The sequence below is a fragment of the Marmota monax genome, unplaced genomic scaffold, assembly GCF_021218885.2.
Source record: "Marmota monax isolate L192 unplaced genomic scaffold, Marmota_monax_Labrador192_F-V1.1 WCK01_AAM20220418_F8-fsc00078, whole genome shotgun sequence".
In the NCBI taxonomy this organism is placed as follows: Eukaryota; Metazoa; Chordata; class Mammalia; order Rodentia; family Sciuridae; genus Marmota; species Marmota monax.
In genome coordinates this window covers 6,222,504-6,336,888 of record NW_026694865.1, presented here as the reverse complement: position 1 = coordinate 6,336,888, position 114,385 = coordinate 6,222,504, and the positions used below count along the sequence as shown (strand labels likewise).

Sequence of the window (114,385 nt, the reverse complement as noted above, 5' to 3'; positions counted from 1 at the left end):
ATACCCTTCAAGCAGCTTTCCCAAATATTAATGTCTTACGTAACTACAGTATACTCTTTTAAACCAGGAAATTAACACTGTGCAATGCTATTTGCTAATATCAGACCTGATCCAAATTTTGCTGGTTGAGCATTCATGTCTTTTCTCTGGACCAGGATCCAGTCCAGGATCACTGATGGCATTTAGTTGTCATTCTTCTGTACTTTTTTTTTTTTTTATGGTGCTGGGGGTTGAATCTAGGGTTTTGCATATGCCGAGCACATGCTCTACCACTGAGCTAAATGCCAACCCTCTTTTCATTTTTAATAGCTGCATACAAAGGGTCACTGTTTTGGAGCAGTATAATCCAGTAGAATGTTCTACAAAAATGTTTTCTATCTGCCCTGTCCAAGATGGTATCCACTAGTGACCTGTGGCTATTGAGCACTTTAAATGTGGTTAGTGGGTCTGAGGAAATGGATTTTAAATATTATCCTATTTTAATTGTTTGAAAAAAATACATGTATACACATTTGGTGGTGCTGGGGATTGAGCCCAGTCCTTGGGCATGCTAGGCAAGTGCTCTACCACTGAGCTACACCCCCCACCTCAGTCGTTTGAGATGTAAATAGACAAGTGACAACCACACTGGACCACAGAGCCAATCTGAGCTTCGCTTTCAGGTGCCAGGCAAGCACAGGTTGTGGGGCTCGGTCACCCCAGCAGGAGAGTAGATTTCCAGGAAAATGTGACTCTTTGGAAGCTTTTTGATTTCCTACAATTCAGAAACCATCTGTGCAGAATAACCTAGAAGTTCTGCCAGAAAGCCATTGGTATCTAGTGTGGGCTCTCTTGTGTGGCACAGCTGTGGCCATTCTAGGAGCCCACGTCTCAGAAAAGCTCCCCACAAAGTTCTCCCCTGGGCCGGGACTGACAGGAGACAGAATCAGAACTGTTAAAGCTGAAAGGGGCTTCAGTTGTCACTTGTGGCTGGTGGCATACACAGTGGTCCAGTCCTCTGAGAGGCAATCTGGCTTTGTCTATCCAAACCACAGACATCTCTCCCCCTTGGTCCAGCAATCCCACTTCTAGGGACATGTCCTATGATAAGTCAATATATGTACCTAATAACAGACATATGAGGTTTTTTATCACTACATTGTTTCCAATCTCTTGTTTTTTATTTTATTTTTGTTACTGGGGATTCAACCCAGAGGCACCTAACCGCTGAGTCACATCCCCAACCCTTTTTACTTTTTTATTTTGAGATAGGGTCTCACTAAGTTGCTTAAGGCCTCAGCTAAATTGCTGAGGCTGGCCTTGAACTTATGATCCTCCTGCCTCAGCCTCCTAAGCCACTGAGATTACAGGCATGCAGTACCATGCCTGGTCAATCTTTTGTTTTTTAAAAATAAACTGAATGACCATCTTCAGAGGATGGGTAAAATAAAGTATGGTTCAATAATTAAAACAAAAGAGGGGCTGGGGATGTGGCTCAAGCGGTAGCATGCTTGCCTGGCATGCGTGCAGCCCGGATTCGATCCTCAGCACCACATACAAAGATGTTGTGTCCACTGAAAACTAAAAAAAAAAAAAAAAAAAAAATTAAAATTCTCTCTCTCTCTCTCTCTCTCTCTCTTTCTTAAAAAAAAAATTAAAACAAAAGATCATGGATACTTTCCAAGTATTGTTTCAAAAGAGCTTCAGAATAAATTAAGTAGAAAAAAATCAAGATCTGATCAGTACATATGGTATGCTGATTGTGTAAGAAAGGAAAGAAACCAAAAATATATTTTTATTTGCTTCTACTTGTATAAATAAAAGAAGGATATATTGAAATTCTCTGTACCTTCTGCCCAACTTTTCTCTAGATCTAAAAATAAAATTATAAAAAGGAATAAAAGAAAAAGCTTTTAAAAATCAACCCATCAGGCTGGGCACAGTGCTATGCACTTGTAATCCTCAGGCAGCAGACGCTGGAGAATCACCTGAACCCAGGTACTGTAGCTTGGACCTGGAATGTCCTCCAAAGACCCGTGGGTTGAAGGATTGGCCCCCAGCTGGTGGCACTATTGGGAAGTGGTGGAACCTTTTAGGAAGTACAGCCTATTAGAAGAAAGTTAAGTCACTTGATGCCCTTGATGGGGATATCAGGATGCCAGTCTCTTCCTCTTCCTCCTTGCTTCCTGGCTGCCCGGAGGTGAACAGACATCCTCCTTCATGTGCTTCTGCCATGATGGGCTGTGCTACCACAGCAACAGGTCCAAGTGACTGCGGACTGAAATGTGAGCAAATATAAACCTTTCCTCCTTAAAAGTTGATTATCTGGCTGGGGCTGGGGCTCAGCGGTAGAGCACTTGCCTGGCACGTGGGAGGCCTTGGGTTTGATCCTCAGCACCACATAAAAAAAATAAATAAACAAATAAAATAAAAATATTTCTTTAAAAAGTTGATTATCTCAGATATTTTGTTGCAGAGACAGGAAGCTAATTAATACACTAGGAGTTCAAAACCAGCCTGGGTAACATAGCAGGACCCCATCTCAAACAAAACAAACAAACAAACAAACAAAAACAAAAACAAAAAGAGAAGAAGAAGAAGAAAAAGAAAAGACCAACTGTGATGGCAGATTCCTATAGTCCTAACTACTTGGGAGGCTGAGGCAGGAGGATTGCTTGAATCCAGGAGTTTAAGACCAGCTTGGGCAACATGGCCATCATCTATTCCATTTGGAAAAGTTTTTTTTTTCAAAAAAGTTTTCCAATACTGGGGATTGAACCCAGGAATGCTCTACCTCCATGCTATATCCCTGTCCCTTTTTTATTTTATTTAGAGATAGGGTCTCAATAAATTGGTTTCCAACTCCTTCTGCCTCAGCCTCCTGAGTAGCCGGAATTACAGGTGTCTTTTGTAGTACATGGGACTTTGATAATTTATTTGGATGAATTTTACAAAAAGAATTTTGTATTTTTTTTTGTTGAGGTAAAAAAGCATGTCCTTAAATAAACATTGAACTAATCTCTCAGATTCAATCCTCATTTCTTTTGTTTGGGAAATCCAAACAGTGTCAAAGCAGGCAAGAGTCTATCCTGGGTGGGTTCTGTGTGAGCTCAGCTCTCAGCGTGGCCCCACCAGTACACAGTCCCAGAGCACCCCTGTGCTGGCAGCCTGCCCGGAGCCAGTACGGAGGTAAGTAGCCCATAGTTCTTGCCCCCAGAAGCTTAGAGTGAAGGAGAGGGGCTTGGACCTGAGTAAGTGTAATATTCTGTAAGTGGCCCTATAGTGGGTGAGTGTGAAGAATTATGGGATTTATTCTTCCTTGAAGAAGGGGGTCTGAGAAGTTCACAGAGGAGAAAGTAGTGGGGAAAGGACAGACTCAGTTAAGAGTGCCGTCTATGCAGGGGCCTGGAGGTGTGGCAATAGATGCATCTGAGGATTGGTGTTGCTGGAACAGAGTATGGAAGGACAAGGAGAGATTTAAAGGGGTGCAGAAGGGATGCTGAAAGTTCATTCTTCACCCCATAATTTAAAAATTGATGTCTCCTAAGACAAAAAAACTGAACAGAATAGATTCCTATAACTGAGCAAGAATCTGCTGCATGACATGCATAGAACCCAGTACCATGTGACTGCCTTTTTGCCAAAAGGAAGAACCTTATTGTGGGTCATCTGACAAGGAGACAGGAGAACACTCAAATCTGTCTCCCTCATCAGCAGCGAGGGCATTTATGTGGCTTTGGGTGAGGGGACTGGAGGGCTATTGGTTGCAACTGGGAGACTTGGGTCAGCCAGCACTCCAGATGGTCTGCTGGCCCAGGGCATCTTGCGGATGATTCTGGAGCTTCCTGCACCCCTCCCTTTATTCTAGGTCTGTGAGGCCCAATTTTCATTCCTCAGGTTCCACCAAGTTCTGAAGGTTATTTTTGGTCAGGTCCTAGGTTTCTGGACCTGCTTCCTTCCTGAAAAACAGCCTGATCAGTTTTTAGGGAATTTGCCGTTTTATGGCTTTGTTTCACTCCCTCTTTGGAAACGTGCTTCTTTCAGAGCACAGGTTTACCTTGCTAATTATGATTTTCCTTATATTTAAAAAGTACACTTCAATCTTTTCCAATGTGTATTTACTTTCTCTATTGTTATTCCCTCCTTTTGCAAGACATAAGCTTAAAATCTATTTAAATATACTCTGTAAGCTTATAGATCTATAGTGAAAGCTCTTTCTCCAATGGATTTCAGGATAGTTTCTGGGAGGTGTGGGGCAGACTTTGGGTCACATCACATATCAAAAGGAGCCCATAAAACTCACGGGTTAAGAACTGGGGTGATCTGGAAAAATAAGAGACCCAGAATAGCTAAAGCAATCTTTAGCAAGAAGAGTGAAGCAGGTGGCATCACTATATCAGACCTCAAACTATACTACAGAGCAACAGCATGGGTATTGGCACCAAAGTAGACTGGTAGACCAATGGTACAGAATAGAGGACACAGAAACTAACACGCATAATTACAGTTATCTTATATTAGACAAAAGCACCAAAAACATATTGGAGAAAAGATAGCCTCTTCAACAAATGGTGCTGGGAAAACTGGAAGTCCATATGCAACAAAATGAAATTAAACCCCTCTCTCTCACCATGCACAAAACTCAACTCAAAGTGGATCAAGGACCTAGGAATTAAACCAGAGACACTGCGCCTATTAGAAGAATAGTAGCCCAAATCGCCATCATGTCAGATTAGGCCCCAACTTCCTTAATAAGACTCCTATAGCACAAGAATTAAAATCAAGAATTGATAAATGGGATGGATTCAAGCTAAAAAGCTTCTTCTCAGAAAAAGAAACAATCAGTGAGGTGAATAGAGAGCCAACAGAATGGGAGCAAATTTTTACCACAAGCACATCAGATAGAGCACTAATCTCTAGGCTATAAAAAGAACTCAAAAATCTTAATACTGGGGCTGAGGCTGTAGCTCAGTGGGAGAGTGCTTGCCTAGCATGCTTGAGGCACTGGGTTCGATCCTCAGCACCACATAAAAATAAACAAATAAAATAAAGGCATTCTGTTAATCTACAACTACAAAAAAAAAAAAAATTAAAAAAAATCTTAACACCAAAAAACCAAATAACCCAATCAATAAATGGGCCAAGGAACTGAACACACACTTCTCAGAAGAGGATATAGAATCAATTTACAAATATATGAAAAAATGTTCAATATCTCTAGCAATTAGAGAAATGCAAATCAAAACTACACTAAGATTTCATCTCACTCCAGTCAGAATGGCAGCTATTAAGAATACAAACAACAGGGGCTGGGGTTGTGAGTCAGTGGTAGAATGCTCGCCTAGTGCAGGTGAGACACTGGTTGAATCCTCAGCACCACATAAAAAATAAATAAATAAAGGCGTTTTGTCCACCTACAACTAAAAATTAAAAAAAAAAAAGAATACAAACAATAACAAGTGCTGGCGAGAATGTGGGGAAAAAGACACTCATACATTGCTTGTGGGACTGCAAATTGGTGCAGCCAACATGAAAAGCAGTATGGAGATTTCTTGGAAAACTGGTAATGGAACCACCATTTGACCCAACTATCCCACTCCTCGGTCTATACCCAAAGTACTTAAAAACAGCATACTACAGGGACACAGCCACATCAATGTTTATAGCAGCACAATTCACAATATCTAAACTGTTGAACCAACCTAGATGCCCTTCAGTAAATGAATGGATAAAGAAAATGTGGTATATATACACAATGGAATATTACTCAACATTATAAGAGAGTAAAATCATGGCATTTGCAGGTAAATGGATGGAGCTGGAGAATATAATGCTAAGTGAAATAAGCCAATCCCAAAATATCAAATGCTGAATGTTTTCTCTGATATAAGGATGCTGGATTCATAATGGGGATGGTGGGGGCAGCATGGGAGGAATAGACGAACTCTAGATAGGGCAAAGGGTAGGGAGGGGAAGGGAGCAGGTATGGGGGTAGGAAAGAAAGTGGAATGAAATGGACATCATTACTCTAAGTACATGTATGAAGACACATATGGTGTGACTCTATGTTGTGTACAACTAGAGATATGAAAATTGTGCTATATATGTAATATGAGTTGAAATGCATTCTGTTGTCATATATAACAAATTTGAATAAGTTACTAAAACAAAGATAGGTTATGTATTTGTCAATAAAAAAAAAAAAGAACTGGGTGAAAGCCAAGCATTTTTAATCCCAGTTACTCTGGAGGTTGAAGCAGGAAGATTACAAGTTTGAGGCATCATGGGTGAGTATCTTAGCTGCCCTCAAAAATAAAAAGGGCTGGGTATCATTCAGTGGTAGAGTGCCTGCCTAGCATGTGCAAGGCTCTGGGTTTGGTTCTCAGCGCTAGGGTGAAGAAGACACCACTTATGACTGGAGTTGCTCCCTTCATTACTAAACGTCCTGTTTCAGTTTGGTCAGGCTGTTTCACTGATGAGTGACAAAATGAGACCAGTACATAGAGGCTGGCTGGGATGGGGTGATGGTGGAGCCTGTGAAAAGCCACTGCAATAGTCTGAGCAGGAGATGCCAAGACCTGTCCTGTGGCTAGGAAGGGGCGGCCTTATGCCCAGCTGCAGGGAGTGTGGTGGGCACGTGACCTTTGCTTTCTGCCTCTGCTGCCCAGAGTTGCCTTACCCAAGGCCATGCTGTCTCCATGGCAGCTGCATGGAGGAACTGAACAAGGCAGCAGGCATAAAACCCATCATTCCACTCACTCCTCCACGAGAATATTCCAGTGGGCACTGCTAGCTCCAGAGCTCCCTGCCTGATTGGCAGATGCTTGGTTGGGCCTGAATCATCGCTCTTCCTCTGCCCAGGGTATCATTCCTTCACAGATGTTGATCTTTAAACATCTTACAGCCAAGTTTCATTTTATTTCTGCTTGGGCCTGAGACTTGGGGATAGAGGATATGGGTGAGTGGTCTAAGAGCTGAATTTCTAGCTGAGGCCTCTGAGTCTTAACCCTGCCAGGACCTGAGAAGTGAGTGTAGGAGAGGAGGGGCAGGTCTGAGCAGTGAGGAAATGGGAGTGATTATTTTTGTGGGGGTGTACTGGGGATGTAACTCAGGGGCCCTCAACCACTTAGCCACATTTTTGTATTTTATTTAGAGACAGGGTCTCACTGAGTTGCTTAGCATCTCGCTGTTGCTGAGGCTGGCTTTGAACTCGTGATCCTCCTGCCTCAACCTCCTAAGCTGCTGGGATTATGGGCATGCATCCCTGTACCCAGCTATGGGTGTGATTTTACTAGTTGAAATCTGGGGTTCTTGTAGAGAGTTGGTGCCCTGTGGGAGCTTAGGCTCTAGGAAACAGACTCAGGATCCCGGCAGGTGGAAGAAGATGCAAGATGCAGTTGGGATAAGAGACATTCTTTGTTCAGAGGTGGTAGCAGCCTTCAGCCTCCAGCTCCAGTTCCATTTAGCTCCCTGAATCCTTTCCATAGGCCTTTTTTATATGCAGGCCAGACAAAAAAGGCACATTGCCAACAGGTTCCATAAGTGGGTGCCTGCTCACAAGCAAGTGTTTATAACCCTGAGTATTCATGACCTTGGCTACATACTAAAAACATAGCCCACCAGAAGTCTCAGCAAGGGAGCCTGACTATAGCCATTTTGGCCCTGCCCTACATCTGGCCTAGTAGGTGAGCTTGAATAGGCATCTCAGCCTTGCAATCAAACCAGTCAGGGCTGAAAATTGCAATTTGCAGTCACCTGGGTGTAAAGGCAGGGAGTAGCTCTTAGATGGTGTGGATTTACACAGTGAGAATTTGGAAAGAAAGTACAGAGCAGTCCACAGACCCTTCCTGTACCAGAGAGGCGAGGAATGTCCATAGTATTAGTTGGTCAGTCAAAACACAAACAATGAAACTAAGGGAAAACCCAGGCAGCCTCCTATGCTACCAGTTAACATGTTACTCAGTGCCTTTAAGGCTTCCCAAGTGCTTCCATATCTCACAAAATTTTTCAAGTGACAGGTAATCAGGAAACACTGTGGCCTCTGGGGAAGCGACATTGGCTTGAAGGACAGTCAGACTCAGCTGGCACCTCAGCTCCACCCCTTACTGTGGGGCCTGGAGTTGAGGTGCTGGGCCTCTGCCAGGCCTGACCTGTAAGATCAGGGCGATCAGGGTGGTGGCAGAGATGAAATGGAGAAGGTACGGTTACTCAACATTCTGAAAACTGGCAAATAAAGGGAAAGGAGCACTGGTGTTAATTTTCTTGCCTAAATTGCACCTCAGAGAAACCAAGTAATTGGTGAGGGAAAGTTTTTTTCTCCTAGTTGGCAAATTCCAGCTAATAAACACCAGAGGAATGAAAACAATTCGAGTATCATCAAGGTTTTATAAGCCCTAAGAAACAGAGCTCAGCAGAGGCAGCTGTATCAATCAGCTTCTCAGGACAGGATCAGGCTGACAACATCTGCATCCACTGAGCAACACAGAGACAGCCAAGCCTCTCGAGTAGCTGGAACATGTTTACCACCACGCCCAGCTTATTGGTAAGTTTTAAGTGTGATAATGGTTTTACGGCTATTTTCTTCTAAAATTATAATCAATACATGTTGCACAGATGAATGGACTCACTGATATTTCCATACGTGCATACACTGTGCATTGACTGTGTCCATCCGTTTACCCTCCTGCCCCCATCACCTACTCCCTTGCTGGACCCCAGAAATCCCTTGTCATCTTTTTGTTTTCACACATAAGAGTGTGCAATACTGTCTGTGTCTGACTTATTTTGCTTGACACGACGTCCTCCAGCTCCATCTATGTTCCTGTGAATGACAGGATTTTATTCTTTTTGGCTGAATAATGCTCCAATGTGTATATAACATATTTTCTTTAAAAAAAATATTTTTATTATTATTATTTTTTTTTTTGGTGTAGATGGACACAACACAATGCATTTTGTTTTTTATGTGGTGCTGAGGATCGAACCCAGGTCCTGCCCGTGCTAGGCGAGCGCCCTACCACTGAGCCACAATCCCAGCCCCTATATAACATATTTTCATTATCCATTCATCTGTCCACAGGTACCTAGGTTGATTCCATATGTTAGCTATTGAATAGTGCTGCCCAAAATGTGGGTAGGCAGGCATCTCTTTTGTATGCTGCTTCCATTTCCTTCAGATGTGTCAGTAGGAGTGGTGTCTATCACTGAATCTGCTGATAGGTCTGCTGTTAGTGTTTTGAGGAACCTCCAAGCTGTTTTTCATAGTGGTTATATTGATTTGCATTCCCACTAACAATATTAGAGTTTCTTTTTCTCCACATCCTTGCTGGTATTTTAAAAAGTAATAGCCATTTGAATTATGGTGAGATGGTATCTTGTAGTTTTGATTTGCATCTCCCTGATGGCTAATGACATTGAACATTTTTTTCATATATGTATGGGCCATTTGCATTTCTTTTGAGAAGTGTCTGTTCAGATCATTGGCCCATTTTTAATTGGATTAGTTCTTTTTTAAGTTTTTTTTTGAGTTTTATATATATATATATATATATATATATATATATATATATATGTACTGGATATTAACCCTCTGTCAGATAAATAGCTGGCAAAGATTTTTTCCCATTCTGTATGTAATCTCTTCACTCTGTTGATTGTTTCCTTTGCTGTGCAGAAGCTTTAGTTTGATGTAATCCCATTTTCTCAATTCTTGCTTTTGTTTTCTGTGCTTTTGGAGTCCTTTCCAGAAACTCATTGCCTGTACCAGTATCTTGGTGTTTCCCATGTTTTCCTCTAACAGTTTGAGTTTCAGGGCTCACATTAAGTGTTATTCAGTCCTGGGTAGATATTTGTACAGGGTGAGAGGTATGGGTCAAGCTTCAAACTTCATGTGGATACCCAGGTTTTCCAGCACCATTTATTAAAAAGGGTGTCCTTTCTTCAACTTATATTTTTGGTACCTTTGTTGAATCAGGTGACTATAGATGAATGAGCTTATTTCTGGGTTCTCTGTTCATCAGTCTGTATGTCAATTTTTGCAAATACCGCCGTGCTGTTTTTTGTTACTACTGCTCTGTGGTGTGTCTTAAAATTCATGAGGTATTGTGCTGCCTTGGCTTTGCTCTTTCTTGCTCAAAATTGCTTTGGCTCTTTGGGGTCTTTTGTGCTTCCATATGAATTTTGAGATTGTTTTTCTAGTTCTGTGAAGAATGCTGTTGGTATTTTAGTGGGGATTGCATTGAATCTGTAGATTGCTTGGGGTGGTGTGGACATTTTAACAATATTAATTCTTCCAATCCATGAACATGGGAGTTCTTTCTACTTTTAGTGTCTTCTTCAACTTCTTTCTTCAGTGTCTTATAATTTTCATTGTAGAGGTCTCTCACTTCCTTAGTTTATTCCTAGGTGTGTGTGTGTGTGTGTGTGTGTGTGCATGTGGGTGTATGTGGCTATGGTGAATGGGATTGCTTTCATGATTTTTTTTTTTAGCAAACTCATTGGTATATAGAAAAGCTATTAATTTTTGTACTAACTTACTGAATTCATCAATCAATTCTAATAGTCTTTTGGTGGCATCTTTTTTTAAAATTTGATCTTTTTTTTTTTTAGTTGTTATTAGACCTTTATTTAATTTATTTATTTATATGTGGTGCTGAGAATTAAGCCCAATGCCTCACACTTGCCAGGCAAGTGCGCTACCACTGAGCCCCAGCCCATTGGTATCTTTTTTTTTTTTTTTTTTTTTGAGAGAGAGAGAGAGAATTTTTTAATATTTATTTTTTAGTTTTCGGTGGACACAACATCTTTATTTTATTTGTATGTGGTGCTGAGGATGGAACCCAGCGCCCCGCACATGCCAGGCGAGCGCGCTACCGCTTGAGCCACATCCCCAGCTCCCATTGGTATCTTTTATAGGCTTTTCTATGTGTAGAAATATATAATCTTCAAACAGGGATAATTTGACTTCCTCCTTTCTATTTGTATATCTTTTGCTTACTTAATTGCTCTGGCTAAAATTTATAGTCCTATATTCAGAATGGTAGGAGTAGACATCCTTATCTTGTTCCTGGTTTTAGAAGAAATACTTTCTTTTTTTTTCCATTCAGTATAATGTTGACTGAGTTTGTCATATATAACTAATTTTGGGGCTGGGGTTGTGGCTCAGAGGGAAACCGCTTGCCTAGCTTGTGTGAAGCACTGAGTTCCATCCCCAGCACCACATAAAAATTAAATAAAGGTATTGTGTCCACCTACAACTAAAGAATAAATAAATAAATATTTATTTATTTTTTAAAGGAGCATAATTATATATATATATATATTTTTTTTAAATTTTTTAAAATTTTATGTGGTGCTCAGGATTGAACCCAGTTCCTCAAGCATGCTAGGTGAGCCGGCTGCCACTTGAGCCACATCCCCAGCCCCTAAAGAATAAATATTTTTTTAAAAAAACTTTTACAATATTGAGGTATGACCCTTCTATACCTAATTTGTTCAGGGATTTTAAGATGAAGGATGCTGAATTTTATCAAATGATTTTTCTGTATCTGTTCAGATGATCATGTGATTTTTATTCTTCATTCTATTTGTGTGATGTATTTTGTTTCTTGATTTGCATATGTTGAACCATCTTTCCATTCCTGGAATGAAACCAGTTTGATCATAGCATCTGATCCCCTCCCACCGTTTTGTGTTTTCTTTCTTTTTTCTTTACTTTTTTTTTAAAGAGAGAGAGAGAGAGAGAAAAATTTTTTAATATTTATTTTTTAGATTTCGGCGGACACAACATCTTTGTATGTGGTGCTGAGGATAGAACCCGGGCGCACACATGCCAGGCGAGTGCGCTACCGCTTGAGCCACATCCCCAGCCCCTTTTCTTTACTTTTTGTCTTTTTCAGTGCTGGGACTTCATGTATGTGAGGCAAGTGCTTTACCACTGAGCTACATCCCGGTCAGTATCTGATCTTTTTGATATGCTATTGAATTTAATTTGTAAGTATCTATTTTTTTTTAATTTGTTAATGGACCTTTTAATTTATTTATTTATATGGTGCTGAGAATGGAACCCAAGTGCTTCACATATGCTAGGCAAGTGCTCTACCACTGAGCCACAACCTCAGCCCTTGCTAGTATTTTGTTGAGAATTTTTCATCTCTGATAATCAGGGATATTGGTTTGTAGTATTTTTGTTATTGTGTCCTTGACATATTTTGGTTATCAGGGTGATACTGGCCTCATAGAATAAGTTTGGAAGCGTTCTCTCCTTTTCGATTCTATGGAAGAGTTTGAATAGCATTATGTTAGTTCTTTTTGTGGGGCAGGGGAGTACTGGGGAATGAACTCAGGGGCACTCCACCACTGAGCCACATCCCCAGCTCTATTTTGTATTTTATTAAAGACAGGCTCTCACTAAGTTGCTTAGCACCTGGCTTTTGCTGAGGCTGGCTTTGAACTCACAATCCTCCTGCCTCAGCCTCCCAAATCACTGGGATTACAGGCATGCACCACTGTGCCCAGTTAGTATTAGTTCTTTAAAAGCTTGTTAAAATTCAACAATGAAGCTATCTGTTCTGGGTTTTTCTGTGTTGGAAGACTTTTTATTACTGATTCAATCTCATTACTTTTTATTGGTTATTCAGGTTTTTCATATTCTTTTGGTTCCATTCAATAGTCATGAGGCAGAAATTTGTCTTTTCTAGATTTTCTAATTTGTTACTAGTTTTCAAAATAATCCCTGATGATCCTTGGAATTTCGGTAGCATCAGTTGTAATGTCTTTTTTTGCTTCTCATTTTATTTTTCTGCATCTCTCCTGCCCCCCGCCTCTTTGATTAGTGTAGCTAAACATTTGTCAACTTTGCTTATTTTTTTTCAGATAGCTGTTTCATTGATTATTTTTTAAATAATTTTTAGTTGTTGATGGACCTTTATTTACTTATATGTGGTACTGAGAATTGAACCCAGGGTCTCACACATGCTAGGCAAGCGCTGTACCACTGAGTCACAACCCCAGCCCCTCATTGATTCTTCGTACTGTTCTTTTAGACCCTATTTCATTTTGCTGTATCCCATGTTTCATTATGTTGTATTTCCATTTTCATTCATTTCAAGGAATTTTTAAATTTCCCTTCTCATCTCTTCAAATACCTACTATTCATTCAAAAGTGTTATTCAGTCTCTATTTGTGTAATTTCTAGTTTCATTCCATTGCAATCAGAAAAGATATAGGATGACTTCATTTTTTTTTCAATTTAAGACTTTAATGGTCTCATATGTGGTCCATTCTAGAAAAAGTTGCATGTGCTCATGAATCTGTTTGATGGAATATTCTGTAAATGTTAAGTCCATTTGATCTATAGTGTAGTTCAAGTCTGTTTCTTTTCTTTTTTCCTTACCTTTTTTTTTTTTTTTTGGAGGGCAGTGGGGTGTCTATCCATTGGTGAGAGTAGAGTATTGAAATCCCTAACCAAAGATGGGTCTAATAGTGTTTGTTTTATAAACTTGAGTGCTGTTATTAGGTGGACAAAGACTTATAATTGTTATATATTTTTAATGAATTGATCACTTTACAATGAATTTCTTGCCTTTTCCTATTGTTTTTGTCTTTTGTTAAAATATTTTTTTAGTTGTAGATAGATGCAATACCTTTTATTTATTTATTTTTATGTGTTACTGAGGACTAAACCTAGTGCCTCACAAGTGCTCTACCACTGAGCCACAACCCCAGCCCATTTTTGTGTTAACACCATTTTATCAGATACAAGTATAGTTTCTACTTGCTTTTGGATTCCATTTGCTTGAAATAACATTTTCATCCTTTCACTCTCAGTCTGTGTGTATTCTTACTGGTAAGGTGGGTTTATTATAGGCAATATATTGTTGGGTCTTCTTCCTCACCCTATCCCTGTACTGGGGACTGAACCCATGGCCTCACATGTGCTAGGCAAACTCTCTACCACTTATACATCCTGCCCCCTTTAAATTTGAAACAGGGTCTTGCTAAGTTGTTCATGCTGGACTCAAACTTTTAATCCACCTGCCATAGTCTCCCAAGTAGCTAGGGTTACAGGCATGTGTCACCATGCCTGGCTGTGCAGCCACTCTTCTAATAGGATTTATATTTTCACATGCTATCATCATGTTAGTTACCTTGATTCTATTTCTGGGTGTAGGACTCCCTTAAGCATATTTTGAAAGGCTGATATGGTGGTCATGAATTCCCTTAGTTTTTGCTTATCTTGGAATATCTCTTTTCTTTTGAAGGTTAGCCTTCCTGGCTGTGGTAATCTGGTTGGCAAGGGCTTCTTTGTCTTTTCTTTCTTTTGTGTGTATGTGAGTGTGACTGAGGATTGAACCCAGGTGTGTTTTACCACTGAGTTTCATCCCCAGCCCTTTTTAAATTTTGAGAGAGGGTCTTGCTAAGTTGTTAAGGGCCTTGAACTTGCAATTCTGCCTAAAGCTCCCAAGTAGCTGGGATTGCAGTCATGTGCCACCCTACCCTGTGGAAGTCATTTTCTTTCAGGACTTGAAATGTATCATTTCATGCCCACTCTCTCACCCCCAGCCTAAAGAATTTCTGCTGAGAAATCTGCTATTAGTCTAATAAGATTGCCCTTAAATGTGACTTAACACTTTTGCTGATTTTAAATTCTTTAGTCCTGTATTTAGTTAACTAAGTTTAACTGTATTATATCATGGTATGGGTTATTTCTGGTCATGTCTATTTGGGGTTTTAGAGGCTTCTTCTTCTTCTTCTTTTTTTTTTTTTTTTTTAGTTGTAGATGGTCACAGTACCTTTATTTTATTTATTTTTTTATGTGGTGCTAAGAATGGAACCCAGAGCCTCACACGTGCTAGGCAAGTGCTCTACCACAGAGCTACAACCCCAATCCTTCTATAGGTTTCTTGTACCTGGATGTCTGTCTTCTTCAAGATTCTGGAAGTTTTCTGCTATAACCACTGAGTAAGTTTTCTGTTTCCTTTAACCATTGTTTCTTCCTCTTTGGGTATGAGGCGGATGTTTGATTTTTTTAATAGTGTCCTAAATATCTTGAATGCAGCGTTTATTCTTATTTTTTTTCTTTCATCTGATGGTGGTATTTCAAAAGATTTGTCTTCAAGCTCAAATATTCTTTCTTGAACTAATCTGTTGTTGAGGGTTTCAATTGAATTTGTTTCATCTGATTTATAGAACCCTTTTCTAATTGGATTCCTATTTAATTTAATTTGTATTTTCTCTTGAACCTCAGAGATGTTCCCCTCTCCTAATACCAGGGATTGAACCCAGGGGCATCAGACCACTGAACTAGACCCCCAGCTCTTTTAAATTTTGAAATAGTATCTTGCTAAATTGTTCAGGCTGGCCTTGAACTTGCAATCTATCTTCCTGCTTTAGCCTCCCAAGTTGCTGGAATTACAGGTTTGTGCCACTGCACCTGGCTTTACTAAGGTTTTAAAAAGGTTACTCTTTAACTGTGCTCAGCTTCACATTTCATGTTTCTTGTTTCTATGTTGAGATTTGTGCATCTAGTGAAATGAATATCTCAATCACTTTTATGGGATGGCCTTCTTAGGGGATGGTTTTCTTCTAAAGATGTGTTTTTGGGGTGTTCTATTTTATAACAGTGAGTTTATTTCCAGCTAGGCATTCTAGTGTAATCTCCTTTTGGCTTCTTTGGCTGATTAGTGAGTCTGGACACAGTATGTACTGTATTACAGTTGGAAGGACCCATTGTCTCCATGGGTTGTGCAAGAATGGGGACTCAAGCAGTTCTGGCAGGCATGGTATAGGTAGCAGAGTGTGCAGCCTGTGTGGCTACTCTTACAATGGGAATGGTGGCCCCTGTTGGGCAATGGAGGTTTCTTCAGGCACTGGTGACATTGGCTTTGTTATCAGATTTGTCCCTGCCACTGACTGCACCAGTAGTAGTGGTAAGGAGTCGAAAGCATTTAGCCTATAATTAGGTACTGGTTCAGGTGCTTCTAGGGGAGGAAGGACAGGAATCACATCACCCGCTTTGTGGCATTCACACCAGTCTTATCAGTAGTGTGTGATAAGGCAAGATGCAAGGCAACCAATGCGGGGGACCTGATTAAGTACAGAAGTGGGAAAAATTGTTATTTCTTTCTGCTGCAACGGTCTGTCTGCCCAGGAGCAGAACCCCAGGGTCCATAGCTATATACGTGCTTGGAAACATGGTGATAGAGGGGGGCTTTTGCACCCTCTGTTTTTCATTTGTAGCACCTTCAAGAGATGGGAATGGGAGTGGGTTGTGGCTGGAGCTGGGTAAAATTCTTCCTGGCTGAGGTGTTCCACAGCAGGGAGGGAACATTCCCAATGGGCTTTTGCTGGTCATTCCACCAAGCCAGGTCTGGCTACGAGGCACCCATCAGCTGAGCTGTGGCAATGGAATGTCTGTGGCGTCCCAGAGTTGAAACTATGCAGGATTTTTTTGACCCAAACACAGTTTTTACCACTGAGCTACATCCCCAGCCCTCTTAATTTTTTTTTTTTAAATATTTTGAGTTGTAGATGGGACATAATCTTTATTTATTTTCATGTGGTGCTGAGGATCAAACCCAGTGCCTCACACATGCTAGGCAAGCGCTCTAACACTGAGCGACAACCCCAACCTCCGCTTTTTAATTTTTGAGACAGGGTCTTGCTAAATTTCTGAGGCTGGCCTCAAACTTGTAATTCACCTGCCTTAGCTTCCTGAGACACTGGGATTACAGGTGTGTGTCATCGCACCTGGCTCCTAACACAGTTTAAATTTGAACATTATGTCCCCTCTCAAAATGGCTCCTGGTTTTAGCACTTAGGTATTTGCTGGGAGATGTGAATTCCTTTCCTAAATCCAGGCTACTGTACAGATTTACCAAAGCTACCACTGTCAGAATTTGTATTGAGAGTTTTCTTCTTTACATTTTTCCTGGTGGAGCTGGGGCAGCAGATAAGGGATTTTTCTCTTGCTATGCTGCCATGTCAGGTCTCTGGACTTCACAAGGCTTCTGCTGCTCTGCTGTTGAATTTCACTATTCTCCCAGTTGCTTAACTCAATAGGCAGCAATGTGGAGGAGGCAAGTGCTTGGTGCCTCTGTTTAGTCATGTTGTCCACCAACAGCCTTGTGTTTTTATGATCACAGGTAAGATGTTAATTTTTTCTAACTTTATATTGATAAAGTTAACCCAGTTATGGAAAGTTATTTTTCCTTTCAAAATTGCCAAAAATTTGATTAATCAGTTTCCCAGTATGTGAATCTGAATATAAATCTCTTGCACCTATAGAAATTTCAACTTGTTATCATATAACCTATTTTATCTCTTGAAAATACATGTAGAAATTATATCAGAAATGCTTTAAAATAATCCAGTGATGGAAGTATGTGTAGAAGAAATAAGAGTGGGATATTAAAAAGTACCTAATATTTTCTCATTTATAATATTCTAATTCATCCATAAGATAAATACTGGAATGACTAACACTAATGAAAATGTAAACTATGTTTAATCAAAGAGGTTAATGTTTTTCTTCCATGTTATATGGGTGAGTCTTTGGCAAGATGCAAAATGGATTGTTTGGTGAAATCACTTCAAATGATAAGTAATGGTTTAGATGATTTTGACCAGATGATATCAACAACAAAAATGTTCAGTTAAGAGATAAAATCATGATCATACATTCCCAAGCTTTTATTGAAAGTCCTCCTTATTAAAATTCTAATTATACTACATAAAATAAAGGATTACCAAAAAAAAAAAAAAAAAAAAACAAATGAGGGTGGGTTAAGGGATGAAACAAAACTGTCCATGAGTTAGAATTTTTTTACACTTTTTCTTCCTGGTACTGGGGATCAAACTCAAGACCTTTGTATATGCAAGGCAAGTACTCTACCACTGAGTTACATCCCGAGCCCGGACTTTTAAAATACTATTTCCTTTATGTGTACTGAGAGAAAGAGAGAATGTAGGAGAAAGTACTGGCACACAGTAGCTGCTCAATAAATAAAAGCAACTGTTATCTTACCATGAGCAGGGAAATTAAATAATTTACTCAAAGCCACACAGAACTGGTAAAACCCATGGTCAATGCAGCCCCAATGGGCAGCAAGAATAATTACAAAAGCCACTCACTGAAACTTAATTTTTATTCCAAATGAACATAATGTCTAAAAAGAAAACAGCTAACACTCCAAATAATGTGCGTAACTGGAAATTAAAAGTAGTTGATGTGCAGGAAACCTAACAGCAGAGTGCCAGCCTTAGCTCTCTGATGATGGCTATGTCAAGAAAGCATAAAAAAACCGGTGTCCTTCTGATACATGACCTGGATGTGAACATTTACAGCAAAGAACAAAAATCAAGAAGACAGGAAACAGAAAAAGGAAAAACCCTCAGAATCCCAAACCTCAGAAATTAGTATTCACTTAACACAATGGTGAAGACTTTTGATAGTAAATTTTCACAATTTGTAAAATGTGAGTCTTCAAAAGTATTTTTTCAATTTCAAAAGCTAAAAAAATCGAAGTGGGGACAGTTAGTTACACTGGCATAGAAGAGCTGCTGCCTGTCAAGATGACAATCAGTCCTACTTCCAAAACACAGTGAGAACCGGTGAGCCTGACGAGCCTAAGGAAGAGGCTGACTGGTGGTGCTGATGTCACTGATTGTACAAGAACACACTGGGTCACCTCACAGCAACAGCAAAGGCCACATCTACTGCTCCTCCTGGCTGATGCTGAGGTTGCCTTTCTGCACCTCAAGCTCCTCAGCACTGACCATAGATGGGTCAATGGCGGCATATTTGGTTCCATGGAACTGCAGCAAATGTATCTGTAGAGATGGAGAATTATTATTATTTTGTTTAAAAAGTATTTTTTTTTCAGTGCTGGGGATTGAACTTCATTAATTAGCTTCATTAATGCTAGGCAAAGGTGGTGTCACTAAGCTACACCCCTATCCCTTTCTTTTATGTTATTTTGAGGCAGAGTCTCACTAAATTGTCCAGCTTGGCCTCACACTTGAGATCCTCCTGCCTCAGCCTCCTGAATAGCTGGGATTACGGGTGTGTACCATCATGCCCAGCTCAAATCATTATTTATTTATCTTTGGTATCAGAGATTAAACCCAGATTGAGCCACATCCCTGGCCCTTTTTTATTTTGAGACAGGGTCTCGCTAAGTTGCTTAGGGCCTTGCTAGGTTGTTGAGGCTGGCACCCAGCCAGAATCCTCATTTTTAATGGATGCATTACAGAGAAGAATGTATACTGCCTTATATAAAAAGCTTGGTTTGTAACCTGGGCAACTTAGTGAGACATTGCCCTAAAATAAAACATAATGAGGACTGGAGATACAGCTCAGTGGAACAGTACCCCTGGGTTCAATCCCTAGTTATCACAAGAGGGATTGGTGGGCAGCCCAGCTGGAAAACACCACGATAGCAGATTTTTTTCACCCCAGTACTGAGGAATGAACCCAGGGGTGCTCTATCAGTGAGCTACAACCTGGCTTTTTTGGGGGGGTGGGGGACAGTGTTTCTATATGTTGACCAGACTGGCCTCAGACTTGCCATGGACACCATGTCTAGAGACCATAGCAAATGTCTTACCTTTCTCAAATTAGAATCTAATACAAACTAATTAGGAAAAAATCAGCAAACACAGAAAAATAAAAAATACTACAACATGGGACCTTTGATCCTAAATTGCTTTCTTTGTAACCAGTCCCTCCACATTCCTAGAACTGTCTTCATAAACATCTTAAATGGCTGCATGCTGCTCCATGAGCAGGTTTTAGTCTTCTGTTGCTGTGAGTTAGGTCCTCCCCATCTTCTGCTACTATGATTAATATTCTGGGCATCAGTTTTTTTATGTGTAGGATCCTCTCCTTAGGATCTATTTCCACAAATGAGTGGAAAGATTAAAGAGAGGACTGGCTTTGTAAGGCTCCTGATAATTTTTGTAAAATTGCCCTTGTTACTGCTATTCCAATATCCTAGAGGATAAAGATGTAGGTTTTAAAATTTCTTTAATGCATTAAAATTAGATTTAAAGAGTAGCTTCATGAAACTCAAACTAACCACATTTAGGTCTGATAGACATCTTGCTTTGGCTGAATTGTGTCCAAGAAGTAATGTCATATCATACCAATGGCCACCTTAGTGTGTGGACATGGGCTTGCTGCTCTAGAAAGAGCTGGTGGGCACAGAGTTGCCCATGGTTCTTTCATAAAGACTGTTGGAAGTCTTCTATAAATTATAAATGTAAATCATATTTAACAAGTTAATGCCTTGTTCTTCTCATTCCCACAGAGAATTCTGTTCTTCCCTTATTTAATCCATCATCCAAAAAAAAAGCTTTGTTACAAACCTTTAAGTTTTAAGCTCAAAGTGCTCTGGATTGCAAGATAGGACTCACCTGTACATAAAGATTCACTTCTGCACTTCTACACAGGTAGGGAAAATTGCCTCCAGTTTTAAGGTGAGCTCTTCGGGCATTAGGATACAGTTTGTACATTTCTTCTTTAGCTTCAGTTGAAAGTGCACTCTGGTCAAATACCTTTAAAAATAAACAAACATTGGGCTAGGGGTATAGCTCAGTTGGTAGAGTGCTTGTCTTACAAGCTCTAAGGCCCTGGGTTTAATCCCCAGCACCAAAATAAATAAAAACAAACAAACAAACAAAGGCTGAGATGTTCTTTCCTAGTATGGAGGGTGTCACCTCAAGTGTTTCTTTCTCATGAAGACATAACACTGACTGCCACAGCAGCCTGAACCACCTTCTAGTGCTGACCCCTGAGCACTTCTAACCCAACCTCACATCTTAGTTAGATTTCCCTGCAAAATGTCCCTTGCATTTTTTGGTGGTGGGAGTGGAGGGGGGAATTCTACCATGAATTTCCCTTTTCCTCAAATATACCTAATAGAATTAACAGTGAACAATCATTATTGAAAAATATCAATTAAAAAAAATCACAAACTCTCAAAAGCATTTTTATTCATTAAAAACAACTACACAGCTGGGCACTATGGCACACACTGATAATTCCAGCTACTCAGAAGACTGAGAAGCAGGATCACAAGTTTGAGGCCAGCTTCAGCATCTGTCTCAAAATTAAAACAAAACAAAACAAAAAAAACCAAAAAACAAACCTGGGGATGAAGCTCAGTGGTAGAATGCTTGCCTAGCATGTGTGAGGCCCTGGATGGAATCCCTAGTACCTCACACACACAAAAAAATTAAGTCATATAATCTCAGTGAAAAAAAAAAAAATTCCAAAAGGTATTTAAAGAGTATAGGTAAAAAGTCCAAATTCTTTCTTGGAGGAGCCACTTTCTGAAATCTAGAGAATATGATTCTACATGTCTTTCAATGCCCAAACAAGTTTTTCAAACAGTAATTTAAAAATAAGAAACCACACACACACACACACACACACACACAAATTTACACAAATAATTTTAAATGCATTGCCAACTAAATATTGTAGTTTTCATTGGCCATGAACCCAGGTAGTAAACAAAGCTGCAAAAGGAGTGTAGGCTGAGCAAATATACTGTGAGTACCACTGAAAAGCTTGCTCTATGTCATGGTGACTGTCAGACATAGCAATTACAGCAGAAAATAAAGAGTTATTTACTGCTTGTATAATTTCCTGACAAATCAATTCTTAAAAATACATTATTTGCATTTAGGAACAAATTCATTTGAGGCAAAATAAAGTAATTACATCATTAAAAAAAGTAAATTTTTGAGCTGTAGCTCAGTGGTATAGCACATGCTTAGCATGCAGGATGTACTAGGTTTGATCCTAGCACCTCCCCCCACCAAATTTTTAAGTCGAAACCACAGTGGGGGTGGGGATGTGGCTCAGTGATAGCCTGCTTGCCTATCATATGTGAGGCCCTGGGTTTAATTCCCAGCACTGTTTAAAATACAGAACACACACACACACACACACACAGTGAGATACTGCTTCACATCTATTAGGATAGCTGTAATCAAAACAAAATACAGATGGGCATGGTGGTGCATGCCTGTAATCCCAGTGGTTTTGGAGACTGAGGCAGGAGGATCATGAGTTCAATGGCGAGGTACTAAGCAATTCAGTGAGACTCTGTTTCTAAATAAAATATGAAATAGGGCTGGGGGGCGGGCTGGGGATATAGTTCAGCTGGTAGAGTGCTTACCTCGCATGCATAAGGCCCCAGGTTCAATCCCCAGCACAACCGCCAAAAAAAAAAAAAAAAAAAAAACAGGGCTGGGAATATGACAGGGTCTCGCTGAGTTGCTTAGGTTGAGTGATTGAGTATCCCTGAGTTCAATCCCTGGTACCAAAACAAAACAAAAACCCCAAAATACAACAAGACAAGTCTTGTTCAGGATGCGAATGTACATTACGGGTGGGAATATAAAATGGTATGGCCCTTGTGGAAGACAAATGGCAGTTCCTCAAAAAATTAAACAGAATTGCCACATGATATAGCAATCTCCCTTGTATCCTTGTATGTAGGAACCCTCAAGATTAAAAGCAGGGACTCTGGGCTGGGGTTATGGCTCAGAGGTACAGCACTTGCCTAGCACATGTGAGGCACTGGGTTTGATTCTCAGCGCCTCATACAAATATATAAATAAAAATATTTCATCATCAACTAGTGAAAATATATATAAAAAAGCAGGGACTCCACTGGGTTCATTTCTCAGCATTGTATATAAATAAATAAAATAAAGGTCTATCAACAAATATATATATATATATATATATATATATATATATATATATATATATATGGCAGGGACTCAAGCAGTTTTTTTGTTTCTTTGTTTATTGATACCAGGGTTTGAACCCAGGGGTGCTTTACCACTAAGCCACATCCCCAGCCCTTTTTATATATTTTATTTAGAGACAGGGTCTTACTGAGTTGCTTAAGGGCCTTGCTAAATTGCTGAGGCTAGCTTTGAACACAAGATCCTCCTTCCTCAGCCTCCCAAGCCACTTGCTTCAGTTAACTTTTAATAACAATTTTCATAGAGGCAATATTCACAATAGCCAAAAGTTGAAAACAACAATTCAAGTGACAGATGACTGGATAAACAAAATGTGGAATATAAAATGGAATATTTTTCAGCCTTAAAGGAACAACATTCTGACACACATCGAATTGGTGAATCTTAAAAATATGGTAGGATTGGGAGTGTAGCTCAGTGATAGAGCACTTGCTTAGAATGACAATGCCTTGGGTTAAATCCCTAGAACTGCAAAAAATTAAAACATTGTGCTAAGTGAAACTATCCAGACATAGAAGGATGGTAGTGTATGAATCCACTTACATGATGTATTTCTTAGAAAAGGAAAATTCAAAGACAGAAAGTAAGATTGTTGGTTGCCAGGGGCTGGTGGGAAAGGAGGAACGGGGAGTTAATGTTTAATAGTTTATTTTGGATGATGAAAAAGTTCTGGAAGAAGATGGTGAATGTATGTGATGTCACTGAACTGAATACTTACAAATGGCTAAAGTGGTAAATACTGTTATATATGTTTTTAAAAAAGTTTTTGTGTTAATTGACTTTAGGTATTTTTTGATTGTCTGAGGGGCACTTTCTCTTTGCTACCCAGATGTGAAACAGCTAAAATATATCAAATATTTTTTGCTTTCTGTTGGCAAGAAAGCAAGAAAGCAAAAATAAACCAAAATGGGCAAAGACTACTATGCTTGTTTAAATTTATGTTTATTTCAACAGTATTAATCTTGTGAGGAAAAAACCAGGTCAAGCAATAAACACATTATTTTGGAATTGGGAAAGCTGAGGGCAAATGTAAAAGGCAAGGCAGCACTTGAAGCAGCACATTTAAAATCTGAAAACTGTATCTTGGCAAATAATTTCAAAAGGTAAAATATCTATTTTACTTAACAGGAAGCTTACATCCATTATGGTTACAGGGATGTCCCGAATTTTATGAGGTTCCACATAAGAATTCTGACAATTCAGGGTAAGTCTTGAAGCCAGTTCACTCTGACCCAAACTTTCCAGCTGTGGAAAAAAGACATGTTGGGTTTCTGACATTTTGTTTTTTATATTTACAGTAAATCAACAAATAACATTTGTATTTATAAAGGTGGTATCATGTACAGTGGGGCCAGAAAAGTTACCAATAAAGAGAAACAAAGTATTTGAGAGACCCTGGAATGGGTTTCTCTCGTGGTGATCTTTTTTTCTGTTCTGGAACCTGACTAAGGTCCCATAAATGGAACCTGGCCTCTCAAAGCCCTTAACTGAAACTTCCTGCTTCAAGGAGGTGCCTGTGGGCACCATGCCAATTCCCACACCTCAAAGGTGTCAGATAAACATCTAAAGAATCTTTGAGCTAGAAGAGACCTCAGAAATAACCTACCTATTAAGTTACTAAAGGCAAGCCTACAGCCAGGTACAGTAGTGCATACCTCTAATCCCAGCTACTTGAGAGGCTGAGGCAGGAGAATCTCATGTTCTAGGCCAGCCTCAGCAACATAGTAAGACCCTGTCTCAAGATAAAAAAATAAAAGGGCTGAGGTCTAGCTCAGTGGTAGAGTGAGCCTGGGTTCCATCCTTAGTACTACATAATACAGCATGGTTCATCAGATTTACCTTGAGAAAAAAAGGCAGAGGGTAAAGTAAAACTTACAGATTCCCAGTATCATATACCCAAGGATACCAGATTATGAGAGGCCTTGGAATCTATTTTTATTTTATATTTTTGTGAGACAGGGTCTGGCTAAGTTGCCTAGGCTGGCCTTAAACTTGAGATCCTTCTGCCTCAGACTCCCAAGACACTGTGATTACAGTATATGTCACTATACCTGTCTTTTAAAAAAATTTAAAATAAAATATACTTTTAACTGGCTCATAAAAATAAATATTGCTCATTGATGAGGTAATGTAACATTTTAATACATGTATACATTTTGTGATGCTTAAATCAGGTTAATAATATCTATTTCTATTTTTCTTTTGAAATGGTTAGTAAATTATTATCTGTAGTCATACCAGAATCTATACTTTTAAAAGCTATCCATGTGATTTTGATGAACAGCTATTGGGAAGCACTAATGTAGCCAAATCCTTACCAGCAGTGATATCTGTTGGGAGTATTAAAGTTAATACGGAAGGCTGCTTAACAAAGACCTCTAATGCATATTCAATGAGACAGATATATCTTTAGAGACTAAGTACCTGTGGAAATTCCCAGTACAAGGTGTTCTCACCCCAGTACCATGATCCTTACCCTGTCCACCATGAAATCAATGGCATCAGCCATCATTGGGTCCACTGGGCCAGACGAAAAGTTTCCAAGAACTATCTTTTTGAGCATAAATGCTGGCATCAGCCAAAAGCTGTAAAACAAAGACCTGGTAATTCAAACTTTCAAGACTATACATAAATGGCAAATATTCACTTAACATTTAATAGCTAGATACTTGGAATCTAGAGATTTAAAAAAAACCTACTCCCTTCAAAGAATTCAGCATGTAGACCCTATATGCACTTTTCTAAGCTCTCAAAAAAAATTATGGTCAAATTAAACTTTTATTTGAGTATGCAGAATATAAGCAATATTTCAAAAATACTTTCACTGAGTTAGGCATTCTGATGATTCCAGGATTTTTTCCACCTAACTGATCTTATTTCCAATGGCTAAACTATTTTCTTTGAGAAACTGATAATTAAGAGAAATATTCCTTCTTTCTAGTTAAAAAACACCTTCTGATTATACCAAAATGAAAATTATCATGCCCATTAAAACTTGCTGTTAGCCTCACCTGGGTTAATTCAGAGCCATTCAATCTTTGTGAATTTCTATATGTGATTTTTAATTGATTTTATTACACGAATTTCAATTTTTTTTTTCAATTATGCTGACATCCTGGTATAGTTAACAGTACAGGGTCAGCATGAACAAAGACAAGAATGCCAACCAGCTACTAGCTGCTATTCTCCCAGCAGTGTAACACTTGCCTAGGTTCAAGGCAACCTAGGCAGCTGCCTACAGCGGAGGAATTTCAATTATTGAGCCAGCATGGAGGGTAAATGCTAATTTCTCTAAAACTATGCTGAATATTATTTATAAAAGATGAAGATCACCTTCTGATGCTTACTTTCATTGGAAGTTGACTTTCTCTTCAAAGAACCATTTGGCCATCTTCCAGTTAACTATTTTCTGTCATCACCACTTTCTCTTGAAGATAAGGGTAGGCCAGAAGAAGTGGCCCATGCCTATAATCCCTCAAAAATTTGATGCCAGCCTCAGCAAGTTAGTGAGACTCTGTCTTGAGGGAATGAGGGGAAAAAAAGTCTGGGAATGTAGCTTGGTGGTAGAGTGCCCTTGGTTTCAATCCTCAGTACAGCGGGAAGGAAAAAAAAGAAGAATTCTCTCCATAAAACACTATTTGGAAAGGGATAAGAGTTGTTGGACTTTTGTTCAAATTGAGAATTTATTTGTTTATGTATTGCATTTGTGTGAATTCATTCTTTGTTTTCAGAATGGGAGGAACACTATCAATCCCAAGAAAATCCTGTTAGGGCAGATTTTAGGTAATTGGTTCAACTGTAGTTATGAGTCCACAAAAAGGAAAAAAAAAAATATTTGCTTTTGTAATACTGCTTGGTACCAGTATCCTTTGGAGTCAAGAAAGACATGGCTTGAAAATAAGTTATGAAAACAGCATTGGGCAGGATTTAATTCAAACACACCAAGGTAAATCGCCCCTAGGATTCCTAAAAAATAGTTTTGGCAGGGGTTCCTGTGAGTGACTTGTGTTGTGTTTTTGGCAGGGATTTCTCAGGTAACTCAGCATTTTTTTCTGGTGAATTCATATGGCTATATGTATCTAATTGAATATTTTTGTTGATAGCATGCCTAATTTAAAATATCTCTTGTGAATAAGTATAAGATAATTCTTTAAGTACATTTATAGAATAATACATAAGACTTTTAGCTGTTTATTTTTTCTTCTGCTTTCTGCTTATATTAAGATCATTTTCTTATTCAAGGTCACTTAGAGGTTTGTTATTTCAGCCAGTCCTAGCTGAAATACAATATCTAAAGAGTTAACTTTTAGAATGAATCCATGCCAGTTGGTGGATATAGCTTTTAAGGTGTTTAACAAAAGATAGTGACTGCAGAAAGAGGATGTAAAACACAATGCTTCTTTGGTGGCTTCTGCATTAGACTTTCAAAGAAAAGTTTCCTTAAAGAAAGATAAGGTGCCCTCTGCTAGGATCAATGCATCTACTGTCCGGAAGAACACTGGGTGGGGGTGGGGGGGAACTGTCCTAAGTTGAAGAAGGTATGAGTAGAAAAGAAAGGAAAGAGAAAGACTGGGGGCTTGCAGATGGCAGAAAGGAAAGAATATTCAGATCCAGAAAGAGGCCCAGGAGCTAGTTCCCTTGGATCTAAGGCATCTGATACAAATTCACCCAGAGGATCTCCATACAAAATTGACAGTGGGGAACAAATTGATTTTCTGGTGGATGCAAGCACTACTTCTGAATATTAAGCTGCACATACTATTTACATACTATTCCTGCAATAGGCATCTTGGGAAAAATAAAGGACCACACCTTTCAGCAACCTTTAGAATACCATAATAGGGACATCATCCTAAAGCACAGTTTCTTGTGTATGCCAGAGTGCCTAATTTCCTTTTGGGGACAAGATCTTCTATATAAATGTTCAAGTAATCTTTTTACAAAGACATTGCAACATTAAGGTCCCACCTGAACAGACTTAGAATCTGCCATTAGCCCTCTTAATGTCTAAGGAACAATCAGAGGGACATGTAACACCTGAAATTATCTGCGAGGTAAGGCCCATTATGTGGGCAGATAGGACTCCTGGCAAGGCAAAAGATGCTTCCCCCATACAAACTGCCTTTAAGGAAGGGAAAGGGTAATGCCTTTTGAAGAGGGAGCTCGGCATGGGATAAAGCGCATTCTTAAAACGTTTCTTAATATGGGACTCACCAAACCTTACCAGTGTCCATATAACACACCCACTCTTTGGGTCAACAACCCATATTTGACTGAATATCAATTTCTTCAGGATCTACAGACAATAAAAATAGGATCTGTACCCAGGAGTGCCTAATCCATACACTCTGCTGACTACTCTGGGAGAATACTGATTTTCAGTTCTGGACCTCAAGGATGCCTTTTTCATAATTCTGGTAGAAAATGAATCCCAATAACTACTTGCATTTGAGTGGCAGGACCCACATACTCAGTTTGTTCTACAATACTATTGGACTATACCGCCCCAAGGACTTAAGAATTCTCCCACTTTGTTCAAGAAAATTCTGGCTAAAAACCTACCTAAGGTCTTTCAATTTAGTTCAGGGACTCTCTTTACAACATGTGGCATAGTGAGCCCAATATATGACAAAGGTCTTGCCAACACAATAGACTGAATTATTTAACACAATATGAATACAAAGTGTCTCAGAAAAAGGCACAAATATGCAAGCAACAAGTCATTTATTTGGGTTTTGCTTTGTCCCAGGAGTAAAGGGATCCTTTCCCAGATCATAAACATGTTTGGTGATAACTAAGGATTTTGGAGAATGGCTGATTTTGGATTGCCACTTATGGGCTTAGAGTACAACTGCTCTATGAGGTCTTTAAGGGTCATAATCTTGAGCCTCTAGAATGGACTAAGGAATCTCAAAAGCTCTTTGATACGGTGAAGGAGAAGTTAGTAACAGCTCCTGCCCTGGGTCTTCCTGACTGCAAAAAAAAAAAAAAAAAGCCTCTCAGCCTGTATGTGCATGAAAAACAAGAATTAGGACCTGGAGTTTTAATTCAGCCCTTAGGAAATGTGCTGTCTCTAGCAGCATGTTTTCCCAAACAATTGGATCACACAGCTAAGGGATAACCCTCATACTTGTCAGAAGTTGAAGCCACTTGAGTATTCTAACCACTTGTGTATGTAAAGAATGGGGCTTAACTAATGACCAAACATTCCCTGAAAGGAAATGCAGAAATGAGAGACAGAAAACTTTGCCTTGTGACAACCTTTGTGTAAGTGTCCTACCATACCCTCTCCCTATTAGAATTAAAAAGGAGGCTACTGGCTCACCTCAGGAAGAATGGAAAATACCAAGTTATTCTATTGAACAATACCAGCCATGAGACTATAGGTTACAGCTGGGCTGAGTTTAGCCACCTTATTCCCCAATGAGCACCACCCCGCCACCCCCTTCAACATAACTACCTGTAGATCATTGAACTAGAGTATTCCAGCCAGCTGAATCTTTGATCAGCCTTTGCCTAGTCCCAAATTACAACTGTTTACAGATGGGAACAATTTTATCTACCAAGGTAAGTGCCAGGCTAGGTGTGCAGAGGTAACCTTATAAGAAACATTGAAGACAAAAGCATGCCCTCCCTGAAATTCAGTTCTGAAGGCAGAAATTGTTGCCCTTATTAGGGTTCTCTCCCTAGCCAAGAAAAAGGGGGTCCCTGGAATCTTGCAGTTACTAGAGGTGGCTCACAAGTCTCTCCAGATGGTCATAATTCCCTATTATGGCCACCAGAAGGGGAGAGCATAGTGAATAAAGGAAACCAACTGACTAAGCAGCCAAGGCTGCTAGGGCTGGTGACAGCCCTGATGGGGCCCTCTGGTTTTCTAAACTGACTTATCTCGATAAGACTAAAAAAGTGCTAAAGAATGGGCTTAACTAATGGCCAAACAGTCCCTGAAAGGAAATATAGTGCTTGAGGAATAATTTGGATCCTGGAAGTCCTAAACAATGATAAAACACATCTACCACAGTACTCACTTTGGGAGAAATGCCACTCTCCAAAGGATACAGAAATATGGGACCAAATGTATAAAAACTGTTCAATATGTCATTCAAAACTGCTTGAAATATAATCTGAAGGAGATATAACCATCAGGCCTATACAAATGGGAGGTCAGTTTAGGGAATGACCCAGCCAGACCTGAAATTGATTTTACTCAAATGTCCCAAGTCCTGGGAAATTCCAGATACGTTAGTTTTGTAGATACTTTTCCTGGGTATATAGAGGCCTACCTGACTTAACTAAAAAATATGAAATTCTCAAGACTTTTAAGTTGGGATTTGGAAATTAAACCAAGATTTGGGTTGCCTAACAATTCAAAGTAATAATGGATTTTCCTTCATTTCAGCTATTACCTAACTGGTATCTAAAATGTTGCACATAATTTGATAATTATACTCTTTAGAAGACTCAGTTAATGGGAAAGACCAAGAAGACGAATCACATTTTAAAGAAAACTAATGTAAAAAATTGTCAGAAACCAACTTAACTTGGGATAAGACATTACCAGTTGCTCTGTTACAGATCAGGGGAGTTCCCTGAAGCAGATTCAAATTGAGTCCTTTCAAAATGCTCTGTGATAGGCCATTTCAGATGTCTTCTCCATAGGAGGACATCATGACTTATTAAAGGATCAGGACCAGCTGGTGACAATATGTAAAAACATTGGAGACTATATTAACTTTGGTATATCCCACTAATGTATCTATTTATCCATTCAGTCTGACGACTGAGTTTTTCTAAAAACCTAGAAGGAATAAGGACCAGACCAACAGTGTGTGGCAAAGTAGACCAGACAATCTGAAGAACTTCTAAGAACCCATTTTTCTGTCAAATTAGCCAGAGTAAAACAGGGGATCTACCACATGAGGGTAAAGTCTGCCAACCACTGACTCGCCCATTCCAACAAGGCCATTAGATTCCTGGACTTTTGCCCCAAGGGAGAACCCCAAGTACTTAATTTAAGAAAAAATGAAGGCTCAACAATATGAACTGGTAATATTTACCGAAATTTTCCTCCTTGGTGATCTTATGAGGTAACCCTCTCAAATGCTTGATAAAACCTCCCATGTCTGATCAGGAATGTGGGTCTTGGGGAACGAAGTTTACCTGATTAAATGAAGATGGCTCCCTCAGTATGGTCATATCCTACTTGAACCCCCTCAGTTCACCCATTAGCTCTAGATTTAATGGATATGTTCACTATATAGGGGGTATGAACAAATAAGGAAAATCTTTGAAATCCTACTGGTAAACCATATGGAAGGATCTTATAAAGAGGTACAACTAGTTCCCCATAGGGAGAAAATGGGCTAGCCCAAATGGGAGCCTGTCCTAGGCTGCACCCCTGAAAAAAGGATTTTGATTGTATCCTGAAGGATACAAGGGAATGTTGATTTAGTTTAACCTGGCCTAGAGTTAAAACTCCAATGCAGAACACCATTTGTTATATGGGGAAATGCTGATTTTGTTGGGGAGAAATACACCACACAGTAATCATATCTCTTATGTGATGCATCAGAACTAATGTTATAGTAAAGGTTTACTGGAACAGGCTAAGACTTCAAGTCCAAGTTAACCATTCCATTCCATATAACCCCTCCTTTGCCTGCTTTCAACAGGAAGTGGCCAGAGCAATCATTGCCCTTTGTCCGACAAGATTGTGAAATAGAGTATTGACAGTTGGGAAAATTGTGGCTGTACTTATGAATATCCTTTGCTAGAAAGAGCCTGTGCCTCCCTGAGCATGCAGCCCTTGTTAATCTTTTAAATTAGCAGCACAAATCAATAGATTACCAGCTACCAGGTTTTCCCCTACAGATAAAAGGAACTTAAAACCTGTGTTAAGATTTTTTTTTTTTAATTTGTCCTACTTAGTTGTACATGAGAGCAGAATGCATTTCAATTCATTGTACAAAAATTAAGATTTTTGAGGGGATGCTAGTCCACCATTCTTGGTCTTGCTGAATAAATATTTTTCTTTGCCTCAACAACTTGTCCTAGATTCACTGGGCCCTTTGAGTGTGGAGTAAATAAACTTGGGTTTGGTAACAGGCCTTTTTTTTTTTTTTTTTTTTTTTAAGATAGAGCCTACCTTGCTGGCAATGAAAGAAGTGAACAGTAAACCAGCTTTCAGGTACTATCCAATATCTATCCAACTAATTAAAATGATAAAATCAATGAAGGGATACCTCTGAGGAGACAGGTACCCCAATGTTATCAATCAAGCATTTTTACCACTTCCATCTTTCTGGAGACATGATATCAAGTGTCATGATGTGAAGAGCATCTGCTGGTGAACTAACTGCTCTAGTCTTCCCAGTTGGAGAATACATCTCAGGAAAATAACCCAGAAAAGGAAGGAAAGCAATGATTTGTACAAAAATTTATAGCAGTGATGGAAAACTGGGGAAAGCCAAATGCCTAATGAAATTTTAGTCAATATATAGAACTGTTCACACAAAAAGTACAAGGAGAACACAGTAGCAGTTGATGCATTGTGAATGTACATTAAGCAATAATTTACAGTAACAGAAATAGCTGAATTAAGAGTTCACTTGCAAGTGACTGTTTTAATTTTAAAAAACAAGGAACTACAAAAGACAGAAGATAGGAACCTTTTTCTCCCACTGCACCAAAAACTCCAAATTCTACTGAATAAAAACAATACCTTTTTGGTCCAAAGTTTATATTCTCACCTGTTTGCAGTCCAAGTTTGGTTAAAGATAGAGGTATCACTGAAGGAATTGCAGAGGATGAGGGAATGGACTCTAGGTGATTTGTGAGTATATTCAGCAAACTTTTGGGCCAAAAAGCCTCCCAAAGAAGCCCCAAATAGATGAACCTAATTATAAACAAACATAAGGTAGATCCTAAAACACTGATCAATCATGACCACAAGAATCAAAAAAGTTGCTTCAATTATCACTAACTACAGAATATAATGGCATCACTACCCAACAGACTGAACTATGTACAGTAATTAGAAATTTAGAAAACACAGCTGGGTAAAGTGGCACTATGAGATACAATTAATTATATATATAGAATACACACACACACACACACACACACACAATTTTCCATATATGGGAATTTATTAAAACACAGTGAAATGTAAACTCTAAAAGGATAATTGCATGGCTGGGTGCAGTGGTGTAAACCTGTAATCTCAGCTACTTGGGAGGCTAAGGCAGGAGGATGGCAAGTTCAAGGCCAGCCCCAGTAACTTAGTGAGACTGTTTCAAAATAAAAAAAGGGCTGGGGGATTTAGCTTAATGTTAGATAACCTTTGGGTTCAATCCCAGTACTTTAATAAAAATAATAATTGATTATGTGAATTATATCACAATAAAGCATTTTAAAATATAAAGAGAAGCTGAGTACAGTGGCACATAACTGTAGTTTCAGCTACTTAGAAGGCTAAGGATCACAAGTGTTCAAGACAACTTAACCATAATCTCAAAAGATAAAAGGGCTGGAAGCCAGGGTAGAAGCACATGCCTATAATCCCAGAAACTCGGAAAGCTGAGACAGGAGGATTGCAAGTTTGAGGCCAGCCTGGGCAATTTAGTAAGACTCTATCATAACATAAAATAAAAAGGGAGCACCCCTGTGTTCTATCCCCAATACCACAAAATAAATAAAAACAAAACATTAGGCTTTGCAAGATAGAGGCAGAATTAAAATCACATGTAAGTAATTAGCTTCAGGGTACTCACTTTATCCAATTGTAAATGGTCTAAAAGTTTTCTGAATCCATCACAGAATTCAAGATGGTCCCAATAAACTGGATACTGCAACTGAAATGATTTTTTATTTTAAAAACTACAGAAGTAAAAAATGCAACATGTCTGAAAAATTTAGGACTCATCTAATACCATTTCTTATTTGCCCAAGCTTTGCTTCCATATTCAAAGTATGTGAAAATATTCATCTTCTAAGTATAATAAAGCACATTTTACTTAACAGTGCAGAATTTAGAGAGAATTAAAAGTAGTTGGGTAGGCTTGTAATCCTAGTGACCTGGGAAGCTGAAGTAGGAGGTTTGCAAGTCTGAGGCCAGTCTCAGCAACTTAGTGAGATGCTGTCTCAAAACTTTAAAAAAAAAAAAGTCAAAGGGCTAGAAATGTAGCTCAGTACCTTTGGGTTCAATCCATCATACCAAAAGAAAAAAAAAAAAAGATTTAAATAATAGATGAGAAAGTCTAAGCACTAAAACAACAAGGGTGAATAGAGCAGGCAGACCTCATCCAAATAAAGAAACAGTTTCCCCTAAACCCAATTTCATTCTGAATTGAAGACACGATGCTCTACTTGCTCAGGAAAATAGGAAATAAAATCTGTTCGGAGGAGAGCTTCTTCTCTTTTTGGTAATATTTCTTTAAAGGGGTGTTAAATAAAATTGTTATTTTAATTGTTATTTTAATCGACCCACTCTATATGATATCCTGTACTTCCATTTGTGACAAAAAAGTAGCCTATTAATGCTATCAATGATGAAAAAAGAAGTACAAGTCATAAATTCATTTTAATGGAATTTAGGCTTGTCCTCTAAGGATTCCCCCTTTTTAATATACATACAATTCATCTGATGGGCTTGTTGTTTCAACGCTTAGATTTTTTTTTTGTCACTGGAAAAAAAAATCAATGGAAAAAATACTGCCATGTGAATTATGGGATTATTTTGGATGCAATATATTACTTTTATTTTTAAAATTCTATTTGTGGATAATAATTCCACTATTCTGAAACAGGATGGAGACCAGATTCTCCCTAGCCGAACATCTGAGAATTTGCATCAGATAATAACCTAAAAGAAAGGGGATGATATTTTTATGAAGCCTTTAATTTAAAAATACCCATACCAGGCTAGAGGTATAGCTCAAGAAGAGAGTGCATACTTAGCATGCATACGGCCTGGGGTTCTATTCCCAACACACACACATTTGAGTACAAATGAAACTGAAGAAATCTGAATAAGACTGGCAGATTATATTAGCATCAATACCCCAGCTATGATATTGTGTTAGTTTTGTAAAATGTTACCACTGGGAAAAATATAAGAGGAATATTTCTTTGCATTTGTTCTTTTGGTGGTGCTAGGGATCAAGTTCAGACTTCACTCAAGCTACGCAAGAGCTCTACTACTGAGCTAAACTGAGCTAAGCCCAATCCTTTTTTTTTTTTTTTTTTAAATATTTCTTTTAGTTGTAGATGGACACAATACCTTTATTTGTTTTATTTATTTATATGTGGTGCTGGAGATCAAACCCAGTGTCTCACACATGCTAGGCGAGCACTGTACTGCTGAGCCACAATCCCAGCCCTCTTTTGTTTTTTTAATAGTTTAATGTATTTTATTAGTAAGCTTTACAGGAACAGCACAGAAAACAGATAACATTCAAAACATATACTTACATGTAGAAACAGAAAAATATAGTGACTGGATGTAACTTACTGTATAATATAAATGCTTCAAGCACTATTTAGTTGCTAAACAATAAGAAATTTGTTTTAAAAAATCCAACCAGGCACAAAGTACATGCTTGTAATCCCAGCTTATAGGGAGGCTGAGATAGGAGGATCCCAAGTTCAAGGCCAGCCTGGGAAACTCAGCAAGATGCTGTTAAAATATAAAAATTTTACAAAGTGGAAGTTCAGTGGTAAAGCACCCTTCAGTTCAATCCCCAGTACCATAAAAAATAAAACAAATAATTTAATCCAAAAGTTGGCACTATCCAGAGAAACTTTAAAAGTTTATTTATAACGATTATAAAATTGAACTTGTTCACTGAAACATTTTAACTTAAAATTTTACTGTTTTAGGTCTGGGGTTGTGGCTCAGTGGTAGAGCACTTGCCTTGCACATGAGAAGCACTGGGTTCGATCCTCAGCACCACATAAAAAATAAATATAGGTATTGTGTCCATCTACAACTAAAAAAATATTTTTTAAAAAAGTTACTGTTGGGCTGGGGATATGGCTCAAGCGGTAGTGCACTCGCCTGGCATGCGTGCAGCCTGGGTTCGATCCTTAGCACCACATACAAAAACAAAAGATGTTATGTCCGCCGAAAACTGAAAAAAAATAAATATTAAAATTCTCTTTCTCTCTCTCTCTTTTAAAAAAAAAGTTACTGTTTTACATCTCTACATTTGTATTAAAAACTGATGAAATAAATTAGAAAAACTGTCAATATCTGATTTTTTTCCCCGTTTCCACTTACAATCATATATTTAGGTACCGTAAGATCTTGTGGAAAAAAAATCTAATGTTCATAACTACCAATAATAACAAGAAGAATAATACATTTTTAAAAAATAGAACATTTCATCAATTTTCATATCACCCTTGAGATGGGGCCATGCTAATCTTCTCTGTATCATTTCAACATTAGTATACGTGCTACCAATGTGAGCATTTTGTATTATTTCTTACAAATACACATGACTCTGTAATCACCTCAATAAAAATGTGAATTAAAAAAGGCCCATGCATTTTAGTTGTTAGATACTAATGAATATCTAATAAATTTCAAAACTTCTGATCAAATTCTGATGACAGTTTTGAAGACACTGTCAGCCTTTTCTTGATTCACTATCTACTTAATAAAATAGAGGAAGACCACCTCAAGAACCTTGAGGGCAAAGAAATATCAGGCAGAAGCTAAAGTTATTGAGACCTGCCAGCCTGGAGTAATAAACACATTGTCAGCATCTGCTTACACTCCCCAGCAGGCCAGACACCTGAGGGTGGCTCATTTCCCCTCCCAGGGTATAGAGGACTGAGATGAAGGTGCACCAACTGCTCTCCTATGATGCTACATATGAAGAAGGATGATGAATACCTAGAACGCAGGAGGATTAGGCTACAGAGACTCAAACATGTCATCTTACAAATATTTTAAGAAATGAGAAATGAAGCCAGAAAGGAAAAGTCCTGGGGGGAAGGGGGCAGCAGGCAATGCTTATAACTGTTTTCTCAAGAGAAAGGCTGTCAGGAGGAAGAGGACTTACATATTTGGTGTGGTAGTGTTGGTGGTAACCCTAGTAGAATTTTCAGTTACCTTCCAAGAGAAGAGAACTGATCCACTTTCTCTTCTTTAGATAGGATACTGGCTATAATTATACAATTTATTACTAACACGGAGCACCATGTGCATGCTAATATTCCAGGATCAGAAACCACTGCCAGCTCCAAAGCTAAAGAAGGGTCTCTCTTCTTCCTCACAAGTTAGAAGAGCTATCAGGCATGTAATCCCAGCTACCCAGGACACTGAGACAGGAGGATGTCAAGTTCAAGGCTAGCCTTGGTAACTTAGCAAGACCCTGATTCAAAAAACAAAAAAGGCTGGGGATGAAGCTAGTGGCAAAGCATCCCTGGGTTCTATCCCTAGTACTAACACTGCCCCCAGACCCCCTGCCAAAAAAAAAGTTAGGAGACCAACTTCCTCACCAACCTGTGCTATTACACAGGCATTGGAGGGAGGGAATCAGCCACAAGCAAGTGCCTTCCCTATACACACCTTTGTTTCAGAGAAAGAAATTTGAGAATGATCAGGGGACACTAGGTTGAGACTTTAGACCAAACTTGACTATAAAATAACAATGGAAAAAAAAACTACTTAACCAACACTAAGGATATGAGTTAACAAAAGAACCTTATTTCAATGTCAAAGATTGACATTAAAAGCAAGGTTTTCACTCAGCAGATTCCTGTAAATTAGTAGATCCCTCTGTTGACTTACATTCCATGCTCAACTTCCTGGAAACAGTGGTGATACAACAGGAGGGGAAATGGAGCCAGAAGACTGAATTTGGTCTCCCCCTCCACCATCTATCTGCTGGCTGTGTGACTTTGGGTGATCACTAAAAATGACTGCACCTCGGTTTCCTCTTCTATACACAAGGACAAATGCTTCTTAGTATTCAGAACTATGAGAAGTGTGTCAGGAAAGAATGCATGTAAAAGCTGGTACAGAGAAGGCTACCATTAGCAGATCTCTTCCAAAACTCTGTATGTCTGTATATACACACCAGTTTCCGGCAACAGGTTTCATCTCACATTTTAAAACAGGAAAAGAATATCTTATCACAATAAAAAGAAGTGCCCATCACTACGATTGTCAGAAACAGAAGCACAAAAAACACAATCTGAATTTTAACACTGAAGCGATAATACTTACAGCTATAACCCGATAGCCCCATCCAGTCAAAGCCAAAATCTGCCGGAAAAATACATCTGCAGTTCCGCTGACAGGGGGGAGAAATATGAGAGGACACCTGATACTTCTGGGGCCCGCATCATAAAGCGACCATATTTTACTGTCATCATCATCTACGATAATCTGGAGGGAAAATTACAAGAAAAAAATGGAAAACTTTATGAAATTTGGGTTTTATACTATTGCTTTATACTAATTTCACTGACAATTTTAACAGTACTGCTTTGTTACAAGGTAACTTGGGGATCACACCAGATTAGCATAAAAGGCCTTGGTTTCCTTTTCTTACTCCAATGCTAACAGATTGTTCAGAACTGCTTTGTAAACTTCCAGAGAGCTGCTTTTTTTCTGTTTAAATTTTCCTGTTCATCCTTGATAATAGGAAGAAGTCTACTTTGTTTACCACTAGGCAGTAAACTCTGTACATAGCATCTTATTTCTCCCCTATACTTCCGGTGGTGGTGGTGGTGGTGGTATGTGTGTATAAGGAGGGCGGTATGCACAGTTATTCTCTGGCACTGGCCCAGAGGCCTGGCTGGGATCAGTAGGGTCAGAGGATAAATAAGGGAGGATAAACTGGAAAAAATTACATTAATTAAATTAATTCCTACAACTACTTCTAGAATATTTAGGTAAGTGGGAGAAAAACAACAAAAAACGACCCCTGAACTCTTAATGATCTTTGACAGCGCACACAACAAATCCCAATCTTGTAGTAACAAAATCATGTAAAATGAATGCATCTTCAAAATCTCCTAGGGAATTACTTTAATAATCCAATTTGGAAGAATAACACAAAAATAGTATGTTCACACAAATATGTTCTGAAATGGTACATTCTGAAATAGTACATTCTGAAAACGGATAGAGACAATGTTATGAACATAAATGTGTTTATCACTTTGACTTTCTCAAAGGACCCTGAATGGCAATTTTGTCATATTCCCTAAGAAAACACAATATATTTAATAATTTAAAATCAAACACCAAAAAATTTCAAGCAAATTCATCATGACTTGTGAACCAAGCTGACTGACATCAATTAAAAATTACATCAATTAAACTAATTCCTACAACTACTTCTAGAATATTTAGATAAGTTTGGGTGTTTTAGGTCTGGTGATCAACATGCTGAGGGAGAGAATCCATCAGGAGGAACTTGTTACTTGAAGGGATGGAACCAAGTAGAGGAATCCCAGAGGCCAACTCTCCTTTTAGTATAAACAATAGTCTCCTAGAAAGCAAAACGGAAGGGAAGCTTTGGTAAGCAGCCCAAGTTCTTCTGAATTTGTCACCAGATTAATCTGATTTCAATACATAACCTACCAGGCAATGTGACCTTTAATATGTTCCTTATCTGTGAAATGAGCACCCAAGGATCCACCTTTTCAAACTGCTCAAAGTGTTAAATAAGACATCTGGGGATGTCCTACAATGTATGTATCCTGTCTACACCTGGAGAACTGTACCTTAGATTTCTATATGGAGAACAATTTTTTTATTAATTCAAACTTGCATGATTCTTCCACACTGCCTGCCCTGACAAAATGATTATGACAAAAAAAAAATGATTATGACAGAGACATAGAAGTTCTTGAGATCACAGTACTATCATATTGCTACAGGGGAATCAGCAAAGATTTTACTCTGTGATGTGAACAGCCTTTGTCTAGTGTGATCCCTGAACATTTGGGATTAAATCTTTGATATAAGTGTTTAGAGTTTACAAATATCTCAGGCAAATAGGCTTACAAAGAATGACTATAGCAGAGTAAGTACATCATTGCAAGCAGAAGTCTATAAGGTGACCCACAATAAATCTTAAAGCTGAGAAAGAGAAACAGAACTTTACTGTACTTAATCCATAGTTGGTGCTGTCAGCCTTCCACTATATCACACTAAAGAATACACACATACCTGGTTACTTGAATATGTAAAGCAATTATAAATAATGAGTACTGTTATACTTGTGTTTACTCTTGAATGAGTCTTAATGGATGCAGTGCATCCCAGAGTTTGACGCTTGGCAATAACATTTACTCTCAAACACTACAAAGGCATACATCTAAATCACATGCAAAAACAATACAAGATTTTGCAAAAAGGTATAGTAAAATCATACATACCTTTTTAAGGGGAACTGTACTTCTAAACCAGTTATAATCAGGAGAGACTTTAATCTCTCCCATGATTAGCTGAAATGGAGGTTAACCCTGAAATAAAAGCATGTGATGTTTCATGTCAAAAATTCATGTTTACATCAGAATTAAATGTAAAGTCTGGTCTAGCTATATCAACAACAGTTTAAAACCAAGGAAATGGGCTATTTTATCTTGTCAGTGTATATTTAAACTACAGAAAACAATTTGGTGAAATGCTAAGAGAGAGAACCATTTCTCCCCTCTAGTTCCTCTAGAAGAGTAATCTGGTCTAGAAAATTTAAATGACTTACCCGAGATCACATGGCTATTGCAAAACTAGGTTCAGATGCAAGACAGTCTTTTCTGACACCATACTGCCTGTCCTAGTTAAGTAATTCCAAACTGCAGTATCATTGCCTGTCTTTTGACTGTGTCTTAAGAATCCATTTTAATAAAGATGTTGCTGATTGATTATATGGAACAGTCCACACTAGAGAAAGGAATTAAAATAAGCCTGCTTTCTGATAAATTCACAATATACCATAAATCTAATGCTAGCAGAACATAACTTCAGAAATGTAGTTTGTAATACAAAATACAGGCAAATTTACTGTTCTCATTGATGTGAATTTAAAGTTACATAAGTTACTCGGAAAGATCTATGATATAAATGTGAAAGCACTATAACCAGCAACATAGCATCTGTCTTTAGAAAAAAATGCATGGACTTCTAATGCAAGCTTAGTGATTTCTAGCTTTTATCTCTCTGTGATGTTGGATAAGTCATCACCATCTTTGGGCTTGTTTCCTCACCTGAGTTTTACCAGTGTGTCCCCAGAGTCTAGAATAGTGCTTGGCACATAGCAGGCATTATCTATTGACTAAGAAAATGACTACATCCTACGGGGACTGAACTAGGCCCTCCTAGAGTCCCTTCTAACCCTGGCATCTGTGAGCTTGGTATTGGTTGAGTATCAGCAATTTCAAGGCTGCCCCTCTTTGCTCAGGCATCTGTTATGTCTTAACAGGAACCTGAAATTATAATTCCCTGTTTCACAGTCTTTATTGTCAAGTGAGGAACTTTTACTCATATGTTTGTAATGATACTAATACTTATCTTGTACTATGTCCTTGTACCTCAGGGCAAGTCTAGATTTCCTAGCATGGCTAAGATGAGTTTGAGATGCCATTCAATTCCTGGACTGATTCTGAACTGTTATTTTAGAGAATGTCCTCTGGACTGGCAAGAAGCAGAGGATTCTAAACTCAATAGAATTCTTCCTCATTCACTGGCCTTCCACATCTGCTTCTACAGGGATACAAATGTTACTTCGGAGAGTTACTAAACTGAACCCCCCAGGAGACAGAAATGTAGACATTCCAGTATTAGACTTGATTTACAACTGCGACATTGTAATAATGGTTTCATCTCTCAAAGTTAAGATGGTACTTTTTGAAAAGTTTATTAAAACCATAAGTTGCTTCAAAGTACCAAGAAAATCACTAGTAATCTTACACTGAAAAATCAGTGTGCACAGATGTAGTTATTGTTCATGTTAAAATAAAGAAAATCATTGTTTGCATAATCCATTGTATCTTAAACATTAACATGTTAAAAAACTAAGTAATTTAACTAGTCTTAGAGACGCTGGTTATTACTTTTAAATGAAAACAACTAGCACATATATAGTTAATTCTGGAATATTTTCCACCTGGACAGTCTTTAATTACTCCCATATCATCTAAACACTTCCTACTAGAGACATTTTCTAGTATTACACTTCTAAAAACAATCACTCTGTTCTACAGAGGGGGAATATAAAAACATGTTAAACAAAATCTCAATATATATTTTTAAAAACATCTAATTAAAGCCAGAAAGTTTGCTTCTAGTCTCAATAAACATAGGATAAAAAATAGTTTTAGGAATCAGTTGCAATACACAAACCAAATTACCACACAAACACAAAGTCTTACAAATTCACCCAATCATCTACTTCTTTCCTATAGTAAAACTCGAGAGATGTTTCTTACCAAGAGTCCTCAGTATAATTCACAACCACCTCAGTATTATGACATGTTATAACTAATCTTGCTAGATGGAGAGATTCCACCCAGCTGTGACTAAATTTTTGCAGGGACAAGTGATTTTAACACTTGTGCAAGTTTGGCAGTAATGAAAGGTGAGACAGATAGCAAATGTTGCATCTGACCAGCTGATGTCTATGAGAAAAAGGCTCCCTGCTGCAAAGTGAAAGCAGCTGTGAGTGGTATGAAAAGGAAAGTTTGTTCTAGCTCTCTTTCATCCTCTAAAGGGGTAGATACTTTTCCAAGTCACAAGAGAAATATTCTGTCTATGGCACAGAAGGTTAACTGAGATTGTAACCAAACTTGTCAGGATGAAATAAAAAAGAATGTGGATGGTAAGCTCAACACTGTTTGATCTTTTGTGATTTGGTTCTTCACAAAAACAGAAGCACCTTTTCAGGCTAGTGGGGAAAGGGCCAGAGAATGGTCTTAATCTTGATTAAGCCACAGTCCAGGGGTGTTCTGGACACCCAGTTCTCTGGCCCTTTCTTGTGCTGCTGAACAATAAAACATCTAGTTGAGATAAGTGTGTACCATCCTTCAGGGAGTCAACAGAATCTCCCAGGCTTTAGTCAAGGAAACATTTTACAAATGTCACATATCCAGCTTAACCAGTCACAGATTTCTGACCCCTTATCTTAATCTATAGTTGATTTACATATAGAAAACATGTGACTATCAAAATATATATATATATATATATATATATATATATATGAACCCAACTCTTCTCCAGGTGATATATTTGGCGTGGCTTTTTTTTTTTTTTTTTTTTTTTTGCCAGAGATTGAACCCAGGGCTTCAAGAATGCTAAGCACTTACTTTTACCACTGAGCTACACCCTAGCCCGGCAACTGGCTTTTAAATTCGGGTCTCCTGGGCTGGGGTTGTGCCTCAGTGGTAGAGTGCTTGCCTAGCAAGTGTGGGACCCTGGGTTCCATCCTCAGCACCACATAAAAATGAATAAATAAAGGTACTGTGTCCAAATACAACTAAAAAATAAATATTTAAAAAAATAAATTCAGGTCTCCATTCCTTACCATACTAATGTATAGCTATCTTTTTTTTTTTTTTTAAAGATTTCTTCAAGGGAGATGTATACCTCTTTATACCTCTTTTCTTCAAAGATCTATTCCATTATCTATAAATCTCACAACAGGAAAAGCTGTCTACCCAACATCTCTTCTGTGACACTTCTTGAGCTATCAGTGCAAAAGCTTTTGGAAAATTGAACACAGCTACTAGGTTACTGCTTAGTCTGTTGAATCTTTGTGCCAACAGAAGCTGGACCACTACAAATGAAGACAAAAAAAGAAACATAAGCTTCTAATTTATAACTTCCCAAGAAAAGAAGAGGAAAAGTGCGACACTGGACCTGCCACTTTCCTCACCCCCCATTCATAAACCACATACCTGGCCTATCACTTTCGGGCTGAGGTACAATCCCCAAAACAAAACGACTGGCCTCTACTCAAACGTTTCTTAAACGTTTACTGAAATAGCCAGTTGCGGTGGCTCCCGCCTGTGATCCCAGCTACTCCTGAGGTTGAGGTGGAAGGATCGCCAAGTTTGAGGCCAGCCTGACAACTTAAAGAGATCTGTCTCAAAGCAAAAAAATAAGAAGGGCTGCTAGTGTAGCTCAGTGTGGAGTGCCCTTGAACTCAATCCCTGGTACAAAAAAAAAAAAAAAAAAAATTACTGAAATAAAATGTTTTTGGGCTATGTCCTCACGGTCCCAGGATGAATATGCAGGAGGATGCCCTGATAAAGCCTTCTGCCTTCCCCCAACCCCCAAGAAGAGGCTCCAAACAGTCCTCATCAGTCCCACCAGTGACAGCCACACAAAGGTAGGGAGGGTCACAGGCACACCGACCACCACCCATGAACTCAGACTTGGCCTCAGACATAAAAACACTGAGACACACTCACACACGTATGCAATCACGTGCATGGTCACATGAACCGGCCCACTCGGGGGCTACACACAAAGTCACACCCGGCCGAGGCAGCCGCGCATGCTCCATACACACCCATCTACAACCCCACACACATCACACACCTACATTCCCGATTTCCATAGCCTCACCGACCTCTCACCTGCCGTGGCCACCCCCACGTCCCTTTGCTTCCAGCTCCAAGGCGGCTCTTTGCTCCTATATCCGAGTAGATGGAGACGGCTGGGACCCGCAGCCAGAGCCCGGAGGACCCGCAGACACAGCTGGCGGGGGAGCGGGGGAGCGCTGGAGCCCGGCCTCCGAGGGGCGGGGCGCGCGGCCGAACAAGCCCCGGGCCGCGGCGCTCCCTCCTCCGGAACCTTGTGCTCAGCAGGCGCGAGCCTCCAGCTTCCGGGTTCGGAGGAGGGCGGGGCCACGTCGCGAGGAAGGGGCGGGGCTGCGTGGCTCCGGCAGTCACTATGGCGACGGCGCGGACTGGAGACTGGGCAGGGAGACCCCTGGCGCCATCAGGGATGCTGGCGGTTGTGGGGGCGGACATTAGTCCCAGCGGGGGCGACGGGCGCAGGACAAGGTCCGAGCTGTCACTGGGTCAGCCCTAGGTCATCTGTCTGACGTGGCATCAGGAGGAAATTATGGTAATGGAAGAAAGGGGCGTTTGGCTTCAAGTTCGCGGGCGGCTTCTCCGTCGTGGAAAGCTTTAAGGAAACACCTTTGGGTTCTGGGCTTTGTATGCTACTTGTGTCTTGGCACAGCCAGAGACACCCTCCACAGTTTTTCCTCAAAGCCTTCCCCTCCCGTGTGCTGTGTCTTTTGGGATTTCTGGAAACATATTCCCACCCAGCTTCCCGTTCCTTCAGCCTAGGCTTGGCCTCAGACATACATCCTCTTCCTTCAGATACTGAAAATATTAATACTAATATTAACATTGTAATTAATATTAATATTGTAATCATTATTCTTAGCAAGATATTGCAGGCGCCACAATTCCTTTATTTCAGTAAAATATTGCAGGTTCAGTTTGAAATAATATAAGGTTGAATAACATGTAAATCTCCTTGTTTGAGGTTTCTTAGGGATCCTGCAACAAGATCTTGTTGAAAGTGCCTCTCTGATTTGTTTTAGTGAAAGCTTATACCCTGTTGAAAGGCCTGTGGACTTTGCCCTTTCTCTGGCAACTGTTGATGGGATTTAGGTCATGGTAGATCCCAATGGAAACTGCATCTCTAGTTGGGACTTCTGCCCTTTTGGTTCAGGAGCCTCGGATACCAGTCTAGAATCTGGGCAAATCCCAAAAGCATTCTCTCTCTCTCTCTCTCTCTCTCTCTCTCTCTCTCTCACACACACACACACACACACACACACAATTTTTTTTCCCTCAATTAACTCTTTTGGAGGTGCAAGTCAGTCACAGAAGAGATCTTTTATTATAAGCCTCATGTAGGTGTATGAAGTATGTTCCCCCAGACGAATTTAAGGTTGGGGGGCTTCTCTCACATTTTGTAATAGTTTAATGAATGGAATAACTATCAAGCCACTGGTTGTAAAACTCTTATGGGCAGATGCTGTGGGAGTATAAATCCAGAGCAAAGGGAACAAAGTGATTCAGTGCCTTAGCAGAAGATCTGGTCCATAAATAATAGATATTAAGTGTATATTGAATTAATGAGTGATAAATGAATCTGTCCACATCTATTCTTAAAACTGTATTTCTTAAATTCCACATCCCTAACCCTCACTTTAGTAATAGCAGTAAGGAGACCTAAGCTATGGATATACCTATACATGTTAAAAGTCCTTGTTAGTGTAGTAATAATAACTTAAAAAATTTTTTTTTAGTTGTTGATGGACCTTTATTTATTTGTGGTGCTGAGAATCAAACCCAAGGCCTCACACATGCTAGGCAAGTGCTCTACCACTCTAATAATAATTTTTAACTTTACTATTGATACTTTAAAAAAACTCTGTGGACCTGTTTTTTTTTGTTTTGTTGCGTATCTCCTTTTATCACAGTGTAAAAATGGGAATGTTTGATTGTTTTCCTTAGAAAAGGACCACATAGTCTTGTTTGTATCCTCAGTTGTTGCATAACACATGGCAGCACATTGTCCATTCTCTAACTTCATCAAGGAACATTTAATGCCTGTGAATTCCAGCTGTCTTGTAATGCACAACTGCAGGCAGCAAATTGTGGACCCAGGCAGGCCACAGAGCAGGTGGACCTGGTATACAGAGCCCTTAGAATTTGCAGCTGTCAGCTGGAGTCTGCCAGATGGTTCCCATAGCACCTATTCTTGTGAGAATCTCACTGAAAGACTGGAATGTTCAGAAAATATGCTGTGAACACCAAACAAAGTAAATAAATGGCCAGTTGGCTCTCAGAATTGCCCAAATCCTGTTCTGCCCTTCTAATTGATCTTGTGACAGGATAACATTTTAAAAACACATCAACAAAGCAATCCTAGATATCTCTCTATACATGAATATACATATGTGAATGAATTTTTATAATCTTTGAGAAAGATATACACCAAACAGTATAGTGTTCACCCTTAAGGAGGAACTGGGGATGGAGAGAGTGGTAAAGAAGAGCTTTGACTAGGGATTTAGTATTTGAGTTTATATAAAAATATATTTGTATATTATTTGTGTGATCAAAATAATTAAAAGCAACTCTATTTGTGACTCTGCTGCTCTGAATCCTTCAGTAGCTCCCCACTGCATTCAAGCTGATATCCCAGGTACCTAGACTTAAGCAGGTCTGGGTCTCTACTTGGCTGGCTGTGAGCCCAGTGTGCTTTAGCCATATCAACTACTTGAAGGGCTCCCAACACCTCCTGAGGCCTTAGGCCTTTGGACTTTTCATTTTTTTTTTTTAATATTTTTTCAAGCCTCTGGACTTCTGATAAAACTCTTCCCTCCACCTAGAATGCCTCCCTCCATTGGACCCATTAAAGTGAATATTCCTCTTTTGCCCCCAGAAAACCAAGGTGTGTACAAAGTGACAGAGAAACACAACACTTGATTTTTCAGACTAATACCAATTCTTAGAATACCATTATTTTAAAGTTTCCCAGGGTACAACTGACTGCAGTGTTACATACCAAATTATGCTGAGTCCCCAGATTCAAAATGAATGCTGTTTCCTCATTGCCAGATCAATTCTGTGTCAGATGTATGCTGCACTGGGTGCTAGGACTAGCATGGAGTGGATATTCTGGAACTGCCTGAGAAGGATGCTGCTTGGCTATTCTATAGCTTGAAACCTAGAGACCTTATCGAACAGAAATTATATTCAGTTATTTGTAATTAACAATTTATTAGTTGCCCTCTGGGAGTTAAGAAACCTGAGTTATATCCTTGGACAAAGATTTGTTTTTCTTCTCTTAAAAGGTTGGAGTAAATTATCTCTAAGTTCCTTCCAACTCCAAGATATTAGGTTCTATAAATTTAGGAGAGTGATATTAAAGGATAACCCCCCACCTTGGTGATAGTAGGCATGAAACTCGGGGCTTTGAGCAAACTCTTTAACACTGAGCTATGTCCATTGCCCTCGCAATTATTCTCAAGTACTCATTTTTTGCTCAGAAATGTTTTTATTTCCTGAACCACATGAAGAGTCCTTTTTAAAACAAAATCTTCTATAGTCTTCAGATTTCAAATTCTGATGTTGTCACTAGCTAACTGTTGTAGGACCCCCGTTTCATTATCTTGAAGATTAAATTTTGGATACTAGATTCTTGTCCGCTCTAAAGTGCTTTTCCTCCCTATAGGCATCCCCAAGCAGTTGCTGCCACCCAGAGGAAAAAATATTGTTCAGGCCCAACAAAAGAGATTATACAGGCCTAGACTATGCTGATGCATTTAGTCAGGAATCTTGAGAAAAACAAGACAGAGTATAAAGAATTGGATCTTGTGATTATGGAGGCTGACAAGTCCCAAACTCTGAAGTAAACATGCTGGAAATTGAAGGTTGGTAGGCTCCCATCCCAGCAAGAGTGAATGTTTCAGCTAGCTCAAGTCCAAAGGCAGGAAAAAAGCTGATATTTCAATTTGAAGGATGTCAGAGAAGAGGAATTCCCTCTTAGCCTTTTTGTCTTCAACCGACTGGATGAGGCTCACCCACAATAGGTGGACAATCTGCTTTACTCAGTTTACCCATTCAAATATTAATCTCATCCAGAAACGCCCTCATACGTGCTCAGAATGTTATACACTCTGTGGCCTAGTTGAGTTGACACATATTAACTGTACAAGGTGATGACAAAAGCTATCATTTGAGTGCCTACTATGTTCCAGGCACTTCCCTGGGCATCTTCCATATACATCCCTATTCTGCAAGGCAGGTCTTAACCGTATTTTTTTCTTATATATTTATTTATTGAGATGTATCTTGCTATGCTACATAGGTTGGCTTGAATTCATGGGCTAAAGTGATCCTCCTATTCCCAAGCTCATATTTTTTTTTCTACTTTCTTTTTTTTTTTTTTTTATCTAATTAGTTATACATGATAGCAGAATGCATTTTGATTCAGTGTACACAAATGGAGCACAATTTTTCATTTCTCTGGTTGTACTTAACCAAATTTTTAAACTGAGAAATCACAGTTTTAAAAATTTAATTGTCCTAAGTCATTCAACTAGTACCGAGCAACTGAATTCAGTTTGGAGTCTGATGCAAAGCATGTTTTTTCTTTTTTTTCACAACAAGAACCAAAATAGAAGCATCTTGTGTAAGGAGGCCATGTGTTTGTAAATCTATCCTTTGAACCAGAGATTAGAATAGGCTATGTTCTACCTTCCTAGGAGGACTCTGAACCTAGGGGTTAACGTGTGACAAATCCATGTGCACTTCTCAAGCTAGTTAAAACTATTACTGTTGCAGCTGGAGATATAGCTCAGTTGGTAGAGTGCTCACCTCACATGCACAAGGCCCTGGTTTAATTCCTGGGCACCACACACACACACACAAAAAAAAGACTATTGCTGTTTTAGCATAAAGATTATTTGGTGTGAGAAAATGCAGTCTGATATTCAGAGATTTGGATTTAAGATCTGGAGTGGAGCTCAAGGAGCTGCTCCAGGTGACTCTGGTTCAAATGAGAAATCCCGCTCAATCACATTGGGTTGGGGCCTGAACAAAGAATAAATCATATGGTTTCCTGAGGCCTACTTGGTATGTACATTGTTTGTTTGTTTCTTTTGTGTGGTATTGGGGATTGAACTCAGGGCTTCACACACAGTAGGCAAGCACTCCACCAATGGGCTACTCCCCAGACCCTAAGAGCGTTTCTATACCTGGTGTTTATCCTAGAGTCTCAAGAGGGGCTTGAGGGTCCCTGAATGAGAAACTGCATTTTGTATGGTGGATCTTACCTCAAGATTTCAAATGTATGAAAAAACTATTTCATTTAGTTTTAAGTCTTACAACATGCCACTCATGATGATCAACTTCCACAGCTCCCTCCTCCATAATGGGCTGTTTTTTATGCAGTGTGAAATTAGTGGCCTGTGGAGGTGAGCCTTGACTTGAATAGATGAAGAACTAGAAGTGGTATGGTACAAAAGGTTCTTTGAAGCAAGGGTAATGGTAATTGACAAAACAATCAGATAGGCTCTGCCCAGAGCATGCAGTGGCAGATGGCGAACCTTAATCAGTAGGTAGTAAGAGATCAGAACCACTAAGCAGAGAACACACGTGCCATCAGGGGAACTATGGGGAACAGAGGAGTAGGGGCCAACTCCACTGCTGCCCTACTCCTAATGGCTTTCTAGTCTTTGCCTCCTTGCAGTTATAGCAGTTACTTACTGTTGTAATAAATGTAACCCTACTCTGCCCGGTCTTAAAGATGTATTAAGAAACATTTTTTGCAACCAATAGTTAAAATGCATACTTCAAGATTCTTGGCTTCGGGGCTGGGGTTGTGGCTCAGCAGTAGAGCACTCGCCTAGCACATGGGAGGCCCTGGGTTTGATCCTCAGCACCACTTAAAAATAAGTAAATAAAATAAAGGTATTGTGTTGAACTACAACTAAAAATAAATAAAATTTTTTAAAAAAAGATTCTTGCTTCACCAAAGGAAGGTTGGAGAGATTTTCTTTGTGATTCTTTCTAGCATTTTACAGGTGCTCCCCTTGCACCTCTAGAGTGGGGGAATGAGAGAGGCAGTAAATTCCTTAGGTGTTACAAATGGAGTCCAGTCTTTCCTGGGTCATAGCTCTGGCAATGAGCTGTGCCTTCAGTGAGGTTTCCCCCCTCCCTGTGGCCAGTGTCTGAGTAGGCACTCTACTATAATTTGGATTTGGAAATGTCCTTCAAAGGCCCATGCAATGAAGGCTTGGTCCCCAGCCTATGGCACTACTGGGCGATGGCAGAAAGAAACTTGAGGAGGTGGGGCTTACTTGGAGGAAGTTAAGTCACTGAGAGCATGCCCTTGGAGAGGGTATTGGTATTCCACCCTGTTCCTCTTCCTCTCTCTATTTCATAGCCTCCATGAGGTGAAGTTTCCTCTACCACACACTCCCATCATGATGGCTGTGCTGCCACAGGACCAAAAGCAATGGATCAACTGACTATTAACTGAAACCTCTGAAACCATGAAACAAAACAAATCTTTCCTCCTTATAAATTATTTATTTTAGGTATTTTGTCATAGTGACAAAGTTAGATAGCACATCTCCTTGCAGAAAAACACACCCAGGAGCTCCCAGAGGACACCAATCTTCATTCTCTACGAACTCTCTAATACAAGCATAGTCCCTGAAGGGAATAAGTGCCCAATACATATTAACTGAGAAACACCATATTTTTTTTTCACAGTCTCTCATTGTTTTTTAAGTTTTTGAAGTTGGACTTGAACTTGCAATCCTCCTGCCTCAGTTTCCCCAGTCACTGGGAGTGTACCACTGGGATTACAGGTATGTACCACCGACAAATGACAAGGTCTAATAAGTGGCAGAGCCAAATCTCCATAAAGACACAATAAAGTTCACTGACCTCCACAGGAAAAATATTTTTAAATTTCCACCCATGCTTATAACTGCTGTTGTGATTCAGATCCTCTTGCCCAGGTTTCACCCTCAATCTCTCACACTGCTACCAAAATTAATCCAAAATATAAATCTGGATATGTCACTCCCAAATTAATCTGTCTCAAGACAAGGTCCCAAATATGGGATCTTAGTATTCAAAGCCCTCCTTATTTGGCCTAAGCTTGCTTTCCGTCTGTATATCTATATCACTATATTCCATTCATGTCAATTCTTGAAATTTTTCAAAACAATGTGCTGTTTTGTGTTTAACTTGCCATTTGTTTTCCCTCCAAAATGATCCATGTTAGTTTCTCCCCAGCCAGCTTTTATACATAAGTATATAACTGGCTCATACATGCAAGAGAATGTGTAAGAAATGTATGATTTCAAGAATGATAATAAAAGAGCAATCATGCTTCCACAACCAGCCAAAGCCTCACATTAATAAAGCCCCCTTTAAGATAAGTCTCTGCACATGCTAGGATACCCTTCCAGGCATCATGCTGCATAGTGAACCTCAGTTTATCTCCCCTGGAAAGCTTCCATTGACTTCCCTGAGGACACGCAGTGCTTCTATTATATCTTCACTATGGCATTTATAACTGTTTTACATACACTTACATGTCTGTGCCCCCAATGGATTTAAGTTTCCAAATAATATAGAGACGAGTTAGTTATACTTTAAATGTTCAGTTAATAGAATGTCACCACCCAGTATGCCTGGGAGGGTCCTGGCTTATGTCTGTTGTGCTGGTGTAATTATTATAAGTGCTTCCTTCCACTCATGAAAGTGTTCTAATTTAGATGACCAATCATATGATCAACCTATCAACAAACTCTACTGAATGAATAAGTTAATCAGTGAATGAAGAAAAACTTTAGCTGATAGAATCTAGGCAGAAAAAAACTGAGATGTGAAGATTCTCAAGTAAAAACCCAATAGGGGCCACTGTACCTGTATCTCCTTTGGAAGTGCGTGCCTTTCCTGGAGACAGAAAATGGATTTGCAGAATAGATGCTCAGTAATCTTTATTGCAAATCAGTTGAAAAATGTTAGCATCTTCCTACTTCAAGAAAACGCTGATTTAAAATGTGAATTTAGCCAGGCATGGGAGTGCATGTCTGTAATCTGGCTACCTGGGAGGCTAACACAGGAGAACTAAAAGTTTGAGGTCAGCCAGGGAGACTTTATCAAGACCCTGCCTCAAAATAAAAAAGGGTTGGGATGTAGATCAGTGTGAGATTGCTTGCCTAGCATGCATAAGGCCGTGTGTTCAATCCCTAGTACCACACACACACAAAAGTGAATTTATAGTACAAATCAACAGGGCAGAGGTTATTAAATATTATCTAGGTTTGCTACTTGATGAGCCCTAGCTGGAAGTGGAAATTAAAGAGCTGATTTTTGCTACCTAATGAAGCTTAGAAATGTAGACTAAAAATTCCAAGAAATATAGTGCGCAGGGACACACAATTTTAAAAATTCAGTAAATGCACTATTTTAAAAGAACCTCTCTTCAGAATATATACATACCAGTCAGTTGCCCTTGCTCATGGGGAAAGATATATCTCCCGGAGTCTGACATTATAAATACAAAATTTATTTAAACTTCTTTTGTTATTAAAGTAGAAAAAGCTGCTTTTAACTATTATTACACAAAAAATGTGGAAAGTGAGGCAATCCATCTTTTTGATAATAATCTTTGAAAGTCAAAATAATTCCTTGTAAATAAGCCTTTTAATAAATTACAAATATGCAATAGGTTCTGTCCATCTTCTTCCTAATTACTTAATGCACTGTTGCATAGCAACAACTTGTTTTCCGGCTTCTTCTTTGTTGGAAGTCTGAGTGTCTTAAATTTGCAATGGTTTGGTTGAACTTGGGAATTTTTCTGGTACCAGGGGTGCAAATATCCATTGTAGAAATCAGTTGCTGTTAATGTTTTCTTAAGCATTACCGATCGAACACCAATCCAGCCATCCTAAAGTGCAAAGGGATAAGCAGTGACTAGGCAGGTGGTGGCAAGACTGGAAAACTAAGTAAATTTTAGATTATAACATATTTTATAATGGAAACAAACCAAAAATATCTACTGAATATATAGCTGTAAATAACACCATACTAAGCAACATATATAATCCGTTTACTTCAAAAGTTTATTACCAAGGAGAGATAACTTACAGACCTATATAAACCTATTTCAACACACAGGGAATAAAGTAAAAAAATGTTATATTGCCTCAGCAATTTAGCAATGGACTATGCAACTTAGGGAGACCCCATCTCAAAATTTAAAAAAAGGGGCGGGGGCAACACTTATTGGATCCTCTTGCTCTGTTGGAGCTCTTTTCTGCTTACCTGAATAAATCCTACTCTTTTGTGCTAAAAAAAATAAAAAAATAAAAAAAAAGAGGGGGGTGGTGACTGGGGATATGACTCACTGGTAAAATGCCCCTGAGTCAATGCCCATTACCAAAAATAAAAACGCAAATCCCATTTTAGGAGTAGAAACTGATGCCCTCAGAAGGTGAGTGATTTTTTTTTTCCTCAAGGTAACACAACTGGTGAGACTTAAATTCCCATGTTCTCAGAGCCTGTTTCTTCTGTGAGAGCAACTATAATAATGAAACAATATATACACATCTGGGTCAAAGACAGCAAGACATATTCCCAATAAGCAAGTCATATTCTCCTGTTTTAGGAGAAGGCAAAGAGAGATGAAGAGAGGTTGATGGAAGACTTCTGTATCTATAGTTTGGGTGGGTTACATCAATCTAGCATTTTAAGCATACCTTCTTTTTATTTCTTTTGGTGCATAATAATTATACAGAATAGTGGGTTTCATTGAGGCATGTCTATACATGCACATGACACAATTTGATCAATTTAAATCCCCAGTATTTCCCTTTCCAACTCCCCCAAGTCTCCTTTCTGTACCCAACTGATTTCCCTTTATTTTCATGAGATTCCCTTTTTTTCTTTTTCTTTCTAGCTTCCCTTTTCTTCTTTTCTAGAGAAAACATATGACCCTTGACTTTTTGAGTCTAGCTTACTTTGCTTATGATGCATCCAATTTTCCATAGAGGACATAATTTTATTCTTCTTTATGGCTGAATAAAACTCCATCTGTGTGAGTGTATGTGTATCACATTATTTTTATCCATTCACTGACATCTGTTAATGCCCCTTTCTTGAGTGTGTAACATCTTACATAAATACCATTTGACAAAAAATATGAAATGCTTTTCAGTGGAACACACCATTGTCTTATAAAATAATGGTTCTAGTTGGGCACGGTGGCACAAGCCTGTAAATCCCAACAACAGGTAGGGACACTAAGGCAGGAGGATCCCAAGTTCTAGCAACTCAGCAAGGACCTAAACAACTTAGCAAGAACCTGCCTCAAAATAAAAAATAAAAATAAAAGGCGCCCTGGGTTCAATCCCCAGCACCAAATTAATTAATTAATTGAATTTAAAAAATAAAAAATAAAGAGAGCTAGTAGAGTGGCCCTGGATTCAACCCAGTATCAGAGAAAAAAAGAAAGCAATCATTGTGGAATATTCTTCATTGAGAATGCCTTGGCAATCTTCACTGCTTTGAAAAATTTATGCTAGAGATTTTACTATTAAGAAAATTAGACTGTCCAATATGATTGGTAGGCACTTAAGTGAAATCCTAATTAAGATGATAAATGATACAAACATAAATTCAGCAATACAAATATGGTAATTTGAAACCAATGGAAAACATACCTTGCAATAAACTAGCAATATTTTTGACTGTTTGTGGTATATTATTGATCCTGGAGTAAGAGTCTGTCTTGTTAGTTTTGCATCTAAAGAATGGAGGGGAAAAGATATGAGACACAAAGAGAGGAAAAAATAATTATATAACTTTTTGGTACTTCTTAAAAATAAAAAACTACCCGGGAGGCAGTACTAATATTGGAGAGGACACATTTCCTGATGCACTGGCTTTGTAATATAAATACAGTGTTCTGTTGTACATCACAAACCCAAAGAAAAGCTTCCTGTACCCATAAGAAGCTCCAAGTTATTTACTCAGTCTCCTGGTGATCACCTAAAAGTTCTATGTTGTAATTTTGGGGGAATAACTACCCACCAGGGGAGAAATACAGGATCCTTAGGATTTACGCTGGCCCTTCCATCCCCACCCAAACCAGTCCCCATTCTTAGATTCCTGGAGAACTCCAACTACCTTTAGACTAGACCATTGAGGACACTGATGGGCTTAAGAATAGATCTGTGGTGTGAAATGCTACACCCTGGCCTAGATTCTCACTGAGCTGCCCAGATGTTTTCATTATGATATTCATCAGAAAGAAATTAATCAAGTAATTTTGCAGCCCTGGAAGACCTCAATTTAGGAAGTCACAAAGCTTAAAATGGGAAAGGAACACTGCTCTACTTCCCAGGTTCTTGTGATGAAAAAATACATGTGAATGGACACTGCAAAGAATAAAACATAAGGAGATGTAAAGTATTATCATTATTGAACTGAAACAAACTATAAAAATCCTTACTTTCAATAAATGTGAACTGTGCTAAAAACAGACACATTTTCAAATTGATTATAAATGAAAAAAATTTATAATCAAAAGTTGATACCAGCAAGGACTAAATTGTTAACTTCTACCAAATCCAGAAGTTTAATGGTGTTCTCCATCCAGAGTGTCTGCAACGGGATCTGAAATTAAGATTAAAGGAAAAAAAAAAAAAAAAGAGGGGGGGGGTGGAATTAAAGGAATGATAAATACACTCAACCTCCAAACCTGCTGCAACTACAGTTTTGTTAGTCTAGTCTGATTTTTCTCCTATGTACAGAGGAATCGGGGAATCAGTCACTAAATATTATGGAACAGAACACAAATGCAACTCTTTACATAGTCTTTGCAATTAAACATTTATGCTTACGAAAGCATTACATCACTTGTTAAAAAAAATTAGAAATTGACAGTATTCTGTATTTTAACCCCATAGGTAACCACTGTTAACAGTCTGATGTGTTTCCCTGTATTTTTTCTACAGATGTTACCATTACAAAAATCTAAAACATACTGTTTTATAAGCAACTTGTTTCATTAGCACATACTGATCTATTTCACCTTGCATACGCAACACAATATCTCATTTTATGCATGTAACATAAGTATACAACCAATACCTTTATGATATTTCAGTTATTCCCAATTTTAAAATTATAAAATATAATAAAAATCCTTATTGACATATCTTTGAGCACATATATTTCTGCAGAATAGTTTGGTTTCTTTTTGGTGGTGCTAGGATCAAACCCAAGGCCTTGTGATTTTTTTTTTTTTTAAAGTCAGATGTTCACAATACCTTTATTGTTTACTATTTATTTACTTATTTTTACATGGTGCTGGGGATCGAACCCAGTGCCTTACATATGCTAGGCAAGCACTAAACCACTGAGCCCCAGCCCCAGCCCTTATGATTTTTATCATAAAGCTCTCTCTCAAGCTGCAACATTTTTGGTTTGGGATTTTGTTGTTTGTTTGTTTGTTTTGGTACCAGGGATTGAATCCAGGGACACTTAACCACTGAGCCACATCCCTTGCCCTTTTAATTAATTTATTATTTTGAGACAGGGTCTTGCTAGGTGGCTTAGGGCCACTTTAAATTGCTGAGGCTGGCTTTGAACTTGCAATTCTCATGCCTCAACCTCCTGAGCCATTGAGTTTGTTTGTTTGTTTTGCTTTTTTAAATGATGTGTTTGGATTAAAGAGCATCAACATTGTCTGGGGATTACACATCAATCCTGCTTGCTTCTGACCTCACTTTATGCTAATCTCTACCTTGACGGCTCTGTATTAGCCACACCAGTCTAATTTCCATCCTTCAAACACATCCAGGTCTTTCTAACCTTGGGGTTGGTTGGTTGGTTTTGATAGCTTCATTGAGACATAATTCACATAATATACAAGTCATCCTTTTTTTTTTGCAGTAGGAGGATTGAACCCAGGGCCTCATGCATGGTAGGCAAGTGCTCTACCACTGAGCTACACACTCCCAGCCCCCAAATTCACTCTTTTAAAGAGTATAATTCAGTGGTGTTCAGGTTCACAGAATTGTGCAACCATGGCACCAATTTTTTCACCACCAGCCTGACCCCCCAAAAGCCTACCATTAGCAAACACTCCCCATCACCCTCTCCCTTCAGGCACTGGATTTGCTTATTCTGGACATTTCATATAAATGGAACAAAACAATATATGATCTTTTGTGACTGGCTTCTTTTATTTGGCATAATGTTTTCAAAGTTTATACATGTTGTATCATATGGTTATGACTATGGCTGAGTAATATTTCATCTATAGATAAACTATATTTTATTTATGTAGCCATCATTTGTTGGACATTTGGGTCATTTACACTTTTTGTCTATTCCAAATAATGTTGCAAGTTTTTGTGTGGCCTTGCTTTCAAGTAGTGCTGAGGATTGAGCCCAATGCCTCACATGTGCAAGGCAAGTGCTCTACCACTCAGCCACAACCCAGCCCCTCAAAATTCATTCTTTTGATTGTAAACATTTAGCACCATGTCCAAAACTTGTTTCTATTAGATTATTTTGACATTCTTGTAAAAAAAACAAAAAAAAAAACCAATTACCCATAAATGTTGATTCTATTCCACTAGGCTATAGCCAGTACCATGCTGTTTGATTGCTGTTGCTTTATAGTAAGTTTTGAAATCAGGAAGTGCAAGTTCTCTGCCTCTCTGCCTCTCTGCCTCCCCACCCCACAAATCTGATTTAATGAGCCCTTTGCAATTCCTTGTGAATTTTAGGGTCAGCTTGTCAACTTCTGCAAAGAAGCCATTTTGTTTTGATAGGAACATTGTCTTGTTAAACTACCTTATAGGTGAACAACAACAAAAAAAATGACAACTGCTGTTTGGATTAGTAAGGCTGAGAAGCTGTCAATGTATTTACTTACATTTTTATTTATTTCGCTATACATTACCTATTTATGCCCTTAACCCATATTTGAAAAAACTGGGTTGTTCATTTCTTACTAGTTTATGAAAACCTTTTACATATTTAGAGAATTAGCCTTTTAATTCTTGTATGTGTTATGAATATTTTGGAGTTTGCTGACTTTGAGCTACTAATAAGTACAAAATGAAGTTGTGATCCTCACTGAAGAACTTGGCATGCCACAGATACCCAATGGTAGCTCCCATTTTACCCACATTAATATCAGAGGTAGTCCATTAAAAAACACATTCTTGGTAAACTCAGAATTTAAATAATACAAATGGTCATCAAAAGAAAGAAAGGAAAAAAACAAAAAAAAATTTGTCAGGGAACTGAGAATTTAACTTGGATATTTTAACAAGCTTTGACATTACAACTCCTCTTTGTGTATCACATGTAGAAATCAATGATTTAAAATCTGTTTGTAAAAAATTGGCCAAAGGGAAAAAGATATACTAGAAAGAGCACTGGATTAGGAGTTATAAGACTCAAATCATTTTTACGAGCACCTTAACTAGTTTTCATTCCCCTTGTCTGTGAAATGGAATTTGGTTATAGGAAACTGCAAAACTGGGGCTGGGTCGTGGCTCACCGATAGAGCGCTCACCTAGCACATGCAAGGCGCTGGGTTTGATCCTCAGCACCACATAAAAATAATAATAAATAAAATAAAGGCATTTTAAATATTAAAAAAAAAGAAACTGCAAAACTTATATTTGAAAGTAATTTATAAATGCTAATGCCTCCATCAAAACTTAAATAATACCTAAAAATAAATTTCAGGTTTTGTAGGTTTAGTTTATAAGATTCATTCTTAAATAAAAATATTCAGAAAGCAAATTACATACAAAAACCCAATTAGGTAAAATTGCAGCATGACTTCTCAACTTACTATATTTCCAATGGCACGATAAAGTCTGAATATTTGCTCTGAAGTTTGTTCCTCCCATTTTATACAGCTGGTACCAACAGAAATCTTAGGAGCTACAAGGTAAAGCCAAGAACAAGAAAGAACATCAGGTTCAATACTCAAGAATTAATAAATATTGATGCTGAATAACAACAACTTTTGTGTGTTCAAAATTTCCCACAATATGAAGTAAAAATAAATAAACCAAACCAGCACTAAAAGATAACACAAGGGGATGGGGTTGTGGCTCAGAGGAAGAGCATTCACCTAACATGAGGCACTGGGTTCAATCCTCATCACCACATAAAAATAAAGGTATTGTGTCCATCTACAACTTAAAAAAAAAAGTTAAAAAAACAAAAACACAAGTGAACTACTTTATAATGTGGGAATAGAAAAGGCTCTTCTAACTAACTAGGACTCAAAGTCCAGAAGCAATTAATGATGTTTTTTTTTTTTTTTTTTTAACAAGAAAAAGAAATGCTATAAGTTAAATCAAAAAACAAATGACAATGGGCTTGGGTTGTGGCTCAGTGGTGGAGCACTTGCCTAGCACATGTGAAGCACTGGGCTTGATCCTCAGCACCACATACAAAAGTAAATAAGAAATAAAGTTATTAAAAGAAAAAAAAAAAACCCACAAATGACAAGGCTGAGGACGCAGCTTAGTGGCAGAATAAGTATTTGCAATGACAAACTGAGAGAATCTGCAGTTTATATCACAAAGGCTAATTTCTGTATTATATAAAGTACTCCTAAAAACTGAGGGAAAAAAAAAAGACCAAAACTCTGATTGAAAAATGGGCCAAAGGTAATGATACCTCTCAAAAAAAGGAAATGCAAACCTTCCTTACACATATATGAAAAGATCTACTGTCTATTACTCCAGCAACTCAAGAAGCTGAGGCAGGAGGATTGCTAAGTTCAAGACCAGCCTTTGTAATTCAGTGAGGCCCTGAGCAATTTAGCAAAACCCTGTCTCAAAATAAAAATAAAAAGGGCTGGAGATGTAGTTCAGTGGTAAAGCATCCCTGGGTTCAATACTCAGTATCCCCTGACCAAAAAAAAAAAAAAAAAAGGGAGAGATTTTCAACATTACTCATACGAATAATGGACATTAAACTACTCCCAGATACAATTTCTCACCTACTGGATTAGGAAGTACAATGCACATTAAATTATTTAGAGTAGTAGTATTTAAATAGCAAAAAACTGAAAACAACCCATCAATAGGGACTCTACTGAATAAATTATGATATATCCACACAATTGAGAATTATGTTGCCATAAAAAAGAAAAGGCGGGCTACAGATGTAGCTCAGTGGTAAAGCACTTGCCTAGCAAGAACAAGTTCCTAGGTTCAACCCCCACTACCACCAAAAAAAAAAAAAAAAAAGAAAGAAAGAAAGTTGTCTTAATAGCTAGTGGTCTCTACAATACATTGTTAAGTAAAAAGAAAATAACAAAATAACAATATATATGTTTTTGCTAATTTTGACAGAAGTAAAAACTGGAAGACTGAAGAAACTTGGTTTACACTGGAAAGCTCTGGTAGTCACCATTCCAATGATCAACTATTAATAAAAATAATTCTCTATAGATGGACAGAATAGAATAGAATTGGATGAGATGGGGATGAAAGGGGAACTTCTGAGCATACCTTTATAAATTGTTTTTATAATAATTTTTTTTATTCTTTATTTCCCCCAGGACTGAGAATTGCAACCTGGGGGGCTCTACCACTGAGCTACCTCCACAGCCCTTTTTATTTTTTATTTTTAAGTCAGGGTCTTGCTCAGTTGACAGTTTGGCCTTGAACCTGCAATCCTATTGCTTTAGCCTCTGGTACTAGGATTACATTTGTGTATGCCACTGTGCCAGGCCTAAATTATTTAATTTTTGAATCACGTAAATATTTAACATTTTCAAAAACTAAAATTTAATCACAAAGAGAAATAAAGCAACTCCTAAAACTGAAAACAAACTGAATAAACAAACCCTAGTAGTCAAAGTAGATAATAAAAATATGTGGAAAAAAAAATCATCTCCAGCAAGTCTTAAACATAGTAATTTGATTGTACAACTTAGTAGCATATAGTCTAAGGACAAAGAAAAAAATTACAAGAAATCTTAAATCTTAGTAATTGCACAGTTAGTAGTAATATCAGTATTATAATATTGGAACTATTAAACACATAACAAATAAGTAGGGATACTTGCACAGTGCAAAAGTATCACCCTGGAGATTATCTGTTAATTGCAGAAGGAAAAATACATCGTTACACTGTAAAGATCTGGTGGTCACCATTCTAATCAATGATCAAAGTTAGCGTTTCTATGCTTTCTCTTAGCTTTCTTTTCATGCAACATGATATCATGACTTGCCAAAGTGATACCTAAGGTTGGAGGGGACAAAAGAAAGATTTTGCTAAGTATATTCTTTTGAATGGTTTTAACTTTTGAATCAGGTATATATTTTACATATTCAAAAATTAAAATTAAATCATAAAGAAAAATAAAAAGCAATGCCTAAGCTAGCACATATGTTATTGAAATACAGTACCATCTATGAAATACTTTTTAAAAACTTCAAATCTGAATCTAGCCAAACCTTTAGAACTTCTAATTTATGCGAAATATAAGGGATATAAACTATACTAGAAGGAAACAAATCAGATAACTGACTTGGTCTCTTCAAGAAGTTAATGATACAATGGGGGGGGAATAGTGGAGAAATTATTTTATTTTATTTATTTATTTTTGGTACCAGCATTGAACTCAGAGGTGCTTAACCACTGAGCCACATACCCAGCCCTTTTCTTTTTTTTTAAACTTTTTTTAAAAAATATTTATTTTTTAGTTGTAGTTAGACACAATATGTTTATTTTATTTATTTATATGTGGCGCTGAGGTTCGAACCCAGGGCCTCACATGTGCTAGATGAGTACTCTAGTGCTGAGCCACAACCCCAGCCCAAGCCACAACCCCAGCCCTCTTTTTTTTTTTTTTTAACTTTTAAGACAGCATCTCATTGAGTTGCCTAGCGTCTTGCTAAGTTGCTGAACTAGCTTTGTACTTATAATCCTCCTGCCTTATCCTCCTGAGCTGCTGGGATTACAACTGTGTCCAGTCTGGAGAAATTATTTTAAAGAGACAAAAGAGATATAACAACTAATAACTGGATCCTAAAATTCTTTCTTTTTTAATTAAATAAAAAATTTCCCCTGGGTTCAATACACAGCACTGCAAAAACCAACCAAAAAAAATTACATTTATTTGATTAGGGCCTAATTAGGACTGAAATTGGTGAAAAGAGATTTGAACAGTCTTGTGTTCCCTGGATCCTTATTAAAAAAAAAAAAAAGCTATAAAATACATTTTAGTAATTATTTTTCTAAAGAAATGCATAGTAAAATACTTAGAGATAAAAGGCCATTTTCACACTTGCAAATGAATAAGCAAAATTTAAAATACACACACTGAATATATACACAGAAGGAAAATATGGTCATATATTAATAATTTATTGGGATACATTGATATTCATTATACTAGTTTTTAAATTTATTGCTACATTTAATATTTTTCAAAATAAAATTGTAAAAGTTGAATCCTTCATGAGACTATATGCTAAGAGGGAGAGGTGGAGCTCACCAACCATTCTTTGGAAAAGGACTTACAAGTGGGCACTCACCCTTGTCAAAATTAAAGGAAAAGTACAGCAAAAAGCCAGTATTCAGATACCATCAGGACAAACAAAACCTTACACAAGATGTGAAGTCTCTGCAGTCTCACTCACCTTGTGTCACTCCCTCAGCAGGCTGCTGCTTTCCATTTTTCAGACTTTCAGGCAAATTTTTCAAAACTGAAATAAGCTACAAAGAGAGCACATGATATATTCAAGATGCACAGAAAAGCAAAGCAGAAATATCTTGTAGTTCAGCACCATGAAATTACCTATAATGTTAGCTGGGTGGCTACAGGTAGTAAATTGGCTTAAGCTGTGTGAGGATGCAAGTTGACTTCAGTGGAGTTTTGGTGGAACTCCTCTCGATGAAGTGTAAGGCACTGATTTGTTTCCAGATAATTTGGGGCTTTCCCTGGCTGTGCATGATCTCTGCATAAGGACAGCCTGTGCTCAGCTACCTACATTCTTACCCCACAGAAAGCAGTGGAGCTCTCAGAAAGAATGTACTCTGGAGTTATATAGCTCTGTGTTCAAATCCCACTTCTACCACCTACTGCTGTCTTATTGTGCAGAAGTTATTTAACTTCTCTGTGGCATTCAATGTCATAATCTGTCAATCAATAGCAATTGTGCAAAGGTTTCTAAGAAGGGGGAAAAAACAAACAAACAGGAATCTAAAACAGTTTTGGCACATGAGTTCATGCTCAATAAATGGCAGCTGATATTATCAAATCATTTCCAAGGAAGTGCCAAAATAGGAAGTAACATCTATAGTTGTGGGAAAAAAATATTACACTATATAAAATTAGCTAGTTCAAATGAAAAATGTGAATTTAGTCACTAAGCATCTTTCTAGACCTATGGTTAACAGATTGAACAAGCTACGCAAAGCCACAGAGAGAACAAAGATCATCTATAGAAGGGTGGTCAGCAGAATTTCAGTGCATATAGATGCAAATGACTAGAACCCAGGACAGAGGGAGAGAAAAACTGAGTTACTTAGCAAATGACTGTTAGTTCACTCTGACAGGCAGGCAAGGTACATATATGAGGAAGGAGAAAGAACCTGAGCAGATTAGTGTAAAGGCCTCAGTCCATGGATGATCATCTGTTTTATTTGAAAGCCTTTTTTAAGAACCCACTCTGCAAATCTGCAAAGATTTATATGAGACCACAAATACGAGGCTACTTTTTAGGAAGCCAGGAAAAGAAAACAACAGAAGCTTAAAATTACAAATCATAAAAGTGTTCTTTCCTCAGAACCACTTGGGAGACCTACTGAGTGAGTGAAAAGCAAAGGAATATGGGAGAACTATACCATGTTGGCTCCTAGTCTTGATAACAGTGCTTCTAGTTCCATGGCAGTGCTCTTGGGTGGCACAGGGATGGTCTCCTGCTTGAGAATTGGGCCTACATCAAACCTAGGGAAAAACAAAAGTTAATAATGTGACTACTATTTCTTAAGATCAATGTTTGTCTACATAGCACAAAGATAGTTTATTGCAGGCTACAAATTTGACTGTCAATCATTGGCAAGGTAGAAACATCAATTTGAAAGAAGAGCAAAATATGGCCTGTACTTAGATTTTTTTTTTAAAGTAACCATTTCTTTTCTTTAGTTGCTGATGGACCTTTATTTTATTTATCTATTTATGGTGCTGAGAATTGAACCCAGTGCCTCACACATGCCAGGCAAGAGCTCTACCACTGAGCCACAGCCCCAGCCCTTACACAATGTTTTTTTATAGAAATCCAGGTGTTCATAATTTATTTCAACTAACAAATTAACAATTTCATAAGGACTTTAAGGGCTTATGTTAGAAATTATGAAACAACAGAAAGGATATAAAAGCAAGGAAGTTGGAGAATTGAGCACTGTCCATTCACCCGTCCACTCAGGCACCCAAAAGACTGATATTAACATTTAAAATCAGAAAAATCTCAAGAAAAAAAAATATGTTCTACCTTTTAGGTCTAATTTGCATAATTGTCACTCCAGTAATCAGGTCTCCATGAAGCACTGTATGGATTATAGGGGCTGGACCACGCCATCGCGGGAGGCAACTGGGATGGACATTCAATATGCCACTAAATTAGAAAATGCAGAAATTAGTAAGTCAGTGGCTTTACTATTTAGTTACTACTACCTAAACTAATATAATACTGCTCATCCTTAAGCTTTCCCAGAAATTAAAAAAGACCAGAGAGCTAAATCTAGTCTTGAATCACCTAAAAAAACATAAGTCACATGTAAGTTCACTCTCTTACCATAAAAAAACCAATGAAACTTAATTAAAAGCAAAGCAAGAACAACCATTCATTATTCCAAAGTGTTCTATAAAAGCTTGTGATATCTGGAAGTTTTAAAATGCATTTATTACAATATGAGAGGAACCCCTCAAACCCTATTGTGCACATCACAGACATAAGAAATTATATTGATAGTTATATCATTTAATTTCTGTTCATAGAATGCCTAAAGCAAGCTTCCTAAATCCCCATCTAATGATCTGTTCACCTTTGCTGTTTATCCCACTACACCTACCATGCACTGAGGAGTAATTTAAATATTTTACTATTCTATCATTGGTTTGTGTCCGTCAGCACAAGCCTACACTTGAGTGTGTGTATGTGTGTGAGAGAAAGCTTTATAATTATTCTAAGTCCTACTGTACAGCCCAGTCCCACTCATCCAACAAATATTCACTGGGTACAATCTGTGTGCAGACACTAAGTGCTAGCTAGGGATTTAAGTGTTAGAAACAGAAAAAACCAAAAAACAAAAACTCCTGCCCTTACATGCAAAGAGTGGAAAATAAACAATAAATCAAAGAAACAACACACACAAAAAAAAAACCACACACAAAAAAAACACTGTATGTTAAAAGTTTGCCAGATGGTGCTGAAGTCTAGGGGAAAAAACAGAGCAGAGAAAGGGATAGGAGTACTGGGTGGGAGAACACAATTGGGGGTGGGGCGGGAATACTGTGGATTAAATCTAGGATATTGCTCATGTACTTTAGCACTGAGTTAAATCTTCAGCTCTTTTTATTTTTTTTGAGACAGGATCTCACTAAGTTGCCCGGCTGGCTTCAAACTTGTGATCCTGCCTCAGCCTCTCAGCAGCTGAGATTAAAGGCATGCACCACCATGCGTGGCTTACAATTTCAATAGTGGTCTAAGAAAAGCTTTACCAACAAGACACTTGGGCAAAGACAATGAATAGGTAAGGGAATAAGCCATGCAGATAGTCAAGAGTTGCTTAATCAAGGGGATATGTCTTGAGAAACACACTGTGAGGTGATTCTGTTCTGTGAAAATTAGGGCATGTATTCACACAAACTAAGTTGGCAATGACATCACGGGCAATATAACCTTACGGGTAACTATCAAATAAGCTGCCATTGACTGAAATGTCGTTATGTGGTGTATGACTATCATACCGGAGAAAAGCTTTCTAGGCAGATGGAACTATAAATACAAAGATCTTAAAAAAGTAAATGCTTAGCACAATAAGAAGGTCAATGTGGATGGAATACAGTGAACCAGAGGAACAGTTCCTAGGTGAGGTCAGACAGCCAGAGGGGACGAAACATGTAGGTCCTCGTAAGCCAACAAAAAAATTTTGCCTTTTATTCTGAATGAAATGCTCAGAGGATTTGGAGCAAAATTACATGATCTGACTTGTGCTTTTAAAGGATCACTTTGGTTGCTGGGTTAGTAAAAGACAGAAAGGCCAAGGATAAAGGCAGAGATGACACAGGAGACTACTGCAGTAATGGAGGAAAGTGAAACTATGAGATGATTTTGAAGGTAGAGGCAATAGAATATCCTGATGGACTGAAGGTATCCTGATGCCAGGAGATAGATAAATCAAGAATGACTCGGGCCCATCCAACTAGAAGGGCAGAGTTGTCTTTACTGAGACAATGATTTCGAAAGGTTTTGGGCATCTTGAACATAAGGTACCTATCAGACATCAAAGCAGAGGTAAAGAGAATGGAATGGGTATTAGAGGCCTGGAGTTCCAGGAAAGAGCTGTTCTGAAGGGACAAATTTAGGAGTTGTGTGCACATATAAAGAATTTCCGGGCTGGGGATGTGGCTCAATCGGTAGCGCGCTCGCCTGGCATGCGTGCGGCCCGGGTTCGATCCTCAGCACCACATACAAAACAAAAGATGTTGTGTCCGCCGAGAACTAAAAAATAAATATTAAAAAAAAAAAAAAAAAAAAAAAAAAGAATTTCCTTTTTCAGTACCTGGGAATGAACCAAGAACTTTGTGCATGCTAGGCAAGCACTCTGTGGCTGAGCTACATCCCCAACTATATATATGGAACTTAAATGAGGTTAGATTAAAGTCCATTGGGTGTGATAAGGAACTCAACACATTTCAACAATTCATGCCAAAGTATAGAGTTCAAATTATCAAATTTTAAACACCAGGTCCTTTTATAAAGACCAAAGTCTGTATACTGTATTTCCTTGTAAATAAACTTACTAGGGAAATTTAAGAATAAGAGTCTCACTCAAAAGTCGGCCGAAGGAAGCCACTACTCCAACATCGTACTCTCCAGATCCCACATCTGGCCACTCGTGCACTGGAAGCTGAGACTGCACAGCATACTGCTTTACTGGAAGTCCTTTTGGTGATGGTGAAGGCACTGTCACCACCTCCAGTTTTTCAATTAACTCTTCTTCTTTGTTCTCCCTAAATTAAAAAAGATTAGAGAAAAATGTGAGAGCTCTAGGGCCATGGCTCAAAGGTAAGGTACTTCACATACTGTTATTTATTATTATTATTATTGTTATTATTAAATTCATGAAGCATTTAGGGCTAAATGATTAAAATGAGTGCAACCAAAAGACTGAATTTTTACTTTTTTATTTAATTTTAATCATTTTAAAGAATCACATTTAGACAGCATCATTCTAGAGATTTCCTGTGCATACAGAAACATACAATTGGGATATTACACTCACTATTCTGTATTTTTGCTTTTTTCCCCCTAACAATACTATATATGTTATTATGTGAGTCTTTTTTAAAAATAATGTTCTAGTTGTGGATGGACACAAAAACCTTTATTGATTTATTTATTTATTTTCATGTGGTGCTGAGGACGAGGCAAGCGCTCTGCCACTGAGCCACAATCCCGCCCATGTGAGTCTTTTTTTTTAAAATAAAATTAGTTAAATATCCACATGCTTGTATATGCTCTGAACATGTCTAAAATAAGAAACCGAAAGCAGTGGCTGTCTCTGGAGAGAAGAATTGAAAAATGTGAGACAGGGGAGGAAGGAAATGCCTCTTTGCTATGCATCCTTTTGTATCATAACCACATGCCATTCAAAAAACACAATACTTGTTTTTTGTTTCTGCAGTGCTAGGGATCAAACCAGGGCCTTGAGCACTCTAGGCAAACACTCTACCAATAAGTTACATCTCCTTAAATTTTTTTTAAATTTTAAATTTGGTTTTAATTGAATTTAATTTAGAAGATAGGGAAGTACTGAGCACTAAACCCAGGGGCACTTTATCACTGAGTTATATCCCCAATACTTTTTTTTTAAAGTTTTATTTTGAGATAGGGTCTGGTTAATTTTCCAAACTTGTGATCCTCCTATCTCAGCCTCCCCAGTAGCTAACATTACAAGCATGTAGCACTGCTCCAAATCCCGAAAGAACAAATTAAAAAATAAACCAAATACATCCCATGAACATCATTTTATGGGATCACATGCAGCACTACCTCATTCTTCTTACCTGCTAGAGATTATTCCAGTATACTTATATTATTCCTTCATTTATGGGTGCTGGGGTTAAAACCCAGAGCTTCACACGTAAGTTTCACATTGTACCACTGAATACACCCCAGCCTGCAGGGTCTGAATGTTCATTTATTAAACAGGCATGCACATGTTGAAGAATTAAGAGAAAAGGAATATATACCAGGGCATTAAAAAGAAAGCATACAGCCAAGTGTGGTGGCACACGCTTGTAAACCCAGTGATTCAGAAGGCTGACACAAGAAAATAGCAGGATCAAGGGCAGCTTGGACAGTTTAGCAAGACCCTATCTCAAAATACAAACTAAATGGGAGGAGGCAGTAGCTCAGGGGTAGATTAAATTCCCAATACCACATACATACATACACACACACAGACATACACATCCCAAAACAAACAAGCTTAGGGTAATGAAGCTCTCAAGTGAAGCATCATCAGAAGGGTAAGTGTCAAATGCATGTGGCAATATGGGAAACAAGATAGGAAGTGTGTGCAACCAGAACATAATGTGAAAGGGGTCCAGAGGTGTGTGGAGAGAGAAATACAATAAACAAGGGATTCTATACATACAGAAAGAAGTGATAAAGTGAGATACAGAAATGAGGTGGTGGTGGGGGTATCAGGAAAAAAACAGAATGGAGAAAGAAAAAACAAATTGGAGAAAGAAAGCAGAACACTCTATATGGTATTGCCACCACACACTATGGAGTTTGGGGAAGGATGAATTTCAAACAATTTCTTCCCCCCAGTAAACAAGATGTTAAATTTCATACATACTAAATGTACTCCTAAGAATTCTAATTTATAAATGTATTCATTTAAAAAAATTGTTTTGGGGATGTCCTCCTTTCAGGCCCAGAAAAGTGGGTCCTGCTGTGTACTAGGTGGACCAGGGAACAGGAGTGAGATGCAGGTGCACAAAAAGGTGCCAAGCCTGGATATTTAAAAAGAAGAAAGGAAAAAAAAAAAAAAAGCCCTAAGGATTAGAGGCTACAAATTACATGGCTGGTAGGTAGCAAAATGATTGGAAAGGGGAGAACTCTGAAGTCAGAACTGATTTGGGCTCCAATCAGCTCAGCTGATGACCTTGGGCAATGCCTTAACCTCTCTGAGTCCGATATCCGCACACCCAACACCGGCAGGGAGGCGGTAGGCCTGGTCGGAGGTGCTGCAGGAAAAGTGCCTACCACTGGCTCGGCACCGCCGGGTGGCGCTTGGAAAACCGACGGCGCAGGGAGTGTAGACCGGACAGTACTGGGCGCCCAAAGCCTGACCAGCAGGTGTGGCACACCTTCCCGGCGAGCCGAGACGCCGAGATTTGGGCCCATGCCACCAAGGTGCTGCTGCTTTCCACCAAGAGGAATCCAAACACTCCGGAGACAGTCGCACAGGGTCAGCAAGGACGCCTTCAGCGCCAGCCCCCAGCCCCGGCCCGGGTACCTGGCGGCGTGCAGCGCCCGCAAAGTCTCCTGGGCGAACTGGTCTGTACCGAAGAAGAGCACACGCCAGGGCGGCTTCTCGCGGACTCGGGTGTCCCGGCCGTCCTCCTCGCCGAGGGACCCGCGGAGCCTGGCCAGAATCCGCCACTGCGAGGTCGGCCTGCCGCCCGCGGCGCCATGACCCAACCCTGGTCCCCAGCAGCGCCGCACCAAAATCCTCATAACCTCTGCTCGCCGCGGCCCACCCCGCGCAGGCGCGTCGGGGCGGAGATAAGCGCTCAGGGCGGGGCCTGGAGAGAACCCGATGGGCTGGGCCTGCAAGCGGCTGGGGGTGGGGCCGGTCTAATTGGAAGCTTGGGGGTCTGTGCTGGAGCTGACCAAGGAATTTGCAGGTTCCATCGTTGTGTTTATATGCACTATTTAGAATATCCCAAAATAACTCTTTTGGGAACAAATCATGTGCTTTCAGATAATGAAACCTTACTTATTTATTCAATGAGGTATCATTTTCTCAACCATCATAACTAATATTTACTGAGTACTATGTGTCACCCTTTGGCTAAGTATTTAATATTCATTATTTCAGTTAATCCTCACATTATATGTCCGAGGTGGTTATTTTCCATTTTACTGTACAGAAACTGAGGCTCAGTAAAGTTAAGGACTTATAAGTGCTTAAGGTCTTTCTAGTGTCTAAGGTCTGCACAGCTAGTAAATGGCTGAGCAGGGGTAGGACCCTTATTCCTATAGCTCCAAAGCCTGTGATCCCAACCATTTGGCTTTCACAGCAATCCTACGTCTGGATTTTGCACCTGAGAAAACAGGTTTGGTAACTTGCCCATAATCACCTTAATGAGTTGAAGGCTTCTGTTTTTCCACCCTGGTATTGGGAATTGAACCCAGGGGAACTCTACCATTAAGCTACATCCCAAGCCCTTTTATTTTATTTTTAAATTTTGATACAGGGTCTCACTAAGTTGCCCAGGCTGGCCTTGAACTTGGATTCTCCTGCCTGAGCCTCCTCTGCTGCTGGAATTACAGGTGTGCACTACTAGGTATTGCAGTCTTCTCAAATATTCACACATCCATGAAAATGGCTTTGACTGTAGAGCAGTACAAGGTGTCCACCCTAGTCCTATTCTTACTGCCTTCCCCATCAGACAGTCTTAAACCCAGTGACCATGGACCAGATCTTTTTGTGCACATCCTTGCTCCAGTGCCTTTGCACATGCTATCCTTCCTAGACTGCTCAACCATGTCTCTTCCTTTCTAAATGGTATTCATTCTTCAGAATACTGAGCTCTTGCCTCCATGGATGTCTTGCTCCATGTGCCTACCCCCTTTAATACTGTGTAAAGACCTTTGCTTTTTCATTGGGTTTAGCTTAATTGAGGAAAGTTGTCTGATGTGTGCATAGGCATTAACAGATTTTCCAGTGTTAAGAACTCACCTATGCATTCAATAGAGAGAGAGAAAAAGGAAGAGATTCCATTGGTTCTTTTCATTTGATCACATAAAGAAGATAAGTGAAATAGGACCCCCAAGCCCTCTGTTCCCTTAATCAAGTTCTGTTCCATTATCCTTTCCTATGATAAGTGAATGTGATTCTAACATTAAAACAAAACAAAACAAAACAAAACAAAAACAACAACAGTCTTTTCCCATACAATAAGATCTAAAAATACAACCCCAATTATCTGGCTTTTTACAGTAGATTTTGGCTTCTTTGTTAAATGTGACTCTTTGTGTTTGGGAGTGGGGATGGCGGTGAGGGTTACCAAAGATTGATCGCAGGGGTACTTAACCCCCGAGCCACATTCCCAGCCCTTTTTATTTTTTGAGAAAGAGTCTCATTAAGTTACTTAGGGCCTTGCTAAATTGCTGAGACTGGCTTCGAACTTGAAATCCTCCTGCCTCAGCCTCCTGAGCTGTTGGGCTTATAGGCATGCATCACCACAGCCAGCTGGATTTTTAACTCCTTGCCTTAGAGAGCCTGCCTTATGTCACATGTAATTTTCAGCAACCCCCAAATTCTCCTGTGTAGCTCTGCCCTCTAGAACTGGCTTGAACCATTTGTCCTCAGCCTACCACACAGTGACTGCTCTCTGAGGAATTGATGCCAATTTATTTTCCTTCCTCCAAAAAGCTGCTTCCCAACATTAACATTGAACTTTCTCATGGGTGGCTTTTCGATTTGCAGCAAACTTCTTAAAAAAAAAAAAAGAAAAGAAAGAAAAAAAAAAGAAAGGAAGGAAGGAAGAAAAAGAAGAGAAAAGCCAAATATATTATTGTAATAGCTGAGGTTTTCCCAGGCCATTTCCCAGTGAAAATATTTCTGAAACTCTTAGTAGTGAGTTAGGGGCTTAAGAGGAGGGGGGACCACTTCCAAGCACAAATATACGCCCCTCTGGAACTACCTTAAGCACAGAGAAAAGATGAGGACTCTGGTTGGAATGACAAGAAAATTTATTGTAATAAATTAAGACTCCCAAAAAGCATCTCCAAGGGGAGAGGAACCCAAATAATGCTGTCAGTTGATGCTCCAGTTTCCAGAAATTTCTATTCCCTGATGAATAGAGCATGTGTGCACAACAAACAGCAGTGCCACCGACTGAGAAAGAACCTGTGTGGTGGTGAACATCACAACAGTTCATCTTCTGGTGCACTGAAACAAGTTTTGAGAACAGAAACTGGAAATATTTGGTAGTAACAGTGGGAGTGGCCACCATGACTGTGGGGCTGGAGGTAGCAGGGAACACGGCCTGTCCCTGTTCCCATCATCCCACCCTGGGCCTAACTTGTGTGTATTATTTCCATGGGGTGAGACCTACCACAGACCTAATGTGTGCGTGACAGTGCGACTTTTGGTATTGAGTCAAAAGCGGGGTCGGAGAGAGCTGTGGGAACGATGAGGCAGTGGCAGGAGGAGGAAGATGGCCAGAGCTCTGGTTAGTAAGGGGGCCAATGCCTGAATCCACAAGAACTCCTGCCTGTGGCCAGAAAGGCAATGACATCTGACCAGGGGAAGGTCTGCCATACACAGGCATTGGCTCAGTGCCTGGGTAAGAACTGAATGGAGGGGCTCAGTTAGTGAAGCCTTTGGGGACAAACTTCCCTGCCCCGCCACCTCCTGCCTGTGGTTGCATCAGAATTCCGAGAGGAGGCGCTGCTCACCACCTTTCCTGAAGGTGGAGACTATTCACTTCTGCACCTCTGACAGATTGTGCCGTGGGATTACTGGCCTGTGTGGCTTCAGCAGATGTCATTCGCTAATCTGTCCAGCTGCTTTGTAAATCAGCGCTACAAGGCCACACATTCTTCCACTTCTCCCACCCCTGAATGGAAGATACACAAATGCCAAATCTCAATAGAATCTCCTCCACCAGGAGCTTGAAGAGGCAGCAGGAGCCCACGGGGGCTGGGGGTGGGGGCGGTGAGACTAGAGAAGTGACATGTATCTAAAGGACACCAGGAGACCCAGAAAGAGAACCCAGATGTGGAATCAAAGGTAAGAGAAGTAGCCTAAGGATGTAGAAATTTCCAGTTGTTGCTGAGGGTCAATCTAGTAAATCAAGGAAATATCTCAAACTTAAAGAGGGCTGGGGTTGTAGCCCCATGGTGGAGTGCTTGCCTCACACTGAGTTGGATCCTCAGCACCACATAAAAATAAATAAATAAAGGTGTTGTGTCCATCTACAACTAAAAATATTTTTTAAAATAAATGAAGAGGGGCTGGGGTTGTGGCTCAGCGGTAGAGCGCTCGCCTAGCATGTGCGAGGCCCTGGGTTGGATCCTCAGCACCACATAAAAAATAAACAAATTAATATCTTTATATTGTGTCAAACTACAACTAAAAAATAAATATTTTTTTTTAAAAAAAGAAAGAAAGATAACCGAACACGTATTAGGGCAGCCCTAAGAAAAGGTTCTGTGTAAGATTTTTATACCAAGATATTAAAAGTTGTACTAAAACTTGATATAAAAATATGAGAGAATAAAATAAAAATGACAAGTTAATTTAATCACTTGATTATACCAAATACTTGGACAAATAATTTTTTTTAGTAAATATGGCTTAAAAGAAAGTTATTGCATATATCTGCGAAGGAACTCCTTTCCAGAATATATAAAGAACTCCCACAAATCAATATAAAAGAGGGCAGATAACCCAGTGGACAAAGAAGTTTTACATTCTGCAAAAGATGATATCCAAAGGCCAATAAGCATATCACTTAAAAGGGGAAATACAAACTTAAACCACAATATATGTAAATACAAAGATAAAATCAGAGATAAATCAAGTATTGGTGTTGATATGGAGAAACTGTAATTCTCATACACTACTGGTGGGAGAGCCACTCCAGAAAGTCATTTGGCAGGATCTGCTAAGGGTGAGCATGCACACATCCTTAAACCTGGAGATTTTACTAGTGTACACATGTTCCCCAAAAGACAAGTTCACAAATGCCTTAGCAGTATTCTCCATAATAACCCTAAATTGTGAACAACTGAAAAGTCTGCCATGAATAAAATGTACACGTAATTGAGGGGTAGTCACAAAATGGAATACCATACAGCAACGAGAATGAACCACCTCTAGCTACCGGCAACAGCAGGATGAGTATCACAATGTTTGGTGCAAGAAACCAGACACAAAAGAATATACAGGAGTAAGTGCTCCTATTTACCTAAAGTTCAAAACACACAAACAAGGTATTAGAGTCAAGCCAGCTGTTAGGTGGTGGAGATCTAGGAGGGTACCACAAGGGCTTCCAGGTGCTGTTCCATCTCTAGCTCCACGGTGGGGGCTTATTACACAGGTATGATCAGTTTGGCTGTGGAGAGGATAATGAAGATGTTATAAACCTGATTGTGGTGATGGTTGCATGATTATGTAACCATACTAAAAATCATGAAATTTTATACTTTAGGTGAAGGTATGTGAATTATATCTCAAAAAAATCTCTGTTTAAAATTGTTCTTGTTAGGTAGAGGGAAGTGAAAGGAGGGAAGGCAGGGTATGTGAGGATAAGAAAGATAGTAGAATGAAACAGACATTATTACTTTATGTATGTATGTGACTGTATGACCAATGTGATTATTCAACATGTATAATCAGAAAAATGAGAGATTATATCCAATCTATATATGATATATCAAAGTACATAAGTGCATTCTACTGTCATGTATAACTAATTAAAACAAATAAAAATTTTTTAAAAAAATTATTATTGTTGGGGCTGGGGTTGTGGCTCAGCGGTAGAGTGCTCGCCTCACACATGCAAGACCCTGGGTTTGATCCTCAGCACCACATAAAAATAAATGAATAAAATAAAGGTATTGTGTCCAACTACAACTACAAAATAAATATTAAAAAAAAGAATTGTTCTTGCTGGGTGCAGTGGCACACACCTGTAATCCCAGTAGCTCAGGAGGCTAAGGCAGGAGAATTGTTAGTTCAAAGCCAGCCTCAGCAAATTAGCAAGGCCCTAAGCAACTCAATGAGACCCTGTCTCTAAATAAAATATAAAAAAGGACTGGAAATGTGGCACCCCTAGGTTCAATCCTTGGATCTCTGGTCCAAAGAAAAAAGTTTTCTCATGTGTATTAAAATATACTTTTTTGTTGTATTCAAATTACAATAAAATCAATGCAGTAAAAAGTGTTTTAACTTATGTTTTATGAAATTAGTTTTATTTTAAACTAAAATGTAAAGCTTTAAATAATATTGTAACCTTCATTTATTTAGGACATGTTTAAAATATGTATGTAGGTATTGAATTATATTAAAATTAAATAAGTGGGAAAGAAGGAAGTTTATTAATAAAGTACTAACATCCAATTAATACTCTGATCAGATGCATGATCATAAAGATAATGCCTGTACTCAACACAAGGTGGTAAAAAGGTTTTTATTTGTCTTTTGCATGGATGACAGTAAGCTTTTTGCTCTATCTTCCCAAATGTATAGTTTAGGGTGTTTTTTCCTTTTTTCTTTTTCTTTCTTTTTTTTTTTTTGGTGCTGAGGGTCAAATTCAGGGCCTTGTGCATGCCCAGCAAGTTCTCTACCACTGAACAAATGTATATACATTTTTAAAATTTAGATTTTAATTTTAGGTATACTTTAAAGTTAGAAGTGAATAATAGGTCAGAAATCATGTAGTCTAGTTGCATCACCTAGCACCTAGTGATTGAGGTGAAAACATAAAAGCTTAATTGTGATTGTCTAAAGTTACAGAAAAATATTTTGAACGATGTACCGAATATCTTAGGTAATCAATGTATGTCAAAAAAGATTGTAATTCTTGAAAATTATGTAAATCAAGAAAGTTTTGGGCTTTGAAGCTATCCATTAACTACCTGAAAAAACACCTGTAAAAAAGGTATAAAAATAAAGGTCCCTTCAGGGACCTTTCTTAGGAATGGGCATTGAACCCAAGGGCACTCAAGTACTGAGCCATATCCCCAGCTCTTTTTATAGTTTATTTTGAGACAGGATCTTGCGTAGTTGCTTAGGGCCTCACTAAGTTGCTGAGGCTGGCTTTGAACTTGTGATTCTTCTGCCTCAGCCACCCAAGCCACTGGGATTGCAGGTATGCGCCACTGCACTGGGCTACAAATGTATATTTTATTATTTTTTATTTTTATTTTTGTAATTATAGATGGGCAGAATGCCTTTACTTTATTTGTTTATTTTTATGTGGTGCTGAGGATCAAACCCAGTGCCTCACGCATGCTAGGCAAGTGCTCTGCCACTGAGCTACAGCCCCAGCCCAACAAATGTATATCTTAAAAGAATCTATTAATTTTTACAACACTTTTGGGGGAAAAACTGCAAATAACTGTAAATAAGCAAACAACAATAAGGATTTCCTCACTTCCAGAGAAGTTAGAATTCCTGACATTTGTTGTGCACCTCTGTTGTGGTTGCACAAAGCATCCTGAAACTCTGGTTAACAAAATAGCCAAAGCTGTGGTCACTTGTTTTTGGATACCGTGTTGCCTACCACACAATTCGCCCACTTAAAGTGTACATGCCGATGGCTGGTGGTGAATTTAGGGTTTGCATGAATCCCTACAACCAATTTTAGAACATATCCATTCTGCCAGAAAGTAATCTTGTTCCACATTCCTAACACTGCAGAACAAGAAAGGAAGAAAAAAAGAAAGAGCACTAATTTACTCTCTGTCTCTAATGTACATTGCAATTTGTCTATGCTGGACATTTCATACAATATTTGGTCTTTTATATCTGGTTTCTTTAATTTACATATGGTTTAAAGGTTCAGATAGCACACATTAATATTTCACTACTGAATAATTCCATTACTCATTTATTCATCAGTTGGACTTTGGGTTGTTTCTACTTGTTGGTTATTATGAATAATGCCACATACATTCATGTACTCATTTCTGTGTGTAAATATGTTTTCAGTTTTCTCGGGCATATAACTAAAAGTGGAATTGCTAGGTCATCTGGTAATTCTGTTTAGCTTTTGGGACAGTCGAGCTGTTTTCCAACAAGATTATACCATTTTACATTTCCATCAACAGTGTATCACAGTGTACCAGGAATGCATCCCCAGTTTCTTAAGGAAAAAAAAAATGTTTAGTTGCTTGTGGAAGGTGGAAACTGACAAAATGACTAAAAAGTTTGACATTTCTTATGTTACTGAGTAATACATCTTTCAAATTGAACTTGTCAAAGAGAGCTGTCTCACAGAATGATTAAACTTCAAGGACACCGATGTAGTTAAAGGGAAAGCTGATAGACTTTGGCTTTGTTCTACCTTTAGACTCTGACTTAGTTGGAGACTGAAGAAGATATTTGGTTACACTATAACTAGGATCAAGGGGTAAAAGTAATAGAAATAATTAAGGATTACAAATGGGGGTCAATGACATAGGAAGTCTCAAATCCTATAGATAAGATAAAAGAGAGAAAGGTAGTGACCATAGAAAGTCTTTTCTTGGAGTGAGTACATCCTTTTTGCTAATTGTCATGCCATTTCCAGTCCAAACTTCTCATGCTTTGCAAATATTTCTGAAATGATTCTGGAAAAATATGTACCTGTTGAAAAGCATTTGTTCGCCGACATCATTTTACTTTGTCATAGAGATAGATGGCTTTCCTCTGGACACCCACCATTCCTCTCCATAATTCTGCTGCACATCAGACCGTGAGGTCAGAGCTTAAGCACCTGTTTTCTAAAATTCCCTCACTAATTCCACTGTTTGATTTCCCTCTTCTGGGTTTAATGTAAGAATTAGTCTTTCAAAGAAAATATGCGGTTCCAGCCCCGGCATGGGGAGTGGGGGTCAAGGGTAGTCGTGAAGGAGGAGTGGCCTCGGCGAAAGAGTTGGGATGACAGGGTGCAAGTTACGAGCAACCTCCAGAAGACACCTCTCTGCCCCTGGAGGGACCTTTATTTTTATACCTTTTATTACAGGTGTTTTTTTAGGTAGTTAATGGATAGCTTCAAAACTTCCGAAACTTTTTTGATTTACATAATTTTCAAGAATTACAATCTTTTCTGACATACATTGATTACCTAAGATATTCAGTACATTGTTCAAAATATTTTTCTGTAAACTTAGACAATCATGATTAAGCTTTTACGTTTTCACCTCAATCACTAGGTGCTAGGCGACACAACTAGACTACATGACTTCTGACCTATTATTCACTTCTAACTTTAAAGCATACCTATAATTATTTCATTAACCTTTACCTTTAAAGCATACTTATGATTATTGGTAAGCTTTCTTACTTCTAAACTAAAATCCCAGTAAAACACACTAATAGTGAAAATCTATTATTTAAAAGCCTACTACTCTGAAGTGCCTCTAAAATATATCTATGTTAATTTTACATTGTTCTATTTTTAATTTCCAAGGTAATTTCCTTTTTTCATATGACCTATTCAACTGCTTTCTTAAAGAATTTCCTTGATCCTTGGTCAAAGCACACCAATTCTTATTTATTTGTAATCTTTAACTAAAGGGCAGACTTTATACCTCAACTCATTTGTCATTTATATTAACGATGTGTTTTCCATTTTCATCATAAGTTTCTGTGTAAAGCAAAGGAGGGTCTATTGGTTGGGGAATGTATTTTTATTAGCCTCTTGTCCTTGAGGGGATAGCATAAACTGTATATGGTGGTCCCTCTACTGTTGGAACAGCAATTGTTTTTCTGTAGCTAGGCTACTGTACAGGTTGTGCTTTAGGGTGGGGTTGGGGGGGCTAGTGTAAATTGTTAACCATGGGATAAATATTTCTTGTTGCTTAGGCTTGAGGAATAACACCATTGTTCGTATCCTGAGAGATATTGAAACGCACCTCATGGCATGTCTCCATTGTATCCTTAGTCTCATTCTGGGAATTTTCCTGCAATCTCAGGCAATACATACTTTTATTATTGGTTGACATATACCCTGTTATCCATATCATGAGTATCATAAACAAAACACTTAACATTCCTAATGGTTCCAGTTTTCAGATGGTGCGGCCTTGCTGCAGCAACCGCCATGCTGTGACCCTGTCAGACAGCGGGTGCAGGAACGCCTTCACCAGGTGGTGGCTTAAGCCTGTAATCCCAGCTACTCTGGAGGCTGAGGCAAAAGGATCTGGAGTTTGAGGCCAGCATCAGCAATTTAGTGAGAACTTGTCTCAAAAGAAAAAATCAAAAGGGCTGGGAATGAAGTTCAGTTTTACAGCACCCCAGAGTCAATCCCCAGTAACACCCACACAAGAACCTACAGCTAGTCAGGGACCTGTCCGCCCCTCCTGGCATCAACTGACAGTGAACAGCCTACTCTGAAGAGCAGAACAACTCGACCTAGAAGTACAAAGCAGCATCCACCACCTTGAAGCCTTAGCAGGTTTTATGCCTTTACTATGGGGAGGTAGGAGGATGAGAAGCAAGAATATGCTTCCCCTTGGACCCTAGAGTTCAGGACAGGACTTTACCCAACCTTTATCCCTGGGCTGAGGTTAAAATGCCCCAGCTGAGGGGGTCAGGACCCTGGACAGCTCAGCATGTATTTCCACAAGGAAAAAGTTTTTCCTCATGGGTTTTTACCTTGTTGAGTAGAAAAGGTAACTGCTTGGTCCCAGTGAAAACTTCCAAGTTTAAAGGGTGCCTGGACTTTATCATGACACAGTTGCCCCCTATTGATAATAATTTCTAAAATACTTTCTCCTTTTAGTCCTTATAAAACTTTATTTGAGGCTGGGGTTGTGGCTCAGCGGTAGCACGCTTGCCTAGTATGCGTGAGGCACTGGGTTCGATTCTCAGCACCACATACAAATAAGCAAAAATAAAAGTTCAACAACAACTAAAAAATATTTTTTAAAAAAAATAAAACTTTATTTTGTTGGATAAGAAATTGAGGTCTGGTGCTTGCCTGGAGTCCCAGTTACTCAGGAGGCTGAGGCAAGCAGATCACTTGATATCACAAGTTTCAAATCAGCCTGAAAAACATAGTGAAATACAAGAGGGACAGAAGGAAGGAAGAAAGGAAGGAAGGAATTGCGATCTAAATGACTACCAGCTCAAGGTCATACAGCTAGTCAGAGGCAAGGATGGAAAGACAGAGGTTCTTCACTTATTCAGCCAAGTTATTGAACATGGGTGGTGCATATATTTGTTACATTATAGTCTAGTCTACATTTCTGTAACAGAGATCCCCACATTTTTTTCTCCCATAGCATTCCAGAAGTGGGCAGGTGGCCCAGGGGCAAATAGACTGCTCAGCTCCATGAAATCTCTCAAGAACCCCAATTTCTTCTATCTTGTCTTCTGGGTGGGCAAGCTTTTTCCGTAAAGAGCCAAATACTAAATATTTCAGGCTTTGTGGACCTATAATCAGTGTCACAACTGGTAGATTCTGCTAATGTAGCAATAAAGCAATCATAGATACTATGTAAACAAATGGGCCTGGCATGTTCCAATAAAACTTTATTAATAAAAAAAATGCTGCAGGTCAGATTTGTCCCATTGATTATCATTCAATGACCTTGGCCCTAGAATGTCCTTTGAGCCATTATATATGTGTTCCAGGCAGAAGTAAGAAGTGGAGGGGTTGAAATGTTCTTACAAAAACATGATTCAGGGGCTGGAGTTGCGGCTAAGGGATAGGGTGCTTGCCCAGCATGTATGAGGCACTGGGTTTGATTCCCAGCACCACATATAAATAAACAAAAATAAAGGTCCATTGACAACTAAAAAAAAATTTCAAATATTTATTTTTGGGTACCAGGGATTGAATTCAGGAGCACTTGACAACTGAGCCACATCCCCAGCCCTATTTTGTATTTTATTTAGAGTCAGGGTCTCACTGAGTTGCTTTAGCACCTTGTAGTTGCTTAGGCTGGCTTTGAACTCGTGATTTTCCTGTCTCAGCCTCCCAAGCTTCTGAGATTACAGGCTGCGTCATCGCACCTTGCTCAAATATTTTTATAATATTTATTTTTTTTTAGTTATAGGTGGACACGATATCTTTATTTTATTTTTATGTGGTGCTGAGGATCAAACCCAGTGCCTCACACATGCTAGGCAAGCACTCTACCTCTGAGCCACAACCCAGCCCTGCTCAAATATTTTTAAAAATATTTTAAATATTAAAAAAATATATATTTTTCCAGGCTGAACTTGAGCTTGCAAAACTCCTGCTTCAGCTTCCTAAATAGCCAGGATTACAGGCATGTACCACCACAACCAGCTGAATTGTGGTTTTCTGTTTGTTTGTTTCATTTTGTTTTTGAAATTCTGCAGATTGAACCCAGGGATGCTTACCTGTGAACTTATTTTTTATTTTGAGATAAGTTCTCACTAAGTTGCTGAGGTTGGCCTCCAATTTGTGAAACTTTCTCCTCAGTTTATCTTGAGTTGCTGAGATTACAGTCCTGCACCACCAACCTGGTCTGAACTGAAGTTTTAAGAAGAAAAAGAGTTGGATGGGAGTGAGAGGTGAGTATAATTAGTCTTGGTCAAACTGTGGTCTGATTGATAGTCTCTCAGTTTGGTTTTATAAAGTGACTTTTAAGTTCTTGTTTGAGGGAGTTTCTGTTTGTTGCTTAGTATGTTTATCTAACAGACCTGTGATCCTGGGAGGGGGCAATGAGATGATTGCTGATTGCTCCTGTTTAGGGGGTCCATCTCATAGAGGGGTGATGTACTGCCTCCTACCATTCCTGGAAGGTGTAGGACAACTGAAGACTTCTTTCAGGTTCACTCCAGGATGCTACAAATTTTGCCTCAGTTTTGAAAATGGGCAAGATAGGCTAGATAAATTTAGGGCTAATGAAATTTGTATTATAGTTTTCAGATGAACCCTCCTTAAATTATTAATATACCTATATGCAGAGGTGAGCAGAGACCTGAAGACAAACATAAAATGAAGGTGGAGATGTCAAGTTTTACCCTGCTTTCAGTTACCCACTGGGCATCTGCAGGCCTAAATGAAGAGTCACTGCTTTTAGCAAAGTCAGCCTTTCTGTCCCTGTCATAATACAGAGAGAAGCAGGAAGAGGAAGAGAGCCAGAGAAAGAAAGTTTGAAGGATTCTCAAGCCACTTCCCCTCATCAGGTGGGCTTTAGCCCCTGGGCCACTGTTTGTTTCTCCAGCTCATTAAGCTCATAATTTCTTCAGTGTCTTCGACCTGCTGTGCTAGGTCTTTGCATGGTTAACTCAGTGTTCATTTTTTAGCATAGTAATATATTAATCATAGCTACCCACCCCATCTCTTTCTAGATCATTATGTTGTGTAAACGTCACAGAAACTATCACTAACTGCAGTTATCTCGTTTATGTCTTACTTTGCCTACCTCCCCTGGAGTTTGAGCTCCAAGACAGCAGTGTCCTCACCTGTCTAGTTTACCCTGTATACACCCAGTAGGTGTTTAAGTAATATTTCCTGAGTGGATGAATGAATGAATGTGTTACAGAGTGGTAAGGAGCTAGGGTTCCATGTGCCCTCAGGTTCCTGGTTGGGTCTCTTTCCCTCTGCACTATGCTGTCATCCACACTGCTGACCACAGCTTAACTCATAAAGGAACTTCAGCTTGACACTCAACCTCACTCAGCCTCTATTTCTGCATTTATGGAATGAAAACCCCTTTCTGAGCCAATGATAGTGGTTGCTGGAGATGCAGAGACACTGGGTAGAAAAGCCCAGGGTTCACAGAATTAAATGGGTCTGGCCTGGTAAGGGGAGCACCTGACTCCTGCTCCCTCCCCAAGGTGTCAAGCCTGCTCCTGCTCCTCCTCTGTAATCACACAGTCTTCCCCAACCCCACCCTCCAAAGGTCTGATTTTATAGCTCCTTTCAAGAAATTCACATGATGCATGACCTTCACTATGAGAAAGCAAAGGCTATAAAAAGCCAGCCTTGACTCCTGCTCTTTAGTTAAAGATTGATAATAACGAGAAACACAGGCCTGGAGGGGGCCCTCCACTATGATGGAATGCACTGAGCTCCTGATTCTTTCAGATTGTGAAAGGCAGGTGGAGCCTGCTTGCCATTTAAGGCCACTCAGTCAAGAGGTCAGTCACCCCAGAGTGACTGCAAAGGCAACAAGTCTGGGCGTATGCTAAGGGCAGAGCTACCAGATGGGCCCATTTGTTATAGCTCCATTTGCTATAGCCCCTGCTGGCACTGTCCCCACCAGGCCACAAGTGCACCTTTCTGGGGATAGCTCAGCTGCAGAGACTGTCCTGTGAGGAGGAGGAAGAGGACACCACAGAAATCAGTGCTGCACCCATCAGCAGATCAAGGCTCCAGGAACCAGGATCCAGGGTGAGTGTTCTCAACCTACCACAGGGGTGGTGGTCTAGGGTCTTTGGCAGAAATCACAGCCAATGGCAGATGGCCAAGCCCTGATTAAAATTCAGGGATTTCCTAGAGGAAACTAAGGACACAGGACAACTAAATGTTGGATGTGTTGGATGGGATCCTGGAATGGGAAAAAGGACATTAATAAGAAAATCAATAAAATCCAAATAAAGCATGACGTTTAATTCATCAGTAAAAGAGTAATAACATGATGTCACTCTAGAGGTAAACTGCATGAGTCCTCTGGCACTTTCCTTTGTTTGGGGGGCATTTAATGAAGTGAGGGAAGATTGAGTCTCAGTTTGGATTTATAACAATCTTCATTTTGATTTTTTGCTGGTTGATATGTATTTATTATGACATTATTATACATTTTAAAAATTCATACTCCACCACAGACATCAGGCTATTTGCAACTCTACATTTATTTGATTCATTTCATTAATTAAATATTCAAAATTGGAATTGGTGTCTCAGAAGCTATACAATAGAGGCTGGCAGTGTAGCTCAGTGGTAGAGCCCTTGCTTAGCATGTGCGAGGCCATGGGTTCAATCCCCAGAACCATACATACACACAGACACATACATGTACCCCACACAGAGATTATACTACACACACACACACACACACTGAAAATTTTATACAAGCTTGGCATGATGACACACTCCTGTGATCCCAGCATCTTGGGAGGCTGAAGCAAGAGGATGGCAAGTCCAAGCCAGCCTGGGCAACTTAGTAAGACCTTGTCTCAAAATTAAAAAAAAAAGAGGGGAGGTACTGGGGGTGTACTCAGTGGTAGAGCACTTCAGGGTTAAATCCTCAGTATCACAAACTATAATTACATTTATTGTCATGAATGTAGTTCATACTTGCAAAAGGTCTATGTAATACCAAAGGGTTCAAAGTGAACACCCCACTTGTCTAGGCCCCATCCCACTCCCCAGAGGGAGACAGTTGTCAGTCCTGACCTCCACACTCCTTTCTCTGTGGGCACGGGGGATTAGCATATGGGACAGGGGCCTGTGGCTGATGTTACTAATTAACCCAGGTGCTGAGATTGTATAGACCAGCTCGATCCTTAGAACAGTGTTCTGAATAGTCAATTGCAGCTGGAAGACAAGATCACGTCTGTTAGCCGTCCTGTAACTCTGTCTTTCCATGTTATCCTTCTGATGAGGAAGTAGGTAGTGAACATCTCCACCTTGACGTGTGATCATTCATGAAAAATCTAAAAAACTCGGCATTATATTCATGTCAAAATATTTTCCCTTAAAATCTTTTGATGTTCCTTCAGTTTTCTCAGAGCATTTAGTGCTGGAGAAAACACTGGTATCAATTTAGTCCTTTGGTTAATATCCGTTTTTCAGTTTGGCCATTCAGTTGTTTGTGAACAAGTCTGACCTAATGTCCAAAGGCTATTTCTGTTTCAGGCTGAGATTGCTGAGCTCATGAACTTGACATCACCTGGCTTGCTCTCTTTACCTTCCGTTTTTTCTTACCAGGGTTCCAGGCTGTGTATTCATGGTGAGTCTGTTCCTTACCCTTTTGTTTAATTTCTCTGATTACTTTTATCTCCATTCCTGCTCCCATTTTCCTCCTCTCCCAGAGACAACTGTCCTAATGTGTTTAATGTGTATCCTTTTAGAAATGGGTTCTTGTAAAAATAGGTGTTGTCGCTTGTGTGTATATATTTTGAATATTCACAAACATTTGGTAGATCCTTCCTTTCCAGGGGATTAACAACAGCCAGTGTCTCTTGAAGGGGTTCTTCTTTCTGCCCAGGGGAATCCAAGTCACCCTAAAACTTACAATCTCAGATAACTAATAAACAACAAAACACAGATACTCAGAAATATATTTACATAACACGAAGCCCCTGATAGATCTAGTGCACCTGGGTTCTGGAACTAGACAAAGGGAAAATGGCTCTGGTGGTTTATTTAAGGGGTTACACCAAAGGCAGGGATAAGATTTCAAGAGTGGAGTCTCGCTTCTTGATGTCTTGCAGTCAGAAGGTTGATTGACATCTTGGCAGGTCACACCTACCTCAAGTGCTGCGTAGGCCAAAGCAGAGTGGGAAAGAGATTCACATTGTCCCTGGGCAACTGACCAGAGGAAATGTCCACTGGCCATTTCCAGGCACAAGATGTCTCTGTCCACGAGGCTTCCATGTGGGGTGACCCACATGCAAACCACGGATGGCTCGTGACACCCTCCTGAGGATGATTTCTTTAGTACATTCTCAGGAGCAGGACTGCAGTGTCAGGAGGTGTATACATCTTATTTGACTAATTTTCTCTCCAGGTTGTTGCCTTGTTGCCACTCCCTCTATCACTCAATTCCTAAGGCTATATAACCCCTCAACAGGTGGCCCCATCCAGCTTTCAAACAATGCTAATCTCCAATGGATGTCAAGTGGCATCTCATTTTTTCTTTTCATTTTTCTGATTACCAAGGAGTCTGAACATTTTTTTAAAATATTTTTTTGGTTAGTAATGGACCTTTATTTTACTTATTTAAGTATGCCATGCTGAGAATCACACCCAATGCCTCGTATATAGTAGGCAAGCACTATACCACTGAGCTACAAGCCCAACCCTGAACATTTCTTCATATGCTTCCAAGCCTTTTGAGTTTCCTGCTTTGAGAATTGCCAATTTACATCTTCCATCAGTTTGTCTATTGGGGTTCATGATTTTTTCTTGTTGATTTGCAAGAATTCTTTGTGTATTCTAGATATTAATCCCATCTTGGTATTAAGTATTGCAAGTACCTTATCCCAAATGGAAATGTTTTTGTTACTTTATTCAAGAATAGGTATCTTTATTTTTGATGCACATTCATGCATGTGTGTTGTTATTGAGTGGCTTGAAATTTCATAGTTTTATTCAGGAAAATAAATAAAATATTTGTATACATTTGATGCAAATTCATAAATGTATGTTGTTATTGAATGATTTGAACTTTCATGGTTTTATTTAGGAAGTCCTACTTACCTTCTCTTAACTTTTTGTTTTGTTTTTGTGATACTGGAGTTTGAATCCAGGGATGATCTGCCACTGAGATATTCCAAGCCCTTTTTTTTTAATATTTATTTTTCAATTGTAGTTGGACACAATACCTTTATTTTATTTATTTATTTTTATGTGGTGCTGAGGATTGAACCCAGGCCTCACATGTGCTAGGCGAGCATTCTACCCCTGAGCCACACACAACTCCAGCCCCTCCCAGCCTTTTTATTTTATATTTTGAAACAGAGTCTTACTAAATTGCCCATGTTGGCCTCAAACTTGCAATTGTGTCAACCTTCCGAGTAGCTGGGATTATAGCTGTGTGCCACTACTACATCTGACCTTGACTTTGTATTACTCCTCTAACATTTAGGCCTTTCATTCATTTTGAGTCTGTTTTTTGTAAGTGCAGTTTGTTAGACATGCACCTCTTTGGTGTTTTCTCCATATGGTGAGCCAGTTTTCCCTACACTATCTACTAAATAATTCTGTTACTAGAGTCCTAGGCCACAGGGGAGCTCACCCTGGAAATCAAATGGAAAGAGTAATGGTGAAAGGCAGGAAAGGATTGATCAGTAGAACTACATTGGGAAGACAAGGCAGATCAAGTGTTACAGTCCTGTCTTTGGAGGGTATTGACATGAGCTCCAAGATTACGTAGAGAAGGGGACAAGAAGTATACACAGCCAAGCAGACTTGGTCAGATGGGTCTGTTTGATCATTATCTCAGTTCTGATGGCACTGAGTCTCATCAGTATTAAGAAAATTACTGCTGCGGAGGGGGCAGTGATAGGAGTCTGCTTTGGATGCCTAGGAAATTGCCTGGTTGCTGCTCAGGAGCAATCTCATTTTTCTTCACGTGATGTGTTTCTATCAGATCTGTGATCCTGGAAAGGGTGGCAATTTGTTTCCCATGAGATGATTGCTCCTATTTAGGAGGCAGTCATGTCGTGGGGTGATCTGCTTGCAAGGCTTCACTGTTTCTGGAAATAAATTTAGGGCAATGACTAAAGACTTCTAGGTGCCACTCCAGGGGTCTGGGACAGGATGTCGTAAAGCTGGCAATTGATAATCTGTTGAAAATAACTTAAAGTTACTCTTATCTTGACATCTTCATTCTTGGAGAGGATTACCAGCTTTCAGTGGATGCTCCTTAAATGATTAACATGCTTAAGTACAGGAATCTGACCCAGAGTTCAAGGCAAAGGAGACAGAAATAAAGCAAAGGCAGAGATGCAAGTTTTTATCCTACTTTTAGTTACCCATCAGGCATCTGCAGGCCCAAGTGAAGAGTCAGTGCTTTTTGCAAAAACAGCCTCCAAGTCCCTACTATAATTCTTCCTTTCCCTGCAGTTGTTAGAGATATTGTATATGAAGTTCCCATGTGTAGATAGGTCTTTCTCAAATTCTATTCTGATTCCTCAGTCTAGTGTCTGGTCTTGTGTCAAAACCACAATCTTTATTATTGTGTCTCCATATTTGGTGGGGCTAATCTCTCCTCTTCATCCCCACCCCCAAGATTGACTTAGTTACTTGTAGACATTTATTTTTCTGTGTAACTATTAGATCAAATTACTCAAGGTCCTCAAAAATCCATTTTGATTGGAATTGCAGTGAATTTGACTGACACAAGGATAATGACATTTTTGTTATTTATTTAGATCACCTTTTTCTTGTTCTAAAGTTAAGATTTTCATCATACATAAGATTTACATCATTTATATTTTTGGCTAGGTTAACCTAGAAGCTATTGCAAATGATATCTTGTTTTTATCTAATTCCCAACCCACTAATAATCTGAGCAATGCTACTGATATAGTAACCCTAATGAATGCTTTTACTCATTCTAATTGTTTTTCCAGGTAAATAATTTGTATCTGCAAATTACAAGTTTGTCTCTTTCCTATCCATTTTGCACTTCTTTTTCTTTTCTCTATTAGAGTATTTGCCAAGATCCCAAGATCTAGATTAAACCAATGGTCAAGTGCAGTCAGTAAGCTGTTGCCTTAAAGCAAATATATTTAAAGTTTCCCCACTTAATGTTATATATATATATATATATATATATATATATATATATATATATGTATCAGGGATTGAACTCAGGGACACTCAACCACTGAGCCACATCCCCAACCCTACTTTGTACTTTCATTTACAGACAGGGTCTCACTGAGTTGTTTAGTGCCTCACTTTTGCTAAGGCTGGCTTTGAACTTGAAACCCTCCTGTCTCAACCTCCTGAGCTGCTGGGATTACAGGTATGTGCCACCACACCCGGTTTAGAATTTTTTTTTTTCACATAACAAATTTTTTTATCTTAAACATCTTTTGGTGTATGGCTCTGTAGTACTACGAACATTGACACTGTTGAATAACCATCACTACCAGCCATCCTAGAACTCTTTTTATCTTATAAAACTAAAACTATGTCTATTAAATAAGAACTCCTGATGTAGGAATTTTAAATATTGAACCCAGGGTCTTGTACATGCCCAGGCTCTACCACTGAGCTACATGCCCAGCCCTTTAGCAGATTTTATCAGACATGTTAATCACATTTTTTCTCATTTAGCCTATTAATATGGTGAATTACATTGATACACTTTAATGTCAAATTGTTTTTCCATTCCTGGCATTAAATTTATTTGATAATGATTTCTTAATACATTATTGAATTTAAATTTTATTTATGATTTGTTTGGATTTTATTTAGGATTTTTGCATCCACTTTCATAGGTGAATGGGGCCTATCATGCTCTCTCCTCATATTGTCCTCATCTAGTTTTTTATTTTGTGGGAAAACTTGTTCAAAATAAGAATGAGCTGCCTATTGAAAGTTTATTAGACAAGCTGGGGGTGGTAGTATGTGCCTATAATCCCAGCTACTAGGGAGGCTGAGGCAGGAGAATCTCTAGTTGGAGGTCAATCTAGGCTACATAGTAAGATCTCATCGGGGAAAAAAAACAAAGAAAGAAACAAAAGGAAAAAAGAAAAAAAGCTTATTAGAACCTATGATTAAAGCCATCCAGATTTAGGATTAACTTTTGGAGAGGTCGTGAACTATCATTTTAATTTCTTTATTATTTATTGGTCTGTAAACTTTTTTGTTCCTGCTTTGGATGGTTTGATATTTTGTTTTTCTAGGATTTTATCCATTTCATTGAGGTTGCCTAGTTTATTAGCATATAATTCAAAATACACTTCTATTATTTTAAAACTTCTGATGCCACTTTGTTTCTATAATTTGTCTGCATTTTGTTAAGGTCTGGATCCATCTTGATGCAGATCCATCTTATTAATACTTTTTTTTTTTTTAATACCAGGGATTGAACCCAGGGTCATTTATCACTGAGCCACATCCCCAGCCCTTTTTATTTTTTATTTTGAGACAGAGTCTCGCTAAGTTATTTAGGGCCTTGCTAAGTTGCTGAGGCTGGTCTCAAACTTGCATCCTCTGGCCTCAGCCTTCCAAGTCTCTGGGATTACAGGCATGCACCACCACACCCAAGTCTTATTAATACTTTTAAAAGCTGTGTTTGGGCTCTCTCTCTCTCCCTCTCTCTCTCCCCCTCTCCTCTCTCTCTCTCCCCCCTCTCTCTCTCCTCTCTCTCTCCCCCCTTCTCTTCTGCAGCTGGCCGTTATGGTCCCCCTAATAAAATCTCGGACAGGTAAATAAATGGTTGTTTCGGTTTGTTGAGTTTATGGAGCTTTTCTGCCGTTCCTACATTGGTGCCGAAACCAGGACGGGGATCCCCGTCACTCAAGGCGAAACCCTGTTCCCAAACTCCGAGCCCAACCGTTCCTGTCACAGTCCACTTGTCTGATCACCTGCCAGACATCCACCACCAGCCTGCGGATTGGTTAAAACCGGTTGCACGCCCTCCGGAGGACAATCGCACCACAGCTCCCAACCTTGCAGGACCCCCACAATCGCCCAGATTTACCTTTCCTCCTCAGGGATTACCAGCTACTTGCCAAAGAGCTGGACGACACTCATGTCCACTCATCCCAAGAAACCTCCACCAAGTGCTGAAAGATGAAGATACCAAATGACAACTCCACTGAAGGGCCATCTCTACCCCACCATTCCAAAGAAATATTCTTTGGTTTTCAGCTTTATATGTTCTAATCTGCCTTCTCCTGGGCATAGGCCTTTTTCTACCAGCCCTACAGACTGGACGACATGCCAGAAATTAATGCTGTTTCTTTTCATAGCTGCAGGGCAACTTCATGGACTTCTCCCCAGAGGAAATCCATGCCTTCAGTGCATGGATATGGGGCCTCCTGGCCCTTCTGCTCCAACCAACTGACCTCCCTCCCTCCCTCTAAACGAGGCCCCTACTCAGCAGGAAGTAGCCAGATCTAGTACGGCGCCCCCAAACCAAAACCAAAAAAGGAGGAATGTTGGTAAAGATGGCGCCCAGAGCGCTGTCTTCCGGGAGCTCAGGTCCATGACACACCCGCGAACCATCACCTCCAATCCCGGTGAATGGTACGAACTTTGAATGGCGCACCTCCAATCCCTGAAGTGGCGCGAACTCTCGGCCAATAAAGAAGTAACAGCCCACTCGCCCTGCTCCTCCTCCTCCCACGTTGAGCCCATAAATATCAACACCCTGCTAGTGTGCACGTGCCGCGCGCTCTCTCTCTCCCCCGCCCCCTCCCCTCTCCCCCGCCCCCTCCCCTCCCCCCCCCCTCTCCCCCCTTCCTCCTCTCTCCCCCTTCCCCCCTCTCTCCTTCCCTCTCCCCCCCTCTTCCCCCTCTCCCCCTCTCTGTGTTTGGGCTCTCTCCCCCCCCCCTCTCTTTCCTCTCTTTCCTCTCTCTCTCCACTCCCTTCCCTTCTGCGACTGACCGCTATGGTCCCGCTAATAAAATCTTGGACAGGTGAAAAAATAAAAACTGTATTTGGAATTAGGAACAGCAACACATGCCTGTAATCTTAACAATTTAGGAGGCTGAGTAGGAGGATCTCCAAATTTGAGGTCAGACTGGGCAACTTAGTGAGAACCTGTCTCAAAATAGAAGTTCTATGAAAGGGCTAGAGATATATTACAGTGGTGGAGTGTCCCTAGGTTCAATCCTCAGTATCACATATAAACAAAAACAAACTGGCTTTTGGCTTTGTTCATCTCTACTTTCCTAATTTCTGCATCTACCTTTTTAATTCCTCTTCTGTTCTTCAGAGCAGAACACCTAAACACCATTAACCAAAGGTGGAGGGGGGGGGGGGAGCTGGCTCTCTGCCCAAGGCCTACCTATCACATCCTGTGGCTTTTATGCCAGAGGCATAAAACCAGCTGTCAAGCCTTGTCCCCAGGCTGAGGCACAGACCTGAGCTGTCTGGTACAAGAGCTGCCAGCCACAGGTGGCCATTGAGCACTTGAAATGTGGCTAGTGGGAATATGCAGTAAATATAAGATTTACACTGAATATCAAAGACTTGGTACCGAAAAAATATAAAATATCTCAAAAATTTTTATATTGATCACATGTTGAAATATTTGGGAAATATTGGTTTGAACCAAATATATTGTCAAAATGAATTTTACGATTTCTTTATGGATATTAGAAATTTTTAATTAAGTAGTAATAGTAAGGTAATACATAAATATGTCAAAATTTGTGACTGTTTTGAGATTGTCTGAGGTTTGGTCAACATAGATAACCTGCTTTATTTTTCAGGGATGGATATAAACTCAAATTAAGGAAGGGATTTATCCAGGGAACATAGGCTCCAGTTCTTGGGAAGAATGGAAGGCAAAAAGGAGAGAGAGAGAGACAAAGAAAGAAAGGAGGGGGGGGGGAGAGAAAGGACAGGGTATAGGCGAAAGTCTGTGGAGTGCACCTATAATCCCAGCAACTCAGGAGGCTGAGGCAGGAGAATCTTGAGTTCAAGGTCAGCCTCAGCAACTTAGCTAGACTCTGTCTCAAACTAAGAAATAAAAATAACTGGAATATAACTCAGTGTTACAGCACTCTTAGATTCAATCCCCAGTACCAAAGAAAAAGGACTCAGTGAGACTCTGTCTCTAAATAAAATACAAAATATGGCTGGGGATGTGGGTCAGTGGTCGAGTGCCCCTGAGTTCAATTCCTAGTACCAAAAAAAAAAAAAAATAGGAAGGAAGGAAGGAGGGAAGAAAGGAAGGAAGGTAAGGAAGAAAAGAAAAATTTCTCAGGGTGTTGCCAAACTGCAGGCAGCACTCACTAGTCGGGCCTGGGGTAAGGTAGTGGCTTTTCTCTGGCTCTTCTTTTCCCAGCTCTTGGTCTCAGGTGAGCCAAGCCTCAGCTTTAACACATGAGACAAAGGCCTGTGATTGGCTACCATAGGAGATGAAGTGCTTTGGGTGGGACAGTTTGCTGAGGAGTGCTATGGGTGTAGAGGTGGGTGGGGATGCTGGGCAGGCTAGAGAGGCAGGGATTCCATACAACCTCTGCCAGGGTTCCATGGCTTGTCACTGGGCCAGTCCTCTTCCCTCCTAGACTGGTGCTGCTCTTCTCCCATGTGATGAGTTTTAATAAAGAATCGAGTCATTCCTACTTCTATGGCCCCAGGTCCCACCTGCTTCTGGACTGAGGCTGTTTTGGTCCTGAAACCCTGGGCCAGAGAAAACCTGCGTTTTTGCCTAGAAGGGAGGTAAAGGTGCATTGGGATATCCAGTCATGCTCTCTGCTTTGTTTCCAGGGGCTTCAGGGCTTCTCTGCTCAGGGACCAGAACCCAAGAGAGGCCAGGAGAGCAGCTGTGGCTAAAGGGCCTAAGGATTTCAGTGCCAGAAACATACCCTAACGAGGACAAGGAACATGGACCTCAGCAAAGAGGTTATTGGAGTCCCAGCTGGCACTGTGGTGCCTCAGGAGCTGCTGGAAGAAATGGTTTGGGTTTTTCGTGTAGAAGATGGTAAGTGGTGAGGGACTGGCTGGTGGGTGGGGCAGTGGCACTCCCCAACTCACAAAGCAGGGTTTGGCCAAAGCCCCCTCCCATACATCAGTCAGCACATTCCCTCCAGGACAGGGACTGAGACCAGATGTCTTGCTACCCAGAGGGGTTTGGCTGAATCTCACCCTCTTTTTTTCAGGGTGTGGTCATTTACTCAGCCACCCAGTCATCACAGCTATATTTATTAAGCTCCTACTGTGTGCTCTTCTCAGCACTAGGATTACAGTAGTGAGTAAAACAGAAAAATCTCGGCCCTTGCGAAGCATGCATTCTAGTGGATAGAAAATAAACAAGGTAAATGACTAACACGCACAGCGTATTGATGATGTGTAATAAGATGAAAAATTAAGCAGAGAAAGAGGAAGGAATTGGCCATGCAGATTATATGGGGGAAGAACATTCCTGTCATAGGAGCAGCACATGTAAATGTCCTGAGGCCGGACCCCACCTCATTTTGATATTGTGGACAATTTTTTTTTGAGTAATATTCTTCTAAAAAATTTTTAATTTTTTTAGTTGTAAATGGACATAATACCTTTATTTTATTTATTCATTTTTATGTGGTGCCAAGGATGGAATTCAGTGCCTCACAAGTGCCAGGCAAGAGCTCTACCACTGAGCCACAATCCCAGCCCACTGTGGTCAAATCTTGAGTAGCCAAATTCAGATTAGCCAGTTTATGTACCATCTCTAGGCAGCTTGACCATCACTCCTTCCTCTCCCGGCCTTCCCTCCCTTCCTTCTTTCTTTCTTTCCTTGAAGTACACAGGAGGCAAAATGGGAGACTAGGAAGTTTGTCTTGGCTTACCTCTTTTCCCCCTGACTCTCTTTCCCCCACTATTCTCCAACTGCAGTGCTGCCCCCCCCCCCTTTAGACCAGGGCTTCTCTAGGGTAGGCATGGTGTCATCCCCCTGCCCACTGGCAGTTGCCCTGGTGCAGAGGGCTCATCATCCTTGACAAGGGTCTCCACAGCAGGGCACAATCGATGCTGTGAGCTGGTCTGAGCCCAAGCCCCAATTGTTAGTGGGCCTGAGAGGCACCTGGCCTCTCCTCAAGGCTCTGTCCTGCATGTCCCTCCTCAGGGTCTCCTTGGAATTATTCCATCCTTGCCCTGGCGGCTGTGGTGGTGGTCATAAGCCTTGCCCTCCTGGGAAGGAGCATCCAGGCAAACAGGTGAGGAGCTGCTCTGGGGTGGTCCTGGAGGTAGGGGCACTGCCTTCCCAGAGGAAATCTAGGAAGGGGTCATTTAGAGTCCATGGCTATCTGCCTTTTTGGACAAAATGCTGCCTCAGGGTCCTTTGAGAACACAAAGCTGTTAAGAAACCAGCAACTGGGCTGTGGTTGTGGTTGGGAAGAGTGGCCATGATTTGACATCCCTTCATAAACAGCTTATACTTGCATGTGCCTCACTTCATCAAATCCTTTACTGCCACCTGTGAGCCCAGCATTATTACCATCCCCCCTTACAGATGAGGAAATGTGGCTTAAAGAGGTCAAAGAAGGCCAGGTGTGGTGGTGCAGGCCTGTAATCCCAGTAGCTCAGGAGGCTGAGGCAGGAGGATCACGATTGCAAGTGGTAGAAGCACTTGCCTAGCATGTGTGAGGCACTGGGTTCAATCCACAGCACCACATTAAAAAAACATAAATAAAGGGATGTGTCCCTCTACAACAGAAAGAAAGAAAAAAGAGAGAGAGAGAGAGAGAGAGAGAGAGAGAGAGAGAGAGAGAGAGAGAGAGAGAGAGAGAGAGAAAAGAAAAAGAAAACCCAGCAATTGTTCTTGACTTCCACCCCCTGGAGCTGACCAGCAAATGGCATGATCCAGAGGAGGGTAGCCATTAAGAAGGTGGCCTTGCCCCTCTTCCCCTGTCAGAGAACATCGCCTCAGCAAGTCAAATGAATCAATGTGGCCATCCACGGGAGCAACAGAAAGTGACCTGTACCCTCTGTGGCTCAAGGAATTCTCTGGATACTCAGCTCTTAGCAGAGCTAGACCCCTCCATTCTAGGGGTATCTTAAGTAAAACCAACTTGGAGAGAGGACAGATTTGTGGGAGGAATATCAGGTTGTGGAAGTGGGTGGTGGAAGCCAATGAGGGTGTTGGGCCAGGGAGTGAGGTGTGGGGGCCTGGGCTGTATACACAGGACTGGTGGTGTGGATAGGCTGGTTTGGAGAAGGAAACACACAGACACAGGTTAAATAGAAATTTCCTGCAGCATCTTAGGGGATAGGATGTGGAAGCACAAGGACCTGTACTAACTAAGTTGACAGTCCTGGGGAGTACAGTGTGGTTTGGTGAGAAACAGGACTCAGAGTGGGGAGACTGAAGCATACAACTCAGGTATGAGCTTCTTGGGCTTTTTTTTTTTTTTTGTAAAGAGGATTGAACCCAGGGGTGCTTAACCACTAAGCCATATCTCTAGCCCTTTTTAATATATTTTTGAAATTCTGAGGCAGGATCTTGAGTTGGAACGTCTCTGGTTTTAGTCCCCCCCCCCACCCCCTCAACCTAATGTTTTTTATTAGCAGATTCAATGAGTGAGCTTCAATCAAATTAAAATTTGTTATTTAAACAATCTTTTATTAAAAGGCTTCTGGGAGTGGGCAGCTGGAATTGCATAGTTTGTTCAAACAGTGGTGGTCCACAACTTAGGGCCTCGCTAAGTTGCTGAGGCTGGCTTTGAACTCACAATCCTCCTGTCTCAGCCTTCTGAGCTGCTAGGATTACAGGCTTGCACCACACACCTGGCCTTCTTTGACCTCTGTAAGCCACATTTCCTCATCTGTAAGGGGGGATGGTAATAATGCTGGGCTCACAAGTGGCAGTAAAGGATTTGATGAAGTGAGGCACACGCAAGTATAAGCTGTTTATTGAAGGGACGTCAAACCATGGCCACTCTTCTCAAATGGCTCCCAGACTGTACACTGGATTTCCTCCTCAAACTCTCTAACCCACTGGGGAGAGCCAGGCCTGCTCCACTCCCTCAGCATCCCTGATCAATACTCTTTCCTCTCCTCTCAGAAATCGAAAGATGCAGCCACAAGAAAAGGTAACACCAGAAGCCCTGCATTTGGATGAGTCCAAAACCAAAGAAAACAACAGCCTAAATAACCTAACAGAGATGCTGCTCTCAGGAAATCCAAACTTGGCCCAGGTGGGACCTGAGTTAAAAGAGAAAGATGTCTCAACGGTCCTCCTTCCAGATCCATCAGAAACTGAGATCCAGTGAGTGCTCAGAGCATGTGTCATTCCCCTCCCAGGCTCAGGATCCCAACCTGAGCTCACCTCATGGCCTGGAATGTCTCTGGTTTTAGTCCACCCCACCCCCCCCAGCCTAATGTTTTCATTAGCAGATTCAATGAGTGAGCTTCAATCAAATTAAAATTTGTTATTTAAACAATCTTTTATTAAAAGGCTTCTGGGAGTGGGCAGCTGGAATTGCATAGTTTGTTCAAACAATGGTGGTCCACAAACACACAGTGGCTTGGAGTAAAGTGTACAATCCCAGCCAGCCTGTGGGTCAGAAACCCTGGCGAGGACCCTCAGTATGCAGTCTTGAATAGTTCGTGGGCTCCCCCTAACCTCAGCTTCTCCATTTTTTGGAGTGGGGCTGAAAACTATGTTAGAGATGTTTCCAATCCAAGCTCCTGGGACTGCTGATTAAGAGGGGAAGGAGCAGGATTTCAGGGTCAGAATTCCCTTGTTGGCCCTTCTATCCACCAGAGTCCTCTCCTGTACCTGCTTATCTGCTGAGGATTCATGGTAAACAGTTAGGAAACGATTGCACTCCCTGCCTCTGAGAGCCTTTTCTTGCTAACAGTGGGATCTCAGAGAGTGTCCTGATTCCAGATCTGAGCCATAAGCTCAGTGGTAACACCAAATGATTTATGCAAAAGTCTGCTTTATTAACCCCAAATGATCTAGGTTTTGTCTCCGACCCACTGCTAGGAATCCTGGGTCCTGCCAAGCCAGGCTACAGACATGTATACTGTTTCTACCCATGAGTATCCGCCAGGTGGCATCTGATCCCACCAGCTGTGGGCTCCCTGGGGCTCTGGGGAACTGTCACTAGAGAGAACAAATCTATCCTGCAGCCTTGGTCATTCAACTTGAGGAGGCTGGTCATGAGGGTCTGTGGACACTGTCTTTAACAAAGGAGGTACAAGAAGACCCCGATGTTGGTTAAAAAAAAAAAGAGAGAGAGAGAGAGCTAGTCTTCCTACCCAGGGCAACCTACAGCCCCCTCCCTTTTACCCGCATGGAGAGGCAAAGTGCTGGAAATACCTTTGCCTGGGACTTTTCCCTGTCCAAGCTGAGAGCCTTTTCTTGCTAACAGTGGGATCCCAGGGAGTATCCTGATTCCAGATAATATAACAGATAAAATAATAGAATTATTTTAACTAAATTTTCTTCAGGAAAAACTGTAGAATTTGCTGCTTGGGGCTTCTATGAGGTCAGAAGATGACAGTGGGAGGACCAGGTTCTGGCCTCTGAGCAGCCGCTCTTCCATTCCCCTCCACTAGGTGGTGCTAGGCCTTCAGGGCCATCTCTACTGCCTTCACGGGGACAGGGCCTCTCAGAGCTGTCCATCCACTAGGGTCCACAGTTGGCAGGCAGGGATCCTGGCAGCAGGATGGACACTTCAGTTTCTTCCTGCTCAAGGCTGACCCCAGGTTTCTGAGCTGTCGCAGTAGCTCTTTCCCTCCAGGGTCACAGGTGTAGTGGTTACCGTGAGAACCGAGGTCTGACAGGAACAGGAACAGCATCCCTGCCTGTCCCTCTGGCTCACACAATGAACTGAATGTAGGGTCACTGCTTGGTGCTGGAGGTGGGGCCAGCTTTCCACCAGAGGGTGAGGTCCATCAGAGGAAAAACTGGTGGTGACAAACCAGCCCCTATTCTGCAGCTCTGCCCAGCAGTCAAGCCAGGGCTCCTGAGGAGGGCTCTCAAAAGATCTTGAAGCCCTTCAGCAGGGTCAGAGTTGGAGCTTTGCGCTTGCTCTGGGCACGGGATGACTTCACAGTGACCAGCTTGGCCTGGGCCACGGTGGGCATCTCCTTCAGGCTGACAGTGGAGAGAGTGTTGAAGGTGCAGCTGGCCAGCCCGTGCCGGGTGGCAAGTGAGGCCTGGTGGGGAGGGGCCCTCTCCTCAGAGATGAAGAGGGGCCGGGCCAGGGGGCTCTTCTCCAGCTCCCGCCTCACCTCTCGCACTGCCTCGTGGAAGACGTGCTGCACGTGCTCAAAGTCCAGGCAAGCAGACACCTCGAAAAACAGGCACCCGAACCTGCTAGCCAAGGCCGCACCCTCGGCCTTGGTGACCTGCCTGGTGAGAAAGCAGGGCGAGGCAGGGAGTCAGGAACGTGCTGCTCCGAGTCAGGCAGAGTGGGGCCTGTGCCCAGCTTCCCACCCTCTGGCTGGGCGCCTCTGCCCATCTTCATCACTCTGAGTCTCTGTTTGCTCATCGGTACAATGGGATGACATCATTTGCCTCTCGGGGTATTAGAATTAAGAAATATAATTAGTGTCAAGTGCATAACAATCCTGGCACAGAGAGTGTGCTCCATAAATGCTAGCTAATGTTGCCAAAGCCAGAATTCAGGAAGGAGCAGGAGTGTAAGAGGCTGCTAGACCTGTCAATGGCCAGAATAAGAAGACCATTCTCAGTCCCATCTCTCCTCTATCCCAACGTGGGTCCCTTGGTCAGGAAATGGGCCACAGAAGTGACCCAGGGCATAGCTTTCAGGGTTCATGGGGAGTTTTGTCTGCCTGCCTGGGTAGAGAGTTAGAGAGAGCAAGGGTGATGACATTTTGTGGTTAGCAGAGGGAAACAGGAAGGAGGAACAACCCCTACTCCAGCTGGGTCTGACACCGCCTCCTGAGGTGACAGGATAGATATCTGAAACTGGGAAGGTCCTGGAAGCTTCTGACCTGAAAACTGTGGGGAACTGAGGTGAAAAAAAAATGGGCTTTTGGGTAGGTGAGGTGGAGAGAGAGAAGTGGTGGAGGTCCCTGAAGGCTGAGGCCAAGGTTCCCCTGGCTGGATCCTTCTGACCACCACCTGACTGCTGGGCACTGCTGAAGGTCCCACCCACCACTCCTGAGGACAATGGCAAGCCCGTGAGATGAGAGGAAACACTAGGGTGCGTAGTGGTGGGACGAGACTAGTTTGGCAGGAGTTAGGCTAGTTGCCCAGCATACTGTTTTATAGTGGGTGGGAGCATCAGAGAGAGAGAGAGTGACTGGGACCAAAAGGGTCAGGGGCAGAATATCTAATCACTTCCCACCTGGGGCTGGTGTTCTGTCTGTGCGCTCACTGCTTCCTGAGGATCCCCTTTTGAAAGAGAACTGGATATATTTGCTTTTATGATGAGTTTGAGTCTACAACTCTGCCACTGTGGGGGCTTCAATAATGAATTTTCAAAAACATATACACATGGGGGTGATACAGGCACATGACATTACTCTTTTCTTTAATTGTTGTTTGCAGCCTAGTGAACATTTTGTCAGTGGTTTGGAAACTACTGCCTTAAACCCCATTCTCTCTCAGCTGCAAGACAATCATGGAGACACTGACAAATGCTCAGTTGAAAGAGTCAATGTGCCAGGGAGCCCTGATCTACCAATGCTGGGCCTTGACCAAAGAAGGAAGTGGAGGTGAATTGTCACAGCATGTTCCTAGGGAACCGATGTTGTTTCACTCAAGCCCCATATTAGCTAAAATCCCACACCATTTTTAGACAATCCCCTTTGGCAAAGACTGGGGTCAAAATAGTGGTCTGTAATTTTCTCCCCCATGTTAAAATCTGGCCTATTCACAATCCAGTCTTCTGACCCCCTCCTTACAGGTTCTGCAATTCCTCAAAGACAGCCTTGGTGTTTTTAACATCACATGACTTTCCGCATTCCCTGAAACAAGAATTTGTCTGGGTCTGAGGACTGGGTGGCCTGTGAAGAGGCCTTACTGTGACCTCATTCATGAAAAAACAACTCCCTCCTGCCAATGCCTATCTGACCCATTTTGAACAAAAGGTCTCTTCCCTGCTAACGCCAGTCACAGGCCTTTGGGGCCTGGGAAATCAGGAGAGAGCAGCCACAAGCAGGGCAGGTGGAGAGTCCAGTGGGATTGCTCATCGAGTATAGGCACCACTGTCTCCAATGCCTCAGAGCCAGGCAGGTGACTTGAATGTGTGAAGAGGGTGAGATAAAGGACGGGGAGTGGGGCAAGGCCTCTGGTGAGCTGGAGGGAGCAGGCCCCACCTCAAAGCATTCCAGTTCCAGAACTTTTAAAACACTGTGCCAGCCAAGCAAAATATGGCTGCAGTGTTCTGTGGTCATCTGCCCTTTGGCCCAGTCTGTGACCTCTGATTCAAGTCCAAGCCTCTCTGAGAGATCCTGCCCTCAGCATAGCCAACTGGAGGAGTGAGCCCAGGGCTTGCGCTTGGGTGAGGCAGAAGCTTCTTGGTCCAGAGCAGACACCTGACCCGAGGAGTCAATCAGATCTCCTCTCTGGAATTGGGCACTGAATGACCAGTCAGCTGCTAGGAGTGGGACCAGAGGTCACATCGACTGAAGCAAGAAAGGGTGGTGCTGAGACAGACCACAGAGACACAGGAGGATAGGAGTGGCTTCTTTCCTGACTTCTGGGAAACTCAGCTCCTGTGTGGCCCAGATACACTTCCCTGTCTCTCCTTGTCTGCTGGGAGACCAATGCCCAGCGTCCCTTTTTCCTAATTTCCAGGGGGATTGCTAACCAATGCCTGCAGATGCCACTCTGCCTTTACAAATATAGAGTGTGGGCTCTGGAGCGAGGGCCATGCTGCCCGTTCTCACCTGTACTGGGCCATATCCAGCTTGTTACCCAGCAGCAGAGTGGGGTAGCTGCGCTGTGTCTCCTTGGTGTGCAGGGCCAGCAGCTCCAGGTAGCTGCTGCTGCCCTCAAAGCTCTGGCGGCTGTCGAGGCTGTAAACTACCAGGAAAGCGTGGGCCCAGTTCAGGTAGCGCTCACAGTTCTTGGGGGTATCCTGAGGTGAAGAAGAGGAGTCCCCCCCTCAGGGGCAAGAAGGTGGGGGTAAAGGCCTTCACCTGAGCTGCCCCCTACCCCCACTCCCAGGTCTTTGTATATTGTTCCCCAGCACAGCCTTTTTCAAAGGAGCACTTGAGTGTGGATTTGGCTTGGCATGAAAGGAGACATTGTCTCACGAACCTCCCTCCCACCACACAGCCAGAGAGCAGGAGACCTTGGCCCCTTGGGCCCAAAGCCAAAGACTCTGGCATGGCCCCTATAGGGACCTGCTATCCCTGGGCACCACTGGTTTGGGTTAGGTTCATGCTTCCCCTTTGACTTCTGAGAGTAACTGGCATCTGATCTTAATAGGTGCTGGTGAGTTGGGGGTGAAACTGGGAGGGGGATATGTTGGAGGCACTTGGGTCCACAGGCTCTCATCAGGGACGTCTGTATAAATAGGTGTGCGCCAGTCTCTGCATATGTGACCAAAATGCCCCATAGCACAGGACATCAGAGCTGATACCAGCAATCATCAGGTCCCCCCAGGTTCCATCCCATCCTCTCAGGTAGCAAATGAAGGATTCAGGCCCATGGGAGTCATTCAGGGTCATGCAGCAAATTGGAGGTTAAAAAGGGATCCAAATTCCCCTCTGAGGCCAGGACTTCCCAGAAGGCTGCATTGATTCTTGGCCCTCCTTGGGTATGAGGGTAACGTTACCGGGTCTGCAGTGTCCATGACCCTCAGATGGACAGGCTGGTGGTCCACAATCTCCTCAGAGCTGTAGGTGTCCTCTGCAACACAGACGGTCAGGCAGATCAGAGGCAGGGCAGGCCACTCTATAATGAACTGGGTCCATGTCCCAGCTTCCCCCTGTGCAGCCTTGAGGGGACCTTAAGAGGCTACAAGGTTAGAGGAGCTGGGACTACTCTCACCTTCATGGGGGACACAGGAGAACCTCCCACCAAAGAGATGCTACTTTGCTTATAGGGCTCAGAGCATCAGGCCACTCATATAACATACCCCAGGACAGCTTGTGTTGTGTGCCTGTGCACAAAGCCAGCAGGGCTGAGTGTGTGACCATGAGCCCCAGTGGCAGAAGAGGCTCAGGAACTGCACTGCCAGTCCCCCTAGCCCCAGCTTCTCTACCCTCTGCCCCTCTGACCACAGCATCAGGCCTGTTCGAACCCCCAAGGACAATCTCCTGCCCCTGGTGGGAGAAGAGGAAAAAGAGACCCACATGACATGGACGGAGGGAGGGCCATCAGACCTCCGTTAGAAGTTCCAAGGAGGGCTGGGGATGTGGCTCAAGCGGTAGCGCTCTTGCCTGGCATGCGCGGGGCGCTGGGTTCGATCCTCAACACCACATAAAAATAAAATAAAGATGTTATGTCCACCGAAAACTAAAAAATAAATATTTTTTTAAAAAATATCTGAGACCTCATATACTTAAAAAAAAAAAATTCAAAAAAAAAGAAGTTCCAAGGAGGTTTTACAAATAGTCTTTGTCAACATGACAGCAGAAGATTTTTAAGTTGAAGATCTGAAATCCGGCCAATCTTAGTTACTTTTTAGTGGCCAAATCACTTCAACTCCTGGGGGCTGTTTCCTCATTTTAAAATGGGAATAATATAGTAACATTGCTAATAGTTTCCAAGTCTTTGCCCTTTGCCAAGCGCAGTGCTAAGTGTTTGTCCTTGCATTAGCACATTTAATAGTTCCATCTCCCAAAGCTGCGTGAGGACTTGATGGACCCTTGGGCATGGGGCCTGGCCAGCCATAAATGCCTGGAAAGGGCAGTGGGGACTGTGGACCTCCAAAATTAACAGAGCAGGCTCACATTCCTAGGTGAACTTTTAAAATAGTTTTAGACCCACATAGAAGTTGCTAAATGCTACAGAGTTCCCGTGTACTCCTCTCCCAGCGTTAACACATTACACCGCCACAGTACAGTTTCCAAACCAAGAAACTGCCATTGAAACGGTGCTATGAACTGAACTACTGACCTTATTTGGATTTCACAAGTTTTCCTTTTTTTTACTTTTTTTGTTTTCAGTTCTTATGACCTCCAACCTAAGAAAGCAGCAAATGGCCAGTGGTCCGAATGCATAGAGGACATCATTGCCGTATTAGCAATGGGTCTTTCTCCTCCTAATCTTCCCCTGTGCAGGTGGCACATGTATGTGAATGCACTAGGTTCCCACCTTTCCCTGGATGCCCCTGTGGCATGTCACCCCAAGCCCCCTCTGGGTAGAACTGGGCTGCTTTCTGCCTTCCCGGCAGCAGTCTCTGTGAGAACAGCACCCCAGCCCTGGATGAATGCAGTCAAACACTTCTCTCTGAGGGCTGCTGGCAGCCAAGCAGGCCTGGACACAATCCAGGTCCACCAGCATCCAGCATGAATCACAGACAGCTCCTCGTCCCCAGCCTGCTTTGGGGACTTGGATAAATAGCTGTTCTTATGCAAAAATTAAAAAAAAAATCGAATGGAAAATATGCCCCAAATGTTTAACTATATTTGGCCCAAGAAGAGCTGTCCCTAGATGCCTACATCTTGCTCAGATTTATCTTTATTTTCCTGCCAACGTTGTCCAATGCGCCCCTTTTAGGGACTCCCTCCAAACAGGCATAGTATCCTGCCCAGCCCAGTAAATGGTGTTAGCTGAAACTTGGCCATTCTCTGCCCCCAACTCCAACAGCCTTTTGAGTTAGCTGTATCTTTATTGTAGAAAGACATGCCCTCAGAGGGCATCTTGTCCAGCATCCCCTTTACGGGGAGGTGACTGGCCTCAGAGGCGGGGTTGTGAGGATCCTTACCCATTCACAGTAACGTAGTCTTCCCTGACTTGGGGCACTCTGGTTCCCTAAATACAGGTGCTAATTAATATTCTGTGGACTTCAGTGCTGAGAGAAGAGTCCTTTCCCAAAATATTTTCCCTTCATTTATAGTAATGACAACTTTTTAAAAAGCACCAAAGAAATTCTGGTCAGAGTGTGCATAGGGTGCTGCTTCAGAAATGATAACTATGTCCTTGCTGGAACAGGATGAAGGCAAAGATGGGATGACAAGCAGGCACTGTCCCCTGGCTAAGCCAGGTGAGATGCCCCAGCCTTTCTGGGAGAGGAGAACCTTCCCTGGAGATACTGGCTCCCTACTCGAGGGTCAGCATAGGCACTAAATCTTCAGTTCCTACTGGCTATAAGAGTGACAGCCTGTCACAAAGCACGATTCTAACACAGACAGAGCCCAGTTTATTAGTCCCATCTTCTAGATGGGGAAACCGAGGCTCAGAGAGCCCAGTGCCACATAGACCTCTGGCTCTGAGCCCTCTATAGCAGAAGGCTGTCCTTAGTGAAGACCTGAGGAGGGGGGTCTCCTGATCCTATGCAAATTATTGAGCCCTGCCTGCCTCAGTTTCTCAACCTATACAATGGGGATGACATTTGTAGGAGTTCTTCTCTTCTTTGTTTTTGGTAATCCAAAAACAAAATCACAGCGAAGAGCACTACGTTGTGCCTAGTACTGTGCTGGAAATGAGCACAAGTCTCCCCCTCAAGAGGCTCCCAAATGTGATCACGCTTTCAGGACACCCTAGAGGAAGCTGAGGAGTTGTTCTAGCAACATCTTCCTGACACTCTTCCTGACACTCGCTCTGCCCTGAACATCCAGAACTTTCTCCACAGGAGGAAAGGCTCTGGTCCCCTAGTTTCTTTGATGCTTTTTAAAAAGTTGTCATTACTATAAATGAAGGGAAAATATTTTGAAACCAGCAAATGGGACAGTGGCTGGAATGTGTAGGCTGTTCCAGCAACAGGACGGATCCTCTGAGGAATGGTAGTGGCCTCCAGCGTGTGTGAGCAGAGACTGTCTCGGCAAAGCAAGAGACTAAAGGCCAAGGTGACTAACCACTGCGGAACTGCTGTCCCCCCCTCAGACAGTGTGACCACACATCCCACCGATAGGTCAGAATTCCACAATTACTCAATCAGGAAGCTCAAAGCAGCTCTGTAATGGGCTCATCTGGTGGGACCTGTGTGAAAAGAATGGATTGGGGGCAGGGAAGGAGGGACACTGGAAGTGGGTGGCCAGAAAAAATCCAGGATATGTGGTTAACTTTGAATTTCAGATACACAAGGAGTGATTTTTGGTGTAAGCATGACCCAGGCACCAGATGAACTAAGCAGAAAGTCTTTTGAGGCACTGCCCTTGGGAATTGCTGGGTCCCTCCCGGATGGCCAGCCTGCTCCTGTGCTCTTCCTTCCTGCCTCCCACCCCGCCACACTCAGCACTGCCCCGGCCAGCACACCACTGCCCCCTGCGTCCTGCTCTCTCAGGGGTTGGCCTCTGCTGATCTAAGGGGCTCCCCTCAGCCTCTCCATGTGAACTTGGCTCCTCAGACCTGTTCCCTCCCGTGCAGCACCAAGGAACTGTGCTAAGGAACAACTGTGAGGAACAAACCCCTGGAGGACTGTTAACTCACCACCTGTCCCACCCCCTGACTTACCCAGGGAAGCCCTCCACATTCCCTGTTGACGACTACCATTCTAAGATCTCTTTGGAAGAAGGGATTCTTTTCTTTAAGAAAAAAATACTGATTCAAATGTATGATATGTCAAGATCATTGTACTGTCATGTGTAATTAAAACAATTTAAAAAAAGAAAAAAAATTTTTAAAAATTTAAACCTGATGACTAAGTGGCTCTAAGGACTCCCCCTGCTCTGGCACTGGGTCTCCTCTGTACCCTAGTTCTGCTGAACTGGGGGGCTGATGGGCACCATTGGATTCAGGAACTCTTTCCTCCAGTCAGCCATCAGGGCAGGCTGTGGGCAGTGCTGCATTGTAGGCGTTTTCAACCTGTGTCACAGAGCCCTGGGTTTCCTCTGAGAGCCCTTGGGAGTCCTACCAATGCTTTATTCAATTTTTGTGAATGGGGAAATAATCCAACACCCATTTTCAAAATGCTAAGGTCATTCAGACACCCCACTGTGTCAGTGGACATTCATAATAACAATGTTATAAATGTGAGCTTTAAATTACATTGATACTGGGCTGGGGATGTGGCTCAAGCGGTAGTGTGCTCGCCTGGCATGCGTGCCGCCCGGGTTCGATCCTCAGCACCACATACAAACAAAGATGTTGTGTCCGCCAATAAGTAAAAAATAAATATTAAAAAAATTCTCTCTCTCTCTCTCTTTAAAAAAAATTACATTGATACTAACAAAATTCTGCTTTTATTTGTCTCGGGTATTAGGGTTCCATGTAAGAGATTATTTTAGAGAAAGGTCCTACTGCTAAAAATAATTTTCAGAAACACTGGTATGATTCATTTGAGGGAATCTCAGATGCCATGCATGGGAAGCCATTGAGGAAGAAGGAAGAGCGGACATACATTGAGAATCTACTTTGGCTCAAGTTCTAGGCCAGATCTTTTACATGCATTATTTCTTTAATCCTCATAGTAATTCTCTGAGATAGATATTTGATGCCCATTTTAGATGGGAAACAGGAGCCCAGAAAGGTTAAGTGACTTCCTCAAAATTGCACAGCTAATAAGTGGCAGAGCCAGGATTCAAACCCAGCTCTGATGGGCATCCCTTTTTTTCAGTATGCTATGATACAGCTAAAAAAGCAAGGCTGGTTTACTCATGTGGTTCAAAAAAATTGGTTCAGAAGCCAGCATCACTAGAGAATTTTTCATGTGGTTCAGCTTTTCTGGAAAAGAACACCGAGTGATCATCTTAAAGAACAATATCTTTTTGGATGTGGATATCTTCCTATGTCTGTTTTTTTTTTTTTTCCCAGCTTTCATCATACCTCAAAATTGGGGGCAAATCAGTTTCTCACAATTCTCTGAATTGGGTCAACCCCTAAGTTGTCTAGGGTGGGCTGTGGAAGGGGTACTTCTTACACTTAAAACATTTCCCTCCATGGGGTGGGTGATCCTGGTGACTCCTCCCTTCTGCCCCCAGGTATGCAGTACCCATCAGGGCCCACCCACGGGGTAGGTCCCAGGGGAGTGCTCCAGGTGGGGCACAAGCAGCCAGAGGTCTAGGAAAGAGTGGTTTCTTACCCAAGTTGGGGTCATATTCGCTGATAAACCTCTTGGTCAGAAACTTCACGGTCAGGGCTGCAAGAAGCAGAAAAAGGTGGCCTCAGTCTCGCCTGCAGTGCCTGGCTGTGGGTCCCTGGAAGCTGCCCTTCTTAAGGAGGCCTTATCTAAACTTCTGTGACCCCTGGCTGACACCAAGCTAAGTTTTTGTGGGGAACCACACTGGAGAGCTGAGGAGTTGGTTTGAGAAGCTCAGAAAAACATAGAAATAGGGGGTGCCAAGTTCCACTAGGTGCACCCTGAGTTTTGTTTTGTTTTAATGGCAAGAAAAACAATGAGAGGCAAGGCTTAGGAATTTTTGTGTAGACCCTAACTCAGGGATCAGGACCCTTGCAATCAGCTACTGTAGGGTCAGCCTGGTGAGACCCCAGAAGAAGGGACATGTTCCCCACCCTGGACAAGTCACACAGATTCTGAAGCTGGGGCATTTATTTCAGCTTTGGCTGCAAGCCAAAGAGACAGTAAGAGCAGAGTTGAGCAGTGAGCCATTCCTGGGAGGGTATGAAGTCCCCAGGGCCTGGCAAGATCCCTGTCCTGAGCTAACACTCTAGTGCCTATCCTCCACATCTCAGATCCTGGCTCTCTCTTTGGCCTCCACACCCCTCATGGGTATCTCGGCAGAATGTAAAACTCTAGCACGAAGTTCTCCCAGGTGGGGTGCATCAAGAGGCTTCTGATTTTGCTCAGAGTTTAGCCACATAAAGGCAGGGGTTGGCCAACTATTTATTACACTGGGCTCTTAAAAAGTAATGTGATATTGTTGAGAAAATCCTTAAAATTCTTTCCTAGGATTCCTACCAGTGTCCATTTGGAAACTAATACCCAGGGGATACATATTTTAAAATGTAAATTCCTTCATTCATGTAGTTCTGGCTAAACTGTACCAGTGACAGAGTTCCAGAATAATGTTCAAAGGGGCAAAGGCAAATCTTTCTGGTTGCATGACCAGATTCCGAGTCCCCTCTTTAAGTCAGAGGGGCTGGCTTCAAAATCAGAAAGTAACACCCTCAGTGAGTCTCAAAGAACACCCTGGAAAGTGGGGAGCCTACAGCTTACTAAGCTCTTGTTGGCCGTTCACTAATGGCTCTAACTGGACAAACGGCCAGTGGAGAAGCCCTCCTCTGCCCTCCACTTTCAGCTGTCTGGGACTTAAAATGGCAGGCAGAGGGGCAAACCCTTTTTCTGAGGTTTCTCTGCCTATGGCGACAAATGCCAGAGTGGTGAAGGCAGAGTTCAGTGGTGACAGAAATTATCTTAGTAGAAGCCCAAGACCTTGGTTCATCAACAAGTCCCAGGCACGGAGGACCGCAGTCCAGCGTATTTCCAGAAAGTTAATAGAGGGGTCTGGTTTGATAAGAATGTGCAGTTTGTCCAGGAATCCCCAGGAACTGGGGTGTGGAGTGGGGAAATCCTGATATCCAGAGATATCTTGATGAGTGTCAGCAAAGGGACCTGTTGGATGCTGGCCTCCAGCCCAAGGGGCCCTCTTTGAACTTTTAACTGTGGCCTTAATATTCCCTGATGAAGGAAAGCACAAGGTCTCACGCAACCCTCCTGGGAAAAGAAGCCCACAAGTCCACAGCGCCCCGTTCCCACCGCACGTTCCCCGTCCCTCCGCTCCCCAATCCCGCGCCACTCACCGGACTTGCCCGCCCCGCGGTGCCCCAGGATGGCTAGGTTGACCTCGAGGGGCGCGATCTGCAGCCCGCTGCCCGCACGGGGCTTTCCAAACACCGAGGACATGGCGACACTGGTGAGTGCGACACGTGTCTTGGGCCGACGGGTCCCGAAGAGCGCTCCCGCCGGTCGGGGCCCCCGGGAGCGGCAGTCCTGGCACCCTGGGGCGGACGCGTCGGTACCGCGCGCAGGACCCGAGCCGAGCGCCGGCGGCAGAGTTCCCGCGGCCCGGCGAGACCCGGCCGGAGGAGGGGCCCTAGAGCCGGCGGGCGGGGCCGCCGAGATGCGACGAACTCCTTTTAAGGGCCGCGGGAGCCCCCCGCGGGGCGCGCTCGCCCTCTCCGCGCGCGCCCGGCCGCCCGCGCCCCCACCGACCGGCTCCGCCTTGAGGACCCGGGAGGCCCCAGGCCCCGCCGCGGAGGATCGATCGGAGAGAGAGATTCTCGGGCAGAGGGATAGAGAGAAAGACTTTCCCAAACCTCCACTTCTTTGCACCAACTAGGAAATCCACCCTTTCCTTTGTTCCACCGGGGTAGCCCCGCCGCCGCCTCCAGGAAGTCTCCTGGTCTTGCCGTTTCTTTAGGTTAGTGGGCTCAGCCTTGGCGCTCTACTTCTGCAACCTGCTCTTCTGTGTCGGGGTTCTAAGTGGCATCACTGCAGAACTCAGGGGGAGAGAGTCCCTTAGTAAGACTTCATGACCACTATGTTTTCAACTTCAAGAAACTGGATTCATCCAGCCTTACTGTTTCTTCCTTATGGGACCTAATGAGTTGCATGTGTTTGTGGTCTGTGGTGTAAATGGGGCATTTGTTCTAAAACCTGGCACCCCTCTTGCCTACAGTTCTGAAATTGGTGAGCTTGGCAGGAGTCACCTGGTCATTTCCCTTGGATCTCAGGGTAAACCTGATCTTGCTGGAGAAAATGGCCCATACCAAGAATATAGACAGGATCTAGGGCCAGCTCCTTCCCATGACCTTGGACAAGTCTTTTCTTTTTTTTGTTGGTAGGGGGAGATTGAACCCAGGGGTGCTTAACCATGAAGCCACATCCCCAGCCCCTTTTTTATTTTGAGACAGGGTCTTGCTTAGTTGCTTAGGGACTCTCTAAGTTGCTGAGGCTGGCTTTGAACTCAGGATCCTCCTGCCTCAGCCTCCCAACTGCTGGGATTACAGGCTGCACCATCACTTTACTTTTTTTGAGCTTCAGTGTTCCCAGCTATGAATACTAGAGGAAGGGAAAAGAAATCTAAAATTCTATGATGTCACTCATCTAATAAAGACTGATAGAGTTGGACCTGGGCTCCAGATCTGAGTATGTTCTAGAAGGCTGTGGAGATTGTCTTTTGGAATACACTCCAGGGTAGAGTTGGGAAGGGTATGGGAACCTAACTACAACCAGTTCCCTTCTCCTTCCCCCAGATGGTTAGCCAATCTACCCACCCATCCACAAAAGAAACCATAGAAACCCAGGTCAGCAGCAGAGGGTCCTGGGTCAGAGCAGGATGGGAATGACTTCTCTCCAACCAAGAAGGAAAACAGTTTTCCTGTATAGGACATGAATATTGGCTCAGCCTGTGTTTGGGGGAGACCACAATAAAACAGCTGTGTTATTACGACTCTAAGGTACAGGGAGGAATTTGTTTAGATTACACCCTGAGGCCAGAAATGCTAGCACAGCTAATGACCAAGGGTTTTCCTTTTAGTTGTAGGAGTTGAGAATGTGGGAGCCAAGTTCCAGCCTCATCCCTGGGCTGGCCACAGTCCTGTGAAGAGACTGGATCCAGAAGGAGTCTGTGGCGAGAAAACCAATCTTCCTGGAGGGCTGCTGGGGAGAAAGTAAACTGTGGATCCACACAGGCCCTGCAAACGAACTCTGCTACTCCCCAGCTGGGACTGGGGCAGGAATGATTTAATGTCTTTCTGTTCTCAGTTTCTTCCTCTTTAAAATTCAGACCAGGGGCTGGGGATGTGGCTCAAGAGGTAGCGCGCTCGCCTGGCATGCGTGCGGCCCGGGTTCAATCCTCAGCACCACATACAAACAAAGATGTTGTGTCAGCCGAGAACTAAAAAATAAATATTAAATAAATAAATAAATAAAATTCAGACCAACCAGGAGATGGGAGTTGCAAGGAGGCAGATTCTAGCTCAGTATGAGGGTGAATTCTAACCATGTGGGACTGTCCTTGGATGAAGTGAACCCCCTGACCTTGAGAACAACCAAGGGGATGAACACTTCAACACTTCAAGGAGATTTTGTAGAGGAGATTTTGTAGAGGAGATTCCAGCCTGACTTTCACAATGGGCTGAGATGATTCTTAATTCCATTTTAGTTTAGAGATTGAGCTGGTTGCTAGTCAGTTACTCAGGCTGTCAGCTGTCACAGCTGAGGGCTCGAAGTCTGAGGCTTGGGAGGAGAGTGCCCAGATCCTTTCTCTACTCTCAGCCTCCTCTTCTGTAGGCTGCTTGTCCGGCACCCGGAGTACCCACTGTGGACTGGAAAGATCTCAGGAATAAGTCCAATTACCATCAGGCCCTAGAATAAGCTGCTTTGCTTTTCCATGCCTCAGTTTCTCAGCTTTAAAATACTGGTATTAAGGGTTAGGTGAGGTAATATGAAACACCCCACCCAGAGCTTCGCCAATGGCCCAAAGAAGCAACTGATAGTTGCCTCTTCTCTACCTTCCTGAACAGCACACACTCCTGGTTCACCTGCCAAGAAGTCAGTGGGCAGTGTAGTTAGTAGAAACGTGGACACTTCAGCTCAAGAGAGTGGTTATGCCAGGTGCTGTGGCTCAGGCCTGTAATCCCAGTGGCTCAGGAGGCTGAGGCACGAGGATCGAAAATTCAAAGCCAGCTTCAGCAACTTAGGGAGACTCTAAGCAGCTCAGTGAGATCCTGTCTCTAAATAAAATTTTTTTTAATTAATATTTTTTAAGTTATTGATGGACTTTGTTGTGTTTATTTTTATGTGGTGCTAAGAATTGAACCCAATGCCTCGCATGCTAGGTGAGCACGCAACCACTGAGCCACAACCCCAGCCCCTCTAAATAAATTTTTTGAAAGGGCTGGGGATGTGGCCCAGTGGTTAAGTGCCCCTGGGCTAAATTCCTGGTACACACACACACACACACACAAAAAAAAAAAAAAAAAAAAACCAGGAGAGGTTATTCTGTTGGACAAGTATCCCAACTCTCCTGACCCCACCCCTACCATGGGTCTCATAGATGACCCTCAGGCACCCAATATACTGAAGCTATGCACAGTTCCCAGTAGTGGGCACGAAGCAGATACTCAATAGATGTCCCTGGAGTGAACAAGTGGGGCATGTAGAGGTGTAGGCATGAAGAAACCACGTGAAGGTTTCTTGATGCCACGTCCTAGATGGCTTCAGGCCACTAACCCCCAGGAACCATTCCACCTAAAGCTAAGCTTTTGGAAGCCCTCTGTGATGTCACTACTCTTCCTGGAGAAACAACATGTTTGAGGTCAAACTCAGATGTCCAAGCTGAACAGAACCTTTGAAATCAGATCCAAACTCTGTCTAAGATGAAGAACTTGCCTGGAGGGGATGGGTAGCTCTTGCAAGTCAGTGCAGTACAGCATCAAAGCACAGGCCAGAATCCTGACTCCCAGTTCAGGCAATGCAAGCTACTGGCTTCCCTGTATCAAGAAACTTCTCCATCAGCCTGGAGGTGGGGTGGGGGCTGTCTCCCAGGGCAAGAGCTATGTCTCCCCCATCAGACTGAGGGTCCCCCTGGAACAGGGGCTGTGACTTCCCAAACAGACTGGGTGGGGACTGTCTTAGGTTAGGGCCTGGGATTCCACTTAACAGACCCCTACTGTGTGCCAATCATGTGGACAGAGATGAACAAGGCCGAGTCTGTGTTCTAGAAAGGCTCAAAGTCTGCTGCAGACTCCTTTCCTTGTCCCTACCCCCAGCCTTGCACAGTGCGGGGGTGCACAGTGGAGAGGAGGTTAGTGTGGGGTCGGGCAGAGCCTGGGAACTCTGTGGGCTGCCCACAGCCAGGATGGTTCCTTGTCCTCTCCAAATCCCAGAGGGATGTTCTGAGTCTGGGAGGTGGAAACTCTCCTCAGCTGCAGGCGGCACCCGATAGGGCCTCGGGGGTGGGCCCAAACAGCTGATCCACAGCCCAGCCTCAGAACCATAACCCCCAGCTTGGGTCACCCCTCCCCACTGTCTGGCGGCTGAACTTGGACACTGGGTGTGTGCATGAGCCCCAACCCACTCAAGGAGGCTGGACTGGGGGAAAATCAAGCAGAGAGCAAACTTCAACCAGGGGTCTGTGCTTCTTCTGCCTCCTGCTCTCAGGAGGGCTGGCGATGCTTCCATCTTTGTGGCGCCTGGTTCCTAGGTGTCTGGAACAGGCCAGCTGGGAGGGAATTGGGGCCCTAGGAATGTGCAGCAGCCCTGACCCCCTGGGTGGTCAGCCCTCCCCAGCCCTGCCCCTCGAGCCTCACGGTGTCAGTGAAGAGTGGCAGCCGGGCTGAATTGGAGAGCAGGCCCTAGGGTCAGTGGACAGGGTTCAGTCCAGTCCCACATCCTCCTTCATAACCAAGAAAACCCCCTCCCATCTCTAAGCCTCCCTTCCTGTTCCGTGAGATGGTAACAGTTAGATACCTTCTCCCTTCCCACTAAGGCCACTAGTAAGAACCTAGCACTGCAGAGCCCACTTGTCCCCAAG

At 41.2% G+C, this 114,385-nt stretch overlaps 4 protein-coding genes and 1 non-coding gene across 8 annotated transcripts; 1 reads left to right on the top strand and 4 right to left on the bottom strand.

Moving 5' to 3' along the window:
- Positions 1 to 18,107: 18,107 nt before the first annotated feature.
- Spg21 (SPG21 abhydrolase domain containing, maspardin) lies at positions 18,108 to 44,507 on the bottom strand. Of its 2 annotated transcripts, none has more exons than XM_046426669.2 (9): positions 44,368 to 44,507; positions 40,168 to 40,254; positions 38,003 to 38,164; positions 33,537 to 33,617; positions 32,514 to 32,659; positions 25,241 to 25,349; positions 23,902 to 24,009; positions 20,395 to 20,535; positions 18,108 to 18,810 (listed from the first exon to the last, which is right to left on the bottom strand). In XM_046426669.2, the coding sequence occupies exons 2-9, from the start codon at positions 40,228 to 40,230 to the stop codon at positions 18,694 to 18,696; spliced, it is 927 nt and encodes a 308-aa protein (XP_046282625.1). In that variant the 5' UTR covers positions 40,231 to 40,254; positions 44,368 to 44,507; the 3' UTR covers positions 18,108 to 18,693. The 2 variants fall into 2 exon arrangements, with proteins under 2 accessions (XP_046282625.1, XP_046282624.1); XM_046426668.2 differs by having other exon boundaries at positions 44,361 to 44,497.
- LOC124080680 (U6 spliceosomal RNA) lies at positions 36,132 to 36,238 on the bottom strand. The gene has a single exon (XR_006847766.1). It is a non-coding gene; the product is annotated as a U6 spliceosomal RNA (small nuclear RNA).
- Positions 44,508 to 52,839: 8,332 nt separating the features above from the next.
- Positions 52,840 to 70,357, bottom strand: Mtfmt (mitochondrial methionyl-tRNA formyltransferase). Its single transcript, XM_046426670.2, is given in 10 exon segments — positions 52,840 to 53,075; positions 53,078 to 53,236; positions 55,011 to 55,093; positions 55,887 to 55,965; positions 59,171 to 59,262; positions 62,988 to 63,063; positions 64,195 to 64,297; positions 64,842 to 64,964; positions 67,376 to 67,585; positions 70,105 to 70,357. Coding segments are annotated over 10 exon segments (1,182 nt in total). The 5' UTR covers positions 70,326 to 70,357; the 3' UTR covers positions 52,840 to 53,039.
- Positions 70,358 to 83,594: 13,237 nt separating this feature from the next.
- Slc51b (solute carrier family 51 subunit beta) lies at positions 83,595 to 97,324 on the top strand. 3 transcript variants are annotated; one of them, XM_058573287.1, is made up of 5 exons: positions 83,595 to 83,905; positions 89,115 to 89,213; positions 93,641 to 93,854; positions 94,977 to 95,067; positions 96,915 to 97,324. In XM_058573287.1, the coding sequence occupies exons 3-5, from the start codon at positions 93,758 to 93,760 to the stop codon at positions 97,120 to 97,122; spliced, it is 396 nt and encodes a 131-aa protein (XP_058429270.1). In that variant the 5' UTR covers positions 83,595 to 83,905; positions 89,115 to 89,213; positions 93,641 to 93,757; the 3' UTR covers positions 97,123 to 97,324. The 3 variants fall into 3 exon arrangements, with proteins under 3 accessions (XP_058429270.1, XP_046282579.1, XP_058429272.1); XM_046426623.2 differs by lacking the exon at positions 89,115 to 89,213 and having other exon boundaries at positions 83,596 to 83,905; XM_058573289.1 differs by lacking the exons at positions 83,595 to 83,905; positions 89,115 to 89,213 and adding an exon at positions 85,371 to 85,466.
- Rasl12 (RAS like family 12) lies at positions 96,447 to 109,926 on the bottom strand. Its single transcript, XM_046426622.2, has 5 exons — positions 109,647 to 109,926; positions 107,968 to 108,024; positions 102,616 to 102,689; positions 101,723 to 101,913; positions 96,447 to 99,215 (listed from the first exon to the last, which is right to left on the bottom strand). Exons 1-5 carry the CDS (start codon positions 109,747 to 109,749, stop codon positions 98,840 to 98,842), a joined length of 801 nt encoding a protein of 266 aa, XP_046282578.1. The 5' UTR covers positions 109,750 to 109,926; the 3' UTR covers positions 96,447 to 98,839.
- Between the last annotated feature and the right edge of the window lie 4,459 nt (positions 109,927 to 114,385).

Excerpts from the sequence above, each read along its gene's own strand:
- Slc51b (XM_058573287.1), top strand. The coding sequence starts at position 93,758 with ATGGACCTCAGCAAAGAGGTTATTGGAGTCCCAGCTGGCACTGTGGTG. Across the intron at positions 93,855-94,976 it reads GGTTTTTCGTGTAGAAGATG|GGTCTCCTTGGAATTATTCC; the intron begins GTAAGTGGTGAG and ends GTCCCTCCTCAG. Across the intron at positions 95,068-96,914 it reads AGGAGCATCCAGGCAAACAG|AAATCGAAAGATGCAGCCAC; the intron begins GTGAGGAGCTGC and ends CTCTCCTCTCAG.
- Rasl12 (XM_046426622.2), bottom strand. The coding sequence starts at position 109,749 with ATGTCCTCGGTGTTTGGAAAGCCCCGTGCGGGCAGCGGGCTGCAGATC. Across the intron at positions 102,690-107,967 it reads CGAATATGACCCCAACTTGG|AGGACACCTACAGCTCTGAG; the intron begins GTAAGAAACCAC and ends TCTGTGTTGCAG. Across the intron at positions 101,914-102,615 it reads TCATGGACACTGCAGACCCG|GATACCCCCAAGAACTGTGA; the intron begins GTAACGTTACCC and ends TCTTCACCTCAG.
- Spg21 (XM_046426669.2), bottom strand. The coding sequence starts at position 40,230 with ATGGGAGAGATTAAAGTCTCTCCTGATTATAACTGGTTTAGAAGTACA. Across the intron at positions 32,660-33,536 it reads ACCATTTACAATTGGATAAA|GTTCATCTATTTGGGGCTTC; the intron begins GTGAGTACCCTG and ends GTTTATAATTAG. Across the intron at positions 18,811-20,394 it reads AAGTGAATCTTTATGTACAG|ATACATTTGCTGCAGTTCCA; the intron begins GTGAGTCCTATC and ends CCATCTCTACAG.